The sequence below is a fragment of the Vipera ursinii genome (genome assembly GCF_947247035.1).
Source record: "Vipera ursinii genome assembly, chromosome: 7".
Taxonomy (NCBI): Eukaryota; Metazoa; Chordata; class Lepidosauria; order Squamata; family Viperidae; genus Vipera; species Vipera ursinii.
In genome coordinates this window covers 64,965,522-65,068,147 of record NC_139521.1, presented here as the reverse complement: position 1 = coordinate 65,068,147, position 102,626 = coordinate 64,965,522, and the positions used below count along the sequence as shown (strand labels likewise).

Here is a 102,626-nt window from a genome sequence, read left to right as displayed (position 1 = left end):
CCTGCAGGGTCAAAAGACTCAGGAGTGACAAGGGATGAGGTCACGTCCAACAATTCCCACTGGCACAAGTTCTTCGCTTGGCAGCTGCCAGCTGTTCATTTGGAGAGCAGCCTTCCTTGGGGCTGGAAAGGCATAATTGGCTTCAAGCCCCAAAACACGTGCAGTCAACCTGAGAAATCAGCTCCCGGGCTTACATCAGCTTCCGTTCCTGAAGCCAAAAGTTTAAAGGTTCTGGATTGCACACGCTGATGAAAACAAATGCAGCCAAAGTGGATTTTAAAGTGACCGCATTTATTGTGCCTACCAGAAAGAGATCTTAATTTTAGGACCTTACTCCTGTAGCAAGAATGCTTTGAACTGAGATAGAATCGCACAGGAATTATAAAATTCCTTGTGAAATCCTGCGCAGACATTAGAAGCAAATCTTACTCAGTAGAATTTACTCTCAGGTAAAGGTGTAATACTGCATCCTAAAGAAATATGCAAATGCACATCTGTGTACCAAAACTGATCTGTTGCTTTGTTGCAACATCTGCCAGGACTGAGTAAATATACACTTTTGCAATTGCAGGTATACAAAATATTAACAAAATACAGGTAGTCCTTGACATATGACCACAATTGAACCAAAATGTTTTGTTGCTAAGCAAGGCAGCTGTTAAGTCAGTTTTGCCCCATTTTATACGATCTTTCTTGCCCTGATTGTTAAGTGAATCATTACAGTTGTTAAGTTAGTGACATGGTTGTTAAGAGAATCTGGCTTTCCCACTGACTTTGCTTGTCAGAAGATCGCAAAAGGGGATCCCGTGACCCCAGCACACTGCAACTTTCATAAATATGAGTCAATTGCCAAGCATCTGAATTTTGATCATGCGACCATGGTGCTGCAACGGTTGTAAGTGTGGAAAGCAGTCATAAGTCGCTTTTGTCAACTAAATGAACTGTTGTAAGCTGAGGACTACGTGTATGCAATGCTTCGCAAAGTAAAAAAGTGGATCCACAGCAGAAACAAAAGATTAGAGGAGGTCATGGGTGAAAAAAAGTTGAGAAACATTGGAATAGGCCAGATATAGGCAACTTTGGCTCTTTTATGACTTGTGGACTTCAACTCCCAGAATTCCTGAGCCACCATGGCTCAGCTTGGAAACCTCTCCCTTTCCCCTCAGCATGGCTGGCTCAGGAATTCTGGGAGTTGAAGTCCACGAGTCATAAAAGAGTCAAGGTTACCTACCCCTGGTTCAATAGGCCATCCGGCTCAGAAAGTTTGAAAACCTTCATCTGAATTTTGCCATGCGAAGCACCGGAGGAAGACCATACACAAGGAGTCACTGATATACCTGAGAATTAATTTGTGTATAATTAATTGTGTATAATTAATTATAATTTGTGTATTTTCACTAAGGCATCTTCAACAACCACTAATTTCCACCACAAACCCTCAGAAATATTTTTATACTTTCCATTTCTGTCTTCCATTACCTTTGCAAGGTTCAGTTCTCCCCAGGGGTAGAAGACACTCCTTCCAGTGTACCAATGAAAGGGCACAAAGATGGCTCTCCCCTCCTTGCCATTACTTCGTTGCTTTTTGTGATGCAGCCTTGCTATTGACACAGTGTTTACATTTGGGGGCGGGGGACAAAGGTCATTCAGAGAGACTGTGGCATAGCTCTTGATCTGCTTCCTTCGTTCAATTCTTTGTTGTACTGCAAAAGGGGAAGTTGGAAATCAATCTCTTTTTTTTCTTTCCCCTCCCTTTCGTCTCCCTTTTTCCTCCCCACTGTGTCCTGCTATTTGCTTCGAATTTTGTATTTTACAGCTTAATAAAATATTTTAAAAAGAGACTGCTGCATAGCTTTTATCTGCTTCCTTTAAAAAGCATACAGATAGTCGACTTGCAAAAGCACATTTAATGACGGTTCAAGGTTACAACGGAAATGAAAAAAGAGACTTATGACTGTTTTTCACACTTACTATATGGTCACACCGTCTTGTGATCAAAATTCAGATGCTTGGCAATGGGTTTGTATTTATGATGGCTGCAGCGTCCCGGAGTTATGGGATCCCCTTTTTGTGACCTTCTGACAAGCAAAACCAGTGCGGAAGCCAGGTTCACTTAACCACCATATTGCCAACTTAACAACTGCAGTGATCCACTTAACAGTGACAAGAAAGGTCATAAAATGGGGCAAAACTCACTTAACAAATGTCTCACTTAGCAACATAAATTTTGGGTTCAATTGTGGTCGTAAGTCGAGGACTCCCTGTAATGAAACAGAAGGCAAGGCATTAAAGTGCTTTGACTTCTAAAGGAAGGAAATATGAGGTTGGATGAACAAAGGGAGTTTCCATCAATTTAAGATAGTTCACCTTATAGGTCCCATGTTACTGTGAAACACGCAATGGTCCCTACTTCACTTCAAATTAACTCAACTGCGGAAGAACAGCTGAAGACTTCTGTGGTCTTAGGAGCCCAAGGCTGAAGTACACTCCCAGATGCACACAAATGGTTAAGAATATTCTGTACATTTAGACTAAAGCAGCTTTCTCTAACCCAGGGTTTCTCAACCTCCACAACTTTAAGAGTTATAGAGTTCAACTCCAAGAATTCTCAGCCAGCAATGCTCGCTGAGGAATTCTGAGAGCTGAAGTTCAAGCATCTTAAAATTGCCAAGATTGAGAAACACTGATTTAAACTAAAGCAATTTTCTCTAACCAGTGTCCTTCAGCAATGTGAACTTTCTTTCATTAACTACTCCATCCTTTTGCCAACATGGAAGGAAGGAGAAGGCTAAGCTACTGATTGTCAATGCTGCTAACATTGGGTGTTATTGCTTTGACAACAGATGGAAATGCATTCATTTTTCTCTTTCACTTTTAGAGCTGATTGATGCTGGGAAGGGAGATGTGGATGAGAGTCCAGTTAGTCATAACAACAAAAAACTAAGCCATGGGAACTCAAGGTTACTGAGTGCAGAGTTGATAACGATTTGGCAGGCTGGAGAGCTGGAGAGAGAGCCTGTGTTTCAAGCTAATCAGGGAATGTGATTTATGACTGTTAGTTGGAGGAGGGAATTGTGCTTTGCTACTTTGTGCCAAGGGGAGGGGAATTCAGCTTTTGGCTTTGATTATGTAAGTGCTGATATTATGCTACTTGAATAAAAGATCCTTTAAGGTAAACAGTACCTCAAAGTTCTTTGGAAGAGTTTCATCTGTTGGAACCATGACACTGATTTTAAGAAAAGGTTAGGGATTTTGATGGATGCCAAAGGCATCATAATCTCCTAGAAAGCAAAACATGGACAGTTTTCCAGAAAGATTAAATAACATCCAGCTATCCAAAATACATTTTGGTGAAACATAGTTTTTATACCTGTAATCCATGTTTGTCTTCAAAGATACATTTAGGACCTCACTTTTAATTTCTTTAAGTATTATTGATTGAAAGTAGTTTATATTCTATTGCATCCCTATTTGTTTTCTTTGAAAACATTAAAAAATTCACCTGGCCACCTACTATTAGATACTCAAGGATACTACAAACTGACAGAAATAATAATTGATAAACAGCAACTGAATATAATAGCCGCAATATTGGATGTCACTTTCATGTTTAATTCTCCTATTTTTGAGCCTGGATCCATGTATCATGTAAACATGCCTGATCATAACAACTCAGTTTTATTTGAATAGATAAATAAACGTTTCTCTTTGTGTTGCTTCTTTCTGAGCTTCTAAACGCAGTTAATATTTACAGTTTTATCTGGGTTTGAATGCATATGAACATACAGTACAGTATCCATGTAGATACATGTATCATTATACTTGGGAGTAGTAAAATTTCAGGGCAGGATAAAATAAAATTACAACAATCTTAAGAATTCTTCCATAAATTACTTAAGTACAGATATAGTATTTGGAGGGGGAATTGACAGTTTCTAGGCAGATGTGCATGAAAAACAACAAATTTACTCTTCTATCGCTGCAAATAAATTGCACGTTGTAGCTGTAGGAGAAATCAGCCTTACTTCCTCTTTCCTCCAGTAGGTATCCAATGTGGTGCAATGTTTGGACGCTGGTCTTTACACATACATAAAAACAAGCCGCATTCAATGTTCATTCACAGTTCTTGGTAGGTGTTCTAAACTTGATCTTTGCAGTACCTAATTATTGTTCTTTCATTCATTTGCTTCCGACTCTTCATGAATTGATGGACATCATTTTGCCAAGTCCATCTCTAATACCAAGAAGCATGTAACATACAAAGAATTAAGCACAGTAAAATAACAAAAGCTCTTGATTATATGCCATAAAGACACTGCTGACTTAGTGACAACGTAGACAACACTGAATTAGTCTTAATTTATAAATTATGAGTTAATATAACTGAATAGTTACATGTTACATTGAACAGTTGTCAATTTTACTGGATTTCAATGACATAGATTTACTATTCGCTTTATAACTCTCATTCTCAGATTCTTGCTGTGAAATGTAAATATTGACATCCTGTGATCTTATTATATGAAGATGACAATCTGAGGATATATTTATTTGAACATTTATAGTACTGAACTCAACAGATTGGCTAAACCTGTTGCTGGAGTTTCAGCCAAAAGAGCATTTTGAGTTCATCCTGTGCATTAAAACTACAGGAAGTATCCCACATTACTATATATTCATGTAATAATAGAGATTTTTTAATAAATAAAATAAAAAAGTGATGTGCTTTATTACTATTATAACTTTACAAAGGAGCTCCGTATTTGTTTTTTGTCCTTCTTACTAAAACTTAAATTACACAAAATCAGTCAGCATTTCCTTTACCTGATTTCTGAGCCAAAGCCATCTCCAGAGAAACCTAGTTCAAACTTCTGCTCTCTGTGCTTGTCTGTGCCTCAGCTACATCCTCTTAAATCATCATTCAAATAAATACGATTTTGTGCTAATCAGATAGCACTTAATTCTGAGTCAATATTTTTATGTACACTGCCCTCTATGGGAGCAATCTGGTACTTCATTTTATAAAGTGGAGCTCAGGTTTTTATTTAACTGTATTAGGTAGCCCACCCCAACTCCTTGCGTTGCAAAGAACAAAGAAAAAATCACATACAAGTAATCCTCAATCCTACGATCAAAATTTCTGTTGCTAAGTGAGAAATTTGTTAAGTGAGTTGTGCCCCATTTTATGACTTTTCTTGCCACATTTGTTAAGTGAATCACTACAAGTGTTAATTAGTAACGCAGCTGTTAGGTGAAACTGGTTCCCCACTGACTTTGCAGAAGGTGGAAAAACTGACCACATGACTCCGGGACACTGTGAGTCAGTTGTCATGCATCCAAATGTAAATCAGGTGGCCAGAGGGATGCTGCAACAGTCACAAGTGTGAAAAATGGTCATAAGTCACTTTTTCAAGTGCTGCTTGTAACTTCAAATGGTGACTAAATGAATCGAGGACTTCCTGTACATTGGAAAAAAACAAAGTATAAAACAAATATAATCAAATATCCTAAGTTAGGTGGCTACAGTTTATCAGGGCTTAAGCATATTGGAATAATCCCAATTTTATTTGCTTGAGGAGTACAAAAGAGGGTTGGGTCCATTCATAATTCTATGGTGAGACCTATCATCTACACTCCACACATTTCTCGAGGAGTCAAGACTCATTCTTTTCCACCTTGAGTTCTGGACAAGCATCAGCCTTACCAGGTGTACTACACAAACACAATCAGACGGGCTAAATTTATTGTAAGTAGAATTTAACAGAATGTAACAGAATAACAGAGTTGGAAGGAACCTTAGAGGTTTTCTAGTCCAACCCCCTGCACAAGCAGGAGACCCTATACCAGGGATAGGCAACCTTGGCTCTTTTATGACTTGTGGACTACAACTCCCAGAATTCCTGAGCCAGCATGGCTGGCTCAGGAATTCTGGGATTTGAAGTCCACGAGTCATAAAAGAGCCAAGGTTGCCTACCCCGGCCCCATGCCATTCTTGTCCAATCTTTTCTTAAAATCCTCCAGTGATGGAACACCCACAGCTCCTGAAGGCAAGCCGTTCCACTGATTCCATCTATTGATTAATTGTGTCATGAAATTTCTCCTTAGTTCTAGGCTGCTTCTCTCCTTGATTAGTTTCCATCCATTGCTTCTTAGCCTGCCTTCAGATGCTTTGGAAAATACATTGACACCCCCCCTCCCCCTTGTCTTTGTGGCAACCCTTGAGATATTGGAACCCTGCTATCATGTCACACACCCTCTGTCCTTCTTTTCACTAGACTAGACCAGGGGTAGGCAACCTCGGCTCTTTTATGACTTGTGGACTTCAACTTCCAGAATTCCTGAATCAGCTGACTCAGGAATTCTGGGAGTTGAAGTCCACGAGTCATAAAAGAGCCGAGGTTGCCTACCCCTGGACTAGACACACCCAAATCCTGCAACCATGTTATATATTCATTTTATTCTACATTAACAGAAACATGCAAGTCTGAAAGTACAGTTTCCCCACCATCTCTTTTACAGCCTGAGAAATTAGGAGGGGCCTCTTCTGAACCTCTCGCCCCACCCAGTCTGCTGTCTCTTATCTTAGGCTCTCCCTTCGAACCAGTTCCCCGAACTGATTCCCACTTCACATTATAACCAGACAGCGAGATCCAGCTCCAGCACAGCAGCGGCAGATCAACAAGAAGAGAGGTTGCCTTATCAAGGAAGAAGGCAGGGCAACATCTGGTTTGAGCACCGTTCTTAGAAAGCCAGGAGGGGGGGGGGAGGAAACGTCCTAACCACAGTTGCCACAGAATAAGCGAGCAACTTCCCTCTTCTATTTTTTTTTTTAATATACCTGCACCAGCCAGCATCTTTTCAGAAGCAGCTGAGTCAGAGGAAGCTTGCCTTCCTAAATTTCAGCGAATCCAGCAGGACCGGGAAGGGAACGGAGCAAGTGGGCAGGGCTTTGATACACACCTGTCTATCAAAACTGAGCCGCCTGGAGGTGATACCCAAAGGGGAGGAAGACTGAGCTGGGAGAAATCTTGGATCGAAGGAGCCGGAGACCAAGGACCCAACGCGCCATGCTCTTCTGTTGGGGGGACGGCTCCTACGGGCAGCTGGGCTTGGGCGAGGAAGGGGCCTCCCAACCGGTCCCTCTCCGTCGCGACCCGCCAGCGGTTGGTGTACAAGAAGTGGTCCAGGTGGCTTGCGGGGAGCGGCACACGTTGCTGCTCCTCGCCGACGGGAGCCTGGCTTCTTGCGGGGACAACGCCCAGGGCCAGCTGGGGAAGACCCTCTCCGCGGGACGGCGGCGATGCTACCTGCCAGGTAGGAGCGGGACCCGAGCGGGCTTCTTTTCGAGCACCGCGCATCGGTTTCCCTACGCCAGGGGGTCTTCCGACTTGGCCCTTGAATGACTTGTGGACTTCAACTCCCAGAATTCCTCAGGCAGGCAGACTGGCTGAGGAATTGTGGGAGTTGAAGTCCACAAGTCATAAAAGGACCAAGTTTGAAGACCACCCCCCCCCCTCCGCCCTACACTTTGCCCAGGTTGGCCCATCCAGCCCCAGGTGTGGCTTGTTAGGTCGCGGTTCGTCGAACCCACCGCCAACTCAACGCCCAACCAGCTCGGTGGGCCAACAATCGGATGGGTAGAACCGCTCGGTCCGCTGGAAACAACAACAACAAAGAAACCATCAACCCATCGTTTAGTTTCGCTTTCGTTTTCCTGAGTAGCGCTTCTGAAAACGAATCTCTCCGCGATCGCTTTCGATTTCGCTTTCCCCGTTGGCGTTCCGGGGGTGGGGCTCCCGTCCAAGTTGGGGGTTCCAAGAGGGGAGGTTTTTTTTTTCTTCAATCAAACAGCACCCCCTCCGCAATGGACACTTTGCAGTTGCTGTGTCCTGAGAAAGACCTGATTGACATGGATAAAGGTGAACGCTATTGATCCCCGATCTTACAAAGAAAATGTCCCGTTGCAATGAATGAAACCATGGGCGCTCGCTGTCCCCAAATTGAAGTGTTCCCTTCTCCCGCTCCCTACTCTTAAATGCCCCGTTTAAATTCTGTTGTAATTTCATTTCCATAAATGGCCGGTATCGATAATACAGCCAACGGTGTTGGGTTGTTGTTTTTTTCGGTTAGGGATTTTTTATTATTATTTCTCTCTTTTGCCCTTTTTAGCTCTATAGGAAAAGAAAAGACAGGAAAAAGTGAGCAATTTTATTCTTGCACGTCTCTCGCCCCCTTTTCTTAAACTAGCTATAAAAGGGTCTCTGTAGAACAGACATGTCAAACACAAGGCCCGGGGGCCAGATCCGGCCCGCAAAGTGGTTTCATGTGGCCTGTGAAACCATCCTGGAAACAGTGAGGGAACAGCCCCCACTGCCTTGGCCCTGGCCCAGAGACCCTCCTCCTGCCAGAGACCCTCAGATCTGTCCCACTCCTGCCCAGGCCCACATAGGCACCCTTGATGCGAACGATGTAGAGCTGGCCACGCCCACCCAGTAGGCCATACGCACTCTAGCCACGCCTACCCAGTAGGCCACGCCCACCCAGGCCATACCCACACGGCCCCTTGAGGGCAACCGCAATGCTGATGCGGCCCTCCATGAAATTGAGTTTGACACCCCTGCTGTAGAAGCAATCTTTTGTCCCGCTTCTTTTATAGAGCCCTGAATTAAATCATAGGAATACAGGATGGATTGAATGTACCAAGTATTATTTCTTTGAGGGCAGAGTGTTACAGAGGGCACACTTTGAATGCACTGTCCTCCAGGCAGAAGGACCTTTTCCTTTCATGTAAAGGAAGTGTGTGAGGGACAAAAACCATGTCTAGTTCAAAGCCTGGAGTAAGATGCTGGAAATAAAATGGAGGCTAAGATGCTGGAAATAAAACGAAGGCTGCTCAGGAAAGGAGGTTCTTGTTTATTGATGAGCAGAACCAGCAACAGCATGCAGTGCTGGGAGAGCTGACAAAATGGCTGAGTGAATGGATGGATCTTTATAGGATTCTGATTGAGGTGCTCCAAGGCAGGCATGTCAAACTCGTGACATCGTGTGACGTATCAGGACTTTTTCCCCATTGCCATCAATGGGGTGGGCAAGGTTTCGGCGTGACGCATCCGGCCCATAGGCCAGCAGTTTGACAGACCTGCCCCAAGGGATTGTGCAATGTAGTGAACTACTCTAATTGTGGTGGCTCAGTGGGTTAAGACGCTGAGCTTGTCGATCAGAAGATCAGCAGTTTGGCGGGTCGAATCCCGAGTGCCGCATAGTCAGTATGGCTGACTCAGGAATTCTGGGAGTTGAAGTCCATGAGTCATAAAAGAGCCAAAGTTGCCTACCCCTGCCCTGGACAAATGGAAGACACCCAAAGAAGAGAGAAACTGACTCTGCTCTGCTTGGACAGCAGGGTCTATAAAGTGGGGGTAAATGGCTAACTACTGCTCAACCACATCTCTTCAGCAGAAAAGAGGAAAGCAATGAGAATGGACACCTCTGTGGACCATGGAAGTCAGCATTTGTAACTTTCTGTTAGCACTTCTATTCTGTCATGTCCCCTCATCTCATTCCCAGCCTGGGGGTGACCCAGGATAAATTCATCCTTAGCTACATCAATGTGAAAGTCATGTTGTCTACCCTTTTTGAGACTTAAGTAAGAGCAGGCTCAAGGGATATGGAATGTGTTGGGCTGTGTCCTGCATTACCCTGGAGAGAAAGTGGGAAGACCAGAGAAACAGGGTGAGGATCAGCATTTGGTCTTTCGTTGACCCTAGAATAGATCCTTCTAATAACCATGCAAATGAATGTCCTTTTTTCTCCTGGAAAGAACCAATCCAAGCCTTGGAAGCCCAGATGATCACCTACATAACCTGTGGAAAGGAGCACTCATTGGCTATCAGCAACCAAGGGAGGGTATTTTCATGGGGAGCTGGTGGTTTTGGACAGCTTGGCACTGGAATACTAGAGGACTCTTTGATTCCAAAGTAAGTAACTGATTCATATTTTTGTCAAGTAACCTTGTCTAGGGCATAGGAGTCCTTTAGTCAAGAAAACACAGATTTGAATCCTGATTTAATTGTATACTTGGGACATTCTTCTAGATGTGTTCTGTGCTGCATTTATCCCTTGGAATAAATGTGTAGCTTTCCAAACCCAAGAGGGAGATGTTAGGAAATGAATCTGTGACCTTCTGCATGTTCCTTTTCATAGAGGTAGGGTGTTTCCTTTCTTGCTGGATAAGAAACTTGGAAGAGTTGTTGCAACAGGTTTACATCCCTCCCATACCTGGAATGGGAAGCTTTCTGATGCTTCTTTAGACAGTTGAGGAAGCCTTGCAAAATAGCAATATTGCAATAGCACTTAGACTTATACTGTCCTCTAGTGCTTTACAGCATTCTCCAGGCAGTTTACAACATCAGCATATTGCCCCCAACAATCTGGCTCCTCATTTTAACCACCTCGGAAGGATGGAAGGCTGAGTCAACCTTGAGGCAGTCAGGATCGAACTCCTGTCAGTGAGCAGTGAATAAGCCTGAAATACTGCATTCTAACCACTGCACCACCACAGCTCCTATTCATGTTAGCCTTTGACGAATGAATGAATAAATGAATGAATGAATGCCTTAAAGGATAACCAATTTATTCTTACATATACCATACTTTCATGATGCACAGTTTACTTCATCAGTCTATCTTATTATTTGTTCTATTTTTAAAATAAAGCTTATTTTCCCTAATCTAGTCCCCTGAAATATTGTGGTTTATAACTCCCTTTAGACCCTGCCAAGGATGATGGGAGTTACAGTCCAGCTAACCAAACAGCATCAGTGTGGCACAAAATCATCCTAAAATAGCAACTAAAGAAAGAAACGATTTAATGGATTAATGGATTACTCCAAAAAGTCATCATTTACAGTATTTTTTTCTCTAATTAGCATGTATCTAGTGTAATTAAGATTTGGAAATCTTTACTATTGATTAAAATACCATTTGTTAATTTTTTGTAGTGCTTATCCTATTATTTAATTAATTGACAAAGCCATTAAAAATGGTAATACCCATGCCAAGAATCTTTATATGTGATTCTGTATCCTGACTGCTAATGAATTATTTCTCTTTTTGTTGGATAAATTCTGTAGGAAAATAGATTCATTATCTATGTACAATGTTATACAAGTTGCTTGTGGACACTATCACTCCATAGCACTAACTAAAGGTAATATAAGGTTTTGTTTATTTATTTGTTTGTTTGTCTATTGCAAGAATTTTTGCTTTTTTCTTGCTTAATTATTTTGGTTGGGGGCAAGGAGCTCATTTTTTCTCTTAATATCTTTTATTACGTGCATCTACACACACGCTCCTTCATAGTTGTAAGATTTTACTAGGCAAAGACTAGATTTGTTAAGAGATTACTGTAAATCTGGATTGATACAGAATTTAGAAGGCAAAGTTTGCTGCAAACAGATAATTCTGTCTTCTGTGATGTCAACCTGAAATACAGGGAGTCCTCAACTTACGACCCCAATTGAGCCAAAATTTCTGTTATTAAGTGAGACACTTGTTAAGTGAGTTTTGCCCCATTTTATGACCTTTGTTATCACATTTGTTAAGTGAATCACTGCAGTAATTTAGTTACCAACATGGTTGTAAAGTGAATCTGGCTTCTGTATTGACTTCCTTATCGGAAGGTCGCAAAAGGGGATCACATGACTTTGGGACACGGCAGCCATCATAAGTATGAGTCAGTTGCCAAGCATCTGAATTTTGATCACATGACCATGGGGATGCTGCAGTGGTTGTAAGTGCAAAACAGACATAAATTACTTTTCATTGCCATTGTAACTTCAAATGGTCACTAAACAAGCTGTTGTAAGTCAAGGATTACCTGTAGGCAGGCGAGAATGCAGATCTACGCACATGTTGGCATTTACTAGCTTGGTAGTTGTTGTGTGAAACTCTATTGCCCCAACCATTTAGAGAAGATAATGAGACACGGAAGGTATTTCCACAAAATAGAAAGCTTTACAGCTGTCCTTCTACTTAGAACAGGGGTCTTCAAACTTGGCCCTTTTATGACTTGTGGACTTCAACTCCCAGAATTCCTCAGCCAGCCTGGCTGAGGAATTCTGGGAGTTGAAGTCCACAAGTCATAAAAGGGCCAAGTTTGAAGACCCCTGACTTAGAATAAATGGCAGTGCAAAGCTTTTGAGCATAAAAGCATCCATGGTAACTCTGAATGGTTTTTGTGATATTCCACCAAAAATCATTCCATGAATCTACAAGATTTCAGGAGAGAACAAATACAATTTTGAGGGTGTGATAATTGATAATCCATGAAATCTGGTAAACTTGTAAGATGTTTGTCATGTTAAAAGTTGAGGGGCCGGTAGATCTTTGTCTACCAGAACAAGTTGACAATTCATATTCTAATGAATGTAATGGTGGGGTTTTTTTCCTTCTTTTTTTCCCAATGAAGGTGGCCGAGTTTTTTCATGGGGACAGAACATCCATGGTCAGCTGGGTCTTGGCAAAGGACTTCCATCCCAAGCTACTCCGTGTAACATTTCCTCTCTTGCTGGCGTCCCCGTGGCCCAGGTGGCTGCTGGTGGAGCACACAGCTTTGTCTTGTCTCATTCTGGCGTAGTCTATGGCTGGGGAAGGAACAATGCACATCAGTTGGGTTTAAATCAGAGAACTCCAAAAGGTAAGTCCAGGGGTAGGCAACCTTGGCTCTTTTATGACTCGTGGACTTCAACTCCCAGAATTCCTGAGCCAGCCATGCTGAGGGGAAAGGGAGAGGTTTCCAAGCTGAGCCATGCTGGCTCAGGAATTCTGGGAGTTGAAGTCCACGAGTCATAAAAGAGCCAAGGTTGCCTACCCCTGGGTAAATCTGTCTTCAGTTTATCCCAGGAAAGAGTGTCCATGCTGCTTGGTTACTTCCTCTTATTTCTCTTTTTATTGAAGAGAAAAAATAATTTTGGGAATATCAAGAATCCAATGATCATGTACAATAAAATAACAGTAAATCATTGAATAAATGTCTTTATTTTGTTCTGTCAAACAGAAATCACATCAGGCTTTGACCCTGCAAAGCACGTCTTATGCAGTGAATAAGTAAAAGCGGGTTTCATGTCTTTAGAGTAATATATTTCCCTTGTCTGTCTGATACCTGCAGTTAACAACATTATTAAAACATATTAAGCCAAAGTATGTTTGGTTTGGTTTAAATGTTTTGATGTCCCAGCCTCTGTGGATTGTAAACATGATGTTTGTCTTAGTATGTTGCAGGTGTTGGCCACTTGTGGTTCATTTAAGGAAATATAAAAAAATCCTGGCCTGATTGGTGAGTCCAGAAAGGCAACTAGGATTTCTGCCAAGTCTTTGAAGGTTGCCTGATGCTGGGTCTTAATTTAAGAGATAGAGAAACTGACTCCTTTTTATTATGATCATAATCTCAGTTTATAAACAAAAGGATCCAAACCTAAGGGTTGCATCTATATAGATGAAGAAATCCCTTGTTCTAGATCAGACATGTCAAACTCACAACGTCACGTGATGTTGCGCAACGTATTGGGACAGTTTTGCCATTGCCGGCAATGGGGTGGGTGCGGCTTCCGCGTGACACATCCAGCTCATGGGCTGGCAGTTTGACACCCCTGTTCAAGATCTTTCCCTTTTACATTCTTAAGAGCAGCAAAAGACCCTGTAGACTTGCATCTGGATAAAACTGGTTCCCACCAAGCTGGGCAAAAAATAAAATAAAATTTTAAAATTAAAGCTTTTAGAATAATGTATTAAAGCATTGACAGACTGACTGAAAATCAGCAGTGATGATTTTCTATGAGTTAGAAATGGTGATTCACTTAAAATAAAACCTGAGTCTATGGAGATTCTCAGTCATCCAGGTCATGCTTGCCCCAAAGTGCTTTTTCAAGAGGCAACTGTACTTTCTTTGCCTTTCCTTGAAGATGCTTCACATTTCATCCAAGAAGCCTCCTCAGTTCTGCAGAACAGTTCTTTAGCAGAACTGAAAAAGCTTGGATGAGAAGCGAAACATCTTCAAGAAAAAACAAAGACAGTCCAGTTGCCTCTTGAAAAAGCACCTTTGGGATAAAACCTGAGTTTTAACATAAGACTCATAAGTATAAAGAAGAGGGAGCCAAGCTATTCTCCAAAGCACCTGAAGGCAGGACAAGAAGCAACGGATGGAAACTAACCAAAGAGACAAGCAACCCAGAACTAAGGAGAAACTTCCTGACAGTTAGAACAATTAACCAGTGGAACAACCTGCCTCCAGAAGCGGTGAATGCTCCAGCACTGGAGGTTTTTAAGAAGAGACTGGAAGCCATTTGTCTGAAATGGTATAAGGCAGACGTGTGACATATCAGAGCTTTTTCCACATTGCTGGCAATGGGGTGGGTGCAGTTTTTTCATGACAGCAGTTTGACACCCCTGGTATAGGGTTTCCTGCCTGAGTAGGGGGTTGGACTAGATGACATCCAAGGTACCTTCCAACATCATCATCATCATCATCATCACCATTATTAACAAATTGGATATCTTAACTTTGGGGAACTTACAAAGAGACTCCTTGAGACTGCAATATCATGAAGTCTTTTTGCTAACTTTTGGGAATTAAATTTCAACAAAAGAGGATTAGGAGGGTAGGGGTAGGGTGTGAGTTAGCTTCTAGGGATAGACTTGTAAGCCAATCAGTTGATACTTTGGATGACCTGATTTGATTCTTTTAGGTGATTGCTATAGGATAGGTCCTCTTTAGCATAGGACTTAGTTTCTCCCTAGATCAGGAGTAGGCAACCTTGGCTCTTTTATGACTCGTGGACTTCAATACCCAGAATTCCTGAACCAGCCATGCTGACTCAGGAATTCTGGGAGTTGAAGTCCACAAGTGATAAAAGAGCCAAGGTTGCCTACCCCTGCCCTAGATGATCTAATAAGGCAGGGTGACTTTGATTGATCCCTTAAGCATATATTTTTGTTTAGGGAAAAAAATGTCTGGCATAGGATAGAAGAGGGTTACATTCATCATATCCAATTTTTAAAACAATATTAAAATATCTAAAATATATAACTGGCATAATTATTAATTATTACATAATTAATGAAGGCTATTATTTTAAAATTATTATGAGTTTGAATGATGGGTTCAAAGTAGAATGTGAGCACAAAAAGTGGTAGTGATGGCTTGAACATATGTTTGTTCCCTTGTCAGCCATGCCGGCTCAGGAATTCTGGGAGTTGAAATCCACAGGTCATAAAGTTTCCATTGCTGCCCACTTCTGGCGTAGACAAAGAACCGCTTCTCAAGCCAGCATCTTTGTCCCTCACTTCAAAAACAGTGACAGTCTGAAGATTTTGGAAACATTTTGGAAACCTCTAAAGTGGCTTTTCAAAGCTTGCTGTGACTACTTTAATTCAATTTCTGTTACACTAATGAGTTTAATCACAGTAGCTTACTTAATAAATAATGGCGTATTTTAATAAACTTTGGGATAGTTCTTGGAATATTCATGTAAAACGTTACAATATTCTGGTGTGGTTTTCGTTTCAACAGAACAGGTCTTCAAACCCTACTCAGTAGGTGCCCTGAGAAGCCTTGAAGTGACTTCTGTTAGCTGTGGAGATAAACATACGGCTGTGCTCACCAAGGTATTCTCTTTTTAAACGTACTTTTCATATTGTTAGTAGCAGTTTGTTAACTGGATATTGGGAATTGTTCTGTAGAATATTCAGGAAGCTTTGAGTTCTACATGTAAGAAATGATGGAACGGACATGGTCTCTATGGTAATACAATTGTAAGAAAAACTTAGCCATATCAGACAGAAGCTTACCAGGTCCAGTATTCTGTTCCCACAGGGTCTAACAAAAGACCACCAAAACATTCATCATGTTGTGCAGGATCTGAGGAGTTGCTTGATAAAGAAATACGGGAAAACAGAAGTTGCCTTTATAAAGCTTTACGTTTTTATTCAGCTGAACAAAGATGGGCCTGTATCCATGACTCTGCAAGTGCCCAAAGACAGCAAGGCCATCTGCACCTATTCACAATTAATACTTTCTATGTTTTCCCCTAATTCCGGCTCAACAGTCAAAATGCCCATCCAGGAACGTAGTAATATTCTGCTAATATTCAGTGAAGATAATAACCATATAGACATCCAGTGCTTTTTTTGTAAAAGAAAAAGGTGCCGGAACTCACACATGTCATACAACCCGCCTTGCCCTACCCTACAAGGTTCCATCCAAAAAAGGTGCCGGAACTCCGTTCTGAGCGTTCTATGACAAAAAAAAAGCCCTGTAGACATCATAACTAACAGCTCTTGATGCAATTATTTGGTGACAACTATTCTGTTGCAAGTGACACAATAATACACTTTTTTACATTGCATGTGGCAGGAGGTTTCACAAGGTTGGATGGGTTTGGAAGCCAAATGCAGTATGGAGACAATAACTTATTTCACTAGCACCAAGCCATGTTTTCTGAAATCATGGCTTACCAAATACAGTACATCAGGGTTAACAGAGAATGCTAAACCGTAAAGTGAAACTTGCAGATCACAGTGGCAGATTGCACACAACATGCTAGGCAAGCCAGAAGCCACCAAATTACATTATCAGTGTGCAGAACTTATGAACCTAGAACTGCTTAACAATTAGACACATGTTCAGATATTTCTCCATAGGGACCTTATTTAAATTGGGTCATTGTGGTGGCTGAGATTTGAATTTGCTCATTAGCGCATAGGTGAATATTTTTGTTTTTCTCTTTGGCTAGAAACATTTTTAGCTTTGTTTCACGCTTTAATGTTGCTGTCTTCCTTCCTTTCCGTATTTTTCAATGTTCCTGCTGGATCAGAGCTATGAGCGTACATGCTCTAAGGGTGGAGAGGTGGAGAAAAGATGTTGGGAAACTTCAAACTATTTTGGTGGATTCTTTTTTCTTGCTGCAAAAGACCATGTTGCAAAACGAGATTGCTGCAGTTGGAGTCGGGCACAGTTGCCTGCAAATATAACCTATGTTCTCCAAGACAACAACACATAGTAGCAGAAATGTATAATAAAACTAATATATGTGGCTGGGGGAAAAATTGATGGTGCTTGATTTGTTAAAATCCTTCGTAGAGTGGCTGTGTTTTCACCTTTGGAGATGACAGTGCAGGACAATTAGGACACAACTCTTCAAAGGCTGGCCCTCAGAAAATCGATGAGATTGATGGTCCAGTTTCCCAAGTGTCCTGTGGAAAGTACGTACCATCTCTTCCCTTCCACATCTATGTGAGTGGTTGTGCATGTGTTTTTGAGGGAGACTGATATAGCTTATGCAAAAACACAAAATCTGTTTAAAGTGCATTGAGCAGTTCTAACATTTTGGAGGCTGTTGGTCTACCAGGAACTTTAGATGACATCTGAGGCATATTTAATGAACTTTTATTAATGTGGCTATTCTAAATCATAACAATCCAAAACACCTATAAAGCAGAGTTGTTCATATGGGAAGCTGACAGTGTTTTGTTTTTTCTGCAGCTATCACACCCTTTGTTTCTCTGCTCCTGGGCAGTTGTGGTGTTTTGGATGTGGTTTCCTGCAGGACACAGAAAGTCCGGGATCGGATAGCAAACAGGAAGAAAGAAAGTGTATTGACATCAGTGCTCTTCTGGGCCCTAATGGTACCTTTTCAAATCCAGAATCCAAAATAATCTTAATACAATAATGTGCCAGGGGAGGGCAACATACAGCCATATCTAAGCACATTAAAGACATTCCACGCCTTTGAAAACAGATGGTTAATTCTCTTTGAAAAGTGACACCTAACAGTCAGATTTGAATTGAATATATTTTATTCAGTGTTTGCTGAACTTTTTGACATTCTGATCAAACATTTACAGAAGTTCTTTTGGGTTAAATTTTTTTAGGTTTTTGTGTTGTGCCGTACTCTTAGCCTAACGTGGTACACCCACAACTCCGGGGGAGGGGGGTTTTATCATCAAGATCATCCCGAAACTTTGTGAAGTGGTTTGGGTTGAGATTTAATGACTAGACATAAATCACCCAATGTGCTTCCATGGCTGAAGGTGGACTCAAAACTGGTTATACTTTGTCCTAAATCAAGACCTTAATTTTTACTTGATTTGATTTGTCAGTTTTAGATAATGTCCATCTCATCCACAGAGTCACTCTAGGTGGTGTACAGTTAAAAGCATAAAAATGTAGCGTTTAAAAATGCAAGTGCATCAGTAAAAGGAGCCAGATAGAAACAAAAATAAAATAAATTGAAGTTAAAAAGGATCTTAAGGTGCCAACCAGGACTGAGTGCTTTCTGGAGCCCAATATTATCATGGTCTGAGTTAATTTTTAAATGTGGGAATTAGGAGACTGCTTTTTCTGATTTCTGAGAGAGCAAATATCATAATTTGGGGGGTTGATTATCTGGCAGCTTTTGAAGTTCAGAACATGATATTCTGCCTCTCCAGTTGACAAAAATTGGGAAGAATACAGATGAATGTGCATTTATTATACTGGTAGAGAAAAAGGATGTAGTAATTTTAGGAGTCTTACATTTTAATCAGCTGGCAGGAGGGTAGAAATAGAGAATTGTATAAATTTGTAATTCGTTGATCAGTGAAAGCAAAATAAAGGGTTTTTTTAATGCAGTAAATTCTGTAAAATCTCTTAATATGCACAACATTTTGGTTGCAAAATTAATGTATGATTGGGGTGAGCACAATATTCTCCTGTTTATCATGAAAAGAAAATAGATCAATGTTAGTGGAGAATGAGAACTTCTGCATGTTATGTTAGAAAGTTTAATGAAGAAAAAGAAATTTGAGGGATAAAACAATTACAAGATGCAGGTGAATTTCTTCTGGAAATTTCAGAAGCACCTCCATACTATAAATCCCAAGAGAAAGAAAGGAGAAGAAATTACAGAAATATTGTACTTAATACAATAATAATAATAACATCTGTGCAAACAACAACAACAATAACAATAACAATAATAATAATAATAATAATAATAATAATAATAATAATAATAATAATAATAATAATAATAATACACTTATTTTCATATCATTGTAGAATTATTGGGAGTCCAGGTTTTTGCTGGAGCATATGTCAGCTTTGTCAATATATTTCAGGTAATCTTTTTATTTCTTTTGTAAACTATCTAGACTTCAATGTCATTATCAAACCATCAGTATGCTAAATTAATAGTAGACTTTGTAGCACTTCAAATAGAAGATGTTGTAAAGACACTATATGTTAATATTAGGAAAATAACTAAAATCATGAAGTTTGATCCTGTCTTGGACCCAAATTTAGATACTTAATAAACACTTTCAATCAGTCCTTTCTGTGTCCTCTAGAATAATGGTTGAGTAAACACACCAGTTTAAGTCTTTTCAAGCATAATTCATTGTATATAGATCATCATTTGGGATCACCAAGTCTGTTGTGACATGAACTATGATACAGTCCACATGGACTGAATTCGCACAATTTAGAAAGAGAAAAGCCGAACAATCCATTTTAGAAGTTCATATGATATGTCCTGATCACTTGTCCAATGCATCCCCCAAAGCCTTGGATACATTCTGCAGAGGACCCCCAATTACCAAAAAATGCTTAATGAGACAGAAGATGGAAAAATTGAAATATATGACTGGAAAGTAATCACATTAAAAAAAATTAATTTTAAACATACAAAATTGTAAATGATTTCTTGAATGACCATCTCCTCATTCAATAGCATTATGTAGTTCTTGGCCCAGAGAAAGATGGATACTATGGGCTTAGCACAATATGTGAACCCACTCAATATCTGCAAAGAACTTTCTGCATCTGTGTGTACAAGTAGCCCTTGACTTATGAGCGGTTGCTTAGCAACTGATCAGAGTTATGAAGGACTCTCCCAAAAGCTATTTATGACCAGTTCTGAAATTAAAAGGTGTACTCCCCAATGGTCATATGACCACATTTTAGTTATGATGTTTATATGTTTTTACCGGAAACAGGCATTTATTTCTGGTTTCTGACAAAAACATAACAAAACCCATAGCGAACTATAGGTTCGCTTTATGACTGCCACAAAAACGTTCATAAAATCAGGTCAGTCACATGATGACACACTTTACAACCATAATTGCCAGGCTCATTTACAGCCATAAATGAAGGACTACCTGTATTTTGTAAATGCAGCTATTCTAATAAGTACCAACTTGCCTAAATGAAATGTGTTTTTAGACTGCACATGAAAATTTCTTCTCTAGACATTTGGATAATTCATCAACTTGCAATGATAGTTTCCCCAAAGTTGCATTGTGCTGGACCAGTATATAGCCATTTGGTCCATTATATAGCTAGCTTAGGAATTAAGAACTGTGTTAGAGCATCTAGCATTTAAAGGGTTAAAAGCTGTATCCTTAAAAGAACTATGTTGGAATGTTTAGCATTTGAAGGGTTAAATGCTGTCTCTTTAAGAGATGGCCTCTGGGAAATGTAGTCTAGTTGTTAGTCAGTTTCTATATCTTATCTAGTCAGTGGGAGGGGCTTCAAAGTTTATTACAGGAAGTCCTGGCTAGTGCCCAGGTTGTAAAATCCTTTGTCTATCAAGCATCATGCACGCATAGATTGGCATTTGTAACCATGCCTATCTGAGATGGGTAATTATTCCTTTTTAACTGTGAGAATGGACAGATATGAATATGACCAGATGTATCTACTGCAAAGTAAGTCTCTGCTTAGAATTCCTAGACAATAAATATTTGTTTAAATCCATTTTGTGGAGTTTATGCTGTCTGGATCAGGATTATTAATGCATCTCAGTCTGTGGTTCCAGTATATGCATCGTCAACTTGCAATAATAGTTTCCCAAAAGTTAAATTTCCCACTTTCTACAGGAACATGAATGAGAATTGACCAAGGATCTCAGCAGTGCTTTTTTGTTAAAAAAAAAAAGGTGCCAGAACTCACACACGTCATACAACCCGCCTTGCCTACCCTACAAGGTTCCATCCAAAAAAGGTGCCAAAACTCCGTTCTGGGCATTCTATGACAAAAAAAAAGCCCTGGATCTCAGCCATCTCAAAGGTTTATATTATGAAGCATTGGTTATGTGAGATAGCAACCACATTTTTTTCACTTGGGTTTCTCTTTATTAAGGCTTCTGCATGTGCTAATGCAACCACCTCTTTGGAAGCCTTGCCTAGGATCAGCCAGCTGGACAGAGGACTGATTGAGAAATGGAAGTCAGCAGAAATAGGAAGTGAAGCACAGCAGGATGCTAAAAGGTTACTACTTGTATTGCCTGTTTCTGATGGGAAAATTGTATTTTTGTAAGCACTTATCAGCCCTTTGTGGTAGTCAGGCAAGAAGCACACCGAGGAGTATCTCTTGTAAAGTTACATTAAGCAAAATTTTGCACGTCTAAAAGTGCATAGCTCTTCCCCTCACTTTTAGACTCTTAAAATTAGGGAGGGTCCCTAGTTGTTTCTTGCAAGGTTTCCTGCTTGAGCAAGAAGATTCCTTCCAACTCTTCTGTTTGCCATGCCTCCATTCCTTTTGCAAGCTCAGCTGCTAGACTGTCATCTATATCAGGGGTCCCCAACCCTGGGCCGCAGCCCACTACCCGTTTGAAACCAGGCTGTGGGAGAAATGGGCAAACATTCGTGTGTGAAGCTTCACTTGTGGAAGCAGTGGGCAAGCTTGCACATGGGCACAAAGCTCCACTTCCGTGAGTAGAGGGCTCTTGGGCTTGCGTGCAAAGCTCCATTTCTTCGAATGGAGCTTCACATGCGCCTGCCACTCACACGTCCCCCACCCACACCAGACTGGGCTGCCAAGCTGGAAAGGTTGGGGACTGCTGGTCTAGATGGCGACTCTTCTTCCTGTCTCACATTCCCACATATCATTACAGCACTCTTGAGCCATTAAGGGAATGAATGGCATATAAATACTCTAAAATATTATGTTCCATCCTGTTCTTATCTTTGAACTTGAAAACTGTTCTCCAGCAGATGGATGGGTCAACATTCTATTAGAAGTAAAGTTCTGTCTGTTTCTACCCTACCAGCAGATAGCTGATCAGTGAAGGATAAGATCAAGTTAATGGAGCTTGAACAAATGTTAATCAGAGCAATTATGGTGTTGTGCACTGTGCAAGTTTTCCAAACAAAGACCAATGTTATTTCTGAATGTACATAAAAAGTCATTCTTTTTACAGGGAACTTGTAGCTCTCCAGATATTGTTGAATCTTAAGTTCCTAGCATTTCTCATCACTGGCCGTATCAAGAGCAGTTTGAGGTTATAGTTCAGCAACATCTGGAAGGCGTGATATCCTACAGTTTTGCTCCCTGTCAATCGTATTTCATTCAGTGCCACAATATGACATAATTGACTATTACTGATACAATAATTGTCCCTAAATTTTATATCCAAAGAGAAGAAAAGAAGCATAGGATGCGAGATTTGTACACTGAGATATGTGGAAAGTAAACCTTCTCAAGATTTACGTGGAAGTTGTTGAACTCTTATTTATATTTTCTGATTCACATTTTATTCGGACTATAAATTAAAGGAAGTAATTTAAGTCATGCTGGACACGGTGGGAGTTATTTCCACGCAAGTATAAAGCTGGGTTGGCATGCCAGTGTTTTATTAATTGCTTTTCTTTTTATCTTTCTGGTAGGGAGATAGAAGAAATTTTTTCCTCACCTCCTTGCTTAACAGCAAGCTTCTTAAAAACAAGGTGAGTAGCATGCATTGTAGGCAGCAGTGCTGTTGGATTCTTGGGAAAGAATTCCAAGTCCTGACTCAATAGTGCTGGGATCCCCAACCTCCAGCCCATGGCATACTACCGGGCTGTGGTCTGTTTGCAACTAGGCCCTGTGAGTAGTGCATGCACAGTGCAACACACAAGTGATGGGCTGGCAGGTATGTGTGTAAGTCGAGCTGCACATGTGTGCATCGGCCTGCTGCTCATGTGGGCTGGTTGCCCTCTTCCCCCCCTCAGCTGGGCCACCAAGCCACAAAGGTTGGGGACCGCTGCACTAGTGTAACCCAAGTGAATTTAATATCTGCAGAAAATGTTGGTTTATTGCATTTATCTGCTCCCTTTCTTCTATCTGATCAGGACAATATTTCCAGACTAATTGTAATTTCCCAGCCACTTTTCGAGGTTAGTTGGGTTGCAGAGTAGTTAAGAACCCAATTCACAAGCTAGCTCTGTGACTGAATGAAGATTTCGATGTAAATCCATTCCAAATTCTTCAAATCATTGTGCCTACAAAATGTCCCATTACCTTTAAAAATGAAGGCCCTGGGCTCTTGAGATTATTAAAGTATTTCCACTTCACTGCTGCTTGCATACCCATAATCCTGCCAGATAGTTGGAAGACAAATTGCAGTCATCCTCAATCTTGTTATGCTCAAAAAACTGAAAACCAGGAGAAAAAAAATCACCGCCATGCCATGGCCCTTCTGAATCTTGCACTAACAGACATCCCGTCATCTCCAAACTATATAAAAGGAAATAAAATACTGTACGTTATTTGTCCTTCCCACCCATGCCCTTATTTCAAAGGTGCTTTTTTCATGAGGCAACTGGACTTTCTTGTTTTTCTTGAAGATGTTTCGCTTCTCATCCGAGAAGCTTCTTCAGCTCTGACGGGATGGTGGGGAATGGCAGAAGCTTCTCGGATGAGAAGCGAAACGTCTTCAAAAAACCAAAGAAAGTCCAGTTGCCTCATGAAAAAGCACCTTTGGGACAACCATGACCTGGATGCCTGAGAATAGAGTCCTTATTTCAGTTTTTTTATCTGGGTCTATGCTATAAGTAAAAGGGACGTGGTGGCTCAGTGGGTTGGGACGCTGAGCCTGTCGATCAGAAGGTCGGCAGTTTGGCGGATCGAATCCCGAGAGCCGCGTAGCAGAGTGAGCACCTGTTACTCGTCCCAGCTTCTGCCAACCTAGCAGTTCGAAAGCATATAAAAATGCGAGTAGAAAAATAGGGACCACTGCGGTGGGAAGGTAACAGCGTTCCGTGCGCCTTTGGCGTCTAGTCATGCCGGCCACATGACCACGGAGACATCCTCGGACAAGCTCTGGCTCTTTGGCTTTGAAACGGAGATGAGCACTGGCCCCTAGAGTCGGAAACGACTAGCACGCATGTGCGGGGGAACCTTTATCTTTACCTTTTTATGCTATAAGTTGGTAAGTAAATATACTCCCAGTGGCTTATTTGAAGAAGAGCCTTAAATCCTGATAAGTCAATTTTCTCTTTGAAAGATGTGAAGCCCAAAAGCTGGGAAGTATAATGTAGGCAGTCACGGTGTAAAATTTCTGAATGATAGCATTAAGGCACATGTGATGGAGCTTTGGATGTTCCTCAGAAAATGGACATTCCATTTTTCCTCCTAGACCTGCTGTGTCGATGGACTATTATATCCCAGTGGATCTGCAAGAAACGAGAGAGGTTTTGAAGGAGCTTACTATGAGAGATTGGATTGCTCAGCAGGTAAAGAAAAAAATATTTTTCTTTCAGTATAGGGATTATTCCTTATTGGACACTTTGTTGATTGTTCTGTGATCAGATGAGAGAATCCATAGATGGGTTAGTATATAATCCTGATTCCCTAAATGGTACTTCCAGTTGTGTGAAGGTTGTCCTGACAGCTAGTAGAGGATTTTTAAAAAACTAAAATTCTAATCTAGAACACAGGGAGAGCACCTGGCTTCCCATTCCAGCTTTAGGTGCCTTCAGATAATCATTATCTCCTGTTAGAATGCAACTTCTGTAAGAATTTGCTGCAAATCATTTATGGTGACATGTAACAAGGCAAAGAAATGTTGGAGTAGGATTCATATATTAATGCAGAAAATTCTTAAAGTGAACATAAAGATTAAACCAGAAACTATCCTTCTGGGTCTAATGGAAAGAGAACTGGAAAAATATTGGAACTCTGATTTTATACACAGATGTCCTATCCTGATGTATTCCATAGCCCATGTCAAAATAGAGTGCACCAGAGCAAAAACAACATTAAGAAAAAGCTCATCAACTTTCCCCTACCCCAACAGATGCCACAACCCAACTAAGATTAAAAACACAGCAGAATAAAGTTATGGAAAGCCAAGCAAAAAGTGAATGTATGAAGCAACCTAGAACTAAGGAGAAACTTCCTGACAGTTAGAACAATTAACCAGTGGAACAACTTGCCTCCAGAAGTTGTGAATGTTCCAACACTGGAAGTTTTTAAGAAGAGACTGGACAGCCATTTGTCTGAAATGGTATAGGGTTTCCTGCCTGAGCAGGGGGTTGGACTAGATGACCTCCAAGATCCCTTCCAACTTTATAATTATAATTATAATTATTATTATTAGTAGTAGAAATATCTAAAGCACAGGAGCTACATAAAGAAGGCTTGCTACCTGATCAATGCAACCTCAACATCATGGGACAATGGTGTCGCTTGGCAAGCCCTTTCACTATCTTATCTTAGACTTAGAATAACTTTACTGTCACTTTAAATGTACACTAATCAGCATACATTAAAATGAAATTTCATTGCATACAGCTCTCAAAAGATCAACATCTCCAACATACACTACATAAATATGACCAAGAAATAATTGCATATACCCACATATCCACATATATTCTATGACACAGAGAAACAACACAGTCTAGTTCGGATGTATACATGTACATGGTGAGAAAAAGAAATCTTACAAGTTTACCAGATGGATGGCATAGGGCACAAAGCTGTTACAGAATCTGGTAGTCTTGCAGGAAATACTTCGAAACCTCCTCCAGAGGGGATGAACAAAAACAGACCATAAAGTGAATGTATGGGGGACTCTTAACAATGCTTCGAGCTCTAAGCACATAGCGCTTACAAGCAGTGTCCTGAATAATGGGAAGCAAGCATCCTGTAGTCTTCTCAGCTGTCTGTACCACTCTCTGTATGGACCTTCTATCTGAGGCACTGCTACCACCAAACCAGTAGTGCAGTTTGTTAAAACGTGCCTCTGTAAAAAGTGGCCAGGACAGAAGGAGAAAGATGCACTCTCCTCATCCGATGCAGGAAATGGAGACGCTGGTTTGCACGCTTCACTAAAGATGACGGGTGGAGAGGCCAATTATCTGCACCCCCAGATACGTAATACTGTTGACCACCTCTACATCTGCATCCTTGATACTCTTATCACTTAAGACAGGTTCAGTCCTGGCAAAGTAAAGACTGATGCAATCTGGCGCAACACCATAATGGACTGTAAAAGCTGAAATAAAGGAGTGGGCAGAGCAACTGATGCATCTTTCCTCTTTTCATATCTGCTTTTCTTCTGAAACTAGACAGATCTGTAGCCAGCTATATCTACTGTTTTTAAACAGATCTCTTCTTCTCTATTGAACCACCTCGTCCCTGCTCTTCCCCGGAGTTCTTCTCACCAAGAAGCTCTTGCTGTTTTTCTTCTGGTGCCTGAGTGCTGTGTTGCTCTTGGAGCACACAAGATACCATCACTAGCTTTACAGTTTGCAGAAGCTGTCACAGGTCTGAGCAAGTGCTCTTCCAACATTCTAGGTGAGTTTGGAACAATTCTCCTTTTCTCTTTTCCCACATCCTGTGTGCCCCCATTCATGTATTACATTCCTCAGTCTCCCAGCTCAAAAGAATTCTACATTTTCTCAGCAAAAGCAGCAGAGCCATAAACATAGAAGATATCGCAGAGATTGTTGAATCCAAGGTAGCTGTCGAGTCTATGTTTGAACTCCTCCAGAGAAGGGGGATCTGTCTCTTCATAAGGCAATGTATCCATTGTTTGATGGCTCTGACTAATGCTTCCCTGTAGATTCATCTTACTGGTTCTGATCTTGCCCTCCAGGATAAGTAGTGTATTCTCTGTGTGACAAACCTTAAATGTTTGTTTGTTTGTTTCATTAAACTTTGAAGCAATCCAACCTGGTGTGACTTCCATTATAAAATAAAACAAGAAAGAAAATGAGGAACTCCAGAATATCTGCAATGAGAAACTCAACACCTCAAAAAACTCCCCAGAAGGAAAAGACAAAAAAGAGATCAAAAGCCACTCTACTCCTAGACCAGGGAACAAAGCCAAGTTTTCAGTGGTTTTCAAAACCAAGCCCTTGAGGACATCCAAAAAATTGCAGAAAGCCTAAAATGTGACGACCTATATACGTGTGTGTGTGTGTGTGGTGTGTAAAGCCTCAAATAGCTTAGGTGCAAGTTAGTCACGAGGAATGTAGTCCAGAGTTGCATGAGAGAGGATTTGTTTTCCAGGGAGCAAAGGGACAACATAGCTTGGAATCTTTGGTAGGCCAAAAAAGGGGGAAGATGAACCCCATCCTGGCAGTTCACTGGGTATATCTAATAATTGTGCAGATAAGTGCTTCAGTCTGGCAAGATTAATGTCAGGCCAAAGAAACCAAGAGCTATAGATAGCCCTCGACGTACGGTCACAATGGAGCCCCAAATTTCTGTTGTAAAGTGTGACATTTGTTCATTGAGTTTTGCCCCATTTTGTGAGCTTTCATGCCACGGTTGTTAAGTTGAATCAATGCAGGTGTTGTTAAATTAGCAACACAGTTGTTAAGAGAATCTGGCTTCTCCCCATTGACTTTGCCTGTCAGAAGGTCACAAAAGGTGATCCCATGATTCCGGAACACTGCAACCGTCATAAATATGAGTCAAGTTGCCAAGCTGTCCAAAGTTTGATCACGTGACCATGGGGATGCCGCAGTGGTAGTAAGCTGAAAAATGGTCATAAGTCACTTTTTTCCAGGGCCGTTGAAACTTTGAACGGTCACTAAGTGAACTGTAAGTCAAGGACTACCTGAATACAAGCGGTTACTTCAGAGTAGTTTGTGTATTGTTGTTCTCCTATAGACATTAACCTTGGAATCCAGACTACAATTAAGATTGGCTTTCTACTCATCAAAATATTGCTTATTTCTTCTGTAGCCTCGTCAAGGATTTTCATCAGTTTGGCTCCCTTAGTGTACGATTGATTCTGTCTATATTTTTAATGACTTGAAAATTTCTTTCTTTCAGAAAATTATTGGTCCTTGTTGCCAGGGCCATTTTTAGAGCAAATAGTTCAAATGTTGAAGACATGGGTGTCAGCAATGTTGCCTTATTACAACCTTTCTCCCCAAGCAAAGTCATGGAATCCTACCCTCAAAGTGCTTAAAAGGCTGTATAAGGTATGTCTGGTCACTCAAAAGTGATGGTGAAGAGTTGGTCCTGCCTCTTGATATAAAATCCATGGCTTTGACCTATAAATATTTTCCTTCAAGATCAACGTGAAGGCTACATGCCGACTGCAAACAAGTACCTTCTGCATAGATGAAATTCCTCAAAAAATTAGAATAGAAGAAGATTTTTGGAGATGGAAGTGGCAGGATGCAAATAATGTAAGTATCATTTTTCACGGTCTCTTGGCCTTCTGTAGAATGAAAGTACTATAGCTCATGAAGCTCGGACAGAAGTGAAATGTCCTTGCATATACTAATTGGAATATGTTCTTGCTTTATTCAACATTTCACCTCAGTTTCTTTGGGCAAGAAACTTTGGTTAAAACACCACACTAATCCATAATGTGGTTTGGTTTAGAATAGAATAGTAGAATTGGAAAGGATCTTGGAGGTCTTCTAGTCCAACCCCCTGCTCAGGCAGGAAACCCTATACCACAGGTCTGCAACCCGCGGCTCCGGAGCCGCATGCGGCTCTTTCAGCCATCTCCCGCGGCTCCCAGTCCTCTGCCATGTGCAGTCCAAAAAAAAAGTGGGACTAAAAAATTTCAACCAATCAATTCAAATATGCACGGTAGGTGCATATCTCGCCTTGGCTCCACTCTTCAGTCAAACCCTGTTCTGCGCATGCGTGCATGTATGCGCATGTGCACACATTTTTTGCGGCTCCCAGTTTTTCCTTTTGTGAGGGAACCGGTTCCAAGTGGCTCTTTCACTGTTTCAGGTTGCTGACCCCTGCCCTATACCATTTCAGACAAATGGCTGTCCAGTCTCTTAAAACCTCTGGTATTGGAGCAACTTCTGGAAGCAAGCCATTCCACTGATTAATTGTTCTAACTGTCAGGAAATTTCTCCTTATTTTTTGGTTGGTTCTTTCCTTGATTAGTTTCCATCTATTGTTTCTTGTCCTGCCTTCAGGAGCCTTGGAGAATAGGTTGACACACACACACACACACACACACACATATCCTCTTTTTTTGTGGCAGGCCCTCAAGTATTGAACATTGCTATCATGTCATCCTTGTTCCTTTTCACAAGACTAAGTATACCCAGTTCCTCCAACCGTTCTTCATGTGTTATAATCTCCAGTCCCCTAATCATCTTTGTTGCTCTTCTCTGCACTCTTTTTTAGAAGTCTCAGCATCTTTTTCATATTATGGCAACCCAGACTGGATGCAATGTTCTAAGTGTAGTCTTAGCAAGATATTATAAAGTGGTACTAACACTTCATGTTAGATCAGACATATCAAACACAAGGCCCGGGGGCCAGATCTGGCCCGTGAAGTGGTTTCATGTGGCCCGCGAACCCATCCTGGAAACAGTGAGGGAACGGCCCCCACTGCCTTGGCCCTGGCCCAGAGACCCTCCTCCTGCCAGAGACCCTCAGATCTGTCCCACTCCTGCCCAGGCCCCCATAGGCACCCTTGATGCGAACGATGTAGAGCTGGCCATGCCCACCCAGTAGGCCATACGCATTCTAGCCACGCCCACCCAGTAGGCCACACCCACCCAGGCCACACCCACCCGCCCCCTGAGGGCAACCGCAATGCTAATGTGGCCCTCAATGAAATTGAGTTTGACACCCCTGTGTTAGATGAACCCTGGCATCATGGTTTGTAAACTAGCCTGGGGATTAGCAAACTACAAACTAAATTAATTTTAATCTGCTCAGTGTACTGACAAGCAGTACACTGAGAACTTTCTTACCTTAGGGTTGGCTTGAAAATCTAAGAACGATGTAAGCGAGTACTTATAAAATGGCAGTGGGTTTGAGCAAGGTAGTGCATTGGACAATTATCAATTTAAGGAATCTAATACATTTTATGCGAAGAACATTTCATTGAACAAAAATGGTATTATTAAATATCAATGTTTAAAGCTCTTTTCAAGACACTTTTAGATGGTTTCCATGCAGCTCCTAATCCCATAATTTGCCTGAACTAAAACAGAAATTACACATTTCTTATTTGTACTAGGTTTCTGACTCATTTCACAGGTAACCCAATGGATATGTAACTGCATGCCTTAAAGCCTTTCTTCTGGGAGAGTTGTGGTGAGCAATTCTCTCTTTATGAGAAGCTGTGATTATTTCATGACAAAGCTAGGAATGGTGTCAAAAGTTGTCGCTTAATAAAGTGTTGTTGCTGGCTCCATCTGTTTTTAAGTTTTGCATTGATCAGAACTGCTGCTGTGTTTTTATCACTGACTGTGTGAAAACATTCATTGTCTCTGCGTATCTGACATATTACCTTGCCTAAGAGGTGAAATGGACTGTCTTTGCTGTTGCATTGTGAACAGTTCCATTGTGATTTTTTTCCCTTTAGAGTAGCTATCTAATTGTGCCCAAGCATAAAGATTTGTTTTTAGAGAGATGGTTCATTGTTTTTATTTTTGAAGGCAAATTAGAAAACAGTCGAATTCCACATTGAGCAGTTTAGCTGTTACGTACATTCTTTTCTTAGCAGAAAAGAGAAAAAAAAAAGTATATTGATGTGGTTTGGAAGGCAAAGGGACAAAGGCAGTTGGGAAGTGAAGAAGGTTTCACGAGATATTTATTCTTTTGTTTCAAACGATGGAAACCTTTCCTTACAATATGCAGAATATCCCGGAAGAAGAGCGCTCAATCTCTTTCTGCCATTTTCCTTTCATCTACAATGTGTCAACCAAGAGGGAAATCCTTTATTACGGATCCTTGGCTGCACAAGAGGTAAAGAATCATTTTTTTCCAGTGCAGAAAAAAAATGGCTTTGGGCAGAGAAGCGGAAATTTGTCAGTTTGGGAAAAGACTGATCAGGAATTTGCTTTCGGAGTGGAGGGTGGGGGTGGGCATGCCATTTGTGTAGAGCAGTATTTTTCAACCTTGGCAACTTTTAAGAGGTGTGGATTCCCAGAATTCCCCAGCCATCCATGCGGGCTAGGGAATCCTGGCAATTGAGGTCTGTACATCTTAAAGTTGCCAAAGTTTCAGAAACCTTGACTTACAGCCTTCAATCATTCTGCCCCCTTGCATATTGCTGGACGAGGCCCCCAATTTATGTATTTGTTTGTTTATATTTTGCAGCATTCAAAATGCGATATGGAATAATCTCTCCTCCCCTGGAAATCGGCAGGCCTCCAGCCTTTTAGCCTTTTGAGAGCAATCAAGGGATGGGCAGTTTCCCTCAAATCAAATCAAATATACCCATTTCCAGAGAGCTTTGCAGCTTCTCAAGGGAACCGTTATTAGAAAAAAAAATAGAAGGCTCGTGCAAGCTTTGAATTATGGAACTATCCCGGGAGTTCCCAATCATTTAGACCCTTTCTGCACTTTTTGACATTGGCAATTGAGAGCACAGGAGTGCCTCAAAGGAGGTTTGCCTGTTCACACATATTTGCTGCACTCTGTGCCTAGTCACAAGAAAACTCTGGGCCACAAGATAAACTGGGGGTGGGTGGGTTTCCCATTGCCATCGTTTTTAGCCATTCAAGATAGTATAATTATATATATATATATATATATATATATATATATATATATATATATATATATATATATATATATATATATATATATATATAAAGGTAAAGGTAAAGGTTCCCCCGCACATGTGTGCTAGTAGTTTCCGACTCTAGGGGCCGGTGCTCATCTCCGTTTCAAAGCCGAAGAGCCAGCGCTTGTCCGAGGACGTCTCCGTGGTCATGTGGCCGGCATGACTAGACGCCAAAGGCGCACGGAACGCTGTTACCTTCCCACCGTAGTGGTCCCTATTTTTCTACTTGCATTTTTTACGTGCTTTCGAACTGCTAGGTGGGCAGAAGCTGGGACGAGTAACAGGCGCTCACTCTGCTACGCGGCACTCGGGATTCGACCCGCCAAGCTGCCGACCTTCTGATCGACAAGCTCAGCGTCCTAACCCACTGAGCCACCGCGTCCCATATATATATATATATATATTCATATATTTGTGTAAACTGAGGACGACTAAGGAGTCAGAAATGCATCTCAGTTTCCCTTTAATTCTTTGTTAGTAATTTACACAAATATATGAATTGTCCGGTGTGACTACTGCCTGTTTGATAGCCTTCAAGATAGGCTGAAAACAGGAAATAAAGATTTGCCCCATGTTTGGGGCCTAGCAAGGTAATCTAAATAGTTAACATTTGAAATATATATATATATATATGTATATAATATGTGTGTGTGTGTGTGTGTGTGTGTGTGTGTATGTATATGTATATATGTGTGTGTATGTGGATGGATGGATAGATAGATAGATAGATAGATAGATAGATAGATAGATAGATAGATTGATAGATAGTTAGTTTGGCAGTTCAAAACCCGAGAGCGCGAGCTGCATGATGGAATGAACTCCCGTTAGTTTGTTCCAGCTCCTGCCAACCGAGCACTTTGAAAGCATGCAAATGCGAGTAGATAAATAGGTACCACTTTGGTGGGAAAATACCAGGGACATGAAATGCGCCTTCTTGGGTGTTCCCTGGGCAACAGTGATGTCACCAGCTAATCCTTTCAACCTGGAAGCGCCTTGGTAGGTGCTTCCAACATGTGCTGTATGTAGTAGTAGCGTAACAGGAGCTACTATCATTCACTGTATGAGAATGTGAGATTCTAAGGCTATTTTGGAAATTAAGATAACTCTGGAGGCTGATGCTTTGCTTTGTAGTGTCCCAAATTGTTAAAATGTGAAAATAATATTTTTAAAAATTTAGAAAAGAGGGTGGGGTCTGCTGGTCCCCAAAAAGCAAACGTATCGGTGCCTTACTGTATACTATGTTGGGAATCCTGAAATAGTCATCTTATTTCTCAAAAGAAGGGAATGTAGATGAGAGCAGGTAGTCCTTGACTTACGGCCGCAACTGAGCCCAATATTTCTGTTGCTAAGTGAGACATTTGTTAAAACCATGTTATTTGGGGAGAAAATACTTAAATATAAACACCCCATCAAAATTGCCTTAAAAGAAGGCTTCCTTTGATTTCCTTACATTTCTGCCATGTTAAAAAAAAGGAAATTGTTTATTTTATTTTTATTTTTTATTTATTTCCCTTTGGACTTCTCCAGGGGTTAAAATTGAAAGCTTGGCTTGAATTGGTTCACAATCGAATGCTGGGAACTAGTGACCTTCCAGAACCTCCCGTTTTTCCTCTGAGAGTGCGACGCCATTTTCTCGTTGAAGACACCTGGCACAAGCTTAGTATAATGGAGGACGTCTACCTGAAAAAGCATCTGATGGTGAGCTCTCTGTGGTTTGCCAATGCAGGGTTACCTCAGCCTTGAATATGAGAACTCATTGGCGTAGTCTTAAAAATTGGAACTGCTTTTTTTTTAAAAAAAATCTATCCGCAAAGTCCTTGTTTACTCACTATTTATTTCTACAACAGTTATACAGAAAGTCCTCGACTTAACAACCACAACTGAGCTCACAATTTCTGTTGTTAAGCAAGGCAGTTGTTAAGTACGTTTTACCCCACTTTATGACTTTTCTTGCCACAGTTTTAATTGTTAACTTAGTAACACAGTTTGTTCAGTGAATCTGGCTTCCCCATTGACTTTTCCTGTCAGAAGGTCGCCGAAAGTGATCCCATAATTCTGGGGCAACCCTCATAAATTCAGGCCAGTTGCAAAGCATCTGAATTTCGATCACATGACTGTGGGGATGCTGCAATGGTCATAAATGGGAGAAATGGTCGTAAGTCACAACAACTTTGAATGGCACTAAATGAACAGTTGTAAGTAAAGGGTATACCTGTATTTTGCTTTTATTCTAAGAAGCTAGAGACAATGTGCAGGTTGAAGGTCACCCCTATTTTTTCTGCACCCAGCAGCAGTGGAATACCTTGGCTGAGTGGTGAATCCAAAATCAGCCAATGAGTTCCATGGCTGAATGGGTGGAGCCTGAGTTTTCCATTGACAATTCAATACTCTTAATTACTACGCCACCTTGTTTTTCTTATAGACAAGGGACATTTGCCTCTGAATTGTGTGGGGCTTACTTTTGAATTGACCTTTCTAGCAGGATTGAAAACTTCAGTCAGAGCACCTCTAAATCTTTAGGCAATATCTTACAGTCGATTAAATTTGATTCATTATTTAATTTAAATTAAAGGTGGTTAACCAATCAAGGAGAGAACTAAGCTAGAACTAAGGAATTTCCTGACAGAACAAATAATCAATCAGTGGAATGACTGGCCTCCAGAAGTTGTGGGTGCTCCAACACTGACGTTTTAAAAAAAGATTGGACAACCATTTGTCTGAAATGCTATAGGATTTCCTGCTTGATCAGGGGGTTGGACTAGAAGACCTCCAAGGTCCCTTCCAAATCTGTTGTTCTGTTATTTTGCTTACACTAGGTAGGGCTGTAGGAAGTTCCAAGACCATGGAAGAAATGCTTTCGACTTTCTGCAAATTCAGAGCTTCTCTGCTCTTCACCAAAGGAATCCAATGTTTTTCAGCTTTCTTTGTCCATCTGAAAAAAGGATGTTGGTGTTTCAGTTCTTTGATGCAATTCTTAAAACTGTCACACTTTCTTTTTTCAATTTTTTCAGAAGCCTGGATTGCCTGGGCATTCTCCCAAGTCTGTTCAGAAACCTTGGGGAACCTTGCAAAGAAGCTTTTGAAGCAGGTGGAGGGGAATTGTGGTAGGGAACCATTCAGAGGCAGCTTCATGTGACAATCTGAGATCTCCTTTCAATCATTTCCCTAATGGGACACAAATAAGATTGCTGGATGAAGGCTTGCACAATTGTTAACCTCTGCTTGAGGGCTTCTATGGAAACTCTCAGTTTTCTCTCAGGGAAGTCAATAGATGCCTTGAACTATCCCAAAGTTGTTTTTCCAAATGTCAACTGGACTTTCTTGATTTTTTTTTCTTTTCATTTTTCAAAGCAACAACAACAAGAAAGTCCAGTTGCTTTTCAGAAAAGCACCTTTGGGACAACCATGACCTGGATGACAGAGAATCTCCGTAGACGTTCCTTGAACTACTTTTCCTTTCTTCTTTACTTGTTTTGGCAGGTTCAATTTGAAAATGAAACACTTAGTTATGAAGATAAAGGTATCCTGGTGGAATTCTTCTCACAAGTGTTTGAGGAGGTGGTGCAGCCAAAATATGGAATGTTTATGTATTGTGGACACAATTCCCCAATGTGGTTCCCTCCCAAGGTAAGTATTCTGACTCCAACTGTTGTATAGTGATATATCCCTTTGCTGAGACCCCTGTGCCTGGCCTGTATAAGTAGATACAATCACTGCTGACGGTCTTTGCCAGATAGCTGAACTCATAAAATTACCTTCTTATCATCCACGAGGACCTTTATTGCATGCAGAGAAGATTACAGCAGACAACAAGATGTGGTAGATGATGAAATGGACGGTGTTTCAAGGTCAAAGACAGTAATGGTCCTACCATGAGAGCAGGCCACATGTAATGGTGTCCAGGAAGTGAAAGAATATTCAAGGTTAAGAAGAAGGAGGAAGTACATCACAAAATGAGAGGGATTGACTGAACAGATTAACATAACAGATTAGCATAACAGATTAACATAACATTTTGTAGTTCCCAAATGACCATATGGTGGCAGCACAGTAAGTTTATCTGTCCCAATCTCAGTTCAAATGGACTCATAATTCAAGATGATACCTTCAAACTTCCCTGTTGATCCTAGGTGAGATACTGGATTTTAAAGGGGGGAAATATGTGCAAGTTTGATTTGCCAACTTCTACATCTGGTCTTTTATGCATCAGAGAACTAGTGTGAAAAACTGCAAAACTCCTGAGGGACTATGAGGATTAGTAGTCCCAACACCTCTTGAGGCCCCAAGGTGTGGGAAAGATGCCTTAAGGCAGGGGTAGGCAACCTCGGCTCTTTTATGACTCATGGACTTCAACTCCCAGAATTCCTGAGCCAGCTGGGAGTTGAAGTCCATGAGTCATAAAAGAGCCGAGGTTGCTTACCCCTGCCTTAAGGGAATGTAAAACCTGAGCTGAATGAAAGGAGACATTTAGCCTCTCAGCAATTTGCACTTTGATAAAGGACGCTAATCTGACAGTAGGTTTTCTGCTGATATTCCTGCAGGAAAATATAAGAGGTCTGGCAGCAAGAGACAAGACCTTTCATAAGATCGCTTGCTATTAGGTCTTGATTTCTAGGTGCAGAGAAAAGCCAGAATACCAATTTGGTCTAATAGTTAAGGCACCAGGCTAGAAATTAGAGTGAGTTCTAGTCCTGCCTTAGGCATGAAAACCAGCTGGGTGACCTTAGGCCAGTCACTCCCTCTCAGCCCAGCTAGTCTCACAGGGTTGTTGTGGTGGGAAAAATAGGACTAGGGAGGAGGAGGAGGAGGAGCTACGTTCATCACCTTGGCTTAATTATAAAAATAATAAAAAACAGGGTAAAAATAAAATAGCCTCTAGTAGAGTAAGGACGTAAAAATGCAAGTAGAAAAATAGGGACCACTACGGTGGGAAGGTAACAGCGTTCCGTGCGCCTTTGGCGTCTAGTCATGCCGACCACATGACCACAGAGACGTCCTCGGACAAGCGCCGGCTCTTCGGCTTTGAAACGGAGGTGAGCACCGGCCCCTAGAGTTGGAAACGACTAGCACGCATGTGCGGGGGAACCTTTACCTTAGAGTATGAAAGTACAACTAAATAAGCTTTAGTTTAATGAAGAGAAGGACTAGGGGTGACATGATAGCAGTGTTCCAATATCTCAGGGGCTGCCACAAAGAAGAGGGAGTCAAGCTATTCTCCAAAGCACCTGAAGGTAGGATAAGAAGCAACGGATGGAAAGTAATCAAGGAGAGAAGCAACCTGGAACTAAGGAAAAATTTCTTGACAGTGAGAACAATTAATCAGCAGAACAACCTGCCTCCAGAAGTTGTGAATGCTCCAACACTGGAAGCTTTTAAAGAAAAGATTGGACAGCCATTTGTCTGAAATGGTAGAGGGTTTCCTGCCTGAGCAGGGGGTTGGACAAGAAGACCTCCAAGGTCCCTTCCAACTCTTCTCTTCTCTTGTGTTCTACTGTACTCTACTCTATTCTGTTCTATTTTTCATACGCTATATGGTCTAATAGTAGTCTTCATCTTTCTACTATAAGATATTTATTTATCCCATTTGTCCCTTTAAATATTGCAAAAGTAATCTGTAGCATTGATTGTGCATGTTGGGAATTGTAGTGATGTTCTGTTGTTGTAATCTTGTGTTCTTGCAGCCTTCAGTGGAGAAGAATAAATATTACCTTTTTGGGATTCTCTGTGGACTCTCAATAGCCAACAGAGTGACTGCCTACATACCTTTCCCACTTGCCCTCTTTAAAAAGCTGCTGAACCAGAAACCAACTCTCAGTGATCTGCAAGAGCTAAGCCCTGTCGTAGGAGGGTAAATGAATTCAGTTCTATCAATTTACTAGGGATGTTGAATCTTAGCTGATCAGTTAAGTTGTCCAGTTGTTGCATTCACCCTACAACTTACAAAGCCATGTTTGTGTTTCACAGAATGGGTTTAATAGACTGCCAAAAGGAATGGGATCCTAACATCTGAATGTGGTTTAAGATGACTTAACCAAGGTGTAGAGATCAATAAATCATTTGACATTTCTCCCCTCATCCCTTGCCCAGTAAGAGGCTTCTCTTGATTTGAGTTGTCATAACAAACTAATAAAGAAGATTGTTCTGCTGTTCCCATTTACATAGCTCTAATGGCTGACAGAGAAAGTGCTCTCTATGATAAACCAAAGGCAAGAAGTCAATCTTGTAGAGGAAGGAAAGGATTGAGGTCTATCTGCTTTTTTTCTCTTCATCTCTTGAGTCTATTCATGATTGCATGGACTGGTCTAGGGATCTTGTTCATTTTTCTGATACTTATAAAAATGTGAAACCCGTTTCAGCATGTATTTTGGATTGGTAATATTTTAATATTTGCTGAAAGAACTTCATATAATATTTTGTTTCCTTTTGTTATCAAGATGTTTGCAGGCAGCTCTTGATTACGAACATGATGATTTTGAAGACATGTTTCAGCTATGTTACTCTGTGAGTACCCTGCATTCTTTCATGATTCTTCCTCAAATGTTTCATAACCTGGAATAGAGGCTAAACGTGAAAGAAAATCATTACCAATAAAATCAGTTAAAAGGTGGAAACATTTATCTTGCTGTGAGTGAACAAATAAGCTGGAATAAATAGGTGAGTGATGCTAGAGACATCATTCTGAATCTTGTCTTGAGAAGAAGGTGGTCTTCCAAGGGTGTGGTAAAAATATCAAGATGGCACCAATGGTGGCACCAAGCTCAGCTTGGTTTTTATGTGCATCACATTTTTATTTACCACATCCTGCAAATACCCTTGGGTCCTCCAGAGAAGAGGCACTAAAGGTTGAAACTGATTCACACAACATAAATCCTAAGATGATTTGTTTATGGTGTAGCCTTTATACCAGTTTGCAACCTTGCTATAAAGTTGGATTGTTGTATGAGTCTACTTAGTTATTCAGTAAAATGCAGTAATGGGAAACCATGACTTGAGACCATGTGTGAATCAGTCAAAGCATTATTCATAGCTGCTTCATTGGCTGAAACTACTGACGTCAACTATCCCATAAATAGAAAGTCTTGAACACTGTTCAGTGCAGAGGCTATACTAACAAATTGATTTTAGTTTCGACACTTTTCCCTAAAATGCAGCAACTTTATTTTTCAGATTTCCTGGGATGGCGTGGACATAGACCTGATTGAAAATGGCATTTTGACAGCCGTAAACAATGCCAATAAGTATGTATCAATGACTCTTAAAATGATCTCTCCAAACATATTATATTACAGTTCAGATGATTCTGAACATCATGGTCAGTGATGTTAGAAGTAATGTGAGATCATAGTTCAAGACATTACTAAAGCACTATGTAGGAATCGAATAATTTCTTAAACTTTCAGTTACCAAGATTCCCAAAGTTTTTGAATTTCTATGGGATTTTTTTAAAAAAATTCTTCAGATCTAAACTATACTTTAGGTAGCCCTCTCATTCAGCAATGGTGTAAAATTCTGACTGGACTGAAAAAGGGGAACTTCTGACACAAGGTTGTGACTGTTGCAGTATCCCTGTTGTCATTTTTGACCATTACCCAGGCACCTGGCTCATGATTACATCACAGCCAGTCACTATCAGGTGATCATCATTTGCAACCTTCCCTGCCACTTTCTCCACAAGCAAAGTCAACGGGAATCTAGCAGAGAAGGTCGCAAGTCTGTGCTTCTCCCACAACTTTTTCTCCCCAGCACCTGCCCACATCCCTCTCCACCCCAACGCACTACACAAAACCCACCCAAAGCCCTTGCCAGCTTGCCCACGCTCCCCAGCACCCACTTGTGCCCGATGCCAGCTTGCTTGTGGCACTCATTCCCATGCTCCTTACCCAGTATTCTTCCTGCTTAAGGATCCATGAGGTGCTGGGGTTACAACAACTGGAACTGCAGGATTACCATTGCTAAGCAATGCAGTCATGTGGCATCATGCTCTACAACAGGGGTGTCAAACTGCCAGCCCACTGGCCAGATGCGTCATACCGAAACCGCGTCCACCCCAGCTCCAGTAATGGAAAAAAAGGTGTGATATGTCACAACACGTCACGTGACATTGTGAGTTTGACACTCCTGCTCTACAACTACAGTGCTTTGTGATGGCAATCCCAGTCCCAACTGCTGTCATAACTCAAGGACTACTGTATGATGAGAATTTGGGGAAAAAATGGGGAGAAGAGAGAAACATAGCTAACTAAAATGCAACAAGTCTAGTCTTTATTTCTTTTTTTCTTTATAAAATTTCAGTCATGTATACATTTTTTGCCTTGTGGTACCAAGGCTTACCTTAAGTCCCAATTAATTCTTCTAAATATCTAATAAAGTGAACATTTATTACATTAACAAATAAATATAAACAGATAGTTTTAGATTTATGAACAATGTTAACCGAATTTTCCCAAAAGAGATCTGATTCTGAACCTCGATAAATTTATTAAAAGGCCAACTTCTGTTATTTAAGAATTTCATTTCTTGGGGAAAAAAAGTCAGGCTTCTTTTTTTACTTTTTAAAGGAAAGACTTTGTTGACAAATACGTGGATTACATATTCAACAAATCAGTGCATGATGTTTTCAGTGAGTTTAGGAGAGGATTTTTCAAAGTCCTGGATGAACAGGTAGTTGGTATCTTTGAGCCCGAACAACTGATTAACGTGGCAATTGGAAGTGCCAATTATAACTGGGATTCGTATGAAGAGGTGAGTGGATGGAGAGATGTATTTTATGCTAAGGACTTTTATGAGCAGATCATGATTGGAGGGATGGAACTGCGCCATTAGCTGCAGCATAATTTTCAGTTGGCATGGGTAAATGGTAAATTGGTAAAGGGAATTAATTTTTTCCCATTGCAACTCTCCTAGCTTATCAAATAAGCGAATGACAAAATTGCCTGGATGGCATTTAAGAGTTTGAGTACGGCTGCAGATCAAGTTGCTAAAGCCTTTCTCTCTCTCTCTCTCTCTCTTTCTTTCTTTCTTTCTTTCTTTCTTTCTTTCTTTCTTTCTTTCTTTCTTTCTCCTTCCTTCCTTTCTTTCTTTCTTTTCTTTCTATTTTTTCTTTTTCTTTCTTTCCTTCCTTCTCTTTTTCTTCTTCTCCTTTCTTTCCTTCATTCTTTCTTTTTCTATCTTTCTTCTTTTCTTTCGCTGCCCATCTCACTATTCAAGTGACTCTGAGTGGCTTATAGAATGATAGATATATATGATCTATGAGTAGTCCAGGTTTTTTTATTCTTATTGGTTCTGTGGTTCATTTTTTCCCATTGTCTGATTTATTATTCTTGCACTAAAGAATGCTGTGTATTGTGGCATATACAACTCAACGCACCCAACCATAAAGATGTTCTGGGAGGTTTTTCGTGGGCTGAGTTTGGAGGATAAAAAACGTTTCCTAGGTAAGCATCTATATGCAACTACTTCATCACCCTTCTAAAGACCACGAAGGTGAATCTCTTTCTGTGTTATGAGCTGTTATGAATGTCAGCAAAAGGCATTCATCTCTCTCCAAAAGCTTCTTTTAATGTGGATAGTCAAGGAATTGAAATGATAATTGAAAAGCAACTCTATAATATAGGGCTGGATTGGGAATCATCACTACAGTTGATCCCAGTAGGACAACAGATGTTTTATTAAATCCTTTTGGATATTTTCCTGAGTTAAAGAATCCTGTGTTCTTGGATCTGTTTATGTTCTACCTAATATTCTGTGTTTAACGGATGATTTCCCATATTTCTAGTCTTTGTGGAAGGAAACGACAGGATCCCTGTGACAGGAATGCCACCTTTGAACATTTATCCAATTTACTTGGCCTCAGAGGATCTTATCCCCGGAGCCTGGATCTGTTTTTCTATTTTATTTCTGCCAATTTATTCAACAAAACAAAAACTGGAGGAGAAGCTTCTTCAAGCTCTCAACAACAATCATAGCTTTGGCAGTTTTTAGACTACAGATTGAAAGAGGAACTTGAAGATGCCACCTTTGAAGCTGTAGCCTACTCTTGACCTCAGCTGGGAGGACAGATAATCCCAAGGGATTTTGATTAGATGACTGTTCAGTGATTTTCTTGCTAATATCAAATATATATTGCCCTTTGAAAATACGCTGTTTTGACTAACATGTAATTAGATTGAGTTAATATGTTCCTTTAAATATATGTATTTAGTAATCTGGTTTTTTTCTAAAAATATTCCTGGATGATCTTATTCCTTATCATTTACTGGATCCTAAGAGTTTTTAAAGAATATTTTAGATATTTTTAACCAGCACAGTGGCCAGGAATTGATTCAAGCCTGACCAAAGGTAATTATCTTCTGACATCTTGAATACTAATGGATATTGAAAAGTTAATTATTTTATTGAAAATGCCCATTTGTTATCCTGTGGTACAGATTGTCAAGAAGGTGTTGGACAAATTGTTGCTGGATTTCTGTATTCCTGTTAATATGGTGGAATCTGGGAGTGCGTTGAGGGGAGGAGCGAACGGATTGGCTAGTCTTGAGTTGCTGGTGGGAAGGAAGCCCATAAGAAGTGATCCTCCCCAAAATTCCACTGTTTATATACAGCAGGGATGTCGAACTCAATTTCATTGAGGGCCGCATCAGCATTGCGGTTGCCTCAGGGGGCCGGGTGGGTGTGGCCAGGGTGGGTGTGGCCTACTGGGTGGGCGTGGCTAGAGTGCATATGGCCTACTGGGTGGGCGTGGCCAGCTCTACATCGTTCGCCTCAAGGGTGCCTATGGGGGCCTGGGCAGGAGTGGGACAGATCTGAGGGTCTCTGGCAGGAGGAGGGTCTCTGGGCCAGGGCCAAGGCAGTGGGGGCCGTTCCCTCACTGTTTCCAGGATGGCTTCGCAGGCCACATGAAACCACTTCGCGGGCCGGATCCAGCCCCCGGGCCTTGTGTTTGACATGTCTGATATACAGTAATAGATAGTAGTGAGCACATTTGTCTGATGAGAGCAGCAATAAACATACCACTCGGATCAGCCCTGTGTGTTGTTTCTGGTTCCTTTGATGCCTAACTGTTAGTCCTTCAAGACGAAATCAGACTAGGAATCTGGTATCATGTAGGTCAGTGCTATTTTATTACAAAACGAGAGAAACACAATCTTGTAGGTCTGAATGTGCTTCCCCAATCCTCCTTTTGCCATTGTGAGAACTAGCCGTGAATGGTTCCTGCCCTAAATGCAGGCTTCTTATATCTGAACACTGTTTTTTTTTAATAGCAAATTTTATTATTTAAAATATTTAGAAACTTTGGACATGGTGTTATCGGTCTAACATACCTCCTTCTTACATCATTTTTTGTGTGTTATATACATTTTATATACCGTACGTATCATTTATATACAATTGTGCACAATAAACATATTTATACATTTATGCCAATAATTTTCTTCAGTCTTGTCAACCACTTTATTTTAATATTGCTTAAGTTCATAATCTTGTATACCTCTATTAAGACCTTCCTTTCTGTTCCCACCATAGGTAAAATCTATTCCAAATTTTGTAATATTCTGACTGTTCTTTATTTTTTAATTCCAAAGTTAAATTATCCATTTCTGCGCATGCCCATATTTTGTTTATCACCTCACTCTCATCAGGTACTTCGCTATCCTTCCATTTCAGGGCGAACGTCATTCTCGCTGATGTAATAATATGTATCATTAAGTATATCTCTTCTTTACTATATTTCTCTTTTGTTATACCTAGCAGGAAAAATTCTGGCTTATATTCTATTTTCCGTCCTAATATTTCCTCTAGCCCATGTCTGTATCATTTGCCAAAACCCTTGTGTCTTTTTACAGGTCCACCATGTATGAAAATAGGTGCCTAATTCTTGGGAACATTTCCAGCAGTTAGGGGATATTTTGTATACATTTTAGCTAACCGTGTTGGAGGGAGATGCCACCGGTAAAACGTCATGTATAGATTTTCTTTGTAAGCTGTGGCCAGCGTTATCTTTTTATTTCTGTCCCATAATGTTTGCCACACATCGAGATCAATACCATGTCCAACATTCTTAGCCCATATCAACATCATTTCTTTGACTTGTTCTTCAATCATTTTATACCCCAATAAAAATTTATACAGTTTCCTTATTTGCTTCTCATCTGCCCCCAATAAGATTTTATCCAATGCTGTTTCTTGAATATTTATCCCCCACTCTTTCTTATCTTTCCCATTCTTCCTTCCCAAAGGCCATTCCTTATGCTCTTTACAATTCCACGCCATTCAGCAGTTGATGGCTGAAGGAATTGAGAGATATGATGAGAATGGTGATGGCGATGTTGATTGAGACAATGAAATTCGGGAAGATGTGAGCATTCCTGATGCTGGGTTGCTGATGTTTTTACCAGGCAGCAGTCACTGATTTTGTAGAGCTGATGCTTTTCTGGGAGACGTTGGAGGAGATGGACACAGACAGAGGTTATCCCCTATAGCCAGAGGCCAATATGTGCAGGAAGATTGGAAAGAATTGTGGCCCCTTTGCTCAGCGGCTTCAGCTGCTGATGCCCAAACCGCCATCACTGTAGACTTGGATTCCAAACTTAGATCTAGAAATACAGATAGGTTTACTCTCTGGATGACATTGGCAAATAAGAAAAAAAGTCTCCTTGTTAGAGCAAAAACCTGTTGTAAGAATTGCATGCAGTTGGAGCTTCTGATTCCATTGTGTTCTGATGAAAGAAACCTTACCAAATGAAATTGGAACTTGGATGTTATATATGCTAACAGCAGCAAGAACACTCTATGCACAAAAAGGGAAGGGATACTTGATTCCCACAATGGACAAATTGCTGCAAAATTTGATGGGAGCTAGCAGAGATAGCTAAATTGACTGCTTTAATTAAAGAATACAATTAATTTTGTTTCTACTTGAACACTGCTTTTGGACTTTGTGTTTGAGGTGGAAAAAAATGAAACTGATTTAGGTTTTTGCTGATTAAGGTTTGTTGTTATAGAAATGGCTAGTATATATTATTATGTAAAAGCAAAAAATCGAGGTTGTATGTTATTATCTTATTCTACTGAACCAAAGAGTCGGAAGCCAATGTTTTTCTTTTTCTTTTCCCCTACATCTTTTTCTTTTTCCCCTCTCCCTCCATTTTCCAACTATTTTAATTTTTCTTGGTCTTTCTCTATTTTATATTTTGATAAACTAATAAAAAATTTAAACCCCCAAAAGAAGAAGACTTACTTCAGGCTGTTGTTGCTAAAGGCAAAGTATGTGTGGCTCACCTTCTCATCTATGATTTAGTGGAGGAAAAGCAGACATATCTTACACATATTAAAAGGTAAAGGTAAAGGTTCCCCCGCACATGCGTGCTAGTCTATTCCGACTCTAGGGGCCGGTGCTCATCTCCGTTCCAAAGCCGAAGAGCCAGCGCTTGTCCGAGGACGTCTCCGTGGTCATGTGGCCGGCATGACTAGACGCCAAAGGCGCACGGAATGCTGTTACCTTCCCACCGTAGTGGTCCCTATTTTTCTACTTGCATTTTTACGTGCTTTCGAACTGCTAGGTTGGCAGAAGCTGGGACGAGTAACAGGTGCTCACTCTGTTACGCGGCACTCGGGATTCGACCCGCCAAACTGCTGACCTTCTGATCAACAAGCTCAGCGTCCTAACCCACTGTGCCACTGCGTCCCTACTTACACATATTAAGGAGTGGCAAAGAAAGGGATTTTGCGATATTTGCCAGCCTGGGTTTAAGGTGTTTTGGCAGCTTTGTGAAGGGTCGGGAGCTGCCTTGGCCAAGTGTGCATCAGCAGTGGGAGGAAGACGATGGTGAAGGTCAGCTGGTTCAGGAAAGTCAAGAGGGCAGAGATGGGGGAAGAGGGATGGAAGGGAGTTGAAGCACACACTACAGTCCTTATTGTGAGTGGGTTGCCAAATGCTTGACCATTGCAACAGCTGTACCTTCAAGGACTGGTTGTAACTACTATTGCTTCAGCACTGTCATAACGTCAGTCACTGAGCGAATGGTTGTTAAGCAAGGGATATCTGTACTGATGATACCAAAGCCCAAATGAGCAGAGGATTTTCACCCAGCATTTCATCTAGATATGGAGGAGAGAATAGCAATCTGTAGCAAACCACAAAGAAGGTGCCTAAGGAGTGATGTCTCCCCCACTCCTCAACCAACACCCATCGAAACCAGTCCTGGAGAAAGTATGAGAGCCATCACAACATGGTACGCCAATCCCCAAGCTGTGGAGTCAGCTCAGGTTGACAGCAACAAAAGCCATCAACAGATTAAAGAACCCAAGGATGGCTATACCACTTACATTCCAACTCGCCTGCAGGTCATCCACAAGCCCAGTCACACATCTTAAAGCTGTGAAGGTTGAAAGTGATGGTGTAGCATTCTGTTCCTGCAGTAGCTAGACAGATATCTATGGCAGGAACCCCAAGCAGACAAGTGTGTACAGGCAGCCCTCCACTTACGACCACAGTTGAGCCCAAATTTGTTAAATGAGTTCTGCCCCAGTCTACAACCTTTCCTGCCATAGTTGTTAAATGAATCACTGCAGTTTTTAAGTTAACACAGTTGTTAAGTGAATCTGGCTTCCCCATTGACTTTACTCAGCAGAAGGTTGCAAAAGGGGATCACATGACCCGGGGACCCTGCAACCGTCATAAATATGAGTCAGTTACCAAGTGTTTGAATTTTGATCATGTGACTATGGCAGAGATGTCAAACTCATGACATCATGTGACATCGCGCAACATATTGGGACGGTTTTACCATTGCCGGCAATGGGGTGGGCATGGCTTCCGGATGATGCGTCCGGCCTGCGGGCCAGCAGTTTGACACCCCTGGACTATGAGGATGCCACAACGGTCATGTGAAAAACGTTCATAAGTCACTTTTTTCAATGCTGTTGTAACTTCGAACAGTCACTAAATAAATGGTTATAACTCAAGGAATACCTATACCATATTTCTCTTCTTGCCCTTCTTCCCCATCACCTATCTTTAATCTCTGGAAGAGCAATTTAGTTCCTAACTTTATGTCTCGTGGCAACTATTGTGTAGTGGGTTCTGGAACGCAGGAACGACGCCAGGCAGAGGAGTACAGCATGCAGCTCTTTATTGGTGGTAGAACTGTACTGAGGATTTGGGGGTTACCTGAGTCCTTATATATACCTGGCCAGGTATCCACCTGGCCAGTCCATTTGAACCTGGTATTCCTGCCGAGACAGCCCAATCCGCATCAGTCCCTGTACAGTGCCACCTGGTGGTATAAGTAGCGCTGTTCCTATGTTGACACCCCCCCCCCAACCCCATACACAACAGCAACCTGGTTCTGTAATGTGTCCACCACAGATTCGGGCTTATCATCTCATGCACTCACTTGCCTCAGCCGGATTTAGCTCACAAGACCGTTGGTAGAATCAACTGCATTATTTTTTCCCATTTGCAAACCCCCATCAGATGTTCTTAAGTGATGAGATCCGCTTGTCCACGGGGCGATCAAACAAGTGGCCCAAATCACCATCCAAGCTCCGTTTACGCGTGTGTTTAAAAAAAAAAGGAGGGGGAGGGCTTGGATTGCTTGGTTTGGCCATGATTATTGACTTTTACTTTTCCCACCCTCTTCCCCGAGACCTCCTTGAGGACTTCGGACCACTAATTCACGCCCAACCCCCCCCCCCTACTTCATGGATCGCTGCCTTTAGGGATAAAACTTAGGACGGACCTCCACGTAAAAGAACCCGGGAGTTTCCAAGAAAACGCACGCAGTCAGGAAACGAAACTCCTGGACCAAAAGCTTGAAGGAGCTGCGTTCTCTGCGCACAGCCCCAACGTCTGAACGATGAGCCCAGAGCTTCGGAGAGGCTTCCGAAGAAGCCACGACACTGGTGTCCGGGTTACCCCTTTATTCTCTCAGCCACCCCCCCCCCCGCCACCTCCCTCTTTCCTTCTTCCACCGAAAGCCAATTCTCTGCTCGGACCGAGCCGCGACAACCGCCGCAGTTTCGATTTCCTTGCAAAGGCACGCCTCCTCTCTGACGTTTGGAAAGTCAGGTCGCTCCCTAAAAGCGGATCGCAGAAGAGAAACTGCGAGTCGTTTCGGACGATCTGGCCGTTTTTGTTTTTTTGGGTTTTTTCCCTTGGGCGATCGAGAGGCGAGGATCCTTCTTCACTCATGCCGGGCGCAAGGAAGAGACGCCCCGGAGGAGCCACTAGTTCCCCCGGAGGCTCGCTCCCGAGATCTACCCGCAGCCTCCAGAGGCCCGGGAAGAAAGTTGCCGAAAAGATGCGCGAGAGGCGAGCTGGAGCCGAAGAGAGCGACCGGTTGGATTCACCCGCTGTCTCCTCCCCGCCACTCAGGGCCCCCTTGCTCTTGTTCCCAAGGGTGGGCTACGACCGCAGCATCTTCAAAGAGGATCCCGAAGCCATTCGCCAGATCAGCTGTAAGCAAGGTTACCTAGCGATGGCGCAGACACCTCGCACCGTGCAACTTTTCCGCTGGGAGCAAGACGAACGGCATCAGCCAGCCCTCGGGAAAAATCGCAGTGAGTAGCCGAGTGTCAAAAGCCCCCAAAATCCGGATGGCCGCCAGGTGGCAGCAAAAAAAAAGTGTATGTCGTGTACAGCTGCTATACAGTACATAAAACTTTTTTTTTTTGGCTACCACCTGTAGCTAAATGTCTATGGCAGGGGTCGGCAACCTGGAAAAGGAAAAGAGCCATTGGGAACCGGTTCCATCACACATAAAAAAAAAGTGGGAGCCGCGTGCGTGCGTCCATGCACACGCATGCGCAAAAAAACATTTTGCGCATGCGCAAAACGTTTTTTCTTGCGCATGTGCGGACGTGCGCAATTGCCATTTTTTTGTGTGTGATGGAACCGGTTCCCGGTTGCGCGACAGCGACGGCCCGTCTGCAAAGCTGCCGCTTTAAGCAGCCTGCAAACGTGCCGCGGCAGCTTTCTCTAAGAGTGGCGCCGCTGCCCATTCCGAGAGGTGCGCGCGCAACTCTCCGAATGACCGTAGGTGCGCGTTCACCTCCCCAAACCTTTGGAGAGGTGCGCCCGTACCTCCGCACGAACGGGCAGCGGCGCCGCTTCTTGGGAAAGCTGCCGCGGCCCGTCTGCAGAGCTGCCACTTTCGGCAGCCTGCAAACGTGCCGCGGCAGCTTTCTCAAAGAGCGGCGCCACTGCCCGTTCGCGCGGAGGTGCGCTCGCACCTCTCCAAAGGTTTGGGGAGGTGCACGCGCACCTCCGCCCGTTCGGAGAGGTGCGCATGCACCTCTCCAAACGGGCGGTGCCACTCTCCATTTGGAGAGGTGCGCGCGCACCACTGCCTGTTCGAAGAGGTGTGCACACACCGGGCGGCTGGAAGCCGCAGGAGATGGCTCAAAGAGCCGCATGCGGCTCCGGAGCCGCGGGTTGCCGACCCGTGGTCTATGGAGATGCTCAGTCATCCAGGTCATAAGGTAGTTATCCCAAAGGTGCTTTTTCACGAAGCAACTGGGCTGTCTTGTTTTTTGTTGTTTTGTTTTTGTCTTTGAAGACGTTTCGCTTCTCATGCAAAAAGCTTCAGCTCTGAAGAAGAAACTTCTGGTTTTGTTCTTTGTTTTTTTCTTTGAAGACGTTTCGCTTGTCATTCAAGGAGCTGCTTCAATTCTGAAGAAGGAAGATTCGTGGATGAGAAGTGAAACGTCTTCGTAGCAAAAAAAACCCAAGGAAGTCCAATTGCCTCGTGAAAAAGCACTTTTGGCCTTGCTGTACTGTACTGTAAATCTTTGGTGTTCCTCCTGGTAGTTGTCTAGTGGGTAAAGTTGAGAGAGTAACCCAGTCAGCTACATGAATGAGTGAGGTTTAGAACCTGGGTCTTTCAACGCTAAGCCAGGCGTCTCCTAGTCCAACACTAATCCAGGGATCTTCAAATTTGACAACTTTAAGAATTGTGGACTTCAGTTCTGGGGTGTGTGTGTGTGAAGTCCACAACTCTTAAAGTTGTCAAATTTGGAGCCCTCTGTACTAACCATCCTAGCCTGTTTCCAGTCTTCCATCTTTTTAAAAATGACAAATCCTACCAAAGGAACTTGCAAGTAGTTGAGTTTATTAGTGTAGCGGGGCTGGCTGAAAGGCTTTGTGGGAGCCTGCCCGGGGAGAAGGAAGCTCAGACATCTGCCGCCGGTTTTGGGCACGGCAGGCGTGGATCGGGTGGAAGGAAAGAAAAAGGAAGAAAGGAAGCTGATGGTTGCTGTTGTTGGGGTGAAGTTGGAGAGGGATTTGAGGTTTTTAGCTGATCCCTCTCTTTGAAAGTGGGTCAGGTGGATGTAACTAGGAAGAGGTGGTCTTTCAAATAACCTGGCCCTGAGCTATGTAGGGGCATTTAAGGTGACACCCAGCATCTTGACTTGTACCTGAAGGCGAATGGGCAGCCAACGCAGCTCCTGCAAAAGAGGTAACACATGCACAAGTGTTAAGACTTGTGCAAAAAACTACGTGAGCCACTGTATTTTGAACCAACTGAAGCTTTTCTATGCTCTTCAATGGCAGCCCCCTGTAAATGCATTATATTACATTTTGCACATCTCAAGGCTTCCCTGGTGTTTTAATTCTTCTTTAATTTCTTTAATTCTTCTACCAAGCTAGTGGACACTTCCCTCAAGGAGCCATTTTGAGTACAGGTAGTCCTAGACTTACAACAGTTCATTTAGTGACTGTTCAAAGTTACAACGGCACTGAAAAAGGGACTTATGGCCATTTTTCACACTTACAACCGTCGCAGCATTCCCCCGTGCTCATGTGATCCAAATCCAGACGCTTGGCAACTGGCTCCTATTTGTGACGGTTGCAGTGTCCCGGGGTCATGTGATTTGCCTTTGGGGACTTCTGACAAGCAAAGTCAACGGGGAACCGAATTTGCTTTAACAACCGCGTTATTACCTTAACAACTGTAGTGATTCACTTAATGACTGTGGGAAGAAAGGTGATAAAATGGGGGGGGGGAATTCACTTAACAAATGTCTCAGGACACCCAGTTCTGCTTTAGGAAGTACATGCATCAAAAATATTTTTCGTCATCCAGTGTTTTCAATTATTAATGTATCAATAATTAATCATCATTATGCTATTAACTCTTAATAGTATATTCACAATTAATTAATTCAATTATTAACTAAATATTTATTTATTTAATTATTTTAATTGAGTGGCGTAACGGCCTAGTGGTGAAGAAATTCACCATCCAATCAGAAGGTTGAGAGATCCTTCCTATGTAGCAGCAGATGTTTCTCTCAGGCGCAAAGAAACAATATCTCCTGCAAACTCCATGTGGTGTCAGGAAGGGCATCCGGCCAGTAAATGCTCAGATCCATCCCGTTGCCCCGATTCCACCCCGAATTAAGGGATTACAGGATCTTAAAAGGGGAGTTTTTAATTTAATTATTTTAATTATTAGTCAGGACCTCAGGGCATGACATTTCTGCTCTTTTGATCTTGTTAACATCCACATAGGTTAGACTGAGCTGAGACATAGAATGGCCCCCAAATAATCAAGTTGAAATCCCTAGGTGAGTAAAGACTGAAATGTGATAACCTTGCTTCTCTCTAACTCCCCTTCACAATGACTCCAACCTTTAGGTCCAGCAGAATTCCTTGTGTGGCTTGCAACATTTATAAATGTAGTACCAATTAAGGTAATGGTTAGTGAAAATCATGGTGGACAGTCTTGTGCTATGTCTTGCAGGGAGCATCTGCTTAAAAGAGAAAACCAGGATAAATTCAGTGGATTGTGAAGCATCTCACCTGCTTATTCTCTCATCGAATGGAAAACTTTCGGAGCATGATATTACAACCCAAACCCCAAAAATAAGGTAGGAATTTCCTTATTATATATTAATGGTAAGGCGGTTGTCTTTTTTTTCAGCCTGAGTGAACAAGGCTCATGGCTAGAAGAATAATCATCATTCAGTTTGCTGATTCCATGGATTGTATGCAGAGAAAAAGAGGCTTTTAAAAATAAGCTTGATAGCAGAATGTTTATGGAGACTCTCGGTCATCCAGGCCATGGTTGTCCCAAAGGTGCTTTTCAAAAGGCAGCTGGATTTTCTTGTTGTTCTTTTTTTCCTTGAAAACATTTCGCTTCTCATCCCAGTTCTTCAGTTCTGATAAAAGAATGCAAGATTAAAATAATAGGGCTATTTTTTCCCCCTGCAAGTTTCTGCTTTCCTTTTTGTTGAATGCAATTATTCACCTGAAAGTTTTCTTCCAAAAGAAAAAGAGTTACATTCTCACTATTTCAGGGCATATTTAAAAAAACAGGACAATCGTTCTCTTCCTCATTCAAGCTATTAATATAACTGTTCAAGAGCCTTTGGCCCAGAACTGAACATTGCAGCAGCCCACTAGATATCTCTTTCCAATTGTTTATTTAGAATAGAATAGAATAGAATAGAATAGAATAGAATAGAATAGAATAGAATAGAATAGAATAGAATGGAATGGAATGGAATGGAATGGAATGGAATGGAATGGAATGGCGCTGGAATGGCGCTGGAATGGCGCTGGAAGGGACCTTGGAGATGATGATGATTATGATGATCATGATGATCTTGTGGTTGTTGGAAGAGACCTTGAAGGTCATCTAGTCCAACCTCCTGCTCAGGCAGAAAACTCTATTCCATTTCCAAATGGCTGTCCAGTCTCTTCTTTAAAACTTCCAGTGTTGGAGCATTCACAACTTCTGGGGACAAGTTGTTCCACTGATTAATTGTTCTAACTGTAAGGAAATTTCTCCTTAGTTCTAGGTTGCTTCTCTCCTTGATTACTTTCCATCCATTGCTTCTTGTCCTTCTTTCAGGTGCTTTGGAAAATGGGTTGACTTCCTTTTCTTTGTGGCAAACCCTGTGATATTGGAACACGGCTATCATGTCCCCTCTCGTCCTTCTCTTCATTAAACTAGACCAGGGGTAGGCAACCTCAGTTCTTTTATGACTCATGGACTTCAACTAGTCCATGAGTCATAAAAGAGCCGAGGTTGCCTACCCCTGAACTAGACAGACCCAATTTCTGGAGGAAAACTGTTCCACTGGTTAATTGTTCTCACTGTCAGGAACTTTCTCCTTACTTCATCCATTGCTTCTTTTCCTGCCTTCAGGTGCTTTGGAGAATAGATTGACTCCCCACCCCCTTAGATACAGGTAGTCCTCAACTTACAACCACAATTGAGCCCAAAATTTCTGTTGGCAAGTGAGACATTTGTTATGTGAATTTTGTCCCATTTTACAATCTTTTCCCCCACAGTTGTTAAGTGAGTCACTGCAGTTGTTAAGTTAGTAACACAATTGTTAGGTGAATCTGATTTTTCCATTGACTTTGCTTGCCACAAGGTTGCAAAAAGACCCTAAAACACTGCAACTGTCATAAACATGAACCAGTTGCCAAGCATCCGAATTTTGATCACATGACCATGGGGTTGCTGCAATGGTCATAAGTGTCAAAAATGGTCATAAGTCACTTTCAGTGAGGTTGTATCTTTGAACGGTCACTAAATGAACTGTTGTAAGTCAAGTACTACCTGTATTGGAACACTGCCTTACCGCTGGTCATCCTCTTCTTCTCTTTTTGTCCTGGTTCCGACTGATGGAACTAAATAAATCAGAACTCTGAGGCTGCAGATTTCCTCAAATCAAACATGTTCTTTGAGGAAATCTCTCGCCTCGGAGTTCTGATTTATTTGGTTCCATCAGTCGGAACCAGGACATTAAACCAAGTCTGAAAATCCCCCTCCCCAAAGATCCCAAATAATTAAAATTAATAATTCAATTCTCTCAACTATACTACTGATCACATCATCCAGTGAAAGTATTTGGCGGGCTGTTTAACAGATTGTTTTCTCTCCTTTTTCTTTGTGTGGGAGTGACCTTGGTTCCCATGGGACCCAATCTGTTTAGTCTAGCAAAATGGGCTTCTTTTCCCCTCCCTTTCACGTGGCAACTTAGAACAACAAAGATGGCTTCAGCCAGGTTCGTTGAAGTTGACACTTTTCTTCTATCTTTCCCAGCATTAGGGCCTTCTCCAGAGAACTGGACCTTCACATACTGCAGGGGTGTCAAACTGCCGGCCCACAGGCCGGATGCATCATAGTGAAACTGCACCCACCCTGTTGCCGGCAATGGCAAAAAAGTCACGATATGTCGCAACACGTCACGTGACGTTGCTTGCGAGTTTGACACCCCTGACATACAGTAATGCGTCTGAAGTAAGACAATTTGAATCTAGCCATTTATGCCTCGCGTGAGAACTAGTAGTAGAGTAATATGAAAATACAGAGCTGTTTGTGAAGCACACATTTCGGTGACAGGTGTTTTTACACTTGACTCTCTTGTCTACTTCTTATATAAGGTATTGATAACTGAGCAACATGTATTCCTCTTTTCTTTTTTTTTTTGCAGACTACTGAAAGAATTAGGAAACAAATACATTGTACAGATTGCATGTGGTGACCATCATTCCATGGCTCTTTCAAAAGGTACTGGCTATTTGTGCATTTCTTTTAACAATGCTTTTACTTGCCTTTTACTTCAGTTGGAATGTCTCCGCAGATGTGCACAGCCCCAACTGACTTAAAATCAAGGAAAAGCTTCCATGTCAGCAGAGCGGGATAGAAATATATAGATAAATATGGATATCTCTGTATTAACAGCTTCTTTTTGTGCATTGTGCTCAGGAGGAGAACTCTTTGCCTGGGGTGAGAATGAACACGGCCAGCTTGGAGTGGGAGAGAAGAAGGGCCACATTAAGGATCCACAGCTGGTCGTAGCACTGGAAGGCATTCCTTTGATTATGATTGCAGCTGGATCTGCTCACAGTATGGTTGTCTCTATCTTTGGGACTGTTTACTCTTGGGGAAAGAATACGTTTGGACAACTGGGCCTTGGAGACACAGAAGGTGAGGAGAAATTCTGGGAATGGGGTGGAGGAGGCATTTGAGAGATGCTCATTCATAATCATAAAAAATGGATCAGCTAAACTCATAGTTTCTGAGCTTGGTTGTTAGCTTGCAGACGTTTCATCACCAAACTAGGTAATATCATCAGTGCGCTGATAGTGTTACCTAGTTTGGTAATGAAACATCTGCAGGAGAACAACCAAGCTCATCAGAGAGCAATAAGGGCCTCGCATCTTCTAGGACAGGGGTTCCCAACCGGGGGTGCGAGGCGATATTCCAGTTGGTGCGAAAAGTTGGGTTTTCACAATTATAGTGTGTATGCATAATGTGTTGCTGTTATCTCGAACTTTTGTAAGGGGTGCGAGAATACATCAGAGGCATTCTAGGGGTGCGGGGTATAGAAAAGGTTGGGAACCACTGATCTAGGAGAAGATGGTCCTGAGGGCAATTTAGATCAACACATTTGGAAAACTCTGGTTTGGTTTTCAAATATGGGTAGTCCTTGCTCGTTATTTAGTGACCAAAGTTAACAATGGCATTAGAAAAGAAATTACTTAGCACAGGCCCTCACATGATTGCCACAGTGTCCCCATAGTTACATGATTTTGATTTGGGCACTTGGCAACCATTCTGCAAACTGCAATGATCGCAGCAATGATCGCCATTTGCAATCCTTCCAGCCAGCTTCTGATAAGCAAAATCAATGGTGAAGCCAGCAAGGAAGGTTGCAAGTCACAGTTAATAACCATGGAAATTTGCTTAATGGCATTGGGGAAAAAGTTGTAAAATCAGATGCAGTCCCATGATGTCTCACTTAATGTCTACACTGTTTAACAATGAATGTTGGGGTCTCTATTGTAGTCCCTGTATGTTCTTAAATAGAGAAAGGAAGCACAGTAGTTGACAAAGAATCCAATCTTGTATGCAAAACAATTTCCAATTCTGCTAAATGATTTTATTTCATCTTATAGGGGTGTGTGTGTGTGTATCTTTGATCATTCTAAATACTTGAATCTCAGGTGTAGATATTTTAAAAATCAATAAAATTAGTGAACTCTGGGATATAAAAATAGCCTTTTTATTACTGAGCTTTCGTCAACTAGCTGTTGACATCATCAGAGTAAGGGCTAAAGGCCGATTGCACACCTCGTGAAGACACAACCGACGTGCGGCTGTGCACAGTGCAGTGAGACTTATGCACCGAACAGCTGGGAGGAGGGAGTTTTGAATTTCAGACAAGACCAGTTTTTAAATCAAAGCCAGAACAATTGAGTCTATATGCGAGCGAGAGGGTGGTGAGCGTGCTGTATATATGTTCTATGTCCTGACCATTAAAATGGTCACACAAATTATTATTATTATTATTATTATTATTATTATTATTATTATTATTATTATTATTATTATTATTATTATTATTATTTAAATTTATATACCGCCCTTCTCCCGAGGGACTCAGGGCGGTGAACAGGGCACATATAAATAGCAAATACAAAAATTAAAAAAGAATTAAATAATCGCCCAATAAAACAATACAATATAAAAACCCATTAAAAACCCTAAAATCCCCCCATCAGGCCAGGCCAGCTTGTTCGAATAAGTGGGTCTTCAGACCACGTCGGAAGGAGCGAAGGTCCGGTGCCATCCGGAGCTCGACCGGCAGCTGGTTCCATAAAGCCGGAGCGCCCACAGAGAAGGCCCTCCCCCTGGGGGCCGCCAGCCGACATTCTCTGACCGGAGGCACCCTGAGGAGGCCCTCTCTGTGGGATGTACATATAGGTTCAGCCCTTACTCTGAAGATGTCAACAGGTAGTTGACGAAAGCTCAGTAATAAAAAGGCTATTTTTATATCCCGGAGTTCACTAATTTTATTGATTTTTTTTTGGTGTGTGTGTGTGTATGTGTAAGTTTGTGTGTGTAAGTGTGTGTGTGTGTAAGTGTGTGCAAAACAGAAAGACATACATCCAACACTAACAAATGAAAAAATGTATACAAAAAAGAAAAAAATGTGCTAAATATCAAATTGATTTAACATTAAACATAAACATATAGAATTCAGCCTGACTGGATGCTGAGGGGAACACCTGCTGCCAGCATCAAGACCTGGCTCTTTGAGCTCTCCGGCCCAGGCTGAGAATTTTTAACTGGGGTTTTTATCTTTAGGGATAATTTAATCTTTTTAAATTGTTTTTTAACTTTTGTATTTTGTATTGGTTTGATTTTAAAATACCCTGTAAACTGCCCTGAGTCCTTCGGGAAAGGGCGGTATATAAATCTAATAAAATAATAAATAAATAATAATAATAAAAAAAGAAAAAATGATAAATTCTCCTCTTCTTTAAATAATGGGTTTACAAATAGTTATAAGCTTTCCCGTCCCAATTTAACAAAAACACTACATTAAACAAACAAAATATTCCTGGTAAGGATATCTCTATCTGATAATCAAATCTGCCCAACATCAGGATCATAGTACATATTTTTTTTAAAAAAGTCAACACGTTAGCCCAAGCATTACACTAATCTTCAAATCCCTCTGTTAACCATCTGTTATTGTACGTGTTAAATACAATAACAGATTTTATTTCACCTTTTTGAAAAGCATTGTCATTGGAAGTGGTTATATTTAATTTTCCTTTTACCTTTCAGACAGATACATTCCTGCACACGTCAAGGCATTGGAGCAAAAGAAGACAGTTTTTATTTCATGTGGTGGCGAGCACACTGCAGTTCTCTCAAAGGTTTATATTTACCATTTTTAAAAAACTTTTCATCTGATTTGTGTGATATCTTCTGTGATGCCTTCCTTTCGGATTCACCTCTAGGAGTTTGTCTCAGAACTAGTGAGACAGGTGCCAGCCCTCATGATGATTCTGAAGGCTAGAAAGAGTCTCAGAAACCTCTCAAGATGACCTACTGACCCACACACAATGTTCTGAGGCTGTATCTACCTTTGGAAATATTACATTGGCTAGCTTTCTACAGTAATTGTGTCTCGTGTTGGCTGGGCATACTTGTTGGCAGCTGTATAGAAAGATAAGGTGAGTGGGTGGGGAGTGGGTGGGGAGAAGGCCCAAGCCTTCTAGGAGTGGTGGGACAGGGAGAAGGCCTATGCTTTCCAGGAATGTTGGCACAAAGGGAAAGTGTGTGCATTGGTGCTGTTATGTATTGGGCTCAATTGTAGCACCACGTGGTTAGCTGGAGCAGCTAACAGCTCTCCAGCAACCCAGACTACAGGTTTCCAGTGCTGCTATTGGCTGCCCTAGGCGGCATTGGGTTAGTTCAAATCTATTGGCTGCTGCCTAGGGGCCAGGCTATAAATTGCTGCAAGCTGCAGCCCAATTCTCCGTTCAGATCCTGCAAGCTATAAACCATGAGCTTTGCTGAACTCACTTGCCTCGTCTTCTTTCCTGCACGAAGAACCCGATACATTACAGGTGGGCCCACCCAACAGAGACATCTTGTGCTGCAGTGGCTGCCATGGTGATATGGGCAGGGCACACTGCTCTGAACAAAGGATCCTAAGTCAAAAATTACCTGTACTACTACAGTCTAATCTAGAATTCTAAACCACATTCAGATAAAGGTGCTTTGCATCTAATGTCAAAGAAACACAAATGGGACAATCCAGAAGAGGATCGTGATTAATTGAGGCATCCATAAATACTGTAAAATAAATACATCTTTATTTCCTTGCTTGAATTTTCTTCTTTGCCCACATCAATACATGGATGGGGTTAGGGTTACAGCAGGGGTGTCAAACTCAATTTCATTGAGGGCCGCATCAGCATTGCGGTTGCCCTCAGGGGGCCGGGTAGGTGTGGCCTGGGTGGGCATGGCCTACTGGGTGGGTGTGGCTAGAGTGGGTGTGGCCTACTGGGTGGGCATGGCCAGCTCTACATCGTTGGCATCAAGGGTGCCTATGGGGGCCTGGGCAGGAGTGGGACAGATCTGAGGGTCTCTGGCAGAAGGAGGGTCTCTGGGCCAGGGCCAAGGCAGTGGGGGCCATTCCCTCACTGTTTCCAGGATGGCTTCGCGGGCCGCATGAAACCACTTCGCGGGCCGGATCCGGCCCCCGGGCCTTGTGTTTGACATGTCTGGGTTACAGTTTTTTTAAAAAATCTTGTTCAATCACAGAATCAACTCTTACAGCAATGCTATGTTTAAGGGCACTGTGGGAAATTAAAAGGGACTTCAACATTTGCCATGCAGGTCTACAGATACAATTCCAAGGCTTATAGGAGGGCTGTGAAAGGACCTCTGGCCAATTCTGTTGGTCTCAATAAGCCATGCAAAGTCCAACACAGGTGTACTCTTAGCAGGAGTAAAATAGACGCAGCCTTCAACTGACAACCAAAATTGAGCCAAACAATTTCCATTGCTAGGTGAGACAGTGGGGTTTGCCCCATTTTACGACTTTTCCACAGTTGTTAAGTGAATCATTGCAGTTGTTAAATTAGTAACTCAGTTGTTAAGTGAATCTGGCTTCCCCATTGACTTTGCTTGTCAGAAGGTCATAAAAGATGATTATATGGCACTTCAACTATCATATGAACCAGTTGCCAAGCATCCGAATTTTGATCATGTGACCTTGCGGATGCTGCAATGGTAGTAAGTGTGAAAAATAATCATAATTCACTTTTTTTAGTACTGTTCTAACTTTGAATGATCACTAAACAATGATTGTAAGTTGAGGACTGCATGATTGTACAGACTGCAATTACCCCACTCCTTGATACAGATTTAAGTTTCCTTGGTGATGTCTGTGTAGTGCAGAATATAGACTACATACTTTCTACTATGTACTACCATTCCTCTTTCCCTTCGTAATGTGTACAACTTTTAATATTCCCAGCCAAGTGACAAAGTCATTGTATTGAACGGTGCCATGTTTTTCCTCTTTCCCACTAAGGATGGATTAGTCTGCACCTTTGGATCTGGCTGCTACGGGCAACTTGGCCACAATTCCACCTGCAACGAGCTGTTTCCACGTCTTGTGGCAGAGCTGTTTGGTGCACAAGTGACCCAGGTAGCGTGTGGAAGGTAAGAAATCCCCGTTCCTTCCAAATATTTGATGGTGTCAGAAGGACAACTAGAATCAAGTGAAGTCAGGAAAAGGTTCCTGCCCTCCATAGTTGCACATCAGTGGGAAGGAGGCAACAACAAGTAAGAGAAACACATACATTAATGTGTGGTACCAATGAAGGAGAATATTTGTAGCTCAGGGTTGGCATGAGGAGTCCTCAGAGAGCTTGCTTGTTTTCTTGCAGACGTTTCATTACCTAACTCGGTAACATCATCAGTGCTAGTAAGGAGGTGCTATTTGCAGTCAGTTTATATTCTGGTGTCTTCCCTAAGACCACCCCCACCCACCCAGACAGGCAAGACACCAGAATATAAAGCCTTGGTGGAGCAGTGGGCTAATGCCTCCTTAAGTAACACCAGCTGCCTGCAATTAGTGCAGGTTCGCATCCCACCAGGCTCAAGGTTGACTCAGCCTTCCATCCTTCCGAGGTAGGTAAAATGAGGACCCAGATTGTTGGGGGCAATTAAGCTGACTTTGTAATAATGCCGCTTGGGGGTGTGTGTGTGAAAGCCCTAATAAGCAGGCATATACATAGAATGAAGGCTACTGCTAAGCTTGTAAGCCGCCTTGAGTCTTCGGAGAAGGGCGGGATATAAATGCAATTAAAATAAATAAAAATAAATAAATAAAACAAGCCAGCTCAGAGAGCACCAAGAAGTGGCTGTCTCTGAAGACCAACTGGAAGCTTCAACTGGTCCAGATTACAGCAGCTGAAGTGATGCTTCAGCTTGTCTAACTGACACCTTTGCTTCATGAACTGTAGTGGTGCCCGTATTGCCCTAGGTTCGATTCCAGATGCTGCTTATTGCCTAAAAAACCTACATAGCAGAGGCCCAGGGTTACTTGAAGGACTGCCTAATCTTCCATGCTTTCTGCCCATCCACCATGAGCCAACAGAGTGTGTGAGCTCCAGGTCCTTTCAATGAAACAATGCCATCTAGGGGGAATCCAGATCATTTCTCTGGAATTCGATTCTTCTTGAGATCCGTGTGGCTTCCATCCTGAAGAAAGCCTTGAAGACCTGGCTGTTCTCCCAGGCCTTGGGGTAGGGTAGATGGAACTCTCTGTAGGATTTTTTATATATATGTGTGTGCTGTATTGAGCGACTGGATAGTATCTTGCCTATGTATTTTGAATACTGAAAAATGGAATATATGAAAAATGGAAAGCAAGCTATGTCTCACCACTGGCAAGGCATCTGAGGTTTTTTTTAAAAAAAAAATAGGTTGGTGATATTCAGTGCTAAAATCTGGCAATAGAGAATTGACTCCTGTGTTCAAGATTTTCAAAGAGGTCAACCCGAATATGAATCAGTAAATAAAAATGCAGGGAAGGCAGATCACAACAATGGCAGAGAGAAATACTATAAAGGCAAATCTAACAACTGTTTCAGAATCAAGAAATAAAAATTCTGCAAACCAAGAAATGGAACAGGTCTCTGTTTGGTCCCCAAATCAAGGGTTGTTGCTAATCAAAAGCTATTGCTTCAGAGTTGTAAAGAAACAACAGAACAAGGACATGTTGTGGTCAACGGTCATAATATCGTCTCAGTTTACAAAGGCCTGATGAGATCGATAAAACTATCTTTGATTCTGCAAACAGATGGCACACTTTGGTTTATGTCCCGTCACTTGGGGAAGTATATGCATTTGGCTATGGAGGAGAAGGGCAACTTGGAGAAGGAAGAACAAGTAATCAGCTGATTCCCCTTCCTCTTGATCTGGCTGTTCGTAACAAACACATGAAGTACAGTAAGTCACTCCGTTTTTCCAGCTGGATGTTGTATGCAAGCTACAAGCTAAATCCTAAGACTGAAAATTATTTTCAGGTTACAATTAAAAAAACTTATGCATACAGAGAGATGTGGCTAGTAGGGAAAAATGTGACCAAGACACAAATAAAGGCTGTGTCAGAGAACAAAATTGGGATGGGATATTGGCTTGTGATGACAATTATGTTGTCTTAATGGACAATCCTGATTTGACAGCATATGTGTTCTGAAATAAGCAGGGCTTTTTTTCTCATAGAACGCTCAGAACGGAGTTCTGGCACCTTTTTTTGGATGGAACCTTGTAGGGTAGGCAAGGCGGGTTGTATGACATGTGTGAGTTCCGGCACCTTTTTCTTTTACAAAAAAAGCACTGGAAATAAGTATCTTGATTACAGCAGCTGATTCTATTTCAATGTGCTGAGTTGATTCTTGACATGCAGTGATTGATTCTGAGTAGATACTGAGAAGTTTCTTTTAGCTGAGTAGCTTGCACTGTAAGTGTCCTTAGTCAAAGTTCTACTAACTGGGTTCTAGATAGAAATCTTTCTTAATCTTAAAGGAGGAGTCACTCTTTTTTCTGTCTTTTTCTAAAGGAAGTTCCTTGGGCAAGGTCGTTAAAATCATTGCTGGAGACAACCAAAGTATTGTGCTTCATCTGGAAGAAAAGGTAATCAGATGGGGAACTTGCCAACAAACATAGATAATTTGTAACACAAAATGCCAACATTTGACTTCTAATATTTTAAAAAAATTCATTCCAGAATTGGCCTTGTCATGAGTCAAGCAGGGCTTGCCTAAAGCTTTGAAAAAATGCCCTATTTCACTCACATGATAAGCCTAAATGCAATGATCCATGACATGGATTATTGTTCCAAAATGTTTTATTGGTTATTCAGTGTCTATCCAGACAGTTAGTAAATTCTAGTCTCAATCACATTTTATCCTTTATCAGTAGAAAGATAACAATATTGTTGAGACATGTTTGATGTGTTAGGAACAGGTGTATACAATTATACTTTAGATTTAGGGTAATCTTTAGAAACAATTCATCCTGGTTTTCTTCCTTAATATTTTTCCCAAGTTCACAGTCTAGTTTGGTATTTCTCAGCCTTGGTCACTTTAAGGTACTTAAGACTTCAGTTCCCAGAATTCCCCAGCTAGCCATTCTGGGAGTTGAAGTCCACAAGTAGCTGAGGTTGAGAAACACTAATCTAGTCTCTAGTCATTTGTATTTTCTAGTCATTTCCAGTCCAGATATTAACCAATTTAATTTTTTCCAAATCCAAGCAATGTCAGGCAAGGGCTGTCATCTGCTCATCACTCTTTTTCCACTGATCTCTGTTTTTTAAAAAGTAACATAGTATTTAAAGGTAAAGGTAAAGGTTCCCCCGCACATGCGTGCATAGTATTTAGGGCTCCATATATAAATTGTGATTCTAATAAAAGGCTGTGTTTGTACTTCTGAATTGAAGTGGAACAGAAGAAGACATAAAGCTTGTCACCTGCTAGGAGAGGCAAGCAAGCTATTGTTAATATAATCAGGCAACTTCTAGTATCTAAGAGAGATCCAAATTATACATGGATCCATGTATGATCCAAATTATATATGGAAACGCCACATTAATGGATGTACAACCTGAATTTCTTTTTCCTGATATATTTTATAGCCAGTTCGGGGGAAATATTTTCTATCCCTTAGGTCTTAGGAGTAATATTTGAGGTAAGGTAATTTTCATTCTGCTAAAAACTGATTTCTTAAAAGGCCAAACAAGCACACACACATAGATACATACACATGCTTGAAAATCAACTTCGCTCTTTGTGGGTTGCTCATGCAACAGTTTCAATATTTTTATAATTCTGTTCTCTGCATTAGAACAGAAGCTGTACCTTTATGTACAGCTTCTCCTGATCCGTAGTTTAAACATGAAGCCATATACATTGTACCAGATACGTGAAAATACATTTTTACCTTTTTTTTTTGCAGAATACATACGCTAATGTAACACAAACACTGGCCACAGTGGAGGAGGAAAAGTTTACTAAGTGGTTGTCCAATTCGGATCCCAGCTGCTGGGATAATATAAAATGGTAAATACCACCATGGATCATCTGATTTCCACAATTGCTGGAAACAAATAGACAGTCCTCACTTATCAACAGTAATTGGGATTGGGAACTCCATTGTTAAGTAATATAGTCATAAAACGCAATGGCATGTAACCGCATTGACACATGACAGCTGCTCCAGCAATCCCAGTTGCTATCATTACTTAAATCCCGTGTGGATGCAGCTTCTTGCAATCACATTTTCATCATTTGTGAGCTCCTGCAGGCTTCCCCATCGACTTGCTTGTCAAAATGAGGACCACAAATGGACCCTGCAGTAGCCATAGTTATGAGGACTGGCTGTCCCCCTTGTTCAGCACCATCATAACTGTTGCTGAATGTGTGGTCAATGAATGAGGACTACCTCTCTGTCATAAATTAGCGTTTGTAAAATAATCTTATAAATCCAGAATCAAATGCAACTGGGCAATATCTGGTCAATGAAAAATAGACTGGTGTTTCTCGATTTAGTGGTATTAGTCTCCCTTTAAGGATTCTATAGTTTAAACTAGAGTCATTGGTCCTTAATTCTAAAAGTCACCAATATATTTTATATAAGAATATGTACATAAGTACATGCATACATTACACTGTTTCTTTTTGAAATAAGCATTTCAAAGAGCACACAAATGTATGTGAAGATCAAATCAAACAACTTCCCAATAGATATGTCAGACAGAAACAACAATAATTGTCACCACCACCTTATAACTATTGGGCCACGTGGATTGCAATCTAAACCAACCACCTTCCAAGAGCATTAAATATTTCTCTTTCCATTTTTTTATTTCCTAAAAGTAACGTCTTCTTTAATGTCTGAACCAAGAGCCATTATCTGCACCTAACTATGGCGTTCACAATATGTCTAAAAGATGCTAAACTGTAGAAGGTATTATAAACTTTGACATTACTTTACCGACAAAATGGTAACTTCTGCCTACTGGATTCCTGGGTCTATTGATTCCAGCAAGTAACTTTAGGGCTTTTGATGGAAGAAAAGGCCTTTTATGTTTGTCCTATAATAAAGAACGTGATAGACATGGTCCTGATGTTGCCTTTTCTCTCTTGCCCTTTTATTACAAAGATTTTAGTACTATATGACTTTCTGCAAGGGACAAAAGGTACCACAAAGTTCATTTCCAAAACGAAGTTGGAAGCAGCTAGATAGCTTTATAACCAAAGATTCTTGTCCATTTCGTCTTAGTTGTGAATCCAGCTCAGTTCTGAAATCAAACTAATAAAAAACACTGCTTGTGTTTCTTTTCCATAAACAGGAATATTAAATTGATCTTCTCATCAGCAGCTTGCATCAATGGCAGTTTTCTACACCAAAGGTGATTTGCATCCATCAAAGAGTTGATACATTTTCTAACTGTTATTGTAAATTGAGGAAGACATGCTTAACATAGAGGTGTATTTATCAAGTGGTGGTGCAGTGTTTAGAATGTAGTATTGCAGGCTAATTCTGCCGACTGCCAGAAGTTCGATTCTGATCAAATTGATGTTAACTCAGCCTTCCAAGATCGGTAAAATGAGGATCCAGATGTTGGGGGCAATAGGCTGACTCTGTAAACACCTTAGAGAGGGCTGTAAAGCACTGTGAAGCGGTATATAAGTCTGAGTGCTATTGCTATCAATCTTGAGGACCTTGCTAATTATTATAAAAGGGTCTAGTTGCTACAGTCTTGCAATCAACAGAGTAACCTTTATAGCCAAATCTAATCCAAATTTTTCACAATGTACAAGTTTCCATTAGGTAGAGAAGAGACCATGATGGTGATTGATCCTTATCTTTCTTGCAGAGAGGAAAAATTCAGAACATTTGAGGAGACTGTTGGTGTTGATATGTCAGCTGTTCTTCTTTTCTTTGAGAAGATTGCCAGTAAGCCTAAAGTCTTCAAAAAGGTATAACATGCCATTAAGATTTCACATATAGAATATAATAGACTATTTCCTGGTGTTTCTCTATGGGGAGTCAAACCCAAGTAAATCATTCTGAGTGGGCTGAGAAGCTTATAAGAAAGCCGCTTATACCAAGATTGTCTGTAATTTATGGTTACAGCAGAATGCAGGGTTTATTCAAGGCCAGCAATTCTTTTACCTAGAGCAGACATGTCAAACTCACAATGTCATGTGATGTCGCACAACGTATCAGGACAGTTTTGCCATTGCCAGCAGTGGGGTGGGCGTGGCTTCCAGATGATGCGTCTGGCCCGCGGCCCACAGTTTGACACCCCTGACCTAGAGGATCAATTAATAATTGCTGGAGAAACATTTAATGTATTTGTTTAATAAAGGCGCTACAAATAACAAAATGGAACATTTTTTTCTTCCTCCTGAATTTGGTTGGCTTAAAACAAGTATGTTTTATTTGGAATAAATAAATTAATCCCAATTTTAGAGGATTAATTTCCAATAAACTGCTTCACCTTCTTTGGAACAATTGGGATAAGTATGTTCCAGAGAAGGAATGTAAACCTCAAGCCATGGGCCTAATTTATTTTGCAGTAACTTCTTAAAAAAATTCTGCATCTGTTTCATAGACAAAACAAATGATGAACATTTTTAGCAGCTAAATTAGGCTGTTGAGAATGTTTAGCAACCAGTTAACCACCTTGCCAACAATGGTGAAAAAGCTCCTATACATTGTGTGACGTCATGTGACATCACGGGTTTGACATGTCTGATCTACAGCAAACTAAAGTGTCACCAAAAACAAGTGCATAATACAAATGCCTCCATTATACATTTGCATCCCTGATGAGTCTAGCTAGCTCATGGTATTTGTGCGGTGACAGCATCAATCTCATTTTGTCTTTGCCTCCCATCAATGCCCAGGCAGCAGGGCAATATAATGAAAATATAGACTATAATGAAGGCATGGTTAGCCTGTTTGATTGTCTGGTTCTGGTCAAACTGGTTCTCAGGGGGAAAACAAATCCAATGCAAGAATAAGCATTCAAATTCTTAATGATCCTGAAGATTTCTACTAAACAGAGGCTCTTAATGGAGCTTGTAATCCCAGCACACCTGGAAACCACAGATTGGAGAAGAACTGTTCTAGATTATGCTGTCAATTCATGTGCATTCCCCTTGCAGAATATGTTTCATGGCATACATGTTACATAAGATGTCTCCCCTGATTGAAAATGCAGAACTTAGAGAAGTCTCTAGCAATAACTCTCAGTCTGAGTCCTTGACTTACAATTCAAATACTTTCTCTCTGGTTTTCCCCATTAGACTTTATGCTGTGTTCAGTACTATACCCTATTTTGTCCCATGCATTTGCTGTAAGAAAAGTCAGTAAAGAGCTGGATAGATAGATAGAATTCTTTATTGACCAAGTGTGATTGGACACACAAGGAATTTGTCTTCGGTGCATAAGCTCTCATTGTACATAAAAGCTATAAGTGATAAATCATGATTATAGTCATGGTAAAAATACATTCATCATAAATCATAAGATACAACACTTAGTGATGGTCATAGGATACTAAATAAGCAATCAACATAAATCATACTACGAACTAAATAAAACAGTATAAATCGTAAGATACAAACAACAAAGATATAAGGAGATAGGTAATAGGAAAAATAATAATAGAATAGTAATAGTAATACAGTCTTACTAAATAGTTTCACAGTGTTGTGGGAGTTACTTGTTTAGCAGAGTGATGGCATGGGGGAAAAATTGTCCTTGTGTCTAGTTGTTCTGGTGTACAATGTCCTATAGTGTTGTTTGGAGGGTAGAAGTTGAAACAATTTATGTCCAGGATGTGAGGGGTCTGTAGATATTTTCACAGCCTTCTTTTTGACTGGTGCAGTATACAGGTCCTCAATGGAAGGCAGTCTGGTAGCAACTGTTTTTTCCTACAGTCCTAACTATCCATTGAAGTCTGTGTCTATCTTGTTTGGTTGCAGAGCCAAGCCAGACAGTTATAGAGGAGCAGATGACAGACTCAATAATTCCTCTGTAGAACTGTATCAGTAGCTCCTTGGGCATCTGAGCTTTCTGAGTTGGCGCGGAAAGAACATTTTTTCTTGTGCTTTTTTGATGACATTTTAATGTTAAAAGGTAAAGGTAAAGGTTCCCCCGCACATGGGTGCTAGTTGTTTCCGACTCTAGGGGCCGGTGCTCATCTCCGTTTCAAAGCCGAAGAGCCAGTGCTTGTCCGAGGACGTCTCTATGGTCATGTGGCCGGCATGACTGGACGCCAAAGGCGGACAGAATGCTGTTACCTTCCCACTGTAGTGGTCCCTATTTTTCTACTTGCATTTTTACATGCTTTCGAACTGCTAGGTTGGCAGAAGCTGGGACGAGTAACAGGCGCTCACTCTGTTACGCAGCACCCGGGATTCGACCCGCCAAATTGCCGACCTTCTGATTGACAAGCTCAGCGTCCTAACCCACTGAGCCACCGCCCTTTATTTTAATGTTAGGTGACTTTTTTAAGTCTTGAGATACTATAGCACCTAGAAACATGAAGGTCTCTACTGTTGATACTGTGTTATCTAGTATTGCAACAGGTGGTAGATTTTAGGGTTTCTCTTAAAATCTACTATCATTTCTACAGTTTTGAGTGTGTTTAGTTCAAGATTCTTCTGGCCGCACCACAAGGCTAGTTTGATACAAGGCTAGTTTGATCATGTGCTCAGATATTTCAGATAGGGAAAAGCAAGAAGGAAAACTGGACTCAAGAAATGAATTAAAAATGCCTACTTTCTTCTTCCTTTCTTCTCTTCAAAGGTGAAAAGGGCCCTGAAGAGCCTTCTGGATTGTCCCTTTTACTCCCCAACCTCGCCAGAAGCACTCAGGATCTTCCTCATTGTGCCCGTACTTTTACAAAAGCAAGATTTCAATTCGCATCCTCTTCTTTACCAACTGGCAAAAGCAATCTGGAACCTCCCAGAGAAGGGCAAGCAAGCCTTAGGTAAGGCAGGCGTTCATTTGCTAATTTCGCTGACATTTCAAACTTCCAGAGAAGTATCAGGGGACGAGGGGATAGATGGGGAACTCATCAAATTTGCAGATGACACCAAGCTGGCAGGAATAGCCAACTCCAGAAGACAGGCTTAAGATACAGGAGGATCTGGACAGACTCAAACACTGGGCGCTATCTAACAAAATGAAATTCAATGGTGAAAAAAGTAAGGTTCTACATTTAGGCAGGAAAAATCAAATGCACAGGTATAGTATAGGTGGTACCTTGCTCAATAGTAGTAACTGTGAGAGGGATCTCGGAGTCCTAGTAGACAATCACTTCATTATGAGCCAGCAGTGTGCTGCAGCTGCCAAAAAAGCTAACACAGTGCTAGGCTGCATTAACAGGGATAGAATCAAGATCACGTGAAGTACTAATACCACTTTACAATGCCTTGGTAAGGCCACACCTGGAATACTGCATCCAGTTTTGGTCACCACGATGTAAAAAAGATGTCGAGACTCTACAAAGAGTACAGAGAAGAGCAACAAAGATGATTGGGGGACTGGAGGCTAAAACATATAGGGAACGGTTGCTAGAATTGGGTATGTGTAGTTTAGAGGGATGCGGTGGCTCAGTGGGTTAGGACGCTGAGCTTGTCAATCAGAAGGTCGGCAGTTTGGCGGGTCAAATCCCGAGTGCCGCGTAGCAGAGTGAGCACCTGTTACTCGTCCCAGCTTCTGCCAACCTAACAGTTCGAAAGCACGTAAAAATGCAAGTAGAAAAATAGGGACCACTACGTTGGGAAGGTAACAGCGTTCCGTGCGCCTTTGGCGTCTAGTCATGCCGGCCACATGACCACGGAGACGTCCTCGGACAAGCGCTGGCTCTTCGGCTTTGAAACGGAGATGAGCACCGGACCCTAGAGTCGGAAACGACTAGCACACATGTGTGGGGGAAACTTTACCTTTACCTTTTTTAGTTTAATGAAGAGAAGGGTGAGGGGGTGACATGATAGCAGTGTTCCAATATCTCAGGGGCTGCCACAAAGAAGAGGGAGTCAAGCTATTCTCCAAAGCACCTGAAAGCAGGACAAGAAGCAACGGATGGAAACTAGTCAAGGAGAGAAGCAACCTAGAACTAAGGAGAAACTTCCTGACAGTTAGAACAACTAACCAGTGGAACAACCTGCCTCCAGAAGTGGTGAATGCTCCAACACTGGAAGTTTTTAAGAAGAGACTGGCCAGCCATTTGTCTGAAATGGTATAGGGTTTCCTGCCTGAGCAGGGGGTTGGACTAGATGACCTCCAAGGTCCCTTCCAACTACTACTACTACTACTTATTATTATTATTATTATTATTATTATTATTATTATTATTATTATTATTATTATTATTATTATTATTATTTATTATCATCATCATCAATATCAAACTATTTGAGGAAATCACCTCTTCACAATTACATCTGCCCATCCTGTCAGGCCAGCCAGGAAGGGCCTATTGCAGACCCCATCTATTAAGGAGTTACATCTGATGGGGCCCAGGACCTGGGCCTTTTCTGTTATGGCACACATCCTTTGGAGCATTACCCCTTTCTTTCCACTGTGGGACTAGCTCTGACCCCCGGTAACCTCCCAGAAATCCTTCAATATGTGACTTTTCCGGCAGTCCTAGGGATCTCTTGGAAACAGGGAGCCTGCAAGATGGCTTCATTATATGTGACCGAGTTTCCCGGTACTCCCATGTTACACCTTTGCTCCGCGAGCTGCATTGGTTACCAGTTGTCTTCCGGGTGCGGTTCAAGGTTTTGGTGATGGTTTTTAAGTCCTTACATGGCATGGGTTCGGAATACCTCGGAGACCACCTGCTACCGGCGTCGACTCCCCTCCGCCCTGTGCGTTCCCACAGAGAGGGCCTCCTCAGGGTGCCACCGGTCAGAGAATGTCGACTGGTGGCCCCCAGGGGGAGGGCCTTCTCTGTGGGCGCCCCGGCTTTATGGAACCAACTGCCGGTTGAGCTCCGGATGGCACCGGATCTTTGCTCCTTCCGGCGCGGGTTAAAGACCCATTTATTCGAACAAGCTGGCCTGGCCTGATGGGGGAACCTTAGGGTTTTAATGGGTTTTACATTTTGATTGTTTTAATTGGGCAATTTTTTAATCTTTTTTTAACTTTTGTATTTCTATTTATATGCCCTGTTCACCGCCCTGAGTCCTTCGGGAGAAGGGCGGTATAAAAATTCAATAAATAATAATAAAATAATAATATGGCCTGACAAAACGATTTTGAATCTGTAATTAAATATGGCTTCCCAGGTTTTTGTTTCAATTTTAATCAGCCCAGATTCTAGCCTTATCCAGTAGCAATAGTACAAACGTATCCCATTGTGAATCTGAGTTAAGATAAAGGAAAATGTTCTGTGTTCTTTGATTGTCTGCTCTCTTTTCAGAAACTCTATGGTCCAATCTGGAAGCCCACTTATTTAAGGATCTGGTGTCCATGTTTCAAAGGCTTATTACTGTTAATATGCTTTCGTATTATAAACCACACAGTAGTTGGTGTCCAGAGAAAAATGAGCATATTATACTTCTTAAGGTCTTCCGAATGCTTTATCAGGTAAGAAATAAACTTGGGCTGAAAATACTAATGTTTTTTTCAACATTCAGTTTGAATAGTGCATTTTGTTCTTTAGTTTCATTTATTCCCCCCCCCCTTCCTTTTTGTGTGTTCTTTGGTACTTTGTACATTTTCCTTTCTATCCTTGTATTAAATCTGTACAATCAACATGAAGAGAAAAAAACATACACACACACACACACACACAAAGGAATGATGACACACACATATCTATTTTTAACTGCCTTTGATTTTGTTAAATAGTGGCTTTTAGTCATGGATAGATTGGCCCAGAGTAAACACAGCCCTTAACCAAAAATGGGAATTGCTCAGGATGAAGTACTTGGATCACCAAGTACTACTAGGCATCCGGTGACTTGATCTTAATTGAATCCTAGCCTAGGCATCCATAGCGCAATAAAATAAATCAAGAATAATCTGGAGTGCAGAAATTATAAGCTAACTCTTAATACTATGCACAGGACCCTATGGGATTCACGAACACAGAGTCTCCACAGTCACCATCTGATCCAAGGCTCTCATTGCGTGCCCATTCCAGGCCACAATTGAGGCCTTAGCTAATTCATGTACCAGGGCTTCAGGAATAACTGCAAACTCTATTTGAAACCCTACTGGTCTAACGTAAAGATAAAGGTAAAGGTTCCCCTGCACATGTGTGCTAGTCGTTTCCGACTGTAGGGGCCGGTGCTCATCTCCGTTTCAAAGCCGAAGAGCCAGCGCTTGTCCGAGGACGTCTCCGTGGTCACATGGCCGGCATGACTGGATGCCAAAGGCGCACGGAACGCTGTTACCTTCCCACCGTAGTGGTCCCTATTTTTCTACTTGCATTTTTACGTGCTTTCGAACTGTTAGGTTGGCAGAAGCTGGAATGAGTAACAGGTGCTCACTGCTACGCGGCACTTGGGATTCGACCTGCCAAACTGCCGATCTTCTGAACAACAAGCTCAGCGTCCTAAACAGCTGAGCCACCGCGTCCCTTACATCAGTCAACTAGGATGCACCAATTGAATAGACCTAACCTCCCTGTGATGGGGGGCAGCTGCAGAGAATTTCACAGCCAAAAAGGAGAGATGTTAACATCCTCTAATCCCCAGATCACTTTGCCATCCCTTGAGACAAAGACTAGATTCAAGGTATGACCTCCTTTGAGTTGGGCCATCCATAAGCTGGATCAGATCCATGGTTGCCACGGTGGCTATAAACTCCCAGATGGTTTACCCCCTGCCTTCTGCCCTATCTCCCCATGCAGGTCATAACTTCAATGCCGATCCCTTGCCACCCCCATTATTTTGCCATTTGTTTTGCATTTTGATTGGGTTGCATCAAAAGTACATCTTTACAGAAGCAGAACAAAAACATATCCTTGAAAAGTGAGACAGCTTGAATCCCTTTGGTCCATAGTGGAAAGTCATTCATATTTTTTCTTGTGTTTTGCATTATGAATGTGGAATCTGAAGTGAAGTCCTTTGGAAAAGTTCTGTTTAGGGACTGATTTTCTTAAGAATAACCTTTGTGGATTTTGAAAAAGATTTCTTAAAAGTTACCCATCATTTGGGAACACCCTTGTCTAGGAAAAACCTTCTAAAATATCTGTGTATTTGTTTTTATATTAAAATTAGGTGCAAATGCTGGATTGACAAGTGCAGAATTTATTTTTGTTTGTATTTTAACTGATTATCTTGTCCCCAGATTAACTTCTGCTTTAATTCTGTTTATAATTGCAGGTAAATTGCAGGTCTGACTTCAAAATTCAGGAAAGTAATTTTTATGTACCCGAAGTAAGCAAAATTATTTTTAATTGGATTGAGTTCATACCTTCCAACGGTGTAAGTGCTTATTTGTTTGTTTTATTTTAAATTTAGACCTGCTTGAATTCTGATGATTTGGGGTTTTCAAATTAAAAAATATGTTGCTTCCAATATAAAAGGTATCTGAAAATGGTAGAATAGTATTAAACTGGATAATGGCTTTGGGTTAAGTTTTTGATATTAGCCAATAGACTAGGAACAGTTGTTCAAATAAAATCACATGACCACCTTTTACAGTATTTCATTGGTCTGAAGTGTAACTTTGAACGGTCACTAAACAAATGGCTGTAAGTCAAGGACTATCTATATGAATACAAGTAGTCCTCGACTTATGACCCTAAGTGAAAAAATTGTTAAGTGAGTTTTGCCCCATTTTATGACTTTTCTGGCCACATTTGTTAAATGAATCACTGCAGATGTTAAATTAGTAACACAGTTGTTAAGAGAATCTGGCTTCCCCATTGACTTTGCTTGTTGGAAAGTCGCAAAAAGGGGATTACATGAACCTGGAACACTACAACTGTTATAAATATGAACCTATTGTCAAGCATCCAAATGTAAATCACATGACCATGGGGATGCTGCAAAGGTCGTTAAGTGTGAAAAAATGGTCACTTTTTTCAGTGCCGTTGTAACTTTGGGTCACTAAACAAACTGTTGTGAATCAAGGACTTCTTGTACACATAAACATAAAATCATAGTAATATTTTAAATGTACTTGTTATGTCTAGTTCCTGATTATTGTGTTGATGTATTAATTTTAAAAATGTAATATGACTATTAGGTCTGCAGGGATCATAAGGTATGGTTTAGTGGCCTACATTTCTGACTGACTTTGACACCACTGGTACAGTATACATAAGGAAGAAATTCTAATTCTCTTCTCTCCATCTTCTCACAAGATCTAAATTTGGAGGTATAAAACCACAAGACTGACATGCAATTTAGACTTCAGATTGATTTCCCTATTGCACCTTATATCAGTGAACTATTTTAAAATGCCACTCTGAATAGAAAGTAAATGTGCCTATTTATGTGACTATACTGAAAATTGATAGGAAATTTTTGCATAGCTCTCAGGATTGGTACTTATTCCAGCAAAGGGACCATTCTTTAAGCATGATTGCAATGTAGCTAATTCTTTTTGTTTTGTTTTTGTGAGCAGTTCAGGTTTCTGCGGGAGTTCACATATTTCCTAAAAGTGAGTTGTATATAAATTATTTCATTACTGGTCAAATATCCCTTTTTTATTCATTTCTATCAGAGGGAAGTGTTTTGCTGGGGGTATCTTAAAAGAAATAAGGAGCCATTCTTTCCTGGCCATTTTATATCAATATTATGGCCCGAACATGAAGTTTTAGAATGGCATGGTCTGTAATGGTGGGATCTTTCTAAAATGCATGCTTTTAAGCAGGGATTAACACCAATCAGGCAGAAAACAACATTGTAATCAAGAAACTACCAAGCAGAAAAACACACCCTCCCCCAAACTGGCAGGGTAAGGTCATATAAGCAAGAAATAAACCCCACCTATTTGCACTGATAATGTTATGTACTTGGATAATGAAACATCTGTGAGCTAAGATCAGAGAGCACCAAGAATTCACAGCTCACCCCTGAGCTACAGACAGTTTCTTCCATTAAAATGGTTGCCTTTACTGTGGGCTGGATTCAGTGGTTTTTATTCTGTATGATAACATGATTAGTTAGGTTTTGGTTTATAATAAGTCAACTTTAAAATGTACATGTCTTAAATCATAAAAAATTCCTCCCCTGTTATTTCAGCTGGCTTTGTCAGAGTTCTGCCAATTTCCTTTGATACTGAATCTTGAAGATAAAATTCTGGTGCATGAACTAGCGTGTAAGGTGTTGCACAAGAAACGCACAAATGTATGTATATCCAGGAACATAATGCAACATTAACAAAATTTGCTGAAATGACTTGTAACCCAGTGTTTGTATCCTAGGAACACACTGTACCCTCTGTAATGAAAGTAAGGAGGCAATATTTACTACAGGATACCTGGCACTATCTAAGAAGTGCAGAAGAAAGTTGCTTTCAGGATTTTTTTACAGTAAGTATCCAATATTGTACATTTATAATCAAGCTATAGTTATGTGACAGAAATGTAAGAGACTGGCAGGCAATTACCTCTCAACTGAGAAGTAACAATCTAGAACAGAGATCCCCAATCTTTTGGGCACCAGGGACCTGTTACGTGGAGAGAGGTTTTTCTGCGGACTGGGAGGGGGTGTGGTTTTGTGTGTGGCCTGCATCCTCTGGATGGGGCTTTCCTTGTTTGTGCAGACCGGTTGCTGGCATGCCATGGCCCGGTACTAGTCCACAGACTGTGGGTTGGGGATCCCTTATCTAGAGGCTCATTTTGACATGCAACCAACTGCAATGTTGGAGTAATTCTGGCTGATACATCATTTAGATCAGGGCTTTTCAACCAGTGGTACGGGTACCACCTGTGGTACATTGGCACCTGGCAGGTAGTACGCGAACATCCTAGAAAAGTGGTAGCGGGGGAGGGGAATGAGCTGAACTGGTGGTAGCACCGCACAAGCCTGAGCAAGAGATGGCTGGAGCTGCAGGACTGTCAGGGCTCAGTGGAAGCACCAGGATCAGTCCTTCTTCGGGGCTGTCAGGGCTCAGAGGAAGCGCCAGGTTTAGCGCCAGGCTCTAGCTTGCTGAGCCCAGAAGAAGCGCCGATCAGCTGGAATGTTGCAGCATCTCCAGGGTCTTGTGATGTACATTCAGATGCTTGGCAACTGATTCACATTTATGATGATCACAGTGTCCCAGGGTCATGTGAAGTGACCAAAACATGCTGCAACCACCCAGTAGATTGGGGGACCAATAAAAACCAAATACACCCCAGCCCAGCCCCGCTGCCAATCTCAACAGAAACGCTCACAATGAAAACCTCGGACAGGAGGAAGAGCGCCGGCGGGCAGGCAGGTGTCTTGCTCAGCTGTGGCTTGAGGGGTACTTTTTTCAGTGCCATTGTAACTTCGAACAGTCACTAAGCGAACTGTTGTAAGTCGAGAACTACCTGTACTTCATCATTTTCTTTTTTTTTTTTGGTCAAGTTTTTGACACCTTGCTAGGCGACTGGTGGTACTCAGATGCTGCCATATACTAAAAGTGGTACAATGGGTGAAAAGGTTGAAAAGCCCTGATTTAGATCCTTTCCTTATAAAACCTGAATAGAAATACTGTGTACTTTGAAAAAAAGACTCACAGCATATTTAAAAATACAACAGTAAGTATATAAAATACATAGGCACTGCAGATGCTTTATTATAAACAATGTTCTATTCAACTTCATTATTTTTCATTTAGTGTTAAGTTTCATGACACACCACTCTAATTTATTTGTGGAGCTGAATTCAAAGTTCTGGGTCTGTGCAGAACAGAGTGTAGCTTAATTAAATGGGAATCAAAGCTAACATTACATCATCAGTAAGCCAAAACCTCTCTATATATAGTTTACCTGTGATCACGTTACACATTCAAAGCTTTTCATCTGTGAATTTGATAAAGCACTACTTTGCACTCACAGTATATATAAATAATTGCCTGCAATCATCAGGTAATAAACCTGTCTTTCAGAATAACTCTACAGAACTTTTTTCACCAAAGACTAGAAAAGTGATATTTTCTAGACAAGCACACACATCTAGATTGCCTTGTTGCATGCCTAAGGTCCTTTGTTGAGATAAGATTTGCCTGCATCACTTCATATTGCTTGCTATATTTGTGTACAGTACTGTAGTCATGCCCTAAAAACGCAAGTGGCTTTTCAATTTGCTTGGATGTACTTGCATCTGAAGATAGCCTCTGTTTCAAAAGATCATTTCAGATGTAGTTTATGGGTCAGAATATTAGGAATTGGTTTTCAAAAAAGCTTCATTCTTTATTTTAAGAGCGTTCTTAAGAGTTAAGCAGAATCTAATTGTGGCGAAAAAGTTTAAGGCCCATCCAAGTCCAAAGATGGAAAAATACATAAACTGGGATTGTAATTGGAAGCAGCAGACTGTAGAAACAGATGCTGGTTGTACTTGTGCAGCCCTGGGGGAAGTTTTCATCCACACTGGCTGAATAGAAGAGACCAGCTAAAGACAACAGTGGGATAAGCACAGTCATGGTAGGAAACGAGGGAAACATCTTACTCCAATTGTCTTCCAACTTCCTTTCAAGAAGATAATCTTCTAGGTTTGTTCAGATTCTGTTTCCTGCTTCTCCTTGCCAATCATTCTTGCCACCTGAGGGATCATATTAGGAATGCCATCTATGATGGGGTACGCTATGCCTAGTTCTTCATTAATTAACTCATTTGTAGATTCATTATATCTAGAAAAAACAGCAAATAATGACTCATGAGATTGACTGTTCTTAAGAAATATACTATATACATAAATAGTAAGCTAGCACATGGTGGGGAGGGGTGGGGTGGAAGAGACACTCAGCACTTGGAAGTAGAGGAACTATACATAAAATAAAAGCATTCAGAGGAATCCTGAATGGGCAGGACTGGCATAAATTCCCTAGTTGTGGGTCAAATAATGGATGGACAAAGTCACTCAGTGGGAAGCTGCAGAGCAGCTCAAAATCTAGAATGCTATTCTTTTATTGGGAATTAGGAGGGGGAGAAACCACTCAATGTAAGAAAGGGAGGAAAAAAAGATATGTAATGTTATCTTAATAAGGATTTCTGAGGTGGCAGTTGTAAAAATAACCACGACTACTCTGCATCAGCTGTTAGAAATAGAAATTGTTCAATTAAATTAAATGACTGAATTGAGTAATTTCACGATGTGGCAGCTTTTTACATGAAGATCGATGAAGGGAATAAGATGCTCCTCGCCCCAAAAGTCTCCTAGATCTATTGGGAAGAGTTTCTATGAAGCTATTAACCATAAGTTATTAAGCATATAAAAACCTATGCTCCATAAGCAATTCAATTGCAAACTACTTGACATTAGGGAAAGGCGGGCAGGATGAGTTTCTCTCATCCGGCGAGGAGCCGCTGCGTTGGACTACATAACCCATTGCTACCAGGGAATACGTGCTGGCCATGGGGAGCGGGTTTAGCCCGACGCACCGGGCGGCCTGGCAAAAGCCGCGACGGGCAAACGAGAACGGGCGGATAGTAAAAACAAGGGTAAAAGCTGCCAGGCCGACCTGAGCGGCTTTTTCGACAGGGGACACACGAGGATCTCCAGCAGCCCGGCGTCGAAGGTCGGGCCTTGTTGTCCTTGGCCGCTGATTTCCCCCCCGTTCTCCGCCGCCGCGCAAGCCGCTCGGCTAGCCCGCACGAGCCCCTGGCGCGGGAGGCGAGTCAGAAGCCGCAGGGCGAGCATGATCCGCCGCAGCGCAGGAAAGTCGAACCAACCAGGAAATGGATCCGGTTTTGCGGGAACTACTTCCGGGGCAGCAGAACGCTCGCAAAGCGAACCCCCGTACCTTTAAGCCCTGTGCGTTTGGTTCCGGGTGGGGGTTTGGTCTGCTGGTTTTCCTCCTTGGTGCAAAAGGTGGGCGAACCTGAACCCCCAAGTATGCGAGGCGGATGGACTGCGCGGTCCGGGAGAAGAGGAACGAGATGGCTCGGATCTGGATGACTAGGTTAGGTGGACTTACCACAGCCAAGCGCCTTCTAAGCCGGTGTTTCGCAACCTTTGAAGATGTGTGGCCTTCGGCTCCCAGAATTCCTCGGGCGGCAGCACGGTGGCTGAGGAATTCTGGGTGTTGAAGTTCGCAAGTCTTAAAAGTTGCCACGGGAACCTTCAACTCCCTTAATTCCTTGGGCAGCATGGTAGCTAGGGAATTCTAGGTGCCGGAAGGCCACACATTTCAAATTGCCTAGGTTGGAGAACACGGTTCTAAGTAAAAGAGAAAAAATTAAGAATAAGATTGCACATGGATCTCTGTTTGGTTTTGCTGTTGGTGTTTGTTTTTGTTTTGTAAGGCGAGGTATACATTGAGTAACTCCTGATCCTGTTTATTTTTCCTGGGAATTTCACTGATTTCTGATCAGGGGTGTGTGTCACAATTTAATTTGGGCATTTTTTTTCAGTTTTAAGGAGAGGGTTTGGTCTTGAAAGGCTGCTAGCACATCTAAAACAGGATTCGGTAGAACTTTCAGGGATCTGAATAATTTAAGGTTACAGCTTTAATTCAAAGGAAAGAACTGGTGGAAGATGTTCTATTTTCTGAGCAACCAGAAATATTTTTATGTTTAGTTTATCAGTCTAAATTAGTGTAAATATCTGGCTAATTTTACTTAATTCTTCAGGTGCGTTTTGAAGGAGAACCTGACATCAAGTATGGGGGCCTGATCCAGGAATTCTTCACAATTATCAGCAGACAATTGTGTAGTCCAGAAGCACAAGTATTCAAGCACTTTGAAGAATCAAATCGTATTTGGTTCTCTCATGAGGTATGTATAAACATGTACTGCATTTATTTATGCTTTCTGCTGCTAGCTATAAAAGGAATTACCTTGGAGGTAATGCATCTCTTTGACCATTGACTTTTCAAAAGAGGTTAGAAAATGTGCATGATGGCCCCTAAAAGGAATGAGAGATGATAGCTGACCTCTTTCTGGCATTGTCTATGCAGAGATATATTATTTGTAGTCCTGGAAATTTGTTGTCCATCTAGCTTTCATGGATAACAGTTGTTGATATATTTTTCCTCTATTAATGGGGAAATGGTTAACATTAATAAAAGCTACATTAGATCATTATCTGATGAAATGGAACAGTTTCTACTTATAACATGGATATTGCATCAAGCTTTATCTTTATTCTGGTGTGAAAAGTTATTCCTTTTAAAACAACTATGAAGCAATAATATGGTAGAAATCCCACAAGTAGGGCATGCATATAAGTTACTCAGAGATTCGATTTCCTTTACTACTTTTGCTTTCCTTTTTTAGAATCAAGAGTCATGTGCTTTCCATTGTTTCCTAGTACAGGCAGTTGTTGACTTACAACAATTCCTTTAGTGGCCGTTCAAAGTTACAACAGCACTGAAAAAAGTGACTCATGACCATTTTTCACACTTAACAACTATTGCAGCATCCCCATTGTCATGCAATCAAAATTCAGACATTTGGCAACTGACTCATATTTATGATGGTTCCAGGGTCCCAGGGTAAATCATCTTTTGCAACCTTCTGACAAGCAAAGTCACTGGGGAAGCCAGATTCACTTCATAACCATGTTAAGTCACTTAACAACTGTAGCGATTCACACTTATCAACAGAAATTTTGGGCTCAATTACGGTCATAAGTCAAAGACTACCTGTACAGGAAGAACTGTAGCTTAAGGTCAGCTGACTTGCTCAGCATGCCACAGATCTCAGGTTCATTCCCTGTTGAAATATCACAGATGAAAGGGCTGACCATCCTTTGGTGTTGGTTAAAGTTAGGAGTCCATATGTCTATGTAGGATCCACATTGCTGGAAGAACAAAGAGCAGCCAGAGAGAAAACTGGCAAGCAGAGATGTTGATGAAAGTGTAGAAAGGAGATATAGGCAGGCAGCCTCTTTGAGCTAAAGTCTAGTCATGGGAAATAAGTTTGAAATAGTTTAGAAGTCTCAGAAATACAACATTTATTTTGTAAGTAGGCAGTCTCTACAGTGTATTTTTCAGTACTTGTCTATTGATTTTTAAAATTAGGAATCGACCCCTGAAGAAATATATTTTTTAATTGGGAACCTGTTTGGAATAGCGCTCTACAATCTGAAGATAATTCCTTTACCCTTTCCTCTTGCGTTGTTCAAGAAATTGGCAAATATTGAGCCGACGCTGGAAGATTTAAAAGAACTCTCTCCTACGATTGGATGGTATGGCATAGTGTTATTCCTCAGAACCATATGGTGGTAATTGATATTGCAGATCAAGTACTCAATTTCTTTTTCTGTGGATATACACACGCTGATATTGGAAGCTAAGCCATGTCTGACCTAGTTGATACTTAGATGAAAGACATTTGAGAATCCAAGTGTTGGCTAGACTGGGTTATTTAAAAGAAGAGTGAAGGCAGCAATGCCTAACTACTTCCTTTAATGCTGCCAAGAAAATTGCAGGAATATAGTTCCAGGAGTTGATCTTGACATAAAGTCTCCTTTATTTTCTCCATTTAGGAACTGGATGCCAGACAGTCTTGTTTTAACTGAATACAGACAAAACTAACCCGAAGGCTTAAGAATATTATGCGGAATCAATTTCTGTTAAAATTAACATGTCATAAGTAAATGAATTATTTTAGTTTTGGGGAAACAGTTTGTTTCACTTTATTCTTTTTCCCTTTAGTCAACTTCAGACTGTATTGGATGAACCCTATGATGACGTCCTTAAAAACATGATGTTGGATTTCACGGTAGGACAATCTGGTTGAGTTAGACCAGCGTTTCTCTACTGCCACTCTTGAATGCCTCAGAGGAAAAGATGTCTTGGGCTGACTGTGTTATATAACACTGTATGCTCTGCAGTTTCTAGTTATCTTGAGAATATTTAGTTGGAGAAAGCTGTGCTACACTGTAATGTAATTTCTTTGACTTCAGGTTTAAGTGTCATCTGAGCTCAGCCAATTGTATTTGACCAAACCATGGTAATGTAATTGCTTACTTAATCTCTGCTAAAATGTCTATGGAGATTCCCAATCATCCAAATCATGGTTGTCTCAAAAGTGCTTTTTTCAAAAGTCAACTAGACTATGTTTTTTCTTAAGAAATGTGTTGTTTTTCCCCCTTGAAGACATTTCCGGTCTCATCTGCGAAGCTTCATCAGTTCTGACAGGATTGGGGGAGGGGGGTTTGGAAGGGGTGTGGAATCTTCTTAGAACTGCTGAAAGGACTGTGTTGTAGACGAGATAGGTGATTTCTTATTCCTCCCCTATGTTTAAATAAAAGAGCCTTGGTGGAGCAGTGGGCTAATGCCTCCTTAAGTAACACCAGCTGCCTGCAATTAGTGCAGGTTCGCATCCCACCAGGCTCAAGGTTGACTCAGCCTTCCATCCTTCCGAGGTAGGTAAAATGAGGACCCAGATTGTTGGGGGCAATAAGCTGACTTTGTAATAATGCCGCTTGGGGGGGGGCGAAAGCCCTAATAAGCAGGCATATACATAGAATGAAGGCTTATTGCTAAGCACATTGATTTGTGCTTAGATTGTAAGCCGCCCTGAGCCTTGGGAGAAGGGCAGGATATAAATGGGATTAAAAAAAAAAAGAGGGCTGCTAATTTTTAACATATATTATGGCCTCTTTGACTCCTCTTTCAAACCAGCAGTTTTCTCTATTCAAAAGACGGAATTTGCTGTCTTCAAAAAAGTGACCCTTCCTATCTGACATGTTTTTAAACCTTTTTTTGCTAATCTTGCTGGTGGCAAGTGCCATTTGTAAAACATTTTATATAAATTTTCTTTGTAAGAAGTTGACATTGTCAATTTATAATTTCTTTCCCATAAGTTTTGCCATTTTTCTAATTCTATATTGTATCCAAAAATTTTTGCCCATATTGTCATTGTTTCTTTAGCTTGTTTGCTTTCTATTTTCAAATTTAATAGAAAATTATAAATTTTCTTAATTACCGTAATTTATCACCAGAGGTTAATAATATCTTATCAAGCAAGGTTTGCTCCTTATAAAATCCATACAGTTTAACATGTTTATCATATCTGACTTGCATTTGTAAGTGTGCCCACCATGATAGATTAATACCCTGATTTTCCATTCCTTGTTTAGATTTAAGTTCCCTTCAGAATTTAGAGCAGACATGTCAAACTTGCAACGTCACGTGATGTCACGCAATGTATCAGGACAGTTTTGCTATTGCCGGCAACGGGGTGGGTGCAGCTTCCAGGGGCCGGCAGTTTGACACCCCTGATTTAGAATATCTCCATGTCCGATTTTTTTCAAAATTAACTAAATTTGGATGTACAAATGCTTCCATTGTTGAAAGCCATCCTGGAATTTTCAAATATATTTTACATTTTATTTTTTCCCAGGTTAATAATAATGCTTTTCTTATATAGTGATTTTGAAAGTACTTACGGATTTTATTTTTCTCCATTCCATAAAAAAAACTTACTACCCCAGTTGTAAATCAAGTCCCTCCAAATATAACAACCTTTTGTTTCTCAAAGTTATCCATTCTTTTATCCATGTTAATACAGATGCTTGATAGTATAAGACCCACTCTGGCAAACCAAAACCTCCATTTTCCTTGGCTTCTTGTAACGTAAGGGATATAAGTGACCCTTATCTTTCAAATGCAGTGGACCCCTGAATCTTGTTCTCCTGCCACACGCTTGTGAAGTGGTTGCTTTGATTCACCAATGTATAAATCTTGCACATGTCTCACTGCATTGTATTGCACATACCACCTCACTCAGTTTGTCTCTGGGTGTCTTATCCGTGGGGTGGGTAATCTCTGCTAGATTTTGTTTTCATAAGCACAAATAACAACAAGTAGCTGTGTATACAGTAGTGGCCAAAATTGTGGAAACCTTTTGGGAAAAGTGTGTTTTTGAGGTTTGATGGCTAATAACACCACTTTGTTTTGGGAGTAGTACCATGAAATTATATATCAATGGAAAGATAATTTAATCAAGAATGTAACGCAACAAAGTGTGTTCAATTATCTGTACTGTATTCTATGAAAAGTTATAGCCAAATAACCAGCAAAAAGAAACACAACTTGCTTAGGTTGATATCAGGTAGCTTTCCTTCATCTGACTGTAGCCAATGAGCATGAGTGTTTAGAGAGCCAATCAGGTGTCATCTTGTTTTGGCAATGAGTCAATCAGTTCACAATTCAGTTATTGACGTCATGTATTGAAGCTGAGAGGAGGACATTTGTCAGTGTGTTATGTGATCGCTGTCAAGTTGGTCGGGTTTTTTTGTGTGTTCTTTCCTTTAGTGAGCTTGTAAAACGTAATAAATTTAAAGTAATGGTACAAAGAGTTGCCCAGAAAGTGATGTAAAATAGTATTGTTAAGTGAACAAGGCTACAGTTATAAAGAAATTAGAAGGAAAATTGGTGGAAACTTAACCAAAGGTGGCATTTCTACTGTACACTTTTCCCAAAAGGTTTCCACAATTTTGGCCACTACTGTATGTACATAGATACAGGCACATCAATCATAACAATAAAACAGCACAAAATTCTGCAATTCACTACAAATGTAATTCACAATGACATCCAGACCCCACACTGGGGGTCACCATCAAAGACGCAGGTGCAACAAAGCAATCAAAAATCTTCCCTTTTTTAACACGCTCCACTTATCACCACACGGTGATGGAGTTCAGTCAACCTATAGATTTTACCATTTTGACATCACTGACCATTCTCTGATGATGCCCATGGTGGAATTTGTACTAAATCATGACTGTCAAAATATGATATACTTGCAATTATGTACTTGTTGTCTCAGAGTGTCTGATGCAAGTACATAATTCATGGCTTGTGTTTGATAATATGCATATACCATTGTTTCCACAACCACACAGCCATGGTAAACAATTGCTGTTAAAAGCTACCTTGCTGCCTAAAGAATTAGTGAACCCATTTCCTGTGGCCAGCAAATTCCAGAACTGATATCCAAATAAAATGAAGTCCTTTCTCATCGCTTGCCTCTTCTAAAGTGTCTGACAGTGATGTGAAATACCAGCCCTCCTAATGAGGGGAAATGTTCCATTTCTATATTTCACCCATCTGCCCATAATACCTAATGTTCTGAAAACAAGCAGAATCATCCATATTAATCTTTTATACTCTTATCACTATGCAGTTCGTAGAAGAAGGATCCGTATCTGAGGTTGAGTTGAAAGAAAACGGTGCCAACATACCTGTTACTTCATACAACAGGTCAGTTTTCCCAGGAATGGATTTGTTTGTTCACTTTTAATTACGATTACCTTTGGATAGAAGAATATACTTGAAAAAAATCTTGACACTTTCTAATCCAGAATTTCCAACAGCCTCCTGATGCAGAGGGGGTAAGAATAGTTGGGTAACAGAAATTTATTTCCTTTTCTACTATATGTTATATTTTTGTTCCCCTTGTGAATATTCATCTCCTGCAAAACTGTTTTTCCCCCTTCTTGAAGTACTTTCCACATCCCAGTCATGCTCTGATAACATTAGTAAACCTGGCTAGACACAAAATAGCTGTGGGAAGAAAATAGCCACGTACCTGCCACGTGTGGGAGCAGGATAAAAAAAATCAAGATATTTATATTTATATTTATTAAATTTTTATACTGCCCTTCTCCCGAAGGACTCAGGGCGGTGTACAGGGCAATAAATACTAAAAGACAAAATACAAAAGTTAAAAAAACAAATATTATGCCCGATATATACAATAATTAAAAAACCATGTTAAAACCCCAAACCCATCAAACCAGGCCGGATTGCTCAAATAAGTAAGTTTTTAGATCACGTCGGAAGGAGCGCAGGTCGGGGGCCATCCGGAGCTCAACCGGCAAGCGGTTCCAAAGGTCTGGGGCGCCCACAGAGAACGCCCTCCCCCTGGGGACCACCAGTCGACATTCTCTGATCGGAGGCACCCTGAGGAGGCCCTCTCTGTGGGAGCACACTGGACGGAGGGAAGTTGACGCCGGCCGCTGGTGTTGCCGTAGGTAATCCAGACCCATCCCATGTAGGGCTTTGTAAGTCATTACCAACACCTTGATGGCAGCCACAACTCTGTGACCAAAGCCCCCTCCTTTTTTGCGTCTACCATGTATTCAATTCATATATTAAAAAAGAGCGGAGCTTTGATTGCGTGATTGCAACCACAGTGTTGGCTTTTTGACACACACATAGACCCACAGAGAGATACTCTTGCATAGTAGGCATTCTACTTGCTTTTCTCACTCCAGTCTTTTTGAAACTACTCATTTGTTCAGGTAGCAATATGGAATATAAATTTTCTCAGTGCAATTTTGGAATCTCAACATAGTTTAGTAGGACTTGGCTAATTTAGATTCTTGGTAGAAAAGACCCCTAATTCTGTTGGAAGACTTAAAAGTTTTCCATCAGCTAAAGTTACTAGATTTTTATGATAGGAGAAATCTAAAAATGTTGGGATGATTTATATGAGGGAAATGTTTTAGATACTTAAGTGTAATTGATTTTGAGAAAATTTCAATTGATAAGAATGTTTTGAATAGTTTTAAAAGATTAGATGATTGGATTTATTAGATGGAATATTTAAAGATTAAACATTTGTTTGAATATAGTTAAAAAGAATAGAAAAAAATTGGACATAAATGTATTCTAGCTTAAGAGGGATATGTTTCTCAAGTAGGGCTTTTATTAAGGGTGGGAAAGTTGAGAATGGATGAATTTAATCCAATGGCTTCATTGCCTTTCTGTGTGCCCTGATGGGCTGACTCATAGCTGGATCCATGAGGCAGCTACCAAAAAAAGTCCTCAGTGAACAGTGGATGGAGATTTTTAGGATGGTTTAAAAGTCTTCAGTCACCATAAGTGTGGTGTCTATAAACCTGGATGGCAAGTCTGTCATTGATCTACTAAAAATAATGCTTAGCATCTTCTTTAGAACTCTAAAGACATTCAATTACTTTACTCTGATATAAATTGGGTACTTTAGGATATTCAATGGCATTAAGAGTTTTATAGGTCAAGGGAGTGGGTTTCCAAAGTTGCAAATTCAGTACCAAAAGAGAAATCACACCTCAGGATTTTTTAATTCCCAAATCAGTCTTTTAGTCTTTGACTTTCAACTGTAATGGAACTTGCTCATTAGGGACGGTTGTTAAGCAAGATACACGGTGATCACCATGTTTAGCAGCTTCCCTCCCTGCTGTCCCCAATGCAGTTGTTGAGCAGAGCATGAGGTGTCTCAGGGATGGGGAAGGCCTAGTGAAAGCCCACCTGTCCTGGAGCTCCCAAGGCTTCCCCCCCCACACCCTGAGGCACCTCATGTTTCACTTCCCACACCTCTTGGTTCCTGCAGATCTTGGGCCTGCTTCCCATCCCACCAGGTCCCACACCCATCCCGCTTCCACTCATGACCTCTCGGAAGCTCTGGAGATTGCGACAGCAGGTTGCTCCACAGCATCCGTAGGCCGCGTGACTCTGTCCCAGAAACAAGCACCATTTTTTTTTGAGCAGCTGCAATGAATTTTGGCTGATCCGGAATTGTGCCCTCTTCCGGGGCAGAGGCACACGTCCTAGGGCCGTGGTGGCGAACCTAAGGCACGGGTGCCACAGGTGGCACGCAGAGCCCTCTCTGTGGGCACACACGCCGTCGGCCCAGTCCTAGGCCTTCAGCTGGGTTTTATAAAACCTTTTCGCTTTAGGCCTCTGCCACCGTGTGCAAAAAAAAGGTTCAATCAATCAGTCAATTTCAACTTCTCGCGGGGAAAAAAAAGACCCCGCAAAGTTGGAATTGATTGAACCACAGTCACACCCATCCAAATGGCCACGCCCACCCGGCACCCGATGATACATAAGTGGGTTTTGGGTTGCAGTTTGGGCACTCGGTCTCTAAAAGGTTTGCCATCACTGGCCTAGGGAATGCTGAGGGCTAGGGCAGCCTGCACAGTTCCTTCTCCCTCAGACTCTGCAAGCCGGTAAGTGCTGTTCTATGAGCCAATTTTTGTTTTATAAATTCTACTAAACAATCAAATGCACCTACTTACAGAAAAGAATACGTTGATGCCTGCGTGAATTACACATTCAATGTTTCCGTGGAGAAGCAGTTTGGGGACTTCGTACGTGGATTTCAAAGAGGTTGCCCAAGTGCAACGTGGAAAATGTTTCTTCCTGTTGAGCTCCGCGGTATCCTGTTTGGAAATACGGCATATCAATGGGACCAATTAGAAAAGGTAGAATGTGCTCCTATGCTGCAGTCCTTATTGTACTGGTCTTTATTTCAGTGTCTTTGTGGAACTGTCATTATTTTTCTCTTAATTTGTGGGAGGGCTGAATGTTGGTGTCAACACTGCTAACATCATCGAATGTTAGTGCTTGACAAGAGATGAAGAAGTAGCTATTTCATATGTTAAACTTATGTATTGCTTTAAGAGTTTGTGTTTAAGGTTGGGAGGGGGGAAGAGGAAGATTGTACCTTCAAGGCCTTCTCTAACTAAAGAAGATAAGACCTTGGCAGGTTTTCTAACGGAAGGGAAACTGATTCTTTAAATGAATTGGAGAATATGATTAATGACAAAATTAGAAAGGGGGAGAATTTTGTTTTAATATATTGTGCAAGGGGCGGAGACTTCAGATTCCAGCTTCCTTCGAGCAAGCATTTGCCGGTGTATTAGGCTGAATAAAGGACTTTTAAGGTAAACAATGCCTCAGAGTCACTTGAAAAGCCCATACCTCGGAAACCTGACAGTTGGGCATAGAAATTGATTGATCCTTAAATACGTATTAGGAGAGAAAACGTTACCCCAAACAAATTCAGATAACTAAGTAATTCAGAGAGGTGCACTATCAAAATAAATATATCAACAAAGCAATCAAACATACATTTGCTTGGCACCAAATCCCATTTGAACGCAGTAGGGGTTTCTTCCGAGTATAGGGATTACCCAGGTTAAGGCTGTAAGTGTCGAGCCTGATTCAGACAGTAGCAGTTCCTTAGGTTGCAACATCCTTAGGAGCCACATTTTTATTCCTCAGTGTTGTGCAACAATTTAACTGGCCCTCTGGTATACTTCTTAAATCGGCAGTTCCCAAGTTCCTGGCTCTGTGGACTAGCAATGGCTGGGGGGACGGGGATGGTTTCGCATGTGCGCCTCTTGCACAGACGTAGCTTCGCGTGCTTGTGCTCTCGCCCTCTGCTTGCGTGGCCCGATTCCCAAGCCAACCAGAAGGGGTTGGGGACCCCTGTCTTAAATGAAGTAGAAGTGCTTGGGACTATAGATTCCATGAGCTGAGCCGTACTGAAAGCAGTGCAAAATAACTAGTTGTGCTGGATTTCTTATGTATAACAACACTGGGGAAAAAAGGCAGAAGGAATAATTAATATTAATATTAATCAGCAGACTCTCTTAAGGCCAAAATGGGGAGTTTGTAAGTTGCATCCCAGTCCAATGTCTGTCAGTTCCCAAGTTCAGAAATGCTTGCAGTTAGCTTTGAGTTTCTACAGTTTTACAGACATCGAGGGAGAGGGGCAACACATATTTGAAACTACGTTTTTGGTAAACCTGGGAAAAAAGAAAAGAAGTCCGTAGCATTTCAAGCACAGAGTGGTCTTAAATGCTATCTAGAAAAAGATCCAAGGTCGACTGAAATATATAACTGGGTTATGTTGGCAGTGAAGGTTGGATTACATAAAGAGATACTGAACCGTTAACAGGGAGATTTATGTTTATTCTTTCTGCAGAACGTCAAATATGAAGGTTTTGAAGGGTCAGATGAAACAATCAAGAACTTTTGGGCAGTGTTTTATGGGCTTCCTGAAGAAAGCAAGGAGGATTTTCTTGGTAATAACTATTTCTTTAAAAAACAAACTAATAATTTCCTGACTAAGGAAAAGAAGCCAAACAAGCTGTTCTGATATAGTGGTGATTGATTTAGAAACTTTGATAGGCAGCTTAACGTGCAATCAATAGAGAATATAATCAGGAAGTACTAAATGTGTATATTAATCAATTCCTCAAAAAGGTACAGATAGAGAGAAAGTAGAGAAAGTGAATGTGTTATCTTCCCCGTCCTGTTGGGAAAAATGTTAGAGCTAAGTATGAAGTCTAGGTGCTTAAGTTATGTTCTTACTACAATGCAATTGTTTGATTCCAACTGTCTCTTCAGCTTTTCTTACAGGAACCATTCACATTCCAGGAGAAAAGATGGACAATTTCTCAATTACGATTGTTGACGCACATGACGAAAATCCAGACGAATCGTTGCCCAGAGTTCACACTTGCCATCGAATTTTGTTTCTCCCTAGATACACTGATAAACACATTCTTGCGAAAAAGTTATTGTATGTTATAGAAAACTTTAGGGATTTTGGCCTGGCTTGAAAGCCAGATCTGGTCTTTATTCTGCTATGATACTTGGACGTTTGGTTCTTATGCCCAGGAGGGCTGGAATATTTAAATTCAGGATCCCGCACCACCATGCAGCTTCCTGAGTGATCCTGAAGTGCATCACATGATGATAAAGGAGCAATGAGCCTTTGTGCAGGCTGGCGATTCTTGAAGAAAGAATAAATAAATGGTTAATGTAACCCTGATGTGTGCTATATTTGTCTTTAGAGAAGGGCGACAGCTTGATATAAAGATGCTGAAATATATAATTTCATTGCAGTTCCTGTTCTGTGTAGTAGAATTATTGCTAAGGAAGCAGCAAAGCATCACTGTCTTCAAGATGTCACCACATCCACACATCATGACAAGAGACTGTATATATCTTCAGCAAAGTACCATGTCCGTTTGTCCAGTTTGGGATAAGATCTGCTTGAGCAAAAGGTTGGACTAGAAGACTGCAAAGGTCCCTTCCAACTCTGTTGTTCTATATTCTGTATGTCTGATGTTCTTTTTTGTATGAAAGTTCTGTCAAAATCAAGCATTTCAGGCATTTGATCCATTTATCACCAAAGCAGTCATGAACTGCTTCACCATTATGATTTGTTGTGCTGCTTTACATTTCTAAAGAAGAAAAATGGGCTTCATTTACTCAGTGGGTTTGCCCCTTTTTAAAAACAAAAACAAAAAAACACAAATGTTGTTTTACATTGTTTTACTTTAAGCCACAGCTGAGATCTGATGCTGCAGGCAAGAAATTCCGTTCTGCTCCCCACAATTTAATATTCCCTTTGCCCAAGATACTAGATAATCGAACTGAACACAAGCTAAATGGATGAATGAATGAACGGAAAGGTATTGATGTTGGGGAGAAGAAAGGCTAGCAGCTTTCATTCAATTGTATTTTGTGTTGCTGATAAATGCAACTGCCAGCTTTCCATAATCCCCAGGAAGTTGGCTGCAGTCCATTCAGAAGTGGACCCAGTCTTGCATTTCTGCAGTCTGGTGGACTTTTTAAAAAAAAAAAGATGAAAGGATATTTGTTTTAATATGTGCATGCCTGTTCTTCCAGGATCAGAAAGAATATTTTAAAAAGTCAAAATCTAGGCTTCCGGATGGCAAGGCGACGCCGGAGGCAGCCATTTCTTGGCTGTCAGCCTCGCAGCTCCATAGAGCCGCCGAAAACAGCGCTGATCAGCTGTTCGGCAGCTCGGAAGTCCTCACCTCGGGAGAAGAGGAGGGGGTGAGCGTCCAGGTAGGGGTAGAGCTCTCCGGGTCTGCCAGAACGTAGAGTTTTGGCGGTGGAAGGATTGAGCCCCCCCAAAGCCTGGGCATGCTCCGGACTGTGAGGCGCCTCTGCTCCGGGTTTTTTGGAGCAGAACAGGGCGTTCGCAACCATCCCTGCTAGCAAGGAAGAGCTTTTGAGAACGAGGACGCAGGCAAAGCGATGCAGGAGATTTTGGTGAAGATGATGTTTTGATCTTTAACTCAATGGACTTTGCTGAATCTGTAAGTGAAAGTGCGTAGTTAACAATAGAGGGTGATTAGAAATGAAGTTATCCAGGCCTCCTACAATATTGATTTTGTAATTGCTGAGCAAAAAGTTCTGATTTTAAAAGAGATCCCTGCAAAGATTTTAAGGAAAAGGAAGGAATTTGCTTTTTTGACACAAGAATTGAGACGACGTGATATTAAGTTTAGGTGGCAAATACCAGTGGGCATGGTGGTGACCCATGAAGGTATAAGGTACTGTTTTACTACGGAGATTCAGGCACGTGATTTCTACAGTAATGTTTTAAAAGCAGTCCCCATACCATCTTTGGAATCTGCAAGGAAAAAAGGCGAGAGAGAGTCTCAACGTTCCAGAGAGAACCTGCAAGTTGCTGAAGGGTTAACGCAGGTAGACGTGAAAGATACAGGAGGGGGTCAAACTTCATTATCACTGGAGAAGGCCAAAAATTGGAAGAGGCGTGTTACTTCTGGACGAATGAATCAAGCCTGAAGATTTAGTCACATAACTGTAAGAGACAATAATGTAATAAGGATTATGGGAATTGGAATTGCTAGAAGGACTAAATATTTGGGGATATATTTTTTACCCTTATAAAATAATTATGTAATATTTTGTGTTGCTTTAGTTCTGAGATGATTATGAAAAGTTAATTGGGAAGATTTGTAGTAGTGTTTATTGATATTCTGTAGGTTATGATCTGTTATTTGGATGAAAAATTTTAAGCTTTTATTTGGATAGAAGAATAGTTTTATAAAATTGATATAAATTGTTTTCTTTGTGATTGAAGTTAATTTGTAATATTTTTATGGGTAATATTGGAATAGGTAATAGAATATAGGAATACAAGAATGATGTAATTATATAAAAATTTCTTAAGTTTGGAAAGTAATCTATGGTATTTTAAGTTGTATAATACATTAGGATAATGTGAATTTAAAGATTAGTTGGAATGAGGAATAGTTTTAGACAATTGATATAAATTGGTTTATTTGAGATTGTTTTTATTGGGTATCAGATTGGAAGGTATTATTTTGTATTTGAATAATCTTTGATATGATATATATATGTATGTTTGGAATTTACCTATATGAGTTAAAGTTTGATAGTTTGAATAGTTTAGGATTGTTTGCGTAAGTTAGATTATGATTGTTTGTATTTTAATACCCTGTGTTTTGGTATTAGATTGGAAAGTATTATTCTGTATTTGTATAATTATTGATATGATATATATATATATATATATGTTTGGAATTTTCTTATATGAGTTAAAGTTCGGTAGTTTTAATAGTTTAGGATTGTTTGCGTAAGTTAGATTATGATTGTTTGTATTTTTATACCGTGTATTTTGCTCTGGGAAGCCGGGGGGGGAGGGGAAAGGGAGGGAGGGGTTGGGGAGGGTTGGGGAGGGGGAAGAGGGTGGGGGGGAAGGGGTGGGGAGGGTTTTTTTCTTTTTTTTGGGTTGTTAAACATAAAATGTATTATAAAACTTTTTAATAAAAAAAAGTCAAAATCTACATTGAAGTAATATTTTTGCCTCTGCTAACTCAAGTTATAAATCCAGTTTCTACTTCTGTAGGTCTAATTATAGAACTGAATCATCCAGAAATGCTTTATTTCAACTTGGCATACAAAATATTCCACTAGTGGGGAAAATCACTTTCTTGCCCTGTTCCTTAACTACCAATCGATAGACAAAAATGTTTTGTATTGTTGAATCAAAACCAAAGATCTATGAAGTCATTAGATGAGCAGCAACTACAAAACTAAAGTCTTTTGTGAGCTAACTGCCTTCAGCCTCAATCACTTAATGGGATCAGAGTGAACTACAGGCCCCCGTGAGGGTGGGTAGCTGGTAGCTGAATGTAGGAGGACATTTGGCTTTGAAGATCCATGTCACCTGGAGAGTTGCCAATATGTGGTAACACAGTAATGCATCCTTTGTGTTCAGGTATGCAAGGCGCAGATGGTTAAATAGAAGAAAGGCAAAGTGGCTTTAAATAAGTGACTTCTAATTTGTTTGCTCTTAAGTTTGGCTACCTGCTTCCCAGGTTAGGGCAAAACATCCAAGACAAAATGAAGTAATAACTAGGGCAGGGGTCAGCAACCTGAAACAGTGAAAGAGCCACTCGGAACCAGTTCCCTCACAAAAGGAAAAACTGGGAGCCGCAAAAAATGTGTGCACATGCGCGTACATACGCACATGCGCAGAACAGGGTTTGACTGAAGAGTGGAGCCAAGGCGAGATATGCACCTACCCTGCATATTTGAATTGATTGGTTGAACTTTTTTACTCCCACTTTTTTTGGGGGGGACTGCACATGGCAGAGGACTGGGAGCCGCAGGAGACGGCTGAAAGAGCCGCATGTGGCTCCGGGGCCGCGGGTTGCAGACCTGTGAACTAGGGCTATACCGTGTTTCAAGACCACGGATGCTTCGGAGTGTGTCTTTTCTCACAACCCCTAGCTGCTACAAACTTGGAAGCCATTTTCTGGAATAGAATTCCTAGGTAACTGGACTGGTTTTTGTCTGAGCAGCAGGTGAAGGCATCTGGAATGGAAGAGAGGGCAAGAGATAACTGCTTGGGAAACAATCATATAACAGAGGCAGAAGCCCCCAGTGGCTTAATGGTCAGAGAAAGAAACTTAGGGAGGGCTCATCCTGAGGGAACAGTGCTTAAAAGCAGCAGTGACAAGTGTGTAAGATTCTATTAATGTAGCCTTACAATAAAGTAGAATTAGCTCATCTAGTCATGTTTCCTGCCTGGTTTACCTCAGAGGGTTTACAGTATTGCCCAGTTTTTGAAGTAATTGTAGTGGGCACGGTTTAATTCTGTGCTCTGATGAGCCCAATGTGACTTTTCTACACCAGGGATTCCCATCCCCCAGCCTGCAGCCCACTACCGGGCCTTGAGCGGTTGGGAACAAGGTTGCGGAAGTGGCAGATGAGCATCCCCACTTGCCCGAGCAACGTGTGCGCCCGCTGCTTGCGCAAATGTCTGCATGAACATGTACGCATGTCCACCGCTCATGCAGAACTATCTCCTCTTTTCCCCCCCTCCCCCCAGCAATTTGTAAAGCCAGAAAGGTTGGGGAACTCTGTTCTACACAACTACAAACATGCCCATTTAATCAGGAATGGGTTCTTTCTAACCTCCTTCAGTCATTATATTACAGCTTCATTTGCTTACCTCACTTTCCTATCAGTGCACTGATAACGTTGCTTAGTTTGGATAATGAAATGTCTGCAAGGGAACAAGCTCAAAGGACACCAAGGACCCCTCATTTCAACCCTGAGCTACAAATATTCTTCTTTATTGGTACTTTATTATCCATTGACAGACTGACCACGGGACTGGTAGCTGCATTATTTCAATTTTTGGGAGGCTACTTTAAGGGATCACAGGTCATGTCACTCAAAAGAAATAAAGAGCTACAAAGAACAGCTGTCCTCTGTCATCTGTTCCCCCCAATAATTCTCCATAAAATCATAGGGTTGTTTCTCTTGCCACTCTGCGGTACCTTCTGATTTTTATATTCCATCTAGTTTTACACACCGCCAGATGTGTTGCTGTAACAGCTGCCAGTGATAACTTCCTTGCACTGCTAGAAACCCTGGAACTCTGCCAGTCCTTTGGAATGTTTATGCCTGAGCATCATCTGGAGCCTTTGTGATACTTTTGTCTTCTCCTAGTTAGAATAATCTCAGATTGGTTTGATGCTGAATGCTAGAATAGCTTCCCAGTGCTCACTTTGCTGCTCCATAATAATAGTAATAATAATAATAATAATAATAATAATAATAATAATAATAATAATAATAATAATAATAATAAACAACTCCAAATGCATTCCCTGAGTTGCAATCAGCATCGCCATCATCTGTTTACATGGTTCTCAATGCCGCACACAGCAGTGTGGTGGCAGCAGCCCAAAAAAGCTAATACAATCCTTGCTTGTATAAGCAGAGGCACAGAATCAAAGTCATGTGAATTATTAGTATCGCTTTATAAATCCTTAGTAAGGCCACATCTGGAATACTGCATCCAGTTTTGGTCACCACATTACAAACAAGATGTCGAGATTTTGGAAACTAGGATAATTAAAGGCCTGGAGACTAAAACATGAAGAACAGTTGCAGGATTTGGGTTTGGCCAGTTTAGAGAAAAGAAGGACTAGGGGCGGGACATGATAGCAGGATTCCAGTATTTGAGGGGTTGCCACAAAGAGAAGGGGGTCAACTTATTCTCCAAAGCATCAGAAGGCAAGAGAAGAAACAATGGATGGAAACTAATCAAAGTGAGAAGCACCTTAAGGAGAAACTTCCTAACAGTGAGGTCAATTAACCAGTGGAACAGCTTGCCTTCAAAAGTTGTAGGAGCTTCATCACTCGCAGTTTTTAAGAAAAGACTAGACAGTAACCTATCTGAAATGGTACAGGTCTCCTTCTTGAGCAGGGGGTTAGAGTAGAAGACCTCCAAGATCTCTTCCAGCTCTATTCTGATTGATTGATTGATTGATTGATTGATTGATGACATATCCATTGCTTAGGACAAAGATGTCCAACCCTCAACTTTAAGTCTTGTGGACTTCAATTCCCAGAATTGGTTAGCTGGGGATTTCTGGAAGTTGAATTCCACAAGTCTTTTAAGTAGCCAGATTTGGACACCCCCTACTCTAGGAGCTTTAGGCAACAGAACATAAAATTAGAGTACTTGCTGTTTAAATACTAACCCACCTCTGATGTTGGAAGCTTTTACAAGTTAGTCTTTTCTCCTTCTTTGCTTGGTACCCTGCAGATGGCCTCTGTTTGTAATCAAGCTAAGATCTACCAGAATCTCAGATTTATAACTTGCCCAGGCCTTAAAGCCTGCAGTTCATAGTCACCAATGTCCCTGCGATCAGGGTTCTTGATAGTTTTTTTAGTTTTAATTTTTTAAATGATTAGGCAAATGCTAAAAAGCAAAGCATCCACCTTTAATCTCATTTTTTATTTCCAGGATGCTGTTTTGACATTTACCTATCAAGATTAACCTCTCTCTACGATCTTAACAGGCAATGGAAAGTTCCTTAAAAACTAGGATTGGAACAAATACATAATGTTGTGGAACTGAGTATTTGATTGAGAACTGAATAATGTTCATCTCTACCTAATGTTAGGAACCTGGATTTGGACACATGACTTTATTTAAAACGAGTAATTAAGTCTAAGTCAGTGCTTCTCAACCTCAGCAATTTTAAGATACGTGGACTTCAACTCCCAGAATTCTCCAGCCAGCTAAATGAATAGACTCATTTTTATATATTTGTGGAGTGCATCGAAAGATGGATCTCCACTTACACATTGCTAAAGAAAAATCCTGCCTTGACAATGTGTATTTTCTCCCTTGGCTCCATAATGTTGCCATTACTTTGTCTCTACCCCAGTCCATAAATGAGACAAGCTTAAGCCATCACCTTTACCTCCAGTATATAGCAGTTGTATTTCCTCCTTTACGCTAATACCACCAAGCAACAGCCCCCAGGTTTGTAACAGCTGTTACACTAATAACATTTCCATATAACCACATCACCGTAGGTTATTCGCACATCAGCAGTCACACTGAGAAGATTTGAGTAAGCAGTGTCCTCTTGAGTTCGTTGCTGACCCATCATATGGGCGAGCTATGAACATGTCTTCCTGTTCTCCTTCAGAAATAGTTTTCCAACATGGGGCGTATCAACTTTTTAATTTAGACTGTGTCTTGCCTTATTGGTTGCTATGCAGAATTGAGATGCCTCCTTGCACCTGGGTCCCTCTGTGGCTTTTTGGGGACATTTAAATCCAAGGACAGGAATCTGACCATGTAAAAGCTTGTATCTTCCTTGTGTTTTTTTGAAGTTTCAGTTACCTGACAGGTAGCGGTTCTTTCCGCTGGTTGGTGACAGGCTGAAAGGGGGGAGCAAAAGGAAAAGCATTCATCATCTTGTCTTTCACAAGTTTCTCTTGCTGCCCAACAGTAAGAATATCCTGCTCCAAAAATATATTTTTTAATTTTTATATCTTATTTTTAAATGGCCTATCTCCCTCTCTAATGGCAGAAAGTGAAGAGGAACTAAAGAGCCTCTTGTTGCGGGTGAAGAAGGAGAGTGCAAAACTTGGGTTGAAACTAAACATTAAGAAAACCAAGATCATGGCATCTGGCCCTCTCAATTCCTGGCAAATAGATGGGGAAGAAATGGAGGTAGTGACAGATTTTATTTTCCTGGGCTCCAAGATCACTGCAGATGGGGACTGCAGCCAAGAAATTAAAAGACGCTTGCTCCTCGGGAGGAAAGCCATGGCAAATCTAGACAGCACACTAAAAAGCAGAGACATCACCCTGTCAACAAAAGTGCGTATAGTCAAGGCTATGGTCTTCCCAGTTGCAATGTATGGCAGTGAAAGTTGGACCATAAGAAAGGCTGAGCGCCAAAGAATTGAGGCCTTTGAACTATGGTGCTGGAAAAGACTCCTGCGAGTCCCTTGGACTGCAAGGCGATCAAACCGGTCAGTCCTAGAGGAGATCAACCCTGACTGCTCTTTAGAAGGCCAGATCCTGAAGCTAAAACTCAAATACTTTGGCCACCTAATGAGAAGGAAGGACTCACTGGAGAAGAGCCTCATGCTGGGAAAGGTTGAGGGCAAGAGAAGAAGGGGACGACAGGGAATGAGGTGGCTGGATGGAGTCACTGAAGCAGTAGGCGTGAGCTTAAATGGACTCCAGAAGATGGTAGAGGACAGGAAGGCCTGGAGGAACGTTGTCCATAGGGTCGCGATGGGTCGGACACGACTTCACAGCTAACAACAACAATCTCCCTAGAGGTTTATTCTAAACACCAATGATTCAGCAAGTGTATATCAATTGCAACATAAGCTTTCCCAGATCAGCACAAATGTGCTTTCCTAGAAGCTCACTAGATGCTCACTTAGCATCAGATGGATTCCGCCTTCAGCAGAATCTGATCCAAAGGGGTTTTTTTTTCCTTCCAGTTGCTTATATTGGAAATTTACAAAATCGGCTGCTGCTGTTTTTTTTAAATAGTCTTTTACTAAGTTCACTAAGTTCAGAATTTCAGACTTGAACAAGCAAATGCTTGATGTCTACGGAGATTTTCAGTTATCCAGGTCATGGTTGTCCCAAAGGTGGTTTTTTCAAATGGCAACTGGACTTTGTTTTTCCTTGAAGACATTTCGCTTCTCATCCAAGAAGTTTCTTCAGTTCGTATAGTCAGAACTGAAGAAGCTTCTAGGATGAGAAGCAAAAATGTCTTCAAGGAAAAACAAAGTCTGTCTTTTGAAAAAAGCACCTTTGGGACAAGCAAAGGATGGGAAAGTTTCAATAGTACTTGGAAGTCTATATCTGAACACTATTTCTTCTGGGAGGGGCAATCCATGATTTGATGGTTATAGGAGTTCAGCAATGGCAAAAGTTGAATGGCTGTGTTTCTATCTCCACATACTAAAACTCTCTTGTCTGTTTAACAGGGTGAAACACTGCATTGTAAGGCAATACTTTTTGAACCAAAAGTATAATAGCCTAATTTGCAAAATGCATCCCAAACTCAGGACTCATGACTCCCATAGAATTAAAATTTGGTAGATTTTATAGAGCATTTTATGACATAAGAATTATCATAAAGCATTTTATGACATAATACAAAACGTCATAAAACATTTCCTGCGGACAACGGTTGACGCCTATCGAATTTATCAAGCAAGGAAAATAGCACTAAAGATTACTCTTTACAATGCAAAGCTAGTTCAACCCAAGATAGACTAAGACTTTGTGTTTGTTCTCTGTTTATGAGTTTCTATCAGCATAATGAATGATCAATATTACTAAGTGACCAATGTTGCTTAAGACTTAATGCTGTTTTCAAAACCTGACCTGTTTTCTAACAATTAACATTCAGCCATTTCCCCTCTCTTTTCTGATTGTTTTTTTTATATATATATTTTTGTTTATGACTATATATTAATGCACTTTTTAAAAAAGGGGGAATTGTTATTTGAGTACATTTCAGCTTTAATTGAACCACTGCAGATTGTGCCTTTTGCCCTTTATTGTTATTCTGCCATTTGATTTACAGCTCATTCTTCTTTCTGCTCCTATGTCGAAAAAATAGCAAAGAACCTTTGTTGGGGATGGAGCGCCAAAGTCCCTCTCAGTGCTATGATTTTATGATTCTTGCACTTTAAAAAACAATACATTTGCTATAGAACAGGCTTTCAAATCAGGATAAAGTTTGATATAGCACGCACCCCATTGCTGGCAATGGAAAAAAAGTCGCAATACGTCGCAACATGTCACATGACGTTGAGAGTGACACTCCTGATTTAGAGGATAAAATCTTTCCATCTGTTCTGATATAAGAGACAAAATTGTTTGGGAAACTAAAAACGTAAAGGACTACATCTATGCAAATAGATTTTCTTTCAAGCATAGAACCCCAAAATATGAGAATGCAAGAAACAAAATACAGGTAGTCCTTGACTTATGATCTGAACGGAGCTCAAAATTTCTGTTGCTAAGGAGACATTTCTTAAGGAAATTTTGCCCCATTTTATGACCTTTCCTAGCATAGTTGTTAAGTGAATCACTGCAGTTGTCAAGTTAGTAACATGGTTGTTAAGTGGATCTGGCTTCTCCATTAACTTACTTTGCTCCATTAACTATGTTTGTTCAGAGGTCACAAAAGGTGATCACATGACCCCAGGCCTCTGCAACCGTCATAAATATGAGTCAGTTGCCAAACATCTGAATTTTGATCACATGACCATGGGGATGCTGCAATGGTCCTGTGGAAAACGGTCATAAGTCACTATTTTAAGTGCCGTTGTGAGTTCAAACGGTCACTAAAATAATTGTTGTAAGTCAAGAACTTCCTGTAATGGCAGTTGTTATGCTTTGGGGTGCTAATCCATACAAATATTCTGGGTAATTCCAGTACGTAATTCCATCTGTTTTTATTTATAGGAGACCACTCAACTTTTTGAGCATTATCCCAGATCATTAAAGATAAAGTCTCTTTGGCTTCAGCTTTCCTTCATATATTCTCCTACCATAGAAGATTTCTAAAGGCTATGCTGTTCAGTCCCCTCTGATGGAATAAGGTGAGTCGTGCATTCTTCTAGGATCTTCTATCTAGAGTCTAGACCAGGGGTAGGCAACCTCGGATCTTTTATGACTCGTGGACTTCAACTCCCAGAATTCCTGAGCCAGCCATGCTGAGGGGAAAGAGAGAGGTTTCCAACTGAGCCATGCTGGCTCAGGAATTCTGTGAGTTGAAGTCCATGAGTCATAAAAGAGCCAAGGTTGCCTACCCCTGGTCTAGACTCTAGACCATTGTTTGAATTTATCAATTTAAATGAATAAGGCCACACCTGGAATACTGCAACCAATTTTGGTCACCATGCTACAAAAAAAGATGTTGAGACCTTGGAAAAAGTTCAGAGAAGAGCAACTAAAATGATCAAAGGCCTGGAGACTAAAACATACAAAGAACGGCTGCAGGACTTGGGTTTGGCTAGTTAGTCTAAAGAAAAGAAGAAATAGGGGAGACATGATAGCAGTATTTCCAGTATCTGAGGGGCTGCCACAAGGAAGAGGGGGTCAGGTTGTTCACCAGAGGGAAGGAGAGAAACAATGGTTGGAAACTGATCAAAGAGAGAAGCAACCTGGAACTAAGGAGAAACTTCCTGACAGTGAGGACAGTGGAACAGCTTGCCTCCAGAAATCATGGGCGCTCCATCACTGGAGGTATTTAAGAAGAGAGTGGACTTGTCTGAGATGTTATAGGTCAGACATGTCAACCACAAGGCCTGGGGGCCAGATCCGGCCCGTGAAGTGGTTTCATGCGGCCCGCGAAGCCATCCTGGAAACAGTGAGGGAACGGCCCCCACTGCCTTGGCCCTGGCCCAGAGACCCTCCTTCTGCCAGAGACCCTCAGATCTGTCCCACTCCTGCCCAGGCCCCCATAGGCACCCTTGATGCGAATGATGTACAGCTGGCCATGCCCACCCAGTAGGCCATAAGCACTCTAGCCACGCCCACCCAGTAGGCCACACCCACCCTGGCCACACCCACCCAGCCCCCTAAGGGCAACCGCAATGCTGATGCAGCCCTCAATGAAATTGAGTTTGACACCCCTGTTATAGGTTCTCCTGCTTGAGCGGGGGGGCTGGACTAGAAGACCTCCAAAGTCCCTTCCAGCTCTATTCTATTCTATTTGAATGTCAGCTTTGAACCTGCTAAGCCTGGGACTGAATGTAGACACAAGTTTTACGCAGAGCCCTTCAAATCAGACATTTGCCCAAGGTAGCTTTAAAATCACAATCTAACAAAGTAAACTCAAGACAGCAGTTGTTTTTTTTTAAAAACGTGATCATTTTAAAACCTTTTCCCATAACAAAACGCAAAAAGAACAGTAATAATATTAATTCACCTCCGATGCAATGTAATAAGTTAAAAATCGTAAGAGAATAAAACTATCTTTGTCCCCTGTCAACAATACGAGGAGGAAGGTGGCATTATATCCAATGGCATCAATACACTATAAAGGCAGTCCTCAACATACGACCACAACTGATCCCAGAATTTATGCCGCTAAGTGAGACATTTGTTTAGTGAGTTTTGCCCCATTTGACAACTCTTCTTGCCCCATTTGCTAAGCAAATCACTGCAATTGTTAAATTAATATTGTTATTTTATTATTATTATTATTATTATTATTATTATTAATAATAATAATAATAATAATAATAATAATAATAATAATAATAATAATAATAATTTTATTTGTATACCGCCCTTCTCCCGGAGGACTCAGGGCGGTGAACAGGGCAATACATATTAAAAAACAAGATACAAAAATTAAAAACGATTAAACAAATGCCCATGAATAAGTTAAAACACATTAAAAATAGATTAAAACAGATTAATACAACCCAACCCCATCCCATCAGGCCA

At 41.2% G+C, this 102,626-nt stretch overlaps 3 protein-coding genes across 8 annotated transcripts; 2 read left to right on the top strand and 1 right to left on the bottom strand.

Annotated features, from left to right (window-relative positions):
* Window positions 1-6,596: 6,596 nt before the first annotated feature.
* On the top strand, window positions 6,597-43,232 carry LOC310642999 (putative E3 ubiquitin-protein ligase HERC6). Of its 4 annotated transcripts, XM_083367018.1 has the most exons (24): window positions 7,085-7,314; window positions 8,170-8,198; window positions 9,818-9,974; window positions 11,130-11,206; window positions 12,467-12,694; window positions 15,566-15,660; window positions 17,135-17,256; window positions 17,537-17,679; window positions 19,094-19,152; window positions 21,176-21,303; window positions 22,702-22,761; window positions 24,432-24,528; window positions 26,407-26,596; window positions 28,085-28,236; window positions 28,330-28,446; window positions 30,884-30,991; window positions 33,342-33,512; window positions 35,295-35,441; window positions 37,496-37,662; window positions 38,249-38,315; window positions 38,982-39,052; window positions 40,373-40,556; window positions 41,146-41,248; window positions 41,590-43,232. In XM_083367018.1, exons 1-24 carry the CDS (start codon window positions 7,301-7,303, stop codon window positions 41,793-41,795), a joined length of 2,892 nt encoding a protein of 963 aa, XP_083223144.1. In that variant the 5' UTR covers window positions 7,085-7,300; the 3' UTR covers window positions 41,796-43,232. The 4 variants fall into 4 exon arrangements, 3 of the variants coding, with proteins under 3 accessions (XP_083223143.1, XP_083223145.1, XP_083223144.1); XM_083367017.1 differs by lacking the exon at window positions 8,170-8,198 and having other exon boundaries at window positions 6,610-7,314; XR_014493004.1 differs by lacking the exons at window positions 8,170-8,198; window positions 40,373-40,556 and having other exon boundaries at window positions 6,597-7,314; window positions 41,590-41,727.
* A 4,631-nt stretch (window positions 43,233-47,863) lies between these two features.
* Window positions 47,864-90,329, top strand: LOC310642996 (E3 ISG15--protein ligase HERC5-like). 3 transcript variants are annotated; one of them, XM_083367009.1, is made up of 24 exons: window positions 47,864-48,374; window positions 51,560-51,686; window positions 54,267-54,343; window positions 54,542-54,763; window positions 57,413-57,504; window positions 59,676-59,806; window positions 61,452-61,600; window positions 62,214-62,287; window positions 63,608-63,711; window positions 65,004-65,063; window positions 65,532-65,634; window positions 68,477-68,660; window positions 71,103-71,269; window positions 73,015-73,068; window positions 74,264-74,299; window positions 74,884-74,988; window positions 75,066-75,173; window positions 79,401-79,544; window positions 80,792-80,958; window positions 81,428-81,494; window positions 84,909-84,985; window positions 87,792-87,975; window positions 89,484-89,583; window positions 89,909-90,329. In XM_083367009.1, the coding sequence occupies exons 1-24, from the start codon at window positions 48,005-48,007 to the stop codon at window positions 90,121-90,123; spliced, it is 3,117 nt and encodes a 1,038-aa protein (XP_083223135.1). In that variant the 5' UTR covers window positions 47,864-48,004; the 3' UTR covers window positions 90,124-90,329. The 3 variants fall into 3 exon arrangements, with proteins under 3 accessions (XP_083223135.1, XP_083223134.1, XP_083223136.1); XM_083367008.1 differs by having other exon boundaries at window positions 73,015-73,116; XM_083367010.1 differs by lacking the exon at window positions 73,015-73,068 and having other exon boundaries at window positions 47,865-48,374.
* PIGY (phosphatidylinositol glycan anchor biosynthesis class Y) lies at window positions 76,384-78,516 on the bottom strand. Its single transcript, XM_083367025.1, has 2 exons — window positions 78,290-78,516; window positions 76,384-77,458 (listed from the first exon to the last, which is right to left on the bottom strand). Exon 2 carries the CDS (start codon window positions 77,270-77,272, stop codon window positions 77,057-77,059), a length of 216 nt encoding a protein of 71 aa, XP_083223151.1. The 5' UTR covers window positions 77,273-77,458; window positions 78,290-78,516; the 3' UTR covers window positions 76,384-77,056.
* Window positions 90,330-102,626: the final 12,297 nt, after the last annotated feature.

Bases quoted from the DNA above. Each gene is read 5' to 3' on its own strand.
- LOC310642999 (XM_083367017.1), top strand. From the start codon at position 7,068: ATGCTCTTCTGTTGGGGGGACGGCTCCTACGGGCAGCTGGGCTTGGGC. The intron at 35,442-37,495 runs GTAAGTATTCTG...GTGTTCTTGCAG, and splicing joins CAATGTGGTTCCCTCCCAAG to CCTTCAGTGGAGAAGAATAA. The intron at 40,557-41,145 runs GTGAGTGGATGG...CTTGCACTAAAG, and splicing joins ACTGGGATTCGTATGAAGAG to AATGCTGTGTATTGTGGCAT.
- PIGY (XM_083367025.1), bottom strand. From the start codon at position 77,272: ATGTTTCCCTCGTTTCCTACCATGACTGTGCTTATCCCACTGTTGTCT.
- LOC310642996 (XM_083367008.1), top strand. From the start codon at position 48,005: ATGCCGGGCGCAAGGAAGAGACGCCCCGGAGGAGCCACTAGTTCCCCC. The intron at 51,687-54,266 runs GTAGGAATTTCC...TTTTTTTTGCAG, and splicing joins ACCCAAACCCCAAAAATAAG to ACTACTGAAAGAATTAGGAA. The intron at 71,270-73,014 runs GTAAGAAATAAA...TTATAATTGCAG, and splicing joins TCTTCCGAATGCTTTATCAG to GTAAATTGCAGGTCTGACTT.